Raw genomic sequence first — 115598 nt, 5'->3', positions numbered from 1 at the left:
GTTATAATAAAAACGAATGCAGCTGGCTCAATTGTGTAAAGGCTCACTCAGTCTCAGTCTTGCTGCTCCTCTGGTCCTCCTCGACGCACACTTTTTACGCGCTGCCCCGGTTCAAACGCCAGCGGAGAGCGGGCTGAGACGTCCCTGCTGCCCGGTGGCGTCCTGAGAGGAGATATACAAACTTAGCGCTGGTCAGCAAAGTTACTCAAAGTTTTGTCTTTGGCGCGACTCAGTATCCTGAGCACTGTGCACAAAACAGTTTGTTTGCATCACTGATTTCTTTTAAAGGGATATGGACCCAGTTCTTGGTCGACCGCAGCGTCACGACAGGCGAACATGAGAACATCAAAAATACTTAACTCACATCCCTGCGCGTTTGAAACCGGGCCGGAAACACTCTTTGGCTGTCATATCTTCAGTTTTGATGCATTTTGTTCCCTATTAAAAGGCGACTGAACACATGGTACATTAGGGCATCCTGCAAAAAATCTAAAGTCCATAGTTAAAGTCCATAATATAAACACAAACGTGTATATATGAAGAGGAGATACATATTTTGGGATGAAATTAAATTTTCAAGAAAATATCGTTATTTCAGTTGAAAATGTGAGCTTATAGATATGCAGTAATTCTGTTTTCTGCATTTAACCTTGGCCAGGACAAGCTGACTTTAAGTTGCTCAGAGTCAAACTGACCTCACAGGTATTATAATGACCTTTAATGCAGATATACTCTAAAATATCTCCAAAAAATTAGGTTTCAGTATCTTAAACGCATGTTAGTCCAGTATTTTCATATGATACTCCAAAACAGGTGGCCTCACAGATTTCAGTGTTACGGATTCCCGAATATATCCACGTTAGGCCACATTGTGCCCCCTTGATAGAACATTTTGTCTTATTTGCTTCCATGCGTAGATTTGTACTGTTACAAATGTAATAATGAACTGTAGTAATATTGTGGAGTTTTAAAAGCGTCCAGGGTTAAACTTATCTATTTCTCAAGTATCTTATAGTGCATTCAAATACGGTGGAAATGTTCGAGACCTCCTTTTATTGGGAATCCCTCCCTGTCTTGCCAGCAAGGAACCCCGGGGGTCCCCGCACTTTGACAGCCGATGCTTTAATCTCCTTTTGTTTTAATTAACTCAAGCAAGGTGGTGTGCATCATGTGTTCCTTTGCAAATGTAAACTCAAAAAAAGTTACAGGTTTATAAACACAGATGATTTTTTTTTTGGGGGGGGGGGGGGGCGTCTTAGAACATGCACAGGATTTAGGCTTCTTCTCCGTTAGTCCAGGACTCTTCCCCTTTACTAAGGCGAGGATGGGCGTTTGTGGACTGCTCTGGAGTCGGCGTCACATGGCCTGGTTCCTCACATCCTATTGGTCTAAGGCACGTGTCTGGGAGGACGGTGGGAAAACGTCACTCGAGGGGCTTGTATTGAAAATAAGAACAAAACTCCAGAGTGAGAGTATTAGAGCATCAGTTTAGCAGCCTCTTTATTTACCCTTAGTTTAGTTTAGGTGTAGGCATTACTGAGCACACTGAAATCGGATAACACTAAATTGGATGGTGAGCAAATGGCACATGTTTTAGCTCCACGATATCAGTTGTAACCCGAGATTGAAGGGATATATGTCAAAAAAGTATGCTTTTCTCAGAGGACACTACCGCAAGGCTTTGCATGGTGTCCAAGGCACTCACTAGTATTTGAGTTTTTATTTTTTTATTTATTTTATCCGTGCAAGGTTTTTTTTTTTGCAATTTAATTTTCCCCGAAGTTCCTTGCGAATTTTATTGCAGCGGAGAGAGCGATAAAGGGGTTAAAGAGAGTAAAGCGGGGAAAGTGAATCAGTATGGAAGAAAATGATCACGGCAACAGAGACGTGGTGGAGCGGCAGGAATCGGCGGACGGATCAAACAGAGCTATCCTTCCCCTCTTACAAGCGCCGGGGAACCTGCAGATCCCTCACCGGGTCACCAATTTCTTCATCGACAACATCCTGCGACCGGATTTCGGGCGGAGAAAGGACGCGGGCGCAAACCGTGAAGAGAATAGCCTGGCATCATCGCGGGAGAGCCACAACAGCCCCGCCGCCCCTCAGACCGAGCCAGTGGGGAGCACGGTGCCGGCGGAGGGGACTTCCACTCCACACACGGTTACCGGGTCCAAGAAGCCAGCTATAGCCGCCGAGGAGCCCCTGAAACCCCGCGGGGAGAACGGAGACCAGTGCCTAAGCTCAGACTCAGACAGTTCCCAAGCCAGCTCAACCCCAGCCACGTCTCAGCCCATGCTGTGGCCAGCCTGGGTTTACTGCACCAGATACTCGGACAGGCCTTCTTCAGGTTAGTGCCGTGCGTTTTACTATGCCGTGTTCTCGGTAACCTGAAATACCCCGTAACACTGACCCCGGATGCCTTGACCGACTTCTCCCGAGTAGAGCAGAGCGAACCGTGCTGAGCAGCGCACACTGACAATTTACCAAATACAGGCCTGAATCTTTACATTTTTTTTGGGAGAATTCATGCAAAACAATCATCCCATTGTAGACTACATGAAACACAATGTTAAAAAAAAAAAACATATTAAAAAAAAAAAAAGATGTATTTATTTTTGTGTGAGAGTACGCCTATTTTAAATCTAGACAGAACAAACATATTTAAAACATTAAAACTTTCTTTAAATCTTAATATTAATCTATTTTACTTGCTCATCATAACGTAAAAAAAACCCAGCTCATTTCTAAACGTACTTTTTCCTTACAAAAATATTCCTATTCGAGGAGCAGCTTTCTTGCAAATTTCCTCTGGTTATGAATATGATATTATGCTACTATAGAGTAAACATAAACGTGCTGATGGCTGCATGTCTTCCAGAGATTCTGCTAAATAATATTTACAGCAGTTGCGCGCAAACGAGTTGGTGTTTGAGATGAATTAAATATGCATCTGTTTTCACAATGGACGCTCGTGTAGTCTATTTATATGCGGTCAAATCGTATCTTTATTTATGAGAAAACACGAGCTGAAACTTTTCAATCAGAAGCAACATATATCTAGTGTATTTTTATTAGTGTCTATCAAAAGTGGAGTACAGCTTGTTCTCATGCATTATGTAACGCTGTATGGAGTGGCGTAGGCGACTACTACGAGTTGTAGAGCTGCACAGTTTTTATATGGGCTGGTTGGAAAAACACACACACACACACACACACACACACACACACACACACACACATACACTCACACACACACATTTACACACAAGCTGATTCATCAGTAGAAAGGTTCGGCCTGTATTATGTTGTTTCATTAGTGTTTTGCACTGTTTGGAGGAGGGAACCAAACACTTAGCCCCAAAGTTCCACCAAATAGGCCTCCATCCAAATGGAAAATGAATGTGTATCCAGTGTGTGCTGCCCAAATTCTGTTCACGTTTGCCCACTGAGGAGCTTTTCAAGTGGCCCACAAAAACAAAAATGCAAAGTAGCAGCATTGAAATTTATCCTGCATTTCAGCTCACCTGCACAACACTGGCTGAGATGTCTCGGTGATGTTTTCCCACTGCTGTCCTATTGGTTAATAATTCCTTACTATACTATAGGCAGTGTCAGTGCGTTCGTGCGTCTGTGTGTGTGTTCACGTATGTGTGTGTAAACGAAGAGTAGAGACAGGGAGGGAGGGGAGGTTTTTTGTTTCTTGCTTGTTTTCTTCAGTGGACATGTCAACATTTTACAATCAGACTTCCACGTTCGCTTTTTTATCATGTTGTCCAAAATGCTTTAGAGAACCAATACAACTTTTTTTTTGTTGGGGTTTTTTGTACTAAAGATGAATGAACCTAATAACAACATATGTCTAAACACACATTTGACTGCATTTCACAGACTTATGGCTTGATTGTGTATTTTAAAACAAGTTAGGAAATCGTACTTTTTCCTAAATTTGCTTTTTACGCACATGGTTTAAATTCATTTGAATGACCTAAATGCAAAGTTGGAAAAATATAATCGAGCAATGCATGTGTTGGCTCTAAAGTTGTTATGAACCCGTTTGACTAAGCGTTGATAAACGTTTATGGGCTGTTTTTCATTTCGGACCGATATTTGGATACTCATAAAGCATATTTGTATGTATGTGACCCCCACCCCCACACCCCCTACACTGCAGGGCCGAGATCTCGCAAACCAAAGAAGAAAACGACCAGCAAAGAGGACAAGCGACCACGGACGGCCTTCACAGCAGAGCAGCTGCAAAGACTAAAATCGGAGTTTCAGACAAACCGGTATCTGACCGAGCAGAGGCGGCAGAACTTGGCGCAGGAACTGGGCCTGAACGAGTCCCAGATCAAGATCTGGTTTCAGAACAAGAGGGCCAAAATCAAGAAGACCAGCGGCACTAAAAACAGTCTGGCCGTACACCTGATGGCACAGGGACTGTACAATCACGCCACCGTCACGTCGAAAGATGAAAAATCAGACAGCGATTGATTTCCAGAGAAGTAACAGCAGCCTCCTGACGAAAAAGAACCTATAGTAATCCTATGATAGATTTTTTTTTTCACAGATGTATCACAACATAAGTCAGGAATATTTAATGATACAACAGCAGATACAAATACCATAAAGTCACTGTTACTCAATGCTGACCTACAACGGATGGGTCACCACAACCCTAGAAAATATTTTAAAAAATACTACAAAGGAACAATAAGGTCGCTGGACTAACTGGGTCCCTTCAGGAATATTTAATCATATCATAGGTCTCTATAGGTTCCTATAGGAATATTATAGTGATTTTTCGTTATATGGGAGGTTTAATCAAGCCTACAATGCAATAATTTCATCGAATAAAGGGCCAGTGTATAGAGTATACCAGCATAAATTGTTTTAAAAAAATAAGAGAGAGAGATATTTCTGCAATATCACGTCTATAAAAGATGTTGTATAAAGGTATGTTTTCATTGTTTGTCGTTCTCGCCCCCCCAGGAGGTACAAATGCTTACACTTCATTTTATATAGGCCTATACTGCTTTTCATGATTGTCATCATTCTACATTTAACTAACTGGCACGTTTCGATCTTGTCAGTGAGGTGAACAAACTTAAGTCCAAAGAATATTTTTCTGCTGCATCCAGGCTACTGTGAATTTAAATAAATGCTAACACGACTTTATTTCCATTGCTTGTTGGTTTTCTTGGTTGTTTTATGATGTAAAATGGACAGAGGGAGGTGCTTTTTGAGTGTCAGTTGCGGATCTAATTGGGCAGACTATGAATTTTGATACGTTTATAAAAAATTAAAATTAAAAAAATCACAGGAACAGTTTATTATTATGTACAGACCTAAGTGATTGAGAGAGGGAGAGCTTTTTTTTTTCTAACACGCAAAAAAGCGAAGTTAGGCCTTGCTTCTATGTATGTGGTCGCCTCATAGCCTTTAAAACAAATATTATGCGTGTGTTCCCTTCGTTATACCAATGCATCAGTGCAGCTATTATAGTTTTAAATAGCAATATCAATCATGTTTTGTAGCTAAATGAACTGAAGGCTATAATGCTGCCTATAAAGTCACAGAAACAACTCTGTAGCATAAAGACAATGATGACAACCATTTTGCGCACTCTTGAGCATAGACTATAAATGCAGGTTATTGGATGTTCTTGTTAAATCTTTCTCTATATACATTTTTATTACATATCCATATATCATTAAAGAAGGCAAATCCGTCAGTGACTGTATTACAAATGTTGGAAATCTCTTATCGTTGTTGAAAGGACTTCATATGTGTATTTATATAGATTATATTGAGAAAAAAATCTATCCAATGACCAGTGTTGCTTTAGAGTAGATATCTGAGGTGTTTACACTGCTTGTTTATCTTGCAATAACTTCTTTTTGTTTTCTTTTATTGTGAATGAAAAATAGTTTATGGGGCCTTTGCATGAAAGCTGCAATTTGTTGTACTTGGGCAAATAACTGTGTTTATAAACTTTGGTCTTTATCGACAAAAGTATGATCGAGCTAAGTTTTAGACTGTATCCATACCAAATTGTGGACTTTTTGCCTTTCAAAGTGTTTTGTTGTGTATCTGCAAAAAGTGTGTGTGAATTAAAATCCACCAAACAGAAACACACTTTGCCTTAAAGTTCAAGTGTGAACTTTTTATGAAACAGAACTGTGCCGAATCAGAGAAGCAGTATTACTTCAAATGCAGACTATTCAAGTTTAATGCCTTTATGAAACTGCTGGTACGACATTATGAATTTACTCATCAGCGTATATCTATCTATATATGAACATGTTTAAATAAAATTACAACACAGAGTTGTAGAATACAATGCTATTTTTATTTTATGTTGGAAGTATTCTTTGGTATAAATGTACATAATTTGTATCATGTATTAATTGTGTAATTAACTGCCTCCAGAAAAGTGCAAAAGAAGAGTAAATAAACCTTGAAGATTATACAAAAACAAGTTTCTGGCATCTTTATGTGAGGCAAAGCGTTCATATGTTATATATATCTCTCATAAAAACAGAAAAAGGAAAAACTGAGGCCTGACTGAAACAGTAAATGTGACCTCCAATCAGTGCTGAGCTTCTGCAGGACTGACTACATAGATAGAAAGAGAAAAAAACACCGCAATTCTAGCAAAAATTGTTTTGAAAATAGAAATACAGACAATAGTGGTTTTAATTAAATGTTGCCAGATGCCAAATATTCAAAAATGTAGTCACATACATTAATTTCAATAGCCTGACAATCCTTGCAAACACCCACTCATTCTATGGGCGGTTCAGGATCAGATTCAAGGAGGATCAATTCATGGGTTTTGAGATTAAAACATTTGAAAAAGCAGCCAAACATTATGCAAGGGAAAGCCTTGAACAATTCCCAGGCATGTTTCCTCAACAATGCCTTATCTGCATTTCCATACTTGCACCACTAGTCTTTGAACGCCATGTCTAACGGCCAGTGACTAGCATTAGAGCAGATAGGGCTGCTCCCAGCACTGTCTCCACGACGGTCAGTCTTCCTTGCCGCTTCTGAAAAGAGCCTGTGCTTCTATCCAGAAATGGGAGTCGAAAGGAGAGAGGGAGTGAGGGAGGGAGGGAGGGGGTGAGAAACAGAGAGAGCGAGAGAGAGAGAGAGAAAGAGAGAGAGAGCAATGAAGGTCAAAGCCTGTCATGGCTGCAGGTGGCTGGTTTTCCCCCTCCCACCCCTCAGTAACCCATTCTCCACACAGAGCTTTCTCACTCACCAACTCGTACTCTCTTCCCCTTCTCTCGCTCGCTCACTCACACACACACACACACACACACACACTTTACTATCACTTGGTTTTATTTTATTCTTGCCTGGCGCACACACACACACACACACCCCAACACGTTTCATTCATTTTTTTCCACCTCGCATTGCACTCATCCGCTCGCACGCTCGAGCACGCATATCGCTGTTGTTTTGGTCCCTCACTCAGCGCATCAATAGGAACCTTCATCAAAATATTCACAGGCAGAGAAGCTCGCTGAAGTTCAGATAGGGACACCAATGTATGAACAATAGCTAAAGCTGTACGGCTGCATGGGCACATTCTCCTGGAACAAAAGGTTTTATCTGAGAACGATTTGTCCCATCTGTGGAAGTGAGATTCAGGTGGTCAAGTGGGCTGAAGTGATTCAGGTTTGAGGTTTTGAAAGTGCTTCATGCTACAGAGCAGTCATGCATTTCTGTCTAAACGTGATACCGAAATGTGTGACAGTAAAATCATCAATAATCTAAGTAAATAACAGTGAGAAATAAACAACTCTCCTGGAAAAAGATGTAAGAATCGTAAAAGAAAAAAACGCCTGGAACAAGAAGTGTTGCTGACAATTTCAGAAAGTTTTCATGTTGTAAAAATGGAAGTGAGAGGAGGACACATCAGGAAAGTATCAATGTCTACCTCTAAACACAAAAGGGCCCCATCATGCTATGACCTCTCCTACCATCCTCCCCCTCCCCTACTGTGTCATTTACCCACAGTTTCTAAATGCTTCCTACGGCCAGAGTGGAATCTGCTCAGAGGTGCCTGGGCTTTGTGGCGGAAACATAATTAAAGTGGTGAAAGATGTAAAAGGTGAAGAATGGGGATGACATCAGGCCAATTTCACACTTGGCACTCGAATGGCTAGGTCCAAGCCAGGACTCTTGCCTTGCAACACAGATCAAAGCCCACTGTCACCGCACCAGTGCAGGAAAAAAAGAGGCAAAAGGACACCTAACTATGCTAATCCCCAGGACGAATATATTTTAATCTTGTTAGAATACAAGTTAATGCCGTGGCTCAGTGACTGAACTTTTTGGCAAGAATGAGAGGTGGACAGAACTACTTTTACCTTTCTACATGAGGTGCCTCTGTCTGGCATTGGATAAACAGCCAGAGACTGAACAAACTTTCTTTTGGGCAAACTCGGCACATTATCAAGCAACATACTGTAAAGGCAATAGATCCGTAGCAGTCAAACGCTACTGAAAAGTTTTCATTAAGAACAACGATGGGGGAAAAAAAAAACCTCAACCCCAATGGCTGTGTCAGTGACCCCGTCTGAATCCCCACTAGGGCACCTAACATGCAAAGGAAATTAGTATTTTGTGGACTGGTTTGTCCTCTCTCACACTGAGCCCTTCTTTCTCAAAAGCACCTTGGTAACCCTTGATCTCTCATGTATGGAAGTCAGGGCGCTGGGGCCTGCAGAAGTTGACTAGGCAGACAATAGCAAGCGGATGCTTTCTGGAAAAGTCACACCCAGGCAACTCTCATTTCACACACCGTGTTTGAGTGACCCTTGAAAAAAAAAGATGCAAGATAAAGATTCTTTTTGTTCACTTAACGAAATTCAGGAAAAAAGAAAAACACCCATATACTTTTTTCCCATGTAGCTACCATGTCTGGTTTCAAGAGGAATGTTTTCTGCTCAGTGGCAATGAATTAAAACATTGCATTTAATTTCACAAAGTGGTTTATAAAATGCTTTGACCAACAATGTTTCTGGTGTACGTTGGCTGAATTGTGGATGTATCACAAAAAATATGACAAAGTTTTCTTTTTTTCTTTTTTTTGTTTGTTTATTTACTCTGTGGCAAAAAAAAGGAGAAACAAGGATGAGCAAACATCATAAGAAATATCTGTTCATGAAGAATTGGCTTACGTTCCACTTCAAATGATGACACAGGTTGCATCAATTATTTCAGTTACATTTTGAGTTCAATCATGATTTTTTACAGAATGCTTTTGATATAACACTGACTACGGCTTTGGTAAAATTGCTTACTGCAACACTGAGACTGAACACAGACACAAGCACAACACATCAAACAACAAATACTATAAAAAACTAACTTTCAACATCATATACTGATATTTTATCTTTTTGGTAGGTGGAAGCAGATATATTTCACTGAGCAGAACAATTAATGTTTTTTTTTAGCCTATGAAGCATCTACAGATTTTGGTTATTTATAACTTTATGTTCATGCAGAAGACAATTAGATCTCCAATTCACAATTATTTTCATTCTCAATGTATCTGTTGGTAACATCTTCCATTAATAGATTTTTTGTTCAGTCCATAAAATGGCATAAATTTGAGAAAAAATGCCCATAATGATTTCACAGGGACCAAGGCGATGTTAGAAATAGCTTATTTTGTGTGGACTATACCACAAAATCCATAGATATTCAATTCATAATGATTTTGGTAAAACTTTTCTTTACATCTCCTTATTTAGCATTTATAAACTAGATACAAATTGAATGCATCTTTATAACAAACTAATGTAGTTATAAGCAGATAAAGACATTTAGGTGTCTATTAATTATCAATTATACCTTCTCTAATGAAGACATATTTTATATTATTGTAACTGTGTTCTACTATATTATCCTTAATTATCTGTTTATACACCAGCATCCACTTATGTGAGCTGTTGTTGACAAAGGCACTGATATCTGCTTACAACTATATTAGTGTGTTATAGTGTTATAAACCATTTATTAAATGTTTGTGTACTACTTATAAACTATATTAAGGATTCATAGTGTTTCCATGATGTAAAACAAAGAAAAACTGAAAATCCTCAGTTCAGAAGCTGAAAACAGGAACCATTTGGCATTTTCACTTGCTAAATGACTTAAACCATTCACTAATTATTAGAATTGTTGTTCATGTTATGTTCATTTATGTTGACTGACTAGACAACTGATTAATCAACCACTTGTTTCATAATGATAGTACCAGTATTCAGACTATAGTTTGAGCAATATGCAGGACGTCTTTGCGTCTTAATTTCCATGTCGTATGGGCTTTAAAGCAAATCAAAATAAGCCAAGTAATGCGTAAGTCAGACTGATGTTAAGCTGCAATTCACAGTTTCTCCACACATTTCTTCATCATTTGGGTTGGATGAAAGTTTGATTTAGCACTGATCAGTTTATCAAGCAAATCTAATGACATATTACATTATCTGTGAAGTTAGATTACCTTCAGTTATTGTTACACTAAACACTGATTATTCTTCATGTACAGTAGGTGTCCTAATAAAGCTTTTCTTAAATCCAAGCTTGGAATTTTCAGTTATTAAATATTGTTGGTTCGTCTCTTTCTGCACCACTTTGACAGCTTTGCATTTTAAAATATAAGCAAAATCTGAGCTAAACTAAGCAAATGCAACAAAGCTAAAACATTTGCAATAAACAAGTCCTGACTCCACAGGCTGACACAGACGTAAAACTTTACTGCATCTTTTTTTAAAAGTTCTGACATTGAGCATTTTTGCTTGATCTGTATTTCACTGAAGTAAACATTTTTCATTGAATATAAACCAAAATCCAGTTAATGTTTTAGACAGACTCTTAACAATATCACAAAGCAAAGACTCTGTTGGAAATACAGATGCGAGCAAAGGTATCAGCTGTAATGTAATATGCTGCATTATCATTTCATTATTCATAAATTGAGGGAGTATATGCAATGAAAACCAAATCACTTAAACACAAACTGTCAAGGTGGTTGTGTTGTGATTCCTACAGTCTTCTTCTACATACTAAATGAAGATGTACAATATACAGTCATGCCATTTCTGGCCTTCTTTACAGAGTTTGTGTTGTTTGCTGACACACTGCTAGACAGGGTCAAGGATACATCTGACTCACCTCAGGCCCCCTGCTCTCCCCGGGGAGTGGCCTGTCACTCACTCTGTGGTTACGCATCATAGCTGACAGAGGCACAAAGTGAGAGCTCGATGCTGCATCAACATCATCACCAAAACCCATCCTTAGTATGACATCTTCCTCCTCGTCCAGCACCAGCTCTCTACACTGCAGAAAGGGCAAAGAACAGATTCACACCAAGAGCCAATAACAAAATGTCATTTAATGTGACTTCCTAAACCTAAAAATAGATGATTTGGACATTTACCTTAAACTTCTCCACACTGCAGTTTGGATGTGAAATGCCATACAATAGAGATGTTATAAAGTAGCAGTAATACCTGCAAAAGGTTTAAAATGGCTGGTGTAATACTTGATTTACAATGGTTTATTGAGACTGGATACCCACATCTACGCTCTGTGAGCCATTTTAAATGGTTCTCCAGCTCATTGAAACAGCATTGGGTTGCTGTAGCGTATAGGCTTTAATTGGTATTAGATAACATAATAAGCACATGTATGAGGCTGTTTGACTAAGAGCAAAGGGCTTCAATGATCACTGATCACAGCACTTTGTTCTTTCTACATTAAAAATGAATACATTCACTGAAATACTGTACTGCACCACTTCAGAATACAAATGATACTGTGGCCAACGCCGACAACCTCAACTAAGACATAATATGACCAAGAAACAGTGTGTGTGAATAATATAGCTCGTTTTTACATCAAGAAGCCACAGTGCAGAGAATTGTGTGGTAATCGCACGTTCCCATTGCGCCAAAAGATACACCCGATAATTTGGAGAATAAAATGGCAGCTCACCACAGAGACGGGTGAAGAGTTCAGAAAATGTTAGCACTTTCCATTACATTGTGGTGAGGGTCACACTGAATCCCAAAAAGCATATTTAGCATGGATCTCTGTTTGGCTGCATTTGTAACTATAAAAATAGCGCAACCCAAGGTTTCGCTAATGAGGTTCGAATGAATTTACATTTTTTTCAACTCAGTCTTATAAAACAAGAATATATAGAAAATCAGGTTCTATATTTGGACAAATTGTGGTTGAAAATAGGGAACTATTGTAAACTACTGATTTTGGTTGAAGCAGTGACAAAAGAGGTTAACCCCTCAATGATTTCACTTTCTACCTGTCCACACTTCTTTATATCATATCGTATTCAGACGACTAGACACAAATAATAATTATCTGTTTGAGTTGGCAAACAAGGCGAGCAATGGCTCAGTCAACCGAGCCTTAGCTCACAGTGGTGGGCGTCTCTCTCTTTCTCCCTCTCACTCATTTTGCTGCATGCTGCCATTTTAACTGTTCCTGAGTGGCAGGCGAGAGGGCGGGGTTTGTAGTGGCGGCCATGATGGTGGAATCACTACACCCACTCCAGAGGAACAGCCCCAACATCAAAGCCAGTTCACACATTCGGCTATGTTGTGATTCAGGCCAAAACCGAGGACTGTAGGTAAAGGACGAGATACTAAATGTGATAAATCAGAATGATGTCAACAATATGTCTCCGTTTGCTCGGTGAAACATTTCTCTGATAGTGTAATCACACTAATTACAGTATTCTGACCAAATGAAAACAACCAGAGAAAACAGCAACCAAATTATTTGCAAGAACCTTTTTAGATATTCTAGACTATCGAGAAGAAAATGTCCCAAATCAGATGTTTAAATTCAAAATACTCCTCAATACTGTACGTCATATTGGTTTCTTCACTTGTTTTTTTATTAATCAGCACTGCACTGCACTATTCTTGCAAATCCCTAATATTTTACCATCTTCTTACTTGAATTATGTAGGCACATGCTGTGCATTAGTACTGGTTAAGACTGAATATAGAGAATAGCAGAAGAATTTGGCGTATGTTACTTCATATACTGACATATAAAATAATTTTAAAAATATAAAACAAATAAATAAATCACGTGATTATGCACATCCAAGATGTAAAACTGATTTTGGATCAACATTTTAACATAAGACTAGCTCAAAAAGAGTCTACGAAGAATACAGACTCAAAATAAGAATATTTTTTGCATGTTAAATACAGTATTTAAGATAAAATGTATAGCATTATTTCAAATTTAAAGATTACTTACTGCACATGAGAAAGAAAAGGTCCAAAATTTTATCAAATTCAAAAAAACAATTGTGAATCAAAAACAGCATCACCGTAGGAGCTACATCGTGTCACAAATTAAAAAATAAAATCAGTCCTCCTTCAAAGAGTGTTACCGTAGGATCAGATAACTAAAGCAAACACAAAATTCTCACAAAGGTCGTATCAGTCAAAAGCAATCGCATTAGTCAGCAGTACTGTATCTTTCCCAACCGCCCAGCTGTGCTGTAATCTAACTGAAAATGTCACACTATTAAAATAAAAATTTAGAAAAAAAAGAAAACTTTGCCAGCAAATTCATGCTTGTGTTCCCTCAAAGCAGATTGTGTATTATGTGGGTCACATCCATACTGCCTCATTTCCCCACCCCCAACCCTGAAAATTAAAAAGAAAAAAAATGTCTTCCTTGGATGACCAAAGTGGCTCCTAACCAACTACATTTGAGGTCAAAGTTCATTATATCCCCTTGGCAACACCAGGGCAACAAGAAACGGTGTCTAGACAGGTCATGGTATCCCCCCCATGCCCAAACCAACCCACCACCCCCTGGCTCTTTCCGGAAGGAGGTGTCAGCAGTAGCCAAGTGCAGGGTAAACAGGGCAAGGGGGGGGTGGCCTTTGGCCCTCGTGAGGTCGGATCAGCACCTCCACCCTCCACTGATCAAAGATGAGGATCTTCCATGCCAGGGCCTTGGTCAGAGGGGGCAGGGTCGGAAGATGAACTCTGCGTTTCTGTAATCTAGACGTGTCCAGACCCGATTGTCTTCTTTCACAGCCCAAAATGGACCCTTCCGGTGCCACTGATTACATTAGGGAGGAAAGACTCTTTTCACAGGGGCGCCCGGACAAAAGAAGCGCTTCCGTGCCCCTCACCATCTGGTCCCAAAATAACAGAAAAGGTCCCAGAAAAAATAAAAAAAAGAGCCCAGCCAGCACGCAGCCTTAAATGAAAGGAACGCTGTTTGAATAGATGGGATGGCTGGACAGATAAGCAAACATACAGTAAAGCCTCGCACATTTACGCAGAGATTGGAGCCCAATCTACATCAGCAAATAAAGCCGTGTACATGGGCTATGATGAGCAGGCCTGCAAATCGTTGACGTATTTAAACAAAAATGGAACCACACAGAGAATACACCCTCAGCTGGGCCACACATAGTTCATTATTATTGCAAACTATTAATGCCCAGAGGCTCTCCAGCAGTTTAAACTGCACAGTGGACCACGTGGCTAGATTTTGGATGGAAATAAATAGAAAAACACTAAAATATGTGATAGTTGTGAGTTTTTAATACAAAACAGTCAATAGATAACGCCGAATAATTTAAGAGATCATACATTAGGCATAAACACAACTAACAAAGCCAATACATGGACTAACTAACTCTGATGTAAGTAAATGAGCCTTGCTGATACACAGGTGTGTCATATTTGCTTGATAAGCAGTTGATAGTATTTGCAACCCCATATATTGCACATTTTGTCATTTAGTCAGTTTTCAGCCATTGCTCAGTCTTCTTTGTCAAAGCTGTGTGTGTGACACATTACTTTTAAAGCTATCAGTCAGTGGCTGTGGTTTGTTGACATAATCATCCATTTTTGAAACCCTGACATGAGATGAATTTAAAGTAGCTGATTAAAAAGCTATATATCTATTTTAAATAAAAGCCTTAAGTGCTCATCCCAGAAAACATCAATTGAGAACTCCTCATTTCTTTCTTTTGAAGATGATGTCCAATTTAAAATCTAGTACGACTTTGTTCAGAATGGAATAATGTGGTCTGTTCACTTCAGCAGCCTTTTTGAAAGGCTTACATGTTCAGCGTGTAGGCATTTCAGGTAAGCTACATGGTGTTATAGTGTCACAAACGTATAACTTGGAGCTTTTGGAGCTGTTTTGCTAATGCTGATTATATGCTCTGCTATGCATGACTTGTTTTTCTCTCACAGTTTAAGTCCACAAGGAAATTTGGTAAATAAACAACCTCATTAGTGGCAAAGGTGATGCTGCCCTTGATGTTGAATGCTTTTGTCAGGAGAAAGGTGAATGTGCAGCACTGAGAAGTAAAGTTAGATTGAGTAGCCTGCTCATATGGGACTACCAGCCTTGTTATGAAAACTGATTTTGGAACAAAGATAGAAGATAAAAAAATCTATATTCAGCTCCTGACTGGCACAAACCAAGTATCTGTAAGGTGCAAAGAAGTTCTGTGTGAGAGAACAAAACTACCTGCACTACCTAACAAATATGTTTGCACATATTCTATAATTCAACCGCTACAAATCAGTGGGATAATAATTTTAGACCCAAATTTGATACTGAAGGAGTCTCAAAATCTGAAAGTTTATCTAACAAATACTTCCCTTCCCTCTCTTAAAATGTATATATCTATACCTGCACCCACAAGGATTACACTTCTTATAATCAACCTTGGCACCTAAAGTGCAGAATCCAGTTTTAAATTAATGTATGTATTCAAGTTTTCAGGTAGACCTGTAACACCATCCTAAAGAGTAGATATTGGGGATTTATAAAATCTAAATTAAAAGTATTGCATGGACGAAATACGTTTTTAATGAAATCACGTGATATGTGCATATTGCTGGTAGAATTAGACATAGAATATTCAAGGAAACTCATGCACATAGAGATTGTTTTTTAATTTAGATTTTCTTATTCTATAATTGTAAGTATTGAACTGCAAGGATATTTTATTATCTTCTTTAACTTTCCTTGAAATGTAAAACACAGTATTTCCTGGTTACTTGTCTGACATGATAAAGATTTTTTATATACTTAACAGGTGGACACAGCAATTCTCATATAACTACTGACCCTCTACAGGTAGTATTTTCCAACTTTTTCAATTTATTTTTTCTTGCTTCGTTCTGGATATTTTCTCTTATTTGAAAACATATTATGAATCAAATACAGGGTTAAACCCTTTTCCATTCTCTATGGTTGAAATGACTAGTCAATTTACCAATTAATCAATCAACAGGAATTTGATCGGCAAATATTTTGGTATTTTATTATTTGAGTCATTTATCAAGTAAAAATGCAGAGCATTAACTTCCAGCTTCATCAATGTCATGATTTCCTGCTTTTCTTTGTTTTATATTATTGTAAACTGAAAATCCTTGACTGTTGGTCATCAAGATGAGCGACTATTTGTCATCTCTGAGAATTCATAATGGGCATTTTCCAATTGTTTTGAGATTTTATAGACTTATCAATTGACTGAGTAATTGATGATGAAAATAATTGTTAGTTGCAGCCCTAATATTATTTTTTAATCCCTATATTAATGAATATAAATAGATGTGAAATCCATGGACAGAAGTTAAATAACTGAATAAATAAGTAAAAGTACTGCGGTTACACAATAAATGACGCACATCTAAGTAGACAAAAAATGGTCAAATAAGCCAATTCTCAAAAATTAAATGAATGAAAATGACAGTCTAGTGGTATGATTTGACAACTATATCATGAGAGGAGTAGAAATTACTGTAGACTTCAATGTCTTAAAAAGACCTAGTTCACACATGACAACAAGCTCTTCTTATCCCTGCTGTGATGCTTCAACATCCTGCAAGTACTTAACATCTGATTTTTTTTTTTCATCCGTGTCATTTCTAAGTAGTAGCAGAACATATAAAACCAATATGGATGGAATAAAGTGAAGCAGGTGAGGTGCTGTGATCAGCCTGTTGTTCTGCTATTACAGCTCAAGTAGAAAATTAGGTTGAATTTTTTTCTCAATATATGCTAAAAAGTACAAGTCACAAATTTCAAAGATGAGGCACGGACACACTTAACTGCTCCACAATGCTGAAGATCTGCTGTATTGACTTGCATTCAGATGAGGATCTGACATGCATAAACATGGCTCGGACAGTCAGTTCTTGTCCCAGCTCTTTGTGATGATGATGCTCACTTGAACCTGCTTTGGTACCTTTAGTCTAAGAGTCAAACCTCAAGCATACACACACACAAACTGATGTGGCTGCTGTTGTTTTTCTTTGTTCTTTGTTTTCTCAAGAATGTTCTTTGGCCTTGTAATTATTGATAAAAAAAACAGTCAGAATGAAGGCCAGTATACCAGAAGCGAATACAGAAAAGGGCAGCTAGAGTCAGACTTTCTGTGGAGTTTTGTTGAGGGGAACACACTGCAAGATGAAAATGTATTGGTAAATATACTGGTGAATCATGCAAAAGTAAAATATAGCTGTAAATGCGTAGGCATCAGTTGCACATTGTGGGTTGACACCTCAAGTGTGCACACACCTGAACTCATGACAATTTTAGAAAATCTCTTAATTTACTCGGACATGCTCTAACAGTGCAATACAGGCAATAATGTTAAAACTTGCTGTTCAATGCTCTTAAAACAGAAGTATGTGTACTACTTTATATTCATAAACTCTGCTGCCAGTTTCTCAAGAAGGTAGTGTGGAGAAAAAATAATGCGTAGGAAAGAGATGCACAACCATAGCCAGAGCTCAAAGCAGAGCACAATTATGCTAAATGAGCTAAATGTTATTCCCATCATGTTTTAGACCAATATTTTAGACAAGATGCAAACTCAAGAAAACATAGGTTCCACTAGGTCAAGTTACAACATCTGACAAATACTTTCCAGAGAACCAGCAGTACTATCACCGGCCTAAAGAGACAATTATTTCCAGAACTTTCTCTCCAATACTCTGACTCTCTTCCCTACTGAGGTTAGTTCCCATGTGGTTGCCAACACTGAATCCTTCTTTCACCAAACTCTCCATCCTGTACATTGTCTACGGCTAATTATTTATTTATGGGCAAAGAAAATCTAAATAACAATAGAATTATGAAGTCCAACCCACTACAGATTCATTGCATGTGTGTCTGCAGGGGTTGCACATAACTGGCAGACACCAGCTCGGTTTCACCACTGTGGGAGAAGTGAAGTGAGTGTGACATATAGAGGGCAGGTGGTGCCAGTCAAGTGGAGTACACCAGCATAGTCCCAATCTGTAGTTTCGGAGCTCCATAATTAGTTATTTCTCCATAGCAATCACGAAATTATGTCATCAGGCCTTACAGAGTACTCATTATTCACTGCAACAAACAAGCTGGAAATAACATTCAATCCTATGGAGACCTGAGTACGGTGTTCCTGGGAGGGACTTGAGTCACTGTGTGAAACCAACAAGAACCAACACGACACCTGGCATTTTCCAGCTAAAGTGGGCTGTTGCACACTGCTGAGCACAATCGCAAGAAATGCTTCTCAATTGTGCAGGTTTGAGTGTGCTGAGAAAATAAAAAAATAAAAAAATCACACACATGGTTTTCCTTAAAAAGACTGAAAACCTGCAGGTTTAAACATAACCATGAATATTTGACTAAACTGTCTTAATCAATGTTCAGACATCATTAAGAAAGCAAACAAAATTCACCAAAAGTGTCTGTGGCTTAGCATCAGTTTTGGGGAATAGCTCGATATGTTATCCTGCCATTACAGAGCAGCTATGTAGTCTTCATGTCAGTGTTCACCTACATAATTAATCATATTAAAGGAAACGCCCAGCAGCATTCAGTAGCATGAAGATGTTTCAAAACAACCGAAAAAAATCTAATCAGAAACTAGGAAACATTTTAACTTACATGCAAAGAGAAAAATCTAATGTTTTTGAAAATGTCCAAATGTCTTGTAAAGAGTGCAATCCATCCACATAATAAACAAGATATTATAAAAGGCATTTAGGATAAATACATATGTATAGTCCACACTGAAGAAAAGTTCTTATTATATTGCAAGGGTTACACCTTTTTAATTTTTTTATTTCTCATATAGCGTGTATTATAAGCACATTGTCTTTGTCTTTTAAGGTGACAACTGCTATGAAAAAGGTATTTTTACTACAACAACAATCACAAATATCTGTCCAGGAGTCTAAGGCATTCAGGTTCAAAGACATTCACTGTGATCTGTAGGTCTGTATAGATGATATTAATAGTTGAAGCTACTGTATAGTGATGGCAGGTTGGACTACACCAACACAGCTCAAGTTGAACATGATTAAGTTACTGTTTACTTGAAAGATTTCCTGTTGAACTTTTTCAAAGAATTTTAAAGTAAAAGTAATGATTGTGCACGACACACAACATTTTTAGATCAAACAAACTGATTCTGGGGTGAGGCTGAAATATTGCTCAAAACCTGATTGTGTTAACCACAATATCTGAAGAAAACACCAAAGAGATAAAAAAAATAATCTAAGGCTTTCTTAATTTCTAACTGATGTGTGACTTAATATGATACCATTACAAATCAAACTATTTCTGTACAACTGTTTTTTCAAAATACAAGAGGTTCATGAAAAGTTTTGACTTTAATATCATTTATTCTTCTCTAACATTGTTGCCACTCAGTCATTGCTTGGACTGAATTCAGTTGAGGACATGTCATGATGAAGGAATGTATTAAAATTAATCACAAACAGTGCACAGTGTTTTGTGATAACACCATGTGCTCTATTTAATAACAGCCATTACTGGCTCAAGCAAATCATCCAGAAACATGACAATTAGACAACAATTTAGATGTTGCAGATCTAACAAACTGTTTTTTTTAAAAAGCCTCTGGCAGTTACTACAACACCTGCACTTTGGAAACAATGCAATGTCCGCACTTTAATAAAAGTGACAGGGGCCCTGACTTAAAGTCAATACATTTTAAGGAGGGTAATTAGTCAACAGTTAAAGGCAGTAATCACCTAGTGATGAAGATGAAAGGACTCAAAGGAAAACAAACTGGAAATGGGCTGGTACCATTCACATCACAGTCGGATTCAAGAGGTCATGTGCTAAGTCCTGTTAAGAGCCTCAAAGGGCAAACGTTGAACACTGAGCACTTTCGAGGGAGTGTTTAGAAACACAGCCAGATATTAAGCACACAAACATGAAAAATATCAATTTCACATTTGGTTTAACGCTTTCACACTTTGTGTCACTGACACCCAGAGAGAAGGGCTGTGGAAGACAAAACACAGCTCCTGGATAAGGATCATGTTAATGCCTATCAATTAGGATCAAAAAGGGATTAACCGGCATGGTTGCAGCAGTGGGATGGGGGCCCATGCAAAGTCACTGAATACTAGGGGTCACACCCCCGACTTCATTAGGCCTGACCTTTCCACGCCATTGTGTGACAGGAAAGAGATCCTGCAGTCTGTATTTTCCCCTTTGCACAAGATGGCTTATGGAGACTCAAATATGAGACATGCAGAAAAGCTGTTAGAGATCAGTGAAATATGAAATATTCACTTTCAAAGTCCAGGGAGACTTATTAGGTTACTGCAACTTGGTGCAGGTGGGTATTTACTCATCAACCCCTTACCCTCCCTGCAAAGGAAATCATTTTTTTCACCTTAGAGAAAAGTAAGATTTACTAATTAGTCATGGTGCAGCCTCCCCTCGCTATGATGTACCGCAGGGTCGACGTGCTTTAACTCTGCCTTACCATCTTAATTCACTAAAGGTCAAATGGCAAAGTGAAAGCAGGTACTCCAGGTATGTTAAAAATAAGCTCCAATTAGGGAAAAATGCAAGCACACCCTCAAGTCTCACACATGTGACTTGGAAGGAAACTTTCAGTAAAGCCCCTGAAGTGGGGAGATTTAAATGTTGTGGTATGTTAGTGCACTTATTTACATATGTCTTCGACAAAAAGAAATGAGAACGATGGAGAAATAACTTTTACACAGAAAGACCGCGCATTGAATATAATATTTACACCAAACCATTAGTCACATTAATCCTGGGTTGTCCCCAGTTACTCAGGACCCAGCCCAAAACTGTTGATCCTTACTGTGTTAAACTGGTTGCATCATTAAAAACAGTTGCTGCAATATTGCTGCTAAAACCCAAAATTTCATTTAGGTCTGTCAGTCTGGAAGAAATATTTACAACTTTATAGTTGATCTATTCTCTCATTCAAACATTTTTGGAGCAAAGAGGAGCAAAATCATAGCTGGGCGGAAATGATATTTCTACAGATTGTTCTACTTTAGGTATTCACATACATGAACTGGCAGAGCACTATTGTAACAGTTTGGAAAGAACAAGGACTTTCTCTTGTTCAGTTGTGCCATACTGTTGATAACCGAATTTAAGGGATCCTTGATTAAAGTGTGTACAAAGTAAACAAATATTAGCTGCTTTAATATCATCACATTGTTTTTTGTTCTCCTAAATACTATAAGGCTCGGAAATCCAGTAATGTTCAAGCTCTATGCAGTAACTTCAAGTTTACAAGGACAATACACATTTTTAATTTCACCTTTTCATAATGAAGCTGAGCAGTATAAAATCCTTGCAGAGGGCAAGGTAGACCTGGGGCAGGTAACTGATTTAGACCCATTATGACCAATGGCAGTTTATTTTTTGTAAGAATCTACATAAAAGGGCAAAATAAACAATATTTTAGCTTTTAATCAAGGTCCAAACTTGCATATATTTGATGATTTTTACAGTAAACATGCAAACTCTATTATTCTAAAGAAGAATTAAATCTACATCAAGCCACACGTAGCACATTAAATGCATATATTTATTTATTTATGTTTTATTTTTTTTGAAATACAATAACTTAGACTAGAAGGGAGATTACTTCTCTTCATTTGTCAAGGCCTAAATCCAGAGTTGTGTTTACTTCTGCTGTGTTGAGAACTCAGTGAAAGTTAAAACTTGAGTAAAAGAGCAGAAATACATCTCAGGCCAAAAGTTTCCTCCCAGAAAGTAAGTACTTGTTCAGGCTGCTGTTCAGTTTAAGCAGGCATGCAGCCTCGCACTGCAGTCAAACACTGGTCACCCAGGCCTACAGCCTTCTTTGTACCATTTATGAGGGTGTAATAGATGAGCACACTCCATTTAAAAGGCAGTGGTGGATTTGCAGACAAAAGGAAAACAGGAAGTGTTGCAGAAGCTGTCAGTGCTACGCAGCTGAGTGGGAACCTGACAAGCTGCATGTGTACATCCAGCTGGATCACAAACACTGGAAACAAATGCACACAGAAAAATTCACACTCAAACACTGCGTCAGTCAACGAAAACAAGTTATTAACTTACTGTTCACAGAGCACAAAAATAATGTTTCAACTGTGTTGTAATTTCTATTACATTTACAGTACAGTCAGTGTGCACCATACTACTGAGGATCTAATATTCATGTGTTGACTGGGATGTTGTGGCTGCACCTCACATTTAAAATCTCATTCAGTAAACAGTGTGGTGACTCTGGTTGTTTTAATGATAAACAAAGCTATGCCATCTGCAGGCAAAGATCTTACTGTTGACCCAAGATCAATTTCACACCCCAGAAATTGTGTTTCAGCAGAAGACAGTTGGTAAAATCCACTCCAATAACGAGTCATGACTACAGTCTAAAGAAACATACTCAACCATAACTGATCGTATTAGAAGTAAATGCAGTTGTTTAAAGCATTTGTGGTCAACTAAAGTATTCATAAGAACAAATATTCTTTATTATTCAATTTTCGGATTTCAAGTCAAATACAGCTGAAATTATTATGTTTACCGGAAATTATTAACTTGTTTGGTTTCATCTGCAAAGGACAACAGGTTTGAGTGTGCTAAAAAAAAAAAATCTAAAAATACACAATCTGACATTCATCTGTAGGTTTGTTAATTCCGACCAGCTTCCTTCCCTCGTGGCTCCACAACACATGCATAAACCCAAAGTGCCTTTTCTCTCTCTGTTTTGGTGGCAAAAGACTAGAGGCCCAGCTTTATATGTTACTGACAGCCACTGTTGTGTTACGTGGCATCAGAACACCGTCTGGCTTTCACATGAGGTCTTAACAGTGGACGAAAACAAGTATTCAAGGGGGGTAAAGGTCACTTAAACCTTTCAGTGAGTCAAGTTAGCAGTTCTACATCACAATATACAGTACTTTTATATAACTACTGCAATGGGCTGACTTTCATTTAAAAGACATACAAACATAAATAACACTGCATTATATCGCTTTAACTGCCTTAATTCTCAGCGAGCATAATATACATAACGACTAAAATATTTAATAATATTAATTACATTTAATATAGGTCTATATAATTGTATTATATTATATTATATATAACAAAATGCACAGCGCATAATCCAACAATATTTGTTATATTAAATCATTTAAAAATATATGCATATGATCTTACAAATCAGACACAAAATAGATACCAGATGTTTATCGCTGTGAAATATATTTGAGTTAAATAATGTTTATGATGCGCGACTCGCTGAAATAAAACTATATTTTATTTAATGTGTATGTATTCTTTTGATGTGATTTTTTTTCATAAACACTGCAAAACAGTCTTATTACACTGAGAACTAATATTCACCTGATGAAATAATCTAATCACAAAACCAAATCGTCAAACATGAGACATACTACACTTCCTAAAAAATATTTTCGTCGCTTTTGGAAATATTTTTCTAGTCAGCCTGCAGAATTTCATCTCCACCGTATGACTTTGATTAATTTACAGCTTGGATCATTTTTGTAATGTAAAACAGTAAATAAATAGCACAAACTGTGCATCACATACTACATTTAAACGTGACTAATTTCACCTCATACTATAAATATTATTTCACTACTAAATATTATTAAACGGGTATAATTTGCTTCAACATTTTATTTCAGTCTTTGTACTCGTTCATTTGTGGTAAATCATATTAAATATTCCCTCAAAACTGTTCACAAGATATTGTGGAAATTGTGAAAATAAAAAAGGAACATTTTATGATAAAATCAAAATGATCATCCGAATTTTTTTTTTTCGTGCAGCATTTCACAAAAACTAAATCTAAAAATCATAAGCCACAATTCAACAGTAGACATTTTCAAATTGGCCCGTTGGTTCGATACTTATTTCAGTTCTGTTCCACTGAAAAGTTTGTTCACTCGACAAAAGTAGCCCCGGTTCCTAACTGGATTTGTGCTGTGAGTTCAGATTTCCTTTTCTGCGAGCTACACTACAGTTCACTTCTTTTGCCACTGCCTGAAACCTAAAATGGACGCTGCTGGCTTTGAGTTATCGATGGATAGGACCAGTTAAGGGTCACAGCTGTGCAGTTGTGCTCTTACGAGAGAAGAGGCAAATGGACCCATGTTTTGGCAGACTGCCAGAAGACTCCTTAAAATACAGTGAAAGCCTTGATTTAAAATATGCCACATCAATGCGTCATTACGCAGCAGAGGCTGGTGGGATGAACAACCCACCGTTTACAACAGACAATGGCAGGTGCTGCTTTTGTACAGAGCAATGCTTTGAAACATGCTCAAATTTTGCTCTGTATGTGCACAGAAATAACCCAAGAAATCTTTTCAGTATAGCTCAGGCAGCATTAGAGCCTAGATGAAAGCCTGTTTTCTCCAGACATCATCATGATGTTAGACCTCGTGACTGCACTGTGGGTGGAGACAATGAGCCAATAGAAAAACAGGATAAAGATCCAGAGTCCTTCTTGCATCAGCATTTTCCGGCTAAGCCTCAAGTGAAAGTTACGAGATCCATATCCATGATTATCTTATGAAGAGATCAAAAATCAGTGTTAATAAAAAATGATTGCTGTTGACGAGTGAATGACAGCACTGAATTTGATTTGCCATTTCTCAGCATCATATCATCCAGAATTGGCATTGCAAGCCAGAGCTCAACCACTGTAAATACTGGCCTGTGCAGCAGACTGATATTTCCCTCAGGCAATCACATTCACCAACTGCAGCACCTTAAAGCATTCCTAGAATTGCTTTTCTCGACTTTAAACGTGCCCAAATGTGCTTTAATGAACAGGTCAACACAGATCTTACTATTTGGGTGAACACACTCCAGCGTCGAAGGCATGAAGGCATGAAGGCATGACAGGCATGACAGGCTGCATGAAAACACAGATTTCCTGTGAAAACAGAAGAAAAATAAACATGAAACAACATTTTCATGTTTGCTTTGCTTTTTCATTTGTTTGTAGCCTTAGCGTAAAATACATTTAGGCTCAATTTGCGGTCATAAAATTACATACATAAATAAATAAAATGTTGCAGTGGACGCAAATAAAAGTGAAACAATTTCTAAGGTACAAACAATAATGATTGAAGTAGTTTACCTCTTTAAATAATGAGTGTTATGTAGCTCAGGCTTTATAAAATAAACTTTAAAATGTAAATTGTGATGATTTTGCATTGCTTGCGTTTACTATCTTTATACAAGCAGCGATGATCATAAACTCTCCTTTATTCTTTAATGGTAAAACAGACCGTTTTATGTTTTGTGTAGCAGAAAACACACAATGCAAGCAAGCCTTATTGTACGTTCAAAAGGCTTATTTTGATTTAATATATTGTGCAGAACTTCAAAAAAATGCCAGTTTAGAACTACTACGAGAAGCAGATATTGCAACTGCGATAAAAATATATGGCCCTGAAACTCTGCTTTACACATGTTGCTTACCTTTCTAATTGCAATTCCAATCATTTTTGTCAGACACTGGATCAGGTTTGGGACAGGCCTGCAAAGAAACTGCATGTTTAAGTGTGGCTGTACGCTCCAGTGAAAACATTATCAACAAGCACTCAAAAACCATTAAGGAGTATGACAAGACCAGACTGAAGGAGCTGCCCGACAGCAGACGAGTATGCACTAAGTCGGTGATAATGAAGAGATCTGTCCAGGCTGGTCACTGATATGGCAAACAGATAAACATCACAGGCCCAGTGAGTGAAAGTAACTTGTAATGGCAGACTGATGCTTGCAGCACTTTTAGTAGCTATTAGTAGTAGTTATTATTGCCTCTACCCAAAAAGTGGACTGTGAGAAGTACATTGCAGCTGAGTCTTTAAAACAAACAAACACACATTGCTTAGTGGAATATATTACTTTAAGACAGTAAATGCTATTAGTCTTTAAAGTATGTTTATCCTAAATCTCTCATAAAAAGAATCTTGCATACTAAGTATGCCACTAGGTATTCTTGCAGCACGGTATAGAGTCTAAAGCAACAGAGACATTAGTGATAATAATACCTACAATGAAACCTATTACAGATTAACTTTCCCTCCTAAATGTCAAGTAAGGCAATCTACTATATTTCACAGATTTATCAGAGTTACAACATTACTTTCAGTAACATCCAGTTATCGGTCTGAAGCCCACGGAACATAAGAAATTATATAAAAATATAAATTGAATTTTAAACAGTTGCCATCCACAGTATTAAAACATTATTTCAGATTGCATGAGTCACTAGGTGTCCAAACTGTTACCTTCCCAGCATGTTGAACAATGTTGAGTAGTTATGTGTATAGATTATAGATAGATGTACATTATAGTTACATTTCTTTCAAACGCCTCGTAGTTTAGCATAAAATCTTTGATACACATGCTGTAAGTGCCTGTATTTGTGTATCTAACAAATACAGTAGAAACTACTTGAGTTTCTAGAGACTCTATAAATTGAGGTAGGCTTAACATCTCAAATTATATTTAAAAAAAACAAGCAACCCCTGATATTTCTACGACATGCAGTGATATTTTGGTTGTTCACAATATGCTGTGATTCACAGGAAGCCTTTGACAGTGATGAATCAGACAAAATGGCTACCAAGTGTCCCAACAACAGACATACACATAGTGGTTGAGAGAAACAATGTTGTTCCTCATCACATTAATTCAATATACGTCATGGCTTACAACAATGCTGTAGCAGCCATCTTGCCCCAAAAGAGCAGACACTGGGAGGAGGGAGGAAGGCTCCCCAAGTCATATGACTGCACTGTCTGCAGACAACTGCAGTGACAGAGCAAAAGCGTCTAGACAAGCCTGAGGCAGCAGCAGATCAGGTACACATGCAATTTGGCATGCAACTTACTATGCCTTATTGTTCAAATCTTTGATAGTAAGTCTTTTTTCACCATATCTGCACCTTGAATTTAAATAGTTGATCAATCTGGGTAGGAAATAGTGAGATGATTAACCCCTTCAACCACGAGAACAAGCATTGTTTGAAATGGGTTCAGAACAAGAGCAAAAGGCTAAAATTAAGGGAATGTGCAGAAACAAATCAGACTTCTCCATGTGATGTAATGGTCAACTCAGAGATTTAAAATTGGATTTTCTTTTTTTTTTAATCATAACTATGGATTAGTTGACATACTTTGTGGAAAATATTTTGTATTTCTTCTTAAGAAGCTTCTTAAGGAGGAGTTTAAGGTGAATAGTGGCAAGAAAATGTTTTGCGTAAATGAATAATTCCACAGTGTGACATAACCCACACACTACACCCTAAAACTCTTAGTTAGCCTATGCAGCCTAAAAGTGAAGGAACAACTCCTGTCTCAACACACAATGTGCACACAGCAACCAACCTTTCTCAGCTGGTTCAGACTGCCTTCTGGATGGTGCACTCCTCTTGAACTCTGAAGGCTGGTCCCCTGCAGAGAATAAACAAGGACAGGACAAAACAATTCACACTGGATTTATATTACTTCACCTCACACATATGAACTCACATGAGTATTTAGGACTAGTCTGCTGCACATATGCCTGAAATATATATTGTTTTGTTATCATAATTTGAGCACGTAGGATAGCTAAAAATGCTATTTTTTTATTATTAACAAATTGAAGTGATGAGCCCACTAGCCAGGTCTACGCCCCTGCTGAGTTAACAGGTAGCTTAAGCAGCGTGGGGGTAATCAACATCACGTCAGCAAAGGTGCGTCACCTGCGCATCCTCCTGAAGTAGTGTGAATGAGGTCAAATCTCCACATCAAATAGCTGCTGTGTAAGATATATTAATATATAGTATAAAAACACCACACACGCATTATTTTAACAGCATACAATTATTAAGCTTATATAGGCTACGGTTTGTTACGATACAGCTACATAATTTAAAATATAAGCTGGGAAAACGTTTTTTAAACAAAAAAGGCATTGCTAACATTCACAAATACACGTTATTTGACAGTGTTGTAATGCTGCAGTATCTACTGTATGTTAGGCAACTTGCTGTGGTGGCGCCTGCCTTACCTACCTGTGCATAAAGAGCTGTCTGCTGATAGACTGCAGAAGAAAAAAACTTTCACAGCGTTTATCTACAAATTATTTTTGGCCGAGCGTAGCGACTCATGGGCGAAGGCGTTTCGGGTGGAGAGAGGAAATTCCCGTTTCCAACAGTCGGCTTCCTTGTAAATGAGCAAAGAGGTGTGAAAAAAAACTCCATCTCCAATTTTATCAATTTCAGACACACTCCAGACGGTCTCCAAGCGGTTACGTGCCTGTTCGTCTTGCGCGTGCACGCCGAATGGCGCGGGAAGCGGAGATAACATTTCCGGAGTGAAAGCGCAGGGAACCAGTGGCAGAGCGAAGCTGGATCTGTCAGCCAATCACGAGAGCCGGCAAGTATAACCTCCCGCCCTCCTCCTCTTCACCCGTCTGTTGACAGTGCACTGAATAAAACAACAGTCTGAGTTAAGCAGTTCATTGCACTGAGATGTGGGTCACTGACTGCAGCCTACTCTCACTGGGAAAACGGCAGAGATGCATGCTATCATGTATTATAAAGGAATCATATCAAACATTGCTATACTGCACATTAGATGCATTCTTAATAGCTTTTAAAATACACATCATACCATCATATATACCATATAATATAAATATGGATTAATAGCCTATAAATATGACATTATAGCTTAAAAAGTAACCTGATCCCTGCTGGATGCTGGATGTTTTCAGTCAAAGCCAATGGCTGCTATTGAACAGCCATTATGTCAGTACTGTGTTATATGACTATGCAGGTGACAAATGTGCAGCGACTGTATGTATAAAAAAGAATAAAAAAAGATGTCTCCATTGATGCCTGTGAAAACCAAAGATGTCTCCACATAGATGCCTGTGAATTACAGCTGAAATTATTATTTAATAAATTGACAACTTGATCAACAACTTGGATAATAGATTGATGGTTTAAGTTTCTTTTTTTTATGCCAATAATTAAGTAGTTCCATCCTCTAAAATTGGTATATTTTCTGTTCTTCGTAGTCTTTGATGATGGTAAAATGATTATATTTGGGTTTTAGCTTGTTGGTCATCCAAAATGAGCAATTTGAAGATGTCACCTTGAGCTCTGGGAACATGTGGATGTGATTTTTGAATTTTGAACGTCTCTCATCTCTCATTGTCACATACATTGAGCTGGTTTGTGACAATGTTTTTTGTTTTTTTGTTTTGTCTCACATTTTATACATTGGGCAATTAGCCAAGAAAATAATTGGCAGATTAATCAATTGTTATTGATTAGTTGTAGTGCAAATGTGAATACTACCCAAGTCTTTGTCTACTTGTGTGGGTGAGTAGTATGAACGCCAATTTCTGTGTTTATGTTACATGTATATTCTTCTTTATCAAATAGATTTTCTGTGCATGAGATACTATGAATGGAGGCTCAAATCCCTGACTAGTGTACTGTGAAAGAAATGTGATTCAAACACCAGTCTCCCATGTGGGATTGAACCAGACACCCACAAACAAAAACAAATCTTCCTATTGGAGTATGTTAAGCTAATAGTGCTTGGGTACGGCCACATGGTAACACATTTGTTTTACTTCCCATCAATGCAAAAACTGCTACAACTTGGACACTAAATCAGTCTCAGAATGTCTCAGACAGGGTAAGTCTGCAGCTAAACACAATACACAATGAATTGGAAAAATTGACTGATTACATTTCTGTCACTCACAAAACAATCTATTGCAGGCCTTACAGCTCCAGTATCACTTTCTCAAGATGAATTGACAGCAAAAACTGATTGTCTCACACAAAGCAACTTCCAAGTTGCTATTAAAATTATGTCAAAGTCTACACAAGGCGTAGTCTACACAAGGCGTACAGACAAGTTTGTTGTAAAGAACCTCTGTCCTTTGGATGGAAAATAACAAGTATTCTCTCCTTCAGCTCTGCACCCTTTAATTTGCATTGTTATGGAAAACCACTGGATTTGGATAGGGCACAGAATCATTGAGGTCACCATAATAGAGTGTGACAGCTCCCCTTTTCACATCTATTTGGAAGTAAAATCAAAATTCCTGGGAAAGTGAATCCAGGGAGCATAGAAATATCTTATACAGCTTTGGAAACAGCTGTTTAGAGTGAATATTTAATAGGGTGTGGAATAGATATTGATATGAGTTGCACCTGCATTCATTTCAAAAAGATAAACTGGACACATGTGCTTATGCATGTACGCACTGCATGAAAAATGTCTGAGTTTGGCTGAAGGGCTGAAGGCGGAAACATCAGGCTTTTATCAAGTTAAGTTCATGTCATAAAAGAAGCACATTTTTCATTTTTGTTATATGTTGTATTATAATAAATAACACAGTATAATTATTTTATTTCATGCAAAAGTTAGGATTTTATGATAAGATGAAGATATTCATTTGATATATGGATTGATGGATTGAATTTCAATGACACGTGTCATTTCTTGTAGACTATCACAAATATTGGTCTGATCACCTGGAATGTAGCTCTTACTTGTATGTTGTCCCACAGATGCAGCTCATGACACACAAGGACGTGTCAGGGAGCTAGAATCACATTTCTTTAAAAGAGAAAACATTTGCCAACTCAACATCTTGTCTATTTAATCCTCACAGTCCATTACAATTCACAGACTGTCTTTCACTAGGAAAGTCCCTTTACGCTTTCTCAAATTAAAAATCTCACGGCTGATCCCCTCCATCGCCCTGGCTTTCAGATATTGACCTTGTGGTGCTACAAAATAGCTTCTTCCTCACTGCGGGATCCCATAATGAGCCAATACAATGAGGCTTCAGTTCACTGCTCACCTCTCTTTGGTGTCTCTCGGGGTCTTTGTTGACGTTTGTCAGCCCAGGAGGAATTTGGGGGTTACGATTCTGCTGTAGTCTAGGTGTAGACTCAGACAACAACTTTGACTCCCAGACTTAAGCGCAAGAGAGGAAAAAAGGAAAAATTTGGTCAGAGATAAAAAGGCTTTGACCTTACAGGGAAGAAAAATCAAAGGGGCGACTTGAATGAAGATTAAGCACTATTTTGAATTTCAGCCAAAATGAACAAGATTTGAAAAGGGCAAGCATTTTCACATGTGCCATGTTTGAGGTAACACCAAAATTGGAAACCAACAATGGTCGTATTTTTAAACTTTGACCAATTTTCAAGGTCTGATGGATGCAATAGTACATTGTGCCAATAAACCTCCATCCAGTGGGGAAGAAAGAGTTATAACTGGTGAGAGTGAGTTAAGTTCTGGCCTTGCAGATGTGTCATGCTCATGTCACCTCCTGACAGTTCATCTGACTGCTGAGCTGATCAGGAAACCCCTTCCAAATACAATCTACAGTATATTTAATCTATGAACCGTGAAAGGTACCAGTCAATTCTGCATGACGGTGACGAAACCCCCAAGATAATACTGTGCAGCTGAATACACATGAAAATGGAACCAGCCTATATGTCACCTTAATGTTTTAATTGTGTGCACATCTTATCAAAATCAGTATTTTATCTGCATAATATAAAATATCAGTTTAAATCTATTATTCTGTAAGGTAACTGAACATTTTATCCATGCACACTAATAAACTAATAAACTCTCTGAGACATTCTTAAAGTTGGAAGGTCTCCTATGCAGTCTTTGTGTCCTCATTATGTACTGTCATTCTATTTTACAGGTCACTAAGCCAATGGATTCATTTGTAATGAATCAATGTCAATGAAGTTATCATTCTATTCTATTCACCTTCTTGTATAAGAACGCTAATATATAATATATAATATGGCCTTTTTAATTTTCTTGTATAAATGAAGGTAATAATTGACCTTGTGGTGCTTGTATAAAAGAAGGTAATAAGACATTCTTGGGCCACCATAGGTCTACTAGATTTTTAGATCTTAAAAGTACCTGGGTCAGAGGTCAGCGCCTTGATTAACTAGGGGCAACCGTTGCATCGGTCACATAGGTGCCAAATGAGGAAGAGGGCACCAAATGAGTGTGACATGTTTTTTTTTTTATTACCAACAGATCTGTTTGTGTACGGCTTTTGCTAATACACACTTATTCTACTTACTGTTATTTTTCCTCTCCTTTCCCCCATAGACTTGTTTTCATCTGCTTTGATTTTTGAAACCTTACTGGTCAGTCAGTTTTGCCTGAAAGCCACCAAACTGCTACGTCAGCCCTTTCCACCAAACACTCAGTGAATGGTGCCTTGACATACACTTGCCTATTTTTTGGAAGACTGGGAGGACTTTATCTGCCGGGCTGGAGGTACTTCTGTTGCACTTTTGGGGGGGTTCCACTCTAAAATCTTGCCTAGGGTGCCAATACCCCATTATTCATTAAGATTAAAGAGTAGTAATTAAATGCTACGTTGATGGAATGGTATATAGCCTAGTCATAGAGCATGTTACAAATAGTTTACATTAGCATACATAAGTTGTTGGTTGAATGTTGAATATCCTGCTACAATGTGCAATACTGGTAAATACTAGTCAATGCTGGGGAGTAACTAGTTACATGTAACAACGTTACGTAATTTAATTACAAAATAAATTCAACTGCACTCTGTTATAGTTATTGAGAAAAATGTGTAATTAAATTACAGTGACTTATGAAAATGTTGATGATTACAAAGGTTTTTACATCTGAAGTCAGACCTTTAAGATCTTGCTCAGGAGGGGGGTTTTCCCCCCATTTTTTAATATTTAACATGTTACTGAATACCTACTCTATAGTACTGTGCAAAAGTTTTAGGCCATCACCATCATACAAACAGAAAATACAGGAAATATGTACACAAAATTTAAGATTACATTAAATTAAATTAAATATTATTATTAATTGAGGCTCCATTCAATTTAGGTTTAAGAGAGCCAGGTCCCTGCTATTGCTCCAGTGTAAGGTGGAGTGTGAAGTCTGAATACTTACACATTTTAGCCTATAGAAGCTGTTTTCATTCGTGTTTTATTATTTTATTATAGCATTGCTAAGACAACAAATCCAATGGTGGCCTAAGACTTGTCAGAGAGGACTGTGTGTCTTCGGCCCCCATTATCTGTAAATAGCAGGAAAATCTGTCAAATTCAGTTAAAAACCGTCATTTCCACATCATCTTTTTCAGCTGACACACCTCAAAGTCCCTCATCACTTTGCTTATAGTCTGCAGATATACAGACTGTGCAAAAGTCTTAGGCCACCAATGCTATAATGACCATATATCATTATTTCGCAGTCTCATTAATAGAATACAACCAGAAAATACAGGAAATGTGTATGTAGTATTAAAAAAACTGAAAAAAGAAAAAAGAAAACAGTTTCTATTGGCTAAAGTGGCAAGTATTTAGTGTTACCTCCCTTTACACTTGAGCATTGCAATATCAGGAACCTGGCTCTCTTAAACCTAAATGGAATGGAACTTTAATTATTAATAATAATTGATAATTAATGTTAAATTTTGTGTACATAGTTTCTGTATTTTCTGTTTGTATGGTGGTGTTGGCCTAAGACTTTTGCAAAGTAGTGTATATTTTTACTGTTTTTAATTCTTTGAAATCTATAATTTTTTAATATTTTGTAAATAAATCATGATGTGGGCTTATTTGGAGCACACATTGGTTTAAATTGTGTTGCAGTACCAATTAAGCCCATGCCAGACTTTTGACTTTTTTCATAAAATATCTTTATTTTATATTCCAAAATCTACATGAACTAATGAATAGGCTATATTTTCCAAATGAGAGATAAATCTTGCTTTTAAAGAAATGATCTCCCTTATAAATCATGTCAGTATCCATGAAAAATACCTGAACTTAGATTTGGTGGGATTAATGGGTACATTTAGGCTACCGTAACAGCTGAAAACATTTGTTAGAAAAGTAATCAAAGAGTAATCAAATGAAATAAGTGACATTACTTTGTTTAGTAATTGAAATAGTTACATTACTTATTATATTTGAAATAAGGTAACAAGTAATCCATAACCTTCTACGTTTCCAAAGTAACCTTCCCAACCCTGCTTATCTTACAGTCAGGGTACATGAGTGTGGAAATAATAATGAATGTATTGAATGTATAGGTCATGCAAACATAATCTATCCTACTGTATAATACAGCATTTCCCATTAGTTATATACAGTGTGGCGGCCCACCATAGTCTAATTTGCAGTTTAGTTATTTGAAGAAACACAACATGAACTTGAAACAATGTAGAAATAGATGTTTGGTGAAAAATCTCAAAATTTAACATATTTTATATTCTCCTAAGTAATGAACTAGTTGAACTTGGATAATCACTTCTGCTTTCTTTGTTTCAGAGCTGAAATATGGGCATTTGTCTTTTGTGATGGTTTGTTTGGAACATTTATAAACTGGTAAAATTGATGTATTTATTATAGATATCACCTCTTAATTGTGTTGTTCTTCCTTAATGTTGCTCTTAGAGTGCACCAGAATGATGCATTTGGCTTAAAAATGTTCAAATTTTTCTTCCAGGGGAGCCTGACCCCCTGTCCCCTGAGTCAGACTGAATTCCAACCATCATAGTCTTTCAAAATGATGTGGGTCTGCCATTATATTGATGCTTGTAATCACCTGCATGCATGGCACATTCATAATATCCAGACGGTGTTGTCTCCTTCACACTTCACGCAGCTCGCTCTGCTGCAGCTCACCGAGGGGGGGAGCTGCTGTTCCCCACCCACAATGCACCACTGCTGCCAAACACAGCTCTGCCATGTTCGTGCTCTAAAGTGGTGGATGAAAATCGTTGCTGCATCGAAGCGTCCACCTTTTTCCCCCCTTTACAAATCTCACGTTTAGCATCGTCAAAAATGGCGAAATACTGAAGATTGAATGCAGCCTGCGGTTTAGTAGACTGTAAGCGGGACGCGCCTTGCACCATGTCAGCCAACGCTCAGGGTAAGTCATGTCAACAGCTTGTTTTTCTTCGACAATGCTAAGTGAGCTAACACAAATAGCAACACGGCTGCAGTGATGGTGAGGGTAGGCCGCAGTATGGAGTATGTAGGCTACTATATTAGCTGCATCTTGAACAAACACTTGCCACTCGTGGTTGTAAACACACGTCGGGTTACGCTAATTGCATCGTTAGCACTTAATTTCTCAGGCTAAATTTAGCGCATTGAGGTTGTTAGCAGCAGGTTAGCCACCGAGCTAACTGGTGGAAAACGTTTTTTACAATATAATTATTAATCTTAAGTGATGCATGCGTCCTGTTTGCTACATCTTAACGTGTTAAATTTGCTTTAAATGGAGCTGCAAAGTGAAGTATGGGTCTTAAACGAGTCTGGTGTTTTTTCGGGCTGAAATGTAACATTAGCCGCAACATTAGCTGATAAATGCTAACGTGGAGTCATACGAGACAAACACGCATTTCGGTAACATTAGTCGACTGCTTTAGTTTACTCACTTACACATACGCTGGTGGTTTTATATTTCCAGTATTGGACCTCAGCAGGTAATAACTGCTTGGGTAAGTGTTTAAAAAGGGGGTCACCAGTACATGACGCAGTTTACGCGGTGTTTTTATACCACATTTGTGTTGCTGTTGCATCAACACTGAGCTGCAATGGACATTACATGATGCATGCCATGTCATTTATAACCTCAGTTTAAGGCGTTAATAAGTGATAAGTCGTTCATAAGTGTCACACAGCAGGGGCATATCATTCAATCAATTAATGGTGGCTTATATTGTTAAGAATTGATAAATGCCAGTAAGAAGTGCCACATTAGTCAAATCAATATTTATTTGAAAGCACATTTAAAAATAGCCTCAGTTGACCAAAGTGCTGTACAGTTATTAAAATACAATATAACCATATACACAAATATAATAATAAATAACAACAATAAAAGGAATAGTAAGAACTCGATTTAGAATGCCAAGGACAAAAGATGGGTTTTCAGCAGTGTTTTAAAGTGCTCAACAGACTGTGCAGCTCTAACCTGGAAAGGTAGGCTGGTCTACATCTTTGGGGCCATCACTGAGAAGGCTCTGTCCCCACAAGTAGAGAGCCTGGACTGAGGTACTGCCAGGAGCAGCTGGTTTGACAACCTAAGTGCCCTAGTAGTACTGTGAGGCTGTACAAGCTCTGATAAATAAGATGGTGCCAGACCATTTAAACACTTAAAACCAAAATTACAGCTGAACATGGGTGACATACTGCTTATGAGGGCCATAAATTAGTAGAGTGGTAGCAGCATACCAAAAGCCAACAGTGGCATACCAACCAGAATCTGCAAATGCTGCCAGTACAAGAATGGCATTTCTATGAACTGCTTTTCAATCTCTGTGCTCCTGCAATATTTATGTCCAATGGTAGCTTTTCCCTTGATCTAATTCCAGTGCAGTATTAACTCTTTGACTCACCTGCATTCTGGGGACTTGTGGATGTTTAAAAAATCCATTGGCCAAGCATATTTTTTTACCAACTAAAATAATAAATTTGCTTTTTTGTGTCACATTTACATTTGTTTCAGTACATTTGATTGAGATAAAAGGGTGTTATGTTGAAAACAATGTCGCCACACAAAGTTACTTAATTAACAGCAAGTGACAGTTGAGTGGAGAGCTGTAATGTCGTAGTTGATGTCCTGTACTGTTGACAGTGCTTCAAAACTAGGAGCGCTTGTGACGGTCTGTGGCAGACACTCATTCACCTCTGCTCCTAGAGTTTTGCAGCACTGTTTAGATGCACTTATAAACATACACGGTGTGCGTGTCTACACTGAATTGGAAAAAACATGAGTGACTTCCTTCGAGCTATCATGCCAGATATTTTATTACATGATTATTTTGGTACTAACATTTACCCACCGGTGTTTTGGATAGCCTTCCCAGATTTAGTCGCCCAACGGAAAATCTACCCGCACTTGGTGCTCGGCGAGTGTTGATTTTGGACTCTTTTCCACTGCTATATTTATCTGTGACTGATTACCCCCTGGATACAAGTGACTGTTAAATGTCTTTTGATATTTCCTGAATTTACTCGTGAATACTGCCTGTATAGTCAATTAAAAACCCATTGAGGGCTACATTTGGGGGAGTTTTTGGAACAGGGAAGCTGTTCTGTTATATTGCAATGATAAGGGGCCATTCAAAAGAGCTGCATGTGAAGATTTTGAAATTGTAGACAAACCTTTTTAGATTAAATTCTAACCAGATGAGCTGATCTTAAAGCTACAACAGCCTGCTTTTGGCCAAATTGTGCCAAGGACTGAGGAGTTCCACAAACTCAAAGTTCCTTTTTTGTGCATTGCTGTTGGCTTTCCACAACATCTTAAGAATTGTGAAGATTAGTCTAATGAACTGATAGCAGATTTTTAAAGATAACAGCTAGGACATACAAAATAACAGACATGACATAACAATAATACATAAATCACCATTCCACAAACAAGGAATATGCTGTTGTTTTGTGGTGCAAAACAGACGGAAATATTCACAAAAGTAGTACTACTACTAGGGCTGGGTATTGTCAATGATTTCCTGAATCGATTCAATTCCGATTCACAGGGTCCCGATTCGATTTTCGATTCGGTCCGATCCAATCCAATTCTCGATTCAAATCAATTCAATATCGATTCAATTTTATGTTCCCAGAGTTTCTGTTTTGTAAGTCAGACAATATTTTTAACACGCAATCATGTGTGGACACCAAATTCTTCAAGAGTAAAGTTAAATCATGAGTCTGATCCAACACTGGGATCTTATTGATAACAAAATAAAACATTTATTTCAATCAAATGCTTTCATTAAATGTATTAATTACTAGGGGTGTGGTGAGATCTCGTGGCACGAGACTAAAGCGTTAAGATATTTCTCGTTGAAGTGAATACTGTCTCACGAAGCTATAATTAAGGGGCGCACAAAAAAAAAGACGATTGTTTTTTTTATCGCTCATTTGAACGTCATGTCTTCTTTTTATAATGTCGTGTGGATCGTTAACCTTGTTGCTACCTGCTGAGAAGATCTCAGTCAGAAGTAGGAGATTAGGAGAGGAGCAGGAGCAGGTTTACTTCAGGTCTACACTGAAAGCCTGAAGTAGGAGGAGCAGGGAATCTAGCGCAGCTATGGAAGCCTAATGATGTGAAAAGTAAAATGAGTCACACGACCAAATTATAACACATAATTTATAAGAATGTTGTTGTATATTTATGTGATATAGGATTTGTGCAATTTACTTGCATTTGTGTCTTTATTTATGTTATAATTTGTGATAATTGGATTCTTTATTAATTTATATTTATATATTAGAATTGTTTCTACTCTTTATAATTTACTTTTTGGTATTTGTGATTGTATCTATCTTTTGTATTTAAAATGATCCATTTATAAAATGTCTATCTATATGGGGAAACCAGTGCTGCATACTGTGTATGGTAATTATATATTTAGAAAGTAGAACTGAAGTGATTCATTTCAAAATGCACCTGCATTATTTCCATTTTGTGAATGTCATATTTCCTCATTGAAGTTTTCTTAAAAATATAGTTAAAATCTTGTGAACCCAATATCGTGTCTCGTCTCGTGAGCTGAGTGTATCGTCACACCCCTATTAATTACTAATTAAACCTATATACAAGCATGTAAGCTACAATTATTCACTAATAGTTAGAGTTCTGTTCTTCTTAACCTACATAAGGGATAGGTCTGTAGTTTGGGTTAGGCCTAAATATTGATTAGTCAGGTGTACCATTACACAGCTATGCTCTTGCTGTTTATTTTTGAGCACTCTCTTTCAGGGCCAGCTGAGGAAGAAGGTGGGGGTGGGGGGTCCTTTCAATCTTTCACTTTTGGTCTGCCAGTGCATGGCAAGGTTAAAATTGTGCCCAAAACAAGTGAGCCATGGCCATGTCAAGTTTCTTGTTGTTGCAGCTGTGATGTTGGCTGTGTTGTTGGTGGTTAATGCTGACAGTTTATTCTCATCTAAACCCCCAAACTTCAAATGCCTCGCAGAGGGCTTCATTCATGTTGTACACTGTATGCTTTTCTGGGCTGAAAAGCTAGACTGAAGGCATTTTGATTCAAGTTCCCAGTCAAATGTGATGAAGTGTGCTGTCAAATACATGTACGGGTTATGACCTCCACTGACTACATGTTGGTTGTTAAAGCATGCCTCCAACACAAGCACTTTAATTTCTTCTCAAACTTTATTGTACACGTTGGTGATGGCTTTTTGAGAGATATATTTTCTTCCAAGCAGCTCATATTAAGCTCCAATGTGACCATCTCACAGAAAGCCTTTGTACTGTGATACTGCCCAAGCCTGGCAGGGAGACTTTTTAAAATGGATTGCATGTGGCACATTGGTTGAGTTGACATTGAATTTGTCATCAGCTGATGGTCAAACAGCAGCAAGTACTGTGGCAGATGCTGTAATCATAAGGTCTCGTTGAAAACAAAGTTTAATTATCAGACACAGCGACATTAGAGGTGCACAGATACAACTTTTTTCTTGCCAACATTATTCTGATACCTGAATTCAGGTATCTGCTGATACAGAGTAAAGATCTGATACCAGTGCTTTCTTTTTCTCCAAATATAAAAGTCTGTATACTTCAGTGCGTGGAAGTCTTTCAGACCATTTTTGTGTCATATAACATTATGCCAAGGATTTCTGAGTCAGCAGTCCCCTGTATTTGAATGAGTATAACTGATTACAGAAACATTGAATTCCTGTAGAGACTGTATTTAATGAGGATCAATCACTTCATTGCTGATATTCTCTCTGCATAATGTCAGGATTAGTGCTGATGCTGACCTTGCATATCTAATCAATGGGCAACATTATTACATATTTTAAACCTATAAAACATCATCCAGCCCAAAATAAAACTTTTTAAATACAATACCTTTTCAAGTCCCATCAGCCACGGCAAACCATGTGAAAGATGTATTCACCAGTTTCTGCTGCGTACAATGGTACACATGGTATGGCTTCACTATGAAGAACATATTTAGAACATATAAGTGTTGCACTCGGGTCAGTGTTATGGGTCACTCGTTTGTGAGTCTGACAGCAGTGACACTACAGGGTAACCACGGTTACCATGATACCTTGGCTCAACTGACTAGCATACACTTGTGCTCAAGATTCATTGTTCCACATGACGGAGTCAGTGGATCATTGAACTATTTTGACTGTAATTGTTGGGGTCACAGTGAGAATGCTTCATATGACTGCGTATCAACCTATGAGGATTTTATATGTTATATGCTTTATATGCTTTTCTGTTGCAGATTATGACTTTGACGAGTATGACAAACCTGGGATTGAGCGGTCACGCAGGAGAAGGGGTGAAGATGACGACCTGGAGAGGTAAATCATATATATAATAATTTGTAAACAGACACACTGCACTGTTATCAGACTCTGTTAACCTTTTTATTTGTTGTCTTTTCTCCTTAAAAGTGATTTGGGAGAGGATTTGTTAGAGGAGGATTGGCTGTCAAGTAAAAAGGTAAGATAAAACAACATCTCTTGGAATCTTCCATCTTCATTTACTTTGATTTTATTCTGCTTGCCAAAATGCACTTGGCTTGTCAGTGTGGTTCCTCTGCCTACATGCAGGAAACGCAAAATAATATCCAAAGCATTGGGTTTTAGTGTTGATGGAACATTTAGAAAATACAAGTGGACAGTGTAGCAGGTGGCTCCTCCACAGGGGGAACTGTTGATGTGAACCAGGAGGAAGTACAGTGGACAAAAAAGAACTGTGTTGACCTGCCCAGATTGCCTTCACCACATGGGAATTAAGCATCATTCGGGGTTGGAGGTGGTCCCCTGCCCCCACGCCTCACACACACACAAACACACACACACACAGAAGAGAAAGAGCACAACATGTTAGTTAATAGAACAAAATGTTTCTTTATGTTTGTTTTTAGAATCCCTCTGAAGTGTCAGATGAAGAGCTGAATGATGACCTTCTGCAGAGTGACGATGAAGATCAAAATATGACGTAAGCAGTGTCGAATGTTTTAGTTGTAATGCTGACAAAGCTAAGCACAAATATTTGCGTATCCTCCAGTCATATGTAATTTCTGTTTACAGAGAAGTCTAATGTGTTGTTTGTTTGTTTGTTCAGTGGTCAGGATGTGAGCCTTAATGCCACATACAGCTTGGGCACATCCTATGCCCAGCAGGACTACTCGCAGGAAGCAGACTACACAGATGACGTTGTGAACCTGGGTGCAGAGGGCTGTGAAGAAGGGGATGTAGAGGAGGAGGAGGGGTACCAGCAAGAGGGCGAACAGGAGTACACCGAGGAATACAGCCAGGACAACACAGAGCAGCCTGAGGATCAAATGGATTACACTGGAGATGTAGCTGAGGGTGATGATGGCTACCAGGATGAAGTGCTAGACATCCAAATCAATGAGCCAATAGACGGTGAATTTCAAGTGAGTTTTCACATTAGTGTACTCACATGTAAAAGCCTGCAAATACACGCACAAGCACCCACACACACACACACACACACACACACTCACTCTTTTATCTGTCTAACTCTATTGTAACCAAGAGATAATGTCAGTTTTCTTGCCTCTATAAGGGGACAGTGAGGATTGAAAATCTATTGAGGTAAGGGAGATGTAGGATGGTGTTTTGGGGGCAGGAGAGGATTAGATTCATTATCGCTCCCTGCCAGTTAATTTCTCCATCTTGCTGACAAAGTTTGTGTTGACAGCTTGTTTGGCGTAAGGTAACGCTCTGCTGTCGCCTCCAAATCCCAGTGCCATTGTGACCTTGGGCCCTGTATCTTTGGGGGAGTAAGAAGCTGCTTTGTGTCGGGGAGATTTGCTGCCAATCGGCGGAGGTTAATGTGGGGGGCTTTTATCTCGCACTTTAGACTGGATCTGATAAAGTCTCATGCAGGTGAAAAGATTATTGACCTTCCTGAGGACACCCTATACAGTTTTCTAATGATTGATGTGAGTTTCTCTTTTATTTGTTTCCCTTCCCTCTTAACCCAGACTAAGAGGATCAAAGATAAGGCCTGATCCATGTGCAAATGTCCGTTATGGTCCATTTACCAAGGTGTGATGGTGGTTGGCACCTGACAGAGATATATTAGCCCACCTTTTTTTTCCAAACAAAGATAAGATGTTGACCTTCTTACTGAGGGGGCGCAGCAAAACTGGCTACCTATTTTGGATTTCGGGATGTGACTGCAGGTGTGGATGTGTATTCTCCTTATATGTAATAACAATTTACAAGGTCACTAAACTGCCTGACCTTGACATTTTGCTGGCTATGGTATTCATTCAGTACAATTTTGAACACTTTAAAGGATTAAGCTGTTGTGTTCCCCTGGGGCAGCCTGTCCATCCATCTGATTTGGTGAGAGCGTTTTTTTCTTTTTTCTTTTCTGCATTAATATGTGCTGCTGTTTGGCAGGCTAATGGAGCGCAACACCAAACACCATTGTGTGACCTACAGTCTGACCTTATTCAGCGATGAATTTTTGTCAGACAGTGTTATGCAGATAGCACGTTTGAATCGGCAGCTAGCGCCGTACCAGTTATGCGGTGCTCGTATCTTATTGGTTGCTGCTGTGACTTCGGGATGTGGATTTGGATTTGGTTCAACTGAAATTTTGTTGTGAGTTGTAAAAACTGATTTGTCATCTCGCAGATTGTTTGTGTCGGTGTGATGTTTTTTTTTTTTGGCATGAAATCATGAACTTACAGTGCGGCCAATAAAGGAGTGATTTGCAAGGAGTCAGTCAATGATATTTTCACCATCATTGAACCGGGGTGGAGTGTTTTTATCTATGCCTGCATTTCTGTGTATCATGTCAAACATTTACATCTCATTGAATTTCAAATGCTGTCAGGAATAGTAATGAAGCCTTGCTCCCACTGTTATGGTAATTTGCAATGAGGAGGGAGGGGGGGGGGGTTACATGGTGCCTCCCCAAAATCTTCTCCATAACATTTTGATGTTTGCCTTTATTCTCTGTATGATTATTATTATTATTATTGTTTTTTTTTTATTTCAGTTTTTAAAAACAAGGCCAGTGTGTCATCATTAAGCTCTCTAATTTATATTAGCCAACCAAAGAAAAATTAGTTAAAACCTACATCTCTATTTCATAAAATTGACTATTGGATGTCAGTTTTACTCTTCCATGTGTTTCTTACGCTTTTATATATTATCCATACATGCAAGCATTGATTTGGGTTCATTTTCCAGCAGTGGCCAAAATACACTCTGCTATCGCCAATTGTTTTCAGAGCGCTGTAAACACTGAACTAATCAATACACATTATCTTTGTGATCTTTAAAGGATGATGAATACCAAACCTCCTATGCTGATGAGCCACTGGATGAACATGGAGTCCAACAGAGGGAGGCCCCCGAGGAGGATGAGGGGGGAGAGGAGCAGCAGCAGGAAGAGGAGGAGGAAGACACCGCCGGGGGCTCTCGGGTCTTTGACACAGACGAGGTATGCTGAGACCGTTTGTTACTTTACATTCCTACATTTATTTCAGAATTTGCTGATAAATCAACAAATCTAACAAGGGAGCTTCAGCGGAATAATTTTTAACTCTTCATCATTGTTTAGTTTTTGAACATAAAAGTCTCAGTAGCGACATGGCAGTTTTGTTTTTCTTTGAATGTAAGGTTCAACAGACACAACAACACTATCTTTTTAGGACATTTTGTTCTGCAATGCAAACCATGAACACGAGTGAGTAAAATGTCATGGGGAAGAATGGCAGACTTTAGTTTATAATACATAAACTTGTCCTCAGGTTGAAAATGAAACTGTGCCTGAAGAAGAAACAAAGGAGGAATCAGATGAAGAGGAAGAGGAAGATGAAGAGTCTGGCCGCATACGGTTCAAATCGGAGAGAAAGGATGGCGCTGTTGTGCGGTTGGGTGACGCAGGCACTAAAAGAAGGAACATCCCTGACACACTAGGTATACTTTATTCTCGTTGGACAAATGAACCTGAGTGAATCCACAAATATTTCCTGACTTCATTTCTCAAGATTTTCCAAATATTTAATGTACGTCTGCTCTGTTTTCATGTTTCACCGGCCTTCAGAACTGTCAGAGAAGGCTAAGCAGGATCTGCTAGAGTTCGAGGAGCAGGAACGGCAGAAGAGACAAAACCGTTATGGAGGCCGAGGGAGAGGAGGAGGAGGAGGAGGAGGGGGGCGAGGAGGCAGAGGAAGAGGATACTTCCCTTGTTATGGAATGCCAGATTTTAAAGGAGGAAACAGAGGAAGAATGCATGACCAGAGGATCCCTCTCATGGGAAACATGGGCATGCAGGTAAAACACTGTACAGTGATGCACCTAAAAACACCTTTTGAGGGGATAAGTGATAAGATTATTTGAGATGGGTTGACTCTGTGACTTACTGTATTTGTCACAGGTACAATAAGGCTGGGTCTAGAAGTACTTAAGTACTTTTGTTCACTCTAAGACCTCTAAAAGCTTACCAAAGCCTAGAAAAAACCGTGCCTACAAAAGTGAAAACACTCCTGCTTCCTCTTATCAATGTTGATATATGGATTATAGCAAATGATTTGGCAGTAGTATATTCAGACAGTATTATACAAAATTCAATTTGTTCTTTGCGGAGGATTTAGTTTCTTGTGGACTTTTATTATTAGGTATCACACCAAGCATTTAATCCTTTGATTTATCACTAGCCTAAATAAAAAGAACTGGTGATGGTAACACAGTGGAAGGTTTAACCGGGCCTGCACTAGATTTAGACTTGCATCCGGTTAATCATATTGTGACAGAAAGCAACTGAATTTTTTTTGTGTTATTACTGATCCCATCACTGAGTGAAATCATGCAAGTGCACAGAACACACAAGTATTAAAGATAAATAAAACACTGATATACTACAGAGATTGTTCTTATGGCTGTATGACATTTCATTCCAGCTATCCAACTTTTTAATTGCTCTAATGATATGTCGAAGCTGTAAAATTTAAAACAAAGCATCAACATTGGAAATGGAAATGTAATGGCAGATGGACAAAATGCCAACACCAGAAACATTCTGCTGACTGTTGTTAATGAGTTTGCACTTTCTTTCGTTTTTTACAAACTTACTGTATGCTCAACCACTGGCTTGTTTGTTTGTTAATTTTTTTGTTTGTTTGTTTGTGTGGTAGTTTTAACAGATAGGGTGGCCAATTATAAAGGACTCATTTAAAAGATTATCTAACAATTATTTTTCAGTTGCTAATCAGTTTGCACATTCTTAGTTTCTTTCGCCAGACAGCATGAATGGTGTTGACTAATTTACTTGTTAATTCCTCAACAAAAATAAATGCTGATAATAGTAATAATGAATTAAGCTGGTATTAATTAGTTTTTAATGGCTGAAGGATATATTATGATCCTACTAATGTTTCTTTATTATGTAACTTCTAAGAAATCGTGTACTTTTAATATTCATGGGAGCACTAAATTACTTAAAGGTACCATCTTCAATCTTGCTCGTGAATTGACTTATTAGTTTGTCAAGTCATGTCAGAATATTCCCAGAAAGCAATGTGTTTTGACAGGTTGTTTTGGTTTTCCCTCCTCTCCGTTTCCCCATCTCTTTCCAATTAGCAGCCATCCTCCCGAATGCCTCTTCCTCATCAGCCTCATCAGCAGCAACTGCATTCCCAGCAGCACCACCCTTCACGGCCAAGAGGACCTCCTCCCTTCCAAGAGCACGGGCGCCCGCTGGCCCAGCAGCCCCTCCAACCCCTCATTCCCCCACACATGGCTCACCGCTCACCACCGATGCGGCCCCAGATGGAGCCACCGTCACGAATCATGAGCTCCCCGCCACCCAACTTCCCTCAGCATCACCAACAGCAGCCTCCACAGCCCAAAAACATCCATATAAACCCCCATTTTAGAGGCCCTGCCACATCCTCTGTACAAGGTAGGTTAATCCAATATTATTGAAGTGCTTTGTATTAGACTTTATAAGATTTCATTTCTATGTCTTCAAAAGCATTGGCCCTCATTTCCAGTGTCTATCTGGTTTCACCATTGTGGTGCATGATTAATAGTATTAAAGAGGTCATATTATGCTCCTTTCCCAGTTTCATAGTTTCATTATCATGGTCAATTTACAAACATTAACATGCTTTTATGGTCAAAAAGCTCCAAGTTACAGCTGTGCAAGCCATGGATACAGCTACTCAGTCTCACTGAAATGAGCTGTCTTGGGTCCTGCCTCCCCTTCCAAAAAGCCCACACTGTTGTGATTGGCCAGCTGCTCAGAGCATATCAGAAATGTTACGCCCCTTACCACAACTGGAGTTCAGCTCCTGAGGCAGGCTGAAATGCTAAAAACACTGCTGTTGCTCGATGCTACAGTATCAATGGTGTTGTATCAGCCGAACTATGCTGTCACTTTTTTTTTGGAAAGTCAGATGTGGGGTATTCATATTGTAAATAAGCGCATCAGACCATATCAAATAATAATAATAATAATATCTAAAACTACACTATAAGCTTGACCAGTTAAATGCCCTTTTGATCAGTATCCTAAGCTAATGTTAATGTGATGTTCTTTTGTTAAAATGGAGGACAATAGCAAGCAGAGCCGTCCTGAGCTGACAGTGACAAATGTACAACCTCGTTTGGCTGCATATTATTCAGCACACTCACCTTGGCATGAATTAATTAATTGATTTGAACGGATTGTGGGTCATTTAAAGTTTGAACTTGATATTTTCAGAAAGTGACAGCCCTAAATCCTACACATCTGCCTAGCATGTTCGACCCAGAGTCTGATCCTGAAACCCCAGTAGAACAACCTGATATACTTGGACCACCTTCACAACCAACACTTTTCTAACCACCATCAAATCTGCTGTCGTTTTTTAGTTAGCTTCAAATGAGCATTAAGTCCTGTTGATACCAACCGAGGTTGGAAAACAGTCTGACAAAAATTGGTTAGCACAAATGTAGTGATTGCTAACTTCAGCTGGGATTTTGCAAAAAAAAACCAAAACAAAAATAACTACTCAGCTCTTCTGTCCTCTGAGGCCAGGAGCCGGTGTAGCAATTTGTGCTTGTCTTTACAGTTAGCAAATACAGCATTTCATGTGTTTGGCTCTTAGCATAGACGTATTGACTTTGCTCCCCGTCCGAAAATAACCATGGCTACCCTTGTCTGAAAATAGTAGTTAGAGAAACAAAGATGCGGGGGCGGTTACAAATTCAAAGTCCCAAGTGATGTAAGAGGGGGGCATCAAATCTGAGTGGCTTGTTGAATCATAGAAGTTCAGAGCAAGCAGCCCACACCAAACTGACTGAGTGATCTTATTTCACAGTTTGTGTGTTAGTCAGCTCACCAGAGACCCAAATGCATACACACAACTACTAAGAAGGGGGAGTTTTTCATAATATGGCCCCTTTCAAACTGATTTTGCAATCTCATTTAGAAAAGTTGACAATTCTGCCACCTGTGCATTCGCAAGGGATATGTTTCATCAAACTAAGCTAATTATACCAAATTAATTATATCCACCAGTTGCCTCAACAAATGACAAGACTAAGTTACACCACATGATGAATTGCACACAGGCAGCATGTGACAAAGACAAGAGACTATAGAAATGTGCTCACACCAAGAAAAAGGTCACAACTGTTGTGTAAACTTTGAATTCAAAGATGACGTCTAAGCACGTAATTTATAAGCAGTGTTTCACTGTAGTTGCTACTAATAATTTTAACAGTTACATTATCTGTGTACATGGAACACATTTGCAGAATTACAGCTTTGCATCTCAGTAATGAAATAGTGGATAATTATAGAAGGATCTTAAAAATAATTGGTTTTTTTTAGTGATTAAAGATCCAAAGAGTGACTATGCTGTGATTTTTACTATTTAAGTCAAGCAGTTGGTTATAAAAAGCGTAAAAGACACATTAGTTACCATTTTTGTCTGTGTAAAGATAATATGAATGAAGAAAATACAATTAACAACTTAATTTCAAAATAATTTCTCGAAGATTTTGTCTTGAAGGGAATTTTTGAACATGCAGCTCGTTCCTTTGTTTACTTTCATTGTCAGACACGTATAATAACATTTTGAGCCTGCCTGTGGCAAAAACAAGCACGTTTAGAGAATGTACTTTGATGGGCACAATTCCCCCCAAGGATTACATTGCAGCCTGTTTTGTGGCTGCTGGCTGAAGTGCTCTCGCTCAATACTGGACCAATTTCCAAAAAATGTTGTCACCATAAGTCACTTTGACCAGAAATGATGGGAAAATAGGGTCCAGGTTGAAAATTGCACAAGTTTCCCTTTAATGTGTGAGAAAGTTGTGATTTTTCATTTATCCAGAATCATGCGGCACTAGTTCACCAGCAATGATGGCTCGTAGTTATCCTTACACTGTTCTGAAAGGTGTCTGGATTAGATGCCATTTTGTTGTTTGGTTGAATGACAAGTGTATAGCTCTCTCAGCCAGTAATGGGTTTATTCTACTCTTTTTTTTCTTTTTCTGGCGGCATCACCATTTCATTCCCTGAGATGGGTTTATCTGGCCTGTCTGTCCAGGCCAAGATTGAAATTTTGTTTGCAAAGCTGTGTGTGTGTGTGTAAGTGCACATTCTGGGGGTTTTTCTCCTGAGAGGAAGACGTATTCTGGAAGATCAGGGATTGCCTCTGGTTATGATGATGCGTTATGTGCATGTGTTTGTATGTATGTCTGTATTTTTTTTTTTACATATTTATTTAAGTGATAGATTCCAATTGAATGTTTTCCAGTTGCACAAGTTGACTGTAACTCCTATGTTGATGCCAGCAATATTAAAATCCATTTTAATGAATTACTTGGTGCCAAATGTTGTCAAACAGCAAATGTCTTATTCAATTTTTATTTGTTGAATTTGGCATGGTATCCTCATCTATTTAATATTTTCCTGAGCTTCTGGGTCTGTGCCAAGCTGTGTAAAGATGTGAGGAACAATTTTGAGATAAAATGTAACATGTATGCTTGTATAACAGCCTTTAGCATTGAAGTGTCTTATGGTCCCCTCCCTTTCTACTATCACCACCCTCTCTCTGCCGACTGCCCCTCATTTTAATTTTCTAACCCTCCCCCCTCTATCCCCCCTTTCTTTTGCTCTCTCCCTCTCATTGCAGTGCCCTTGATGCCTCCTGCTCAGAGCCAGCCCAGACCTGCTGTGGGTCCTCAGAGGTTCCCTGTGAGTAGCAGCTGCTCCTCTCCTTCCCTTTCACCTCACTTTCTCTCCCTCTCCACACGGTTGGCGTCCTTTTTTGTGAGAGCAATATCATTATGGCAATTAGACTGCCTGCCCCAGCCAAATACTGTTAAAGCAAATCTGTAAACACTGATATCAGCCTGACTGCACAACTGGAAATATGTGATAGGGGCTTTAGGCAGTAGACTTTTGGAGGTCGGGGCTGCAGTGGCGGGACTTAGTTTGCAACTCTTCATGGATGGGCTGGGGCTCAGACTAGCCAACTTCGCACATAATGGAATTGTGAAACCAGGATATACTGCCAGTTAAAATTCACTTTCCACAAGTTTGTGTCCCAAAGGCACGGAGACCTTTTTTTGAACGGTATTTGAGTTAATGAAACGCGGTGGTAGTTTCATGAGGTTGGGGTGAGCCTCCTGCCTTTTTGCACCACATATTTCCAAACCTGAATTTCACGTCAGAGAGAAGGGATCTTAAGTCAGTGATTTCCTGTAAGAAAAGGTCCTTTATTTCACTCACAAAGAACCCATCCAAGAGATGACAGAAATGCCTTTAAAGTAATTACTGTATGTAGGGAAATGGCTTGCCAGCAAGTCAGCCAAAGTGCCTTAACTTACTCCGTCCTTTAGTTAATGATGCCCAGGCATCAGGTGGCGTTGGTACTGACTGACATCTTCCTGGAAAGTGCATTTTATATGGATTTATGCAAATTACATTGGAAAATAGCTGCATCCAATTGCATTCATGTGGATTCACATTCCTGCTGCCAAATGAGCCAGGCTTTAATATAAGAGTCCATCTTTGTCCAAAAAAAAAAAAAACTGTATTTTTATTGAATTCTTTGTTATTTGGCAACTCCTCTTCCCTGCTTTCTGTGATTGTGCTAGATAGTGATAGAATGGCAGCATGGAGTTATTTAGCTTCTTATCAGACAGCGGAGGTGGGGATGGAAGGGTATGCAGACAACTGGGTTGATGATCAGCATAGTGTTGGATTCCCCAGCTGTCAATTGCGTTTAGGCTGCCGTTGCCAAGGACACAATTTGAAATGCAGGTGACATACCAGCCGGCAACATTCCATTTACCACTGGGCACCTGATTACTCGTGATTATCATACATTATCATCCCATCAAATTTAATTGTTAAAAGACCGGGCGAATGGGGGGTCATAGCCTCTAGTATTATTGCATTAAATTTTTGCTGGTGGAGACTGGTTTTGAAATATTAATTTCAACTGCAATTACAGTTATTAAAATATTTCATCAGTTTAGGTAATGATATTCTGTTTAACTACAAAATATATCAACTGCGGCTACAACTAATGATGATTTTTATTTATTGAGTAATCTGCTAATTATTTTCTCGATCAAGAAATTGGTTGATAAAATAATAATTAAATAGTGAAAAAATGGCAAATCACAATTTCACAGAGCATGATATATTCAAATAGTTCGTTTTGTCTGACCAACTATCTAAAAACGCCAAAATATTTATTTGGATTACAGAAGACTTTGAAAGGAGTAGGTAAAATCAGAGATTTATTTGTAGAGGGGTGGTTAAAAAATACAGAAAGTGTTACTGTTTAAATTCCTTATGATGGATTTATCATTCAAGTTTCATCATTGATGGCACAATTTGAAAATGTCGTCAGTGTGAGCTGTACTAGCACTCCATATCTTTTTGAAATCTTGTATTTCTTTTGGTACATTAACACAAAATACCTCCATGACAACATTTAAATCAATCACAGCTCATTAACTGTCATCTTTTGTCAACAGTCCTTTGTTCTGAAAACATCTCTCTAAATTCAAATTTCCATTCTTCATTAAATACTTTAACATTTCACCTCTCTTCATTATGTGTACCTTGGTTATCCCTTCACTGGTGTGAGCTCTGCATCAGTTACATATTGAACAGCCAACAGCCTGTTTATCAGGGATTAGAAGTGAGAGGATGAGTAGTTATTTGAGAGGTATTAAATGGACACCAGAGTCCTCATTGTGAAAAACCTGCCTGCCTGACCTTTTAGAACAGTATGATATTGCCCCCATTGTGATACCCTGTCTTTGTAAGCCCCTTTGATTAACTTTCTGTTTAGCACATTTTTGGGACTCTGGCCTTCTGGCTTTCTAACACCTCTCCTCTCTAAATACCGCCACACAGCAGTGGAATAAAGATGGATTAAGCCTTGATAGCATCTTAAGTAATTTACAATAGGCTTGAAGGAGGCAAGCAGCCCATTTGTGGAAGTGCCACGTGTTGAATAGCAGGTTAATTTTTCAACAGAGATGGATGTTTAAAAGAATAAAGGAGACAGTTATGAGGGGGATTCGAATTCCAAGGAGGGATTAAAGGGTTGTTATCTAGTTTTCCTTGGAAGATAGATGGGGAGTTGCGTGCATGCAATGAGTAGAAAGCTGTCTAACATACGAAGTGGTTGAAACAAAGATGAGGGCACTTATCCCCTCCTGAAATACCCTTTCCTTGTTAGAGACGGACTTTTGGAGGGTTTATCAACAAAGCCCCAAGTAGCATTAATGCAGGTTTGCTCACAAATTCATGCTGAAGGGTTTCTTTAATATTGGCATGCATGTTGATGTTTACAAGTCAAGATTCTGTGTCTATTTAATGACCCTAGCCCTTCAATTACAAGCCCTCCCTGCCTGATGCAATGCTCCACAACAAATTCCCATTTTTCATTAGTTTAATTTGTTTGTGATTATTGAGCTCCCAATATGGCCTATAATTCATGAGTTTTGTGTTTTCCCAGGGACCGGGAGACTTCCATCAGCACATGCCGGGTAATTTTGGTCAGCCCCAGCGGCCCCCTCATCACATGGAGCCCTTTCGGAACCAGCCACCTCAAGGCCCCCAGGATAGAGAGCCCCTCTTTATGGGAGGTGAGTTCCACACCCAGCCTTGACGAGGGTTACAAAGCTCTCTTAGCATATTTAACCCTATTCGACATCACCTCTGGCAGTATACCTACAGGGTATGCTTCTAGCTTCTGCTGCTGCTCTATTAGCAATACTCATGTTAAATGCATGTGTGTATATATACATCTGAATGAGTTGTGGAAAACTGCATTAAACATATATATTTCTGATTTGTAATTCCCGGTATTAATGCAAAATTTAAATAGAAATGCAGCCCATTCAGTTGTTTACCCTTTCACCTTGATAGAGTTGTCTGTTTTCGTTTCCCTTGCTGTAACACTATACATCTGGAGAGGGAGTTACTGATGTATTGAAATTGGCTCACAAGGCGAAAAATTGACATCTTTGTTGTGGTGTTGTTGTTTGGTCTTCTTTTGCGGGCACAGAGCGCACAGAGTCAACACGGTTTCCAGGGCAGCACATGTTTGATCACCAGGGCCCCAACACTCTGATGAACAGCGGCAATAACCTCCACCAACAGCAGCTGCCTGGCCCTGGCCAAATGGGCTTTGGCCCACCAGGACCGGCCTTCAACCAGCCGGGCCAGGGCCCACTAGGACTGTTTCCAAGAGAACCCCCAAGACCCAACCTCCCTCACCACCAAGGTCACCAGGGGATGGTCGGCATGAATCAACAAGGTGGCCCCCCCAACCAGCCCCGGCCCTTCATGGGCCCTCGACAGCCGTTTGGGCAGGAGGGTAATCTTTTCCACCCTCCACAAGTCCAATTTGGGATGCAGGTACGACTAAGAGTAAGTGATTTTTATAATCAATAGGTGTCTGTGTATTTGTTTGTTGTACATAAATATTGTCAGTTGTTTCTGTATTTCTTCCCGTATTGATCTTGAATTTGCTCGGTAAATATATTAATTTGATCCTCTTTTTTTTTAAACATCCTCAATCCTGCTACTTACAATTCTTTTAAAACTGTCTGGTAAACCGTTCACATGCTTTTCTCTGAGATAGTTTTACGAATTTCATTGGCTTTGTTCTAGATTATTAAAATGTTGTGGTAAGAGAAATTACTGTACTAGAGTGCTGTACACATGAATAGACTAGACTAGTTGTCATATTAACTGCAAGTGAAGCGTTCAGGAAAAAGACTTGTGTCTGTTTGGTACCTCTACATTTTGTCATGAGACATGGACAAGAGCTCCCTCTAGTGATCGAATCACTATTGTAGTACTACTCAATGTATTCATGAGGACACCAATTGGAGCTTAATTACATGCAGAGCATTTCCTGAATGTTAAGAAAAGCATTTATAAGAACAAAAATCATTGCTTTAAAATGAAATAGAAAGCAGATGGGCATGTAGCATGATATGAGACACTAAGCTCTGAATCTCCTGGTTTTCTCATGTTGTATTTTGTCTTCTTTCTCTGATATTCAGGGCTTAATGCATGGTCCTCCCGTCTCCCAGCTTCAGCATCATGACCCCATGCCATCCCATCAGCCCATGCACCAGCAGCCGCACCATCATAGGCAGGACTTATCCCATCATCAGCAGCAACAGCTAAATCTCAATGAGCCTCGCCCCATGATGCACCATGGGCAGAATCCCTTCCATCAACAGGCGCATGGTAGCCCCAGGCATATGACTCCCCGCCCTCAGAACCCCCAACAGCGCAACATGTCCAACAGGCAAAGGATGGTGAGACATTAACATATTAGCTCATCTATTTTCTTCTCAAACTGATGAAAGGCGGCTGGAAAGGGGTGCATATTTACACTAAGAACAGTATTCTGTCAGTATCGTTCCTCAGTAAACAAAACAAAGCTTGATAGAAAATGGATAGAATGAAATATATACTATGGTAAGACTGAATGTAAATGTCTATATTTTACCCTTTCTACAGAACACACCTGTTTCCAAGCAAATGCAGATCCTTCCTCAGCGCAACAGCAATCTACGGGAGCTCCCCGTAGCACCTGGCAACACAACTATGAACAGTGCCCGCCCCGCCGCCTCTCCTGCCGCCAACCTCAGGCCTGTTGCCAAGGCAACACAGGGGGTGCGTCCCGTGCAGAACACTCAGCCGGTGTTTGACGGTGGCAGAGGAAGAGGCCAAGTTGTTGCCGAGACTTCTTTACAGCCTGGGGGAGCAGGCAGGACAGTGGTTCGCAAGGAAATCCCAAGCACACCGTCCGGCGATGCACGACAGGTCAGCTTTTTAACACTTATATATAAATAAATAAACAAGAATAAAGGTTGACATACTGTACAGATTATTTCAGATAAATGTGTGTAATTCCTCCTTCGGTATTTTTTTCCTGCTATATTGAGTGACCCAGAAATTGTATGCTCAGTGGGGCTTGTTAGTGTGCTGAGAGGGACTCCCATTTATTAAAAACCCAATCATAAGATTTGTTAATGACAGCAGCCTCATTCAATTGGAAAGAACAGATCAATACTATTGCATTTGTCTCTTGGGTTTTGACTGATTACATCTGAGTGTCACACCAAGTAATATGGTTCAAATAGGACTCAGTGTCACCCCCCCCCCCCCCCCCCCACCTCTCCCCCCACCCCCCTTTCCAGTCAGTAGAGACAGACAGTGATATTGTCATTTTGTGTTTTGTACCACAGGACCCTGATGAGGATGAGGACATGCGGCAGTACCGTCTAAAGATCGAGGAGCAGAAACGTCTGAGAGAGGAGATCCTGAAGAGGAAGGAATTGAGACGGCAGATGCAGGCAGGTGTGAGGAAGAAGGAGCTGCTAGACAGGATCAACTCCCAGACGACCACTCCAAACCAAGGCCCGGCTCCTTCACAGACTCCATCCGTACAACAAAATCAACAAACCCCACACCCCGTTGTACAACAGCAACCACCACCACAACCATTACAGCAGCAAGAACAGCAGCAGCAGCAGCAGCAACAACAACAACTACAGCCACAACAGCAGAGAACACAACAGTCCGTAAATCAATCATTAAAGAATCCTAATCAAGGCCCCCCCATTTCTCCTAACGGCGCTGCTCAGACCCCTACACCACGTCCCAATGTCAAGGCACGCCTGCAGATGGTGAAGGGTAACAGCCAGCAACAACAGACTCTTGGGCCTGGGCCTGGGCCTGGGCCTGACCAGCAGTGGAAACAGCCCCAACAAAATCAGCAGCAGCAGCCACCACTGTGGAGGAACAGTGCTATGCAGAATGTAAACAGACCCGGCGCTCAAATCCAGTCTCCTCAGGTCCCCCAAAAGAACATACCTGTAACTTCCTCAGTGGGCCCTGGCCAGACCCAGGTTCAAGGACCTAAACCTGGGGCTAAAAGAACTGTGATGCAGCGGGCGAAGATTTGTGGAGGTGAAGGCCAGCAGGTGCCACAAAAAGTCAGAGTCGTCAAACTTTCAGGAGCGGTGAGCATATAGTTTCATTTCTATCTCACGCCATCTTTTGGGGTTTTGTCTGACATTTATTTCATCCCCTTTCAACTAATTTTTACTCACATGGGAAATGACATAGTTTTGTAATGGAATAGTTTTAAATGCCACTGAGTGCCCTCACACTGTCTGTTTTGTAACCTAAAAGATATCTAACCTATGGGGATGACAAGTTGATGTCTGTGTCATTTTGGCAAAATTGATCTGTTAAGAGTTTCCTCTCTTAAGCTTCAGGAACTGATATTTAAGCCACAATGCCTCTACTTATGTTTTACCTTTAGAACACAGAAAGGCCGTAGGCATTAAAGAGAAGAGTATGACATTTATCTGTAGAGTTGGGGACATCTCATCACTGCTCTTAAAGGTTGATATCCTCTTTTAAGGGCAGAAGACGATTCTTTTAAAGATGAAGGCCTCCGAGAGGGTAAAACAAGAATGACAGTAACACCAACAAAGTCTAGAATTACCACTGCTGGTTATTTAATACTAACTTGAAGTTACTGCCGTGGCCTTAATTACACATTAATCTTTATTGAAAAAAAAACACAAAGGCATGCATGTTAAACATTCATACTTGTCACTGATGAGACATGTTGGTGAGATGTGATAGTATTTGAAATAAGCCGCTTTCGACTCCATCCCAGAGGATCAAGCCGCAGAGCCAAAATCGCAGGCTGGCTGCAGATGAAGATAACTGGGTGTCAGTGCGTTAATGGAAACCTGCGCAGAGCTATCTGATACGCCGCATCTTAGAAGGAAAAAAAAGGGAGTGGGATGTGAGGTGGAGAAAGAGAGATGGAAACAGAAAGAAACAGCTAAGGCCTATAGCTGTGGTGAAAAGCAGATTCTCTAGATGCTCTCTCTTCCACATTGTTCTGCTGTCATCAACGGGAGCTTGACAATGTTATCTCCCCTCTCCTTTTTTTCTGTCTCTCTCTCTTTCCCTCTGTCATCCCTCAGTTGCTTTTTTCCATCAACCCATCTCTCAGGTGCGAGGCAACAAAAGAATGCCAATCCAAGACCCTTGTAATTAATCTTTCTTGGTTGAAGGGGGGTAACATAATACCTGTGTAAGAAAGTTGCCACTTTTGAGGATTTGGATTTGTATGGCTTAGGCACACAGATAAGAGGCAAATTATATTTTCATCAGGAATAATACAAAGCAGCGCAAGACACAAAAGCTTGGGAGAAGGGGGGCGTAAGGGGGATGGGGTACACATCGAGCTGCCGTCGTTCCAGTGTAATGCAGCTTAGCATTTGATGGGCGCAATCAGGAGCTGTGATTTCTATAGGAGGGATTAATCCATTTACTCTCAACTGGGGACAGGTCAGAGATATCGTCTCTTTTCTTCCCCTGTATTGATCTGTCACATCTCTCTGCAGAGTTGGGGAAGGGACGACCTTCAATTCCTCCCCGCATGTCAACAGAGTTGAGCTGTGACTTTATTTGATAATGAGACCATCACCTTGTTGGGTTGATCTATTCCCCACAGCCTGTCTGATAGGGATCCAGTCCCACTGCTGGCACAATTTCAGTTTGCTTTGTAGATATGGCCTTGTATTTCTCCCTGTTGTCCACAAACTTGACACTTTGCCTAAATGCTTAATGTGAGCAGCAGTTTGTGACGCCTGCAAATGGAGATAAAGGCTGAAATTTTTTTTAGGTGGAAATTAATGTTGTCCTCTATCATTCCCATCCAGGCTGGAAAGGGGCCTGAGGCCATGGGCGTCCCAGTGCAGCAACAAGACACCTGGTCGGCAACCCCACTCAACCAGGGCGTCCAAAGGAAGGTTACCATGACAGGGCAGCAGCAGCAGCAACAGGGACCAGGAGGAACACCGCAGGCTAGCCGAGGGGGCATGGGCAACCCACAGCAAAATAGGGTATGTAATAAACAAGCACTTACCTTCTTCTGGGCTGCGGACACCAGAAATAATTTCAGCTAAAATATATATATTACCAGTGCAGACTGGGGGCCAATGGCAGTTCTGAAATAAAAGAAGTTGAAATGTATCCTGTAAAGTTGTTGTGTGCCGCTGGCACTACCCTGGCATTCAGTAGACATACCAGTTGAGCAGGAGAGGTAATAAGACAGGACAGTGTGCCAGGTGCAGTAGTATTGACATGCTGAAAGCAGTGTAACACGGGGGGCTACACAAGGTCCCCTGGCCTCGCTGCACGCCTGTCACCACCAGGCTGCTGTCACACTTACTATACTCACTGACGCTGACAGGGTAAGGCAGCCACCATAACGCTTGCATGGCTCCTCTCCCTTTATGTTCCCCCGCCTCCAACACACACACACACAGACACACACACACACTCCCACTACCTCCTCTCCTCTCTTTTTGGGTCTCTCCCTCCTCCTCTTCCTCTGCTGCTGAAGAAACCTACCTCTCACTCACAAGCTCATATGAAGATATGCCATGCCACATGCATCATGTTCTGACGTTGATGTTCTATGTAGAAATATGATAAGTCAATCATGTGAAAGCCTGGCATGTCTGAGAGGTGCAAGGGAGAAACACATAGCATTTTTAATATTTCCTTTGTGCTGAGAAACACTATAGCTTCTCTGAATGCAAGATTAAAACATCAACATGACTGTGTAAGCAGGCAGTTTTATTTTCGCCGTTGCTCCCTTACTCATTCCCCTAATTTTTTCCCACACCTGGTGTTGGTATAGGTTGTCGTGTCTGGCCGGGGCCGAGGTAGAGGGAGTGGTCAGGTGGGTCGAGGACGTCCAGTGGCCACCAGACAAAGCCAAAGAGTTGCAGAAAGCAAACACTGTACTGTGTCCATAGAGGGCCTCTCATCATCCACAACTGACGTTCAGCTGAAGAACCTTCTCCGGTCCATCGGCCCAATAGAGGTAGGTACCAACTGCATTTCAGCTTGATTCTTAAGAGTGCACATTTATTGTAATTCAGACTACATTTGTGTGTAAGGCTCCTGTTTTGTATAGAGTAAAATTCTACACATCACTCACAAGTTAAAGCTGTAACCACTGCCATATGCTCTTAAATGGTATTTTGATATTTAACATATGTACCTCTTGATGAAAACTTAAAAATAGATTTTTAATTGCGTCAGCTAGAGTGGTAGTAATATTTTCTCAGTGTGATCGTAGCGCCCTCTATTGTTGTGATGTGGTAGCTAGAGAAAGTGAATGAATTGATCAGTTTCTCTTCACCACCCTCACTCCCTCTTGTGGGTGAGAGAAGCATCTAGTTATATCCAATTTGTCCTTTTCTATTTCTGCGTATCGCAGATGTTCAAAATGATGCCCCAGCAGAGGAAAGCGGTTGCCACCTTTTCCAGTCCCCAGCATGCAGCAAGTTTTCAAATGAGCTTCCATAGGTAATCAATTCATCTTCTTCCTTTCATTTTAATAGACATGCCAGTTAAATAATTACATACAGTGGTAGCCCTTTTACATTTCCCCAGTGTGATGGTCTTGGAATTTTGCTTTTTTACATTTTGTACAAAGTACAGCATAAGTGTTCATTAGTATGTCAGCCCCCTGAGACAGAGGTTGAAACTTCATTATTACAATTACCACACAGGCACATGATTGATTTGTCCCACATTGATGTGTCGCTGATTGATGGATGAGGAGCACAATAAAGTGAGGGAGCCCTGTTATAAGAAGTCACTGTCTCCCAACGTGGGAGCCTCTCATGTGCAGCTCCAACCTACCGCAGGAACATTTCTTCAACCCTTTGGGGGCAATCACAGTCATCGTTCCTGCACAGAAGCATCGTTCATCTCCTATCAGCTTGGAACAATGAACACAAAGACATTAGCTGCGAGCATGCCTGCGTTTGACTTTGTCTACCATTGTCTTTTGTTGTAAAATGGCACTGGAGAGACACTGAACAGTTAACCCTACTTTGATGTAGTTTGTGAAGAATGTTTTTGTGCATTTTACATGGACACTAAGTAGAACTTATCATGGGATAATGGTTGCTCCCCCCCTTAATAAGATTCATTATAAAAAAACAAAAAAGGACATTTGAACTATGTAATTCTGATCACTTCATGGTATTTTCTTTTAATAATTTATAAGTCGCTGTTTGGTTCGGATGCAGGGAATGGTTCTGGAAGATTGCGGCCAGTATATTCATATAGAAGTGCTGTAGATGGCAGTATTTCATCACTGTTGGTGGAGCTTCATTTATTTCTAACCCAAGACGGCTCTCAGATAGAGTTATGTCTCCAAGCTGTTTGTGGGGGAATGGCACTGCCTAGTGGAGAACATGCAGACAAGCACAGAAGTGGCCTGGGTTGTATGGAATGATTTGAATAATATTGGCATAGGACACAACAGGACGTGTTTTTCCTGAATTCCCATTGGTTTTGGGAATGGTAAATGTTGCAACTGGATTGTGCAGATTTAGTGGTGCTTATTGGTTTCCGTGCTGCCTCTTGATCAGATTGTTCAGACCACCTCTCTCATTTAGGTTTGTTCAATTGAGATGGACAATTTTCTAAATGTTGATAGGTCTTTTAACTGATACCTGGAATGCATTTTTGGAAAGATCTTTCATACCTTTTTGATGTATATTTTAGTTGTTTGTCCTATTATGGAGTAGTCATGGGTTTAGATTTCTAGTCTGTGGCAATTGTGCTTTGAGGAAGTACAAATATCCTTTTTTTGAAAGTTTTTATGAATTGTTGGGAATTTAATACTTGTCTTATTTGGTAGATCCAAGAGAATTGCTTACATTTCTCTTCAGAATACACACATTTCTGTGATTTTTTACTAAGATACACATTTTGCTTACTCCTTTCTGAATGAAACTGGTACAATTGGTCCAATTCCATGTCAGTTGATAATTTGGTGTCTTATCACTGAGCTGTATAGTGTACCTTGAATAGCACTTTGAACAACTTGCCTTCTCATACTAGAGATGTTTGGCTGAAACAGAACAGAAAAACCCCACAATGGTTATTATTAAATTCTTCTCATTACACTAAGACATCCTCTGCTAAGTTTGGACTCTGTAGGACACAAAAAGTCACAAGGTGTGTTGGAAGTGGTTACTACAGGCACTTATGCATCACTTTATTTTAATTTTCTCTTAGCACGTGCCCTTGTTTGGGAAGTGCTACCACATCATTGAAAACCTTGAATTCTCTAAATAATACATTTCAGCTTTCAGTTTGATTCCATTAGACGTCATTAAACCAAATACAGCAAGATATGCTTCACTTTTCCGTCATTGATTATACAGTATTAGTTTGTTTTTGTTTTTTTACTTTTTCCGTAATATTTTTGCCTGTTCCGGGATTAAAATTAGTCAAAAATGAACATTGTTTATCCGTGTTTTATAAAAACTCAAGCTCAGAAGTGAATTTGGCATTCATCATCAATAGGAAGGTGAGGGGGCAACCATTATGTGTCGTGATCATGTACATAAGTAGACCAGGTGTTTCACTTAATATTTATCCTGTTAACTTTTTTTTGTTTTTTTTGAGTTACTCTTTACTCATGTTGTATCAAGTTAAAACTTTTATATGTAAGGATATGCTGATGTGTCCAGACAAAAATAATTTTACTAGTGTTTTGTTTCTAATTTCAAGCCAAAATGAAAAACGACTGGACCACATTTCTGTTTATAAAACTTTTGACAAAAAGTTCAAGGGAAAGCAAGAAAACAATAAAAACATGGCCAATATACCGTGAACATGCAGGTATGTGAAGCCGGTTCAAACTTAGCCCAAATATGTGTGGTTGTGTGTGATGTCCATGTGTCTGATGCGTTTACAATGAAGTATCTTTTATTATTTGAACTACGTTTTATTAATTTATACTTTTTTATGTATTTTATAAGGTCCTGGGTACTCACTTTGCAGTACATGCTTTATACTTTATACACAACTCAAACACCTTGTGCCTAATTCAGAACTTTTTAAGAATTTATTCTAGTTTCTGACACTAGTGATTATATGGCAGGAAATACTACCTCATATAGATGAAGGGGAATACCACTAAATTTTAGTGTTGAACTTATTTGCTACATTGTCAACAAAAGTAATATTTTCTTGCCTGTTTTACCGTGATGCCATACTAATGTACAGCTCCAGACAGTATAGGACATGCAAAAGGTCAAATAATTATGAAACAGTAGCTTAAACAGTTTTACCAGGCTGTCTTTTTGGGTTAGCACAGACTATATTGCAAATATATTTATATATAGTTTCCACAAAAGATTTTATTTACAGTCAGAAAATGACCTTCTGTCCATGTGGATGACATCACAGATAAAGTTCTTGGTTCTCTGGTTTGGAGACTTGAGAAAGCGTTCATATTCTCAAGTACCAATTGGCCTCTATGATTGCCTGCATGTGTAAACTAAACTTGTAAATTTAGTGGTATTCACCTCTAAATTAGCCATTACTTGAAAAATCCACTAAGTTAAAAAAATTAGCTACACATTCAAGATCACCGCATTCTCAACATGCTTTAGTATTGGGATAAACGAGGTGTCTGAAAATGTTGAAACTCCTTAAATTCCTTAAGTCCTTGTACAACTTGAGGTTAAGTGGTTCCAAATCTTTTTGTATGTTGTACAGTTGTTCTAAACTGACTTCTTTGTGTTTTATTCCTTTTTGTTTTGAGTTGAACTGATGTAGAAGTTTTTGTTCCCTAGCATTGTGTATTTGCTGTCTTAAATGTTGTGCATTACACTTAATATTTAGTGCTGTGGTAAATCCTGTGGATTTGAAAAAGTATCGACAATGCCAGTCAAAGTAATATTGTTATAAGACACTTGGTCTTGTACTACCAGAACAGATTCATATTGAATCTATTGTACCTTAATTTTAAGACTTTCTGACATATATCTTGAACTTTAAGATATGTTTTCACTGTAATTTCAGTAGACTGTTAAAGGAGTAGTAAGATCTTGCCTCATGCTTGCAATAGGCAAAAATCTTTAATTCAAAATGGCTTATTTTCTGTGAAATAAGTTCATTTCTAAGTTGTCAATGGGGCTTTTCTTGTGCTTGTATAAGACACCATCATGGCTGTGAATGACTAGTTTCTCACTGGTTATACTGGCATTGGGTCAAAAGAATTTTATACACAGCGCTAACTTACAATATTTTTTCAACAGGTCTGTTTGGAGAATCGGAGCGTTGACATCCTGCTGAAATAACCATTTCACTCTTTCTGTTTCTTTAGGTCACATTCTCTTAAACAGAAGCGATACAAGCGGGCATCAGTGTGGTTGCTAGCTTGAAGTTTCTGTTCCTTTGAAAGTGACCATACTAAGGGTTTAGCATGTTTTAGCCAATCAACATATTGGGTTATAAATGGGTTATAATTTGCTACTAACCACAAATTATAGCACGTTTAAATACATTTCCCAAAGTAATGTCAGTTTCTTTAGTTGCAGCTTGTAGAAACTCAGCTTTATTTATTTGTTTATTTATTTATTTTTGTCTAAGTTAATTTATTATTGCATGGTAACGTAGTTGACGGTTATTCTTGTGCAAATCTCCAACACCTCAAACTTAGGTCAGGCAGTTTATGGTTAATGCAAACAAAATCTAGCAGCAGTTTGTACCTCTTTTGTAATAATTTAAAGTTCAATTTTCACAAAAATATTATTATTTATCCAACTTTTGCTGTCTTTATTTGGTTAAAGTAATTGTAAAACTATTCTGTACAGTACACCAGATAGATTTATTTTTTTTATTTTGTCTTTGTTTTTGCAAAAGTAGCAAATAAGTATTTTCAAAATTAAGTTCTTTGGTTTATTTTAAATTCAACTGGTGGCTTAAATTTGTGACTCTTAATGTGTGTTTAAAAGCTGAAAGATTGATTACACAAGAGGAACAAACTGGTGTAGAGCTAAGACATGTAAAACCAATGGTATGGTCCTTTTAAGATTGTCAGACTGTAATTAAAGATTAAAAGGGTAGGATGGTGTGTTTTTGTGGAAAGATCACTGGTAAAAATAAGCTGTTGCTCAAGTTTACTTTAAAAAAAACCCCCACTTTGATAGACTCCTGGTATAATCACTTTGTTGGAGGTTGTAGCTGTACAGATGCGTTTTGGATGGCGCTCGTGAGATGTTTCTTGTGAAAACACACCTGATGTGACCACTTCTCACCACAGATGTCACCAAAACAGAATGATTAACACAAATTGCTTAACAAAACTTTCCCTCAGCATACATGAAAATGGTGTGATGCTGCTTTGTCATTTTTCCTGTCTTTTTCAAAAAAATTTAACTCTAACACTTTCAGTCCTTTTACAGCCACGCTGCCCCGGACCTTGGAAAGAAGATTTCATTTTTCATTTCTTTATTTCCCTCACTAAATAGCTCTTGCTGCATTCAGACTATGGGACGCACCACATTTCCTATCATCACTGCTTTCCCCCTGCTATCACTGTTCTTCCAACTTGCATATATTTGACAGTTGCTCATCTTTTCTTTGAATGAACTTAAGACTTCTGTATCAAGCAGGGTGGCCTACCTGGATTACCATTGTTTATTAGCCCAGTGGATGGAGGTTTCCATCTCTGTGACGACAGCCGGGTTCATAGAGCAGACACGTAACTCTAAAGCCGCTTTATGGCTTTCACTCCACCAAAGGTCATCCCCACTTCTTGACATTCATTATTTGGTTGGATTTTGAAAAAGACACTACAATTGTTCCCTCATCTGGAGCAGTATGGTGTGCCAAATAATGACTCAAACTGTTGAAAATCCAACCTCTTGAGTTTTGACTGAGACGGTTGACAAACCATTCTGTCATGTGTGTTCACACTTTGATGTATGGCATGAAGTAATCATTTGTTTGCTTCCTTATGTTGGAAAACTCACAAATCAATGTGCAATTTGTTCAGATGTTGTAAATGATGTAATTTTTTTAATACGCTGGAATCATTTTAAAAGAAATTCAATATTTTTTTAAGAAAAAGACGACATGTATTAAATTTGATACTCTAAAAAGAATAAACTTTTTGATATAAAAGTGAACTTTTGTGTTTTTGTTGTATTTTGGAATGGCTGGCACTTAAAACTAACCCTGTTTAGACATAAACAACCACAGTCAAAAGTAGATATTGACTGGAATAGAGGGGATCTTGAAGCAAAGGTTTCCCAGCCTGTTTTTGGCTGGTGACCCCTTAATTTGAAATAGTGTGTGTTTGCGACTAGTCATCACTGTATGAATATGTTCTCTTTGGTTGGGAACAATTCAACCATTCATTTTCTCCTATGAACTTCTTGGGATTCTTTAAAATGACTATAAGAAGCCCAACAAGATCAAGCTATCCAGCATTTCACAAGGAAAAATAAAGCAAATATTAGAGAAAAGTGGAAAAAGGCGATCTAAACTTAACTAGCCTAACAGTTTATCTATTTATCTCTGGAACGCATCAAAGGATCCCCCCCTCAGGGTGAGAATCACTGATTGCCATCTAAAATCCAAAAAGACTCCCTTCAGGTTCATGGACACTACAACTTACTTCTCTTACTGTATAAAAATCTCAAACTAGCAACATGTCAAGCTGTTGCAGGCCGTATGCTGTGGATTTAATTTTGTCTCCTCTTGAACTAAAGCATTCACCAAGTGCTCTTCATAGCCATGACCAAGAGGAAAGGTAAATATATTAAAATTGAAAGTTTTTAATTGTCATACATTATGACTCTGGTTAGCAACCCTGTGTTTTGGTCACAATATTATAATCATGTAGGTTTATATCTTATATATTATTATGATTGGTCTTGTGATTTGTCCTACTTGTACTTTAGCTATCTTGCCACTTTCTTCAAACTCTACTAATATATCTTATTAGTCTGTCATGAATAGTAAAGTCCTCTCTTTCAGTTTAATAATGGTAATTGTGGTGATAAAGGTGTGATAACTTGTCAAGAATCAGAATCCTGTAGGTTTTCTTGTTCCTCCATCTTACCACTCAGATCTGGAGCACTCTACTGGTTGCTGCCACAGAGAAGTAAATGTTGGCCTGGAAAGAAGGAGCGCTGCCATTTGCAGAACTCACTTAGAAACGGTGAGTTTTGTTTTCCAGAATGCCAGACTGTTCGTGTTTGCAAATGTCAACATTTGTAAAAGCCGTTGTTGAGCTCTAGCAGACTGAGGGCCCCCAGAGGGATTAGAGGAGGCTCTGTTTACCTGCTCTGAGGAATGCTGCCCTGCGCGGACGCTTTTGTATCTGTCAGGGACCCAAGGTCACAGTGCCGGCAGAGATGGGCCACTTTGTCCCTCACCAAGTTTCCACCTCACAATATCAACAATAAAACAATGTGGGCGACCTGAGAGAAGGAAATGGAATTCCTGCTCGTGTTGCAACAGTGTTCAGAAACTCAGGTTCAATGGCCTTTTACCTTTGATAAGTCTGGGTGAGGGATGGGTTTTATCACTTTCAAGATGTTGAAACTGAAAAGCAATAACATTTACATAACATAAGTTGAATTTAATAAAGTATTCTAAACTTTCTTTGCACTAGTGCTCCTAATTAGACCTGTGTTATTTAATTATTTAATCTATCCTATAGAGTTGGATCACACTTACACAAAGTGAGCCTATAGTCCCCAAAATCTCAAATATACTGTATTTCTTAGCTGGTTCACATAAAGAAGCGGCTGTTCCTCTGTGCTTGTGAGTTTTGTTAGATTTCATATAAAAGTATCCACAGCTTCCTGCTGAAGAATCCCTTTTTACAGCATTCCCAGCTGCTGCTAACCTGCAGTACCGCTAATACTCCACATGGTGTCGCCCTTGTATAGCGTACTAATAGCTACTTGGGGAAAGTGATGCTCTAATCAATTTAAGACTACCAATACCACATCCCAACTCAAAGAGGACAAAAAAATACATCAGTGCAACGTCATTAATGTGTGCTAAACATGCTGTCAGTTCCTAAGAAAATATTGTAGGATTATGGTGATTTCTACAGTCTAATACATGTTTTAATGAGCTGTGATTAATACCATTTCTGTATTTCTTTGTTTTTGGACGTAAAGAGGATCTGACCTCAACCAGCAGACACCGGAAAGCAGATTTAGAGCCAACAAACACACTTCTGTTTAATTTGTCTGCATGTTAGAAGTTATTTGCGGAGGGCAAACCTCGTTAAATTTGACATGGGCTCTCAACATTTCGCAAGCATGCAATAGGTTTTTCAAAGCGCAATATTCTCCATTTTGTAGAAGCTGCCAACCGAGGCGAAATGGTTTGTTAGCTCTTCCAAAAGAAACTCATTCAGTGACCTTAAAAATCATCCTTATACACTCATTGCTTCATCACCCAAAAATGAATGTTCAGTTCGTTTATAAAGGATAATTGTGCCAAATGGGAAAATAAGTTTACAGGTGATAACTGAATTATACACTGATGATGTGTTCAAGGACCTCGTTTAAGATCCTAATTGGGCGTAAAATGTCTCATAATGTGATTTAAATGTTCCTCTTTGTGTTTCCTGTGAAGCTCAGTCAGACAAAGACATGTAACAACTGCAAGTTTGAAGATTTTCTTTATCTCATTTTGTAATAAACATATAAATAATAAACTCTAGACATTTTTTGACACATCGCCCTGTTATGAAAGTTAATTGGTATGGTCTGGCTATATAGACTATCCAAACTGTGCATCTGCCGCATGTCATTTCTATAAAACTATCTCCCTATTACAAAATATGAAAAGAAAAATACATTTTAGTACATTTACAGGAGTTACTTATTAATTTATTTAACGAAACTTTCAGTACTACTTTAACTGTTACTGAATTGTCAGAATCTGCATTTTTAATATTTTTCTCAGAAGAAAACAGAAAAGTAGAAACACAAACAAAAAAGGGGAAAAAAGCAGAGAATGCAGACATGAGGCAGAATATCTGTCCCTCTCCGACAACTTAAACCAACAGTTTCCAAAATAATAAAATTCTTAAACCAAGCAGTACACGATTTTTCCAATACTTTCCCAACTACTGTATTTAAATTAAAATATATTCTCATATCTTACACTATTTCAAATAACGAAATGTGATTCGGTAGCGATCTGTCAAAATCTAATTTACAATTCTGTGTATAAAAATATAATTTATGGATCCCCACGAAGTTTGTTCTCCCCAAAATATAACAGTCAGTTGCACATATATGCACATATGAACATTACAACCTGTCAAAGTTAGCTCCTTTCTACATGGTCTTTTCTCTTTGCGCGTTTTTTCTCTCTTTTTCATTTTTTCATTTTTTTTTCATTTTTTCATTCTTTTTTTGCATTTGAGATATACAAAAATAGATTATGCACAATTTGCTGCTCACACCCTCTCAGAATCCATTTGTGTGACAGACAGCAGCGAGTTCACGTGAGAATAAATTATTCAAAGAGAAACTTTTTAAGGCTCCGTTCATTCTTTGAAAGGGGACACATCATAGAAAAGTCACTGAAATAAATATCCCAACTCCACTGGGGCCTTGTCTCGTTTGTTCGTTTTAATTATTATTATTATTTTATTTCTTTTTTTTTAATCTATTGAATAGTTTGTGTGTCCTACATTTAAGTCTCACTCTGCTCCTGTAGTAGAGGTTTCAACTCGAGTATACTGACATCCCAAGTGGATGGATCGAGTGGCTGTCCAAGAGCCATGTTCCTAATTGATAAAGGATCTTGGAGTACCAGTGCACTCCGTCGTTCTGTGCACTGACTTGTGGCTGGGAACTGAAAAGCAACGAGGACACCCAGTGGGCGAGCCTGACAGGTGCCAGGGCCCAGTGCGCCAGGTCGTGGTCTTCAATCACTGCGTAACAGGACGCAAGGACCTGGTCCACCACAACGGTCCCCTGCATGGTCACCGGCGCAAACGAGCCCTCGTGCTCCTCCGTGTAAATCCGTTTTACGGTCACAGGCTCGAGTCGACTTCGCTCGTTGTCAGAGACGAACACCTTTTGCCCAGGTTGGACTTCGCTCGCGAAGATCGCCGACCTCCTCTCCCCAGTGTCCGTGGAGTTGTGGGCGACGAAGAGGAGGTGCGCCGCGGTGAGGACGATTTTCTGTCCGGCGTCGGTTTCGATCACATAGAAGAGCCTCCTGGTCGTTGAGTCTTGGTCTATGAACATGATGAAGTCAGTGTAAATCGGGGTTCCATCGTCATCTGCTGCCAGGACTTTGTCGCCGGTTTGAAGGTCTTTAACCGCCTTGGTGGATCCATCCTGCAGGGTGACTGAAGAGGAGCCTGGGAAGCAGCCACCAGTTTTTGCTGCCACTGAGTTTTCTGTTGAAATAAAACATTATGTTATTACATAACTGAAGTTTAGGCAACACGTTTTTTTTTACAACCCCAAAATGTTTATTAAGCATCCATAGTGGCACCCTAAACTTATTTGAAAACATCTAAATACTCCTAAAATTTTCTAAATCAACAATACTTCAAACTTTTAGTACTTTTGAAAAGAAAAAAAAGTATCACACCTGCTTTCATTACAGTTCGAGACCACCGTCTTATTCAAAAGACCATTCAAGAACCCCCCTTTTCTGCGCGTAGGCTATGTGTATTTTTTTCCTTCCTCCACATCTTGGTGGGCTATATGCATTTTGCATAATGATGCCTGTCGGCTCCTCCATGCCAAATGCGTATTGGCTTGGCCCAAGTTGTCTGAGACGAGAAAACTGAAAGCCTTGGCTCATCTATTCTTAATTAAAAAACCCAATAAAGAGCAGCCATTGTTATTCTAAATCAGCTTGTGGATCGAGCTACTCTCGGTAAAGAACACTTACGCCTTTCCCAGCTACTCTTCCCATATTTACTCAGGTGCAGAAACCTCTATGTGACAATTCACACAAATAGGCGACTCACAACTACTATTTACCCAGTGGAGCCACTTTTCCAAGCCTCTCGAGTTGTAGATTTGAATTTAAATGAGGGTCCGGACTCTTAAATGCTTTCTGTTGTGCAACATCAATGTCCCTCTTTCTACCACCTCTCCCTGCTTTGTTGTCAGTCTTGATGACAATAATTTTGGCCTTGGTGGAGCTCTTCACATACCAGTCTCTAGGATCACACTGTCCTGCACACAGAAAAAGGGGGTTTCCTACTCAGAATTTGGGGCTTTTAATCTTCTTTTAAGATTCCCGAGCATGAAATAAGGTGACAACTGAAAACCAGATTTACCCCCAAATCCCTTTGGTAAAGTCGCATGACCCCTAATGACACATCGGCCTGGCCCATAGTGTGATCTAAAAAAGTGTGTGTTGAATGATAAATAAGGGATTTATCAATTAAAAAAGAGCCATGGCTCATCAATCAGTGTGAAGAAATATTTTCCAAACCCAATAGGTGTCCTTAGCTTAGTGAAGACCTCAATTTTAGAAGATTTAAGCCAAAAATAACACATAAAGAAGGCTTTTAAATAGAAACGTTGAGAGCAAAGCTAAACTAAATGAGATTAAAAAACAAAAAACAAAAATTTAACGTTCTTACGTTTTCTCTTATATGGCCAAATACAAACTGTTCCCCAATTTAAAACTAACAACATAACTTAAAGAACCTTATTTTGGTTTCTGCTCATGGACATATATCCAGAGAACAATAATGATGTTAGCTGTTTTAAGTCACATCGGGAAGCCTTGTTAGATTATAGTCGTGGTTCCCACCAGGAGACAGTGTGGGGCGATGTAAGATCAAGAAATATGCTGCATGTTAAATGCTCATATCGCTACAGGCTGGGATGTGCCCATACACCATTCATAGAAAAACATATCTACTATTTCATAATGCAAACAAAATCATTACTCTCACTCTTTTTCACTCCAGTTAAGCTTATGAGAAAGATTTTAGTAGTTAGTTGTTTTGATGAATCATTAATTGATTATGTGTTGAGGCGTAATTTGGCAAAAACCTGTATTTTTTTCATCACGTTTTCTTTACGAGATTTAGACTCTTTTTATGAATGTAACTGTTTCAAGCTTAGTTCCCCAAAGCATACATGTTGCAAACAACTGATCACTGGAAGCAGGTTATTTAGACATTTGTATTTTTTTATCGTCAACTTGATTGATATCTGAGGTCCTCACTGCAAGCCTGAAAAAGAATCTAGTTCTCCCCTCCTCACAGCTGATAAAATGCTTTTTGCATGAACTTATGTTAGAGATAAAGCATCGCTGCAGCTTCCCCGAGCTGCACCTGCGCTTCTTGATGATTACAATCGCACCTGATGGGGAAAAAATGCGCACTGGTGATAGATTTTCTCCTGTGCGCACGCATCACAGAACAATTGAGTGGTTTCCATCTCTCCCTGCAGCATACCTGCTTTCACAGAGCAGTGGATGTGGGCTTTCGATTCATAGTAGACCCAGTCGAATCCGGCTTCCACCGCTAGCCTGGACAGAGTGCCGTATTTACTCTTGTCTCTGTCCGAGGTGGTGATGTCCACTGCTCTGCCCTCGTAGTGAAGCGACTCCTCGAAGTGGTGTCCGTCCTCGTCCCAGCCCTCGGTGACCCGCAGCTTCACCCCGGGCCACTGGTTCATCACAGAGATGGCCAGCGAGTTCAGCTTGTCTTTACATCTCTGAGGGAAGGAGGAATGGATCAGTTTGTTACTTGTTGTGTTATACAGCATATTGGGTGCTTTAAATCATATAAACTGTCCAGGAGAAGTGCGGGAAAGCTTCTCTTAGATTAGCACAATTTATTTTCCCAAAAAGAGCAGGTGGTCTTAACTGACTTAATATATACATCTCATATTTTGATCAGAGAACGATTGGACCACATGCGCCACACATGATCTTTTGTCTCCTTTTGAAAGATTCCTAGTATACTTGCTTAATCTCTGCTGAGTCCATTAAATCGTAATTACACGTAATTACAATTTGAGATCGATTTGGACTCGCCGAGGCCTCCTCTACACCTTTCCATCCTTTATTTGTGGAGAAGATGGACATTTTTGCAGCTCAGCCTCGAGAGTGGAACCCTTGTTCATATCAGGCCCTTTATCCTTAAGAAACACATCTGTGAATGTGTGTAAAAACGCCTCTTTTGGCAACTCTCCCCGTAGTGAGATGTGGCTTAATAGTTGAGGGAGGTGCTCATTCAAACGCTCCTTCAAATCAGACTTGAGTTCACCAGGCTTTCCTAGACTGCAGTGAATTAATTCATTGATTAGTTCAGTTATTGCACATACTCCAGGAAGCTACTGCAAGCACGTGCCTCATTTCATGTATAAATGTAACTTCTGTTGTCAAAGATAACAAGGAAAGTCTACTACATTATTGCGTAAAAACCCGTGCGTAAAATACCACAGGATTCATGCGTAAAGCCGTAGAACAGCGAAAGAATCGTTGGCACAGCGTTAATCCCCATGTGATCATGCTTATGCCACTGGCAGAGTAGTCTACAAAACAGCAACAACCACAGTCTTTTAGATGCATGTATTTCAATGTCATGTACGATGAGTACAAGCTCACCTGTTTTAGTTACTATGGCCTCCCGCTGACCAAAGGTCATAAGTTCAAATTGCGTTTCAGTCCCAGCGAGGGGTGCTTAACAGCTCTTTCATTTACATTTCACACAGTTGTTATGTTTTGTGTAAACGCTAGGATACTGAATGGAAAACGGATGAAGAAGCAGAAGCTAGAACCACTGGCTTTATTTAAAATATATCTGTAAAACAGGAGAAAAAAACTCCCAATCATTGCTAATAAAAGGCCCCAAAATTTAGCAAACCTATGCCACAAATGCCCCAGACAACCCCCTTTTGTCTGAGGAACTCTCACCTTGTTTGTATGATTTGATACAGACCTGTAAACACAGCAGTTTATACAGAAGGTGGTGCGTTTTACTGAGATTGGAAGCTTTGCATGCAGATGTTATTCTATATTCTTATAAATGAATAACATAACAGTAAAAACGAAACTATTCTTGTTTTTCCGTGAGGCTCTGGAAGACTGACTCGAGCATACGTGAAGGGTCCCTGAACCTCACTCCGTGCATCACACCACCACGCGACTGTAGTTTCATGATGTCTGTGTCTGAGAACCTATAGGTGTATCACAGAGATGTGGGGAGGGCTGAGAGGGACGCCGGGACCGCACGCACAGTGAATATTTCATCGGAGCTCGTGCTCATGCATGGTGCGAGGCACGGGTTCAGGGACTCCGGCGCGCGCCTGGCTTCATCACCAGCAGCACCACCACCATCACCACCGGCATTTTATTATTACTGAGCCAATATCACCCAAGCGCTTTTAATAATTCACCAGCATCTAAGTGCTAAAAGTCATGCTGAAGAGACGCGGCATCCTGCAGCCTGGAGAGAAATCAAGCCATCTCTGCGATGTATTGTGAGGCTCGTTTTATATGTACAGAACGAGTTATGAGCTTTGATAACTAACTACCTACATGAGCATGGAGTATTATTTTGAAAAAAAGATGTCATCTTCCATGCATTTGCATTTGTATAGCGCACCATCACTCATGTGCGCCCTGCTCTTATACATGATCGAGTCCCACCCATTAATGAAGTCCTGAACACTCTCAAAGAAATATCACTATTTCCATGCACTGATGCACACCATGCGAAAGGCTAAATTACAGCAGCCTGTGCGAGAAAATGTCTGAATGAGCCACGCCATGCCTGAATAAGCCCGGCTGTTTGAAGCGGTGCGCATCTCCAGCTCTCTGTATGCGCTGGAATAAAGAAAATGCGCTTAAAAGCAGCTATAATATAACGCGTAAATAGGCAAGAAATTCTGGATGTCTTCATAAAATGTAAGTTAATGTGAATGTGCGCCTGTAAGACAACAAATAGAGCCTCACATAGATACAAATATAGATATGAGGAGAGGGGCACATTAATATTTTAAATACACTGTCACAATCATGAAGGCCGAGTGTCCTGACTGTCCGCCTGCACATCACTTCTCCAGCTGGATTTCTACATTTGCTTCAAGCCTGCAGCTTTTTTTTTTTTTAAAGAAAAACTCCCATGCTGGTGCATAAAGCGCATCCGCTTTTACAGTGAAGTTAAAAGGTTCAGTGTGAAGAGTTCAGCAGCCGGTAAAACAGACTTCACTTAAGGTGCGCAATCAGTCTGACAGCGAGGTTGTTGCAGTGCGCAGTGATGGTGCGTTAGGAGACGGGCAGTGGGGGGAAAAAGGTTATTCTGTCTCCTTACCTGAGTCATTAGCCTGTCGGCACCAGTGTTCTCCTCATCCTTGAATATGATGTCTGTGTTATAATTGGGAGTCAGTTCTTTAAATCGCTCGGAGTTTCTTGTGATCTTGCCTTCGTATCTGCCACTTGCCCCGAGGGTCTTCTCCGCCACGTTGGGGATGAACTGCTTGTACGCAAGAGGTGTCAGCTTCTTCGGGTGTCTTCTCCTGCCGTAGCCCCTGCCCGGTCCGCATCCCATCCCAGAGGACACCAAGGACAAGCAGATGAGACCAACCAATACGATTCTGGTCCAGAGCAGCATTTTTGTCCTTTAAGATCTCAAACGAGTCGCCGCTGCTATCTCTACCGTCTGCCTCTCCCGGCTCTCGCAATGCCCTTGTCTCCTCCTCTACTTCGCCTTCGCCTGGTCTCTACCGTGGCAGGTGCGGAAATGAACGCCTCAGACAAATGGTAATAACGGGGCACATCGAAGGAGGGTTAAAAAAAAGTAGCGAGGGAATTAAAAGCCACGGGATCTCTAGTCGAGCTGCAGCCGCTTGTGTGAGGCGACCGCTTTTACTGCTTTGTATTATAGCACCGATCTATAGCAGGGGAGGGACTTGATTGGCTCGCCTAGACAAACCCTCCTGATGTTATCCCACAAAAAAATCTTAAAAGATTTCTTCCACCTGAGGGTTAGCCTGTGTCGTGGGGAGGAGGGGCTGTTCCATGGGAAAACATCAATTATAAACCGTCTTTTTTTTCACCCTCCCTTTTTCCAGATTTCACAGGGAAGGCAGGACAGACAGGGGCACTTGCACAGTGCTGGGCTAAAATCTGAAACTGTAGTTAGGTGAAGTGATTTCAGTGTGTGCGGTACAGAAGTGCGCCTGGAACAACTTTCCGCACAGATTGCATTTCCCAGAGGAATAGAACTGCTCACGCCTGTGCGGGATAATTTTGCGGTGACCCTGTACTTAGCAAACACATAAATAAGCATATTACACAGTTCACTTACTGTCTAGTTTAGCAGATTGGTGGATTTGAATGCTGAATGGCTTTTAACCCTGTTTCTCCTCTAAAAAAACAAATAACACCATGGCCACGCACGAAAGTTACTTTGGAGATGTTTCACATAATTTAAATCACAGTCTAAAGCAATCTGAGCAAATATAACATAGTTTACCTTTAGGTTTTACACTACGCAAACTCATGTAACTCTGTCATACTTAAAGAAACTTTGTCAAAGTGCACTGATATCTGTGCAGTGCCCACCCTGCGCCCTCGTTGCGCCCTCTCTATTTGTGCGTCAAAGCTTGCGTTTTATTCTTTTAATGGTTATTTCCCCCTTCAAAAGTCTAAATCTATTTAAGTACATATTATAACCATTTTGAAGATGATTCTTTAATAAAGATAATAGGGGCAGACTTAGAAAACATTCGTGTTTGAGGCTTCAGAAAGCGTTTTCCAGGCCTATAGTCTTAACGGAAGCAGTGTATTTGTGCGTAAAATGTACTGTGTGCGAGTGTTAAGGGCCAAGAATCAACCACAGGTTATCCAGATTAGGGCTTGGTATGGTATTCACTGGCCTATGTAAGTGGCCAAAGTATGTTTACTGCATATAACTGTAATTCTCTCTTGTACTCTCTCCTTTAATGGAGTAGGAGGGCTGGGGTGAGTTCCTCCCTGGCATCATGGCAGCACTTCTGTCATTAAGACTCTACTTACAGAAGTATCTGGTTTAAAATGTTTAAATTTCATCCGCCAACATCCTTGGGTTGTTTTTCAGCCTTACACATGTTTATATACTGCTGTGATTAAAGCTAATTGGACATGTTTTGGTGCTGGTGTGGGTTGGTTGCACATGAGACACTTCTAAAGCCACATTTAAGGTATATTAGTGAAGACAAAAACAGTTATATGAAAAGTTTGAGGAAGGAAAATGATTTGTGTGATAACAATCCAACTGTTAGGGTAATTACAGGAAGAGGGGCTGTTTTGGGGCAACTTAAGCTCTCATCACACTGACAGTGTGGCACAGGTGCTCTGAAGTGTGAGGACAGATATGCCAGCCTTTGGTGTGGCTTCAGTCTCATTAAACCTCACTCTGGCTGACCTCCAGTCTTGTGTTCACTGTCTGTGCCAGGCTTGTGGCACTGTGAGACTACCTGCCGCTCACTGAGACCATGAACATCAAGTCTTGGCCAAAAGATGGCTGGTGCACTTGGCAAGCCACTGTGTAACCCTGACCAGGTTACTTGACTACTACTGATAGCTTTCAGTCTAAATGTCACTGAATTCCCTCTGTTTTTGCCAAACGTCATGGAGATTCTCAAGACGTCTTCTTCAGACACATTTCAGCAGCTGTCTCTGCAGAGGTGCTGTTCAAACACTGAGCTGACAGCAGCTGTGGTGCCCTGAGGGACACCAGAGGCACTGTTTGGCCCCAGGTCAGTCTTGGTTCAGGTGTCACAGCTCTGAGATAAAACCTGGCATGCCACACAAACACCTCAAAACCACAGAGAGGGGAAAACACGAGGCAGGAAGAGTCCTCAGAGGTCTCAGTCCACACAAAGGATGCAGGGTGTACAAACAATAATAATCATAATCATAATTGACTGTAAAAAAGCTTCTTATAAATGAACTTAGAGACAAAATGTGATGGTACATGGAATTAATAATGTAGAAATTGTGATAAATAATGCATCCTAAAGAGCAAGGTGTGCTGATGTGACAGACCGAATTTGAACTTCAGTTTCTCCTACCGAGGAAACCAAGCATTTATCAGCCAGATCTGGGGCAAATAGCCTTTGCAAACATTACACTTCATTGTTTGGTTTTGGCCTCCTTCAGTGCCAGGTGGGTGGAGTTTGCAGCTATAGGCAATTGAAATCACAGCAGACAGTTTAGACAATTAATCAAAGTATCTAAGCTCAATTTAGTATATGTAAAACTTATCTTATGCTGTCTAAACAAACCCAAACACCTGAGAGCAAACACAAAACAATACTTGGAATACCTGCTTATACGTGTTCAGGACTTACACAGGGTTACTTCTGTTCATGCTGAGGTGCAAACACTCAGTCATACAGTGAACACACAGGCAAGAATAACATATTCGCACACCTATGGACAATTTAGACTTTGCACTTAAGCTTCAAAATAGCCATTTTCAGTTTGCAGACTGGTTTTGAGAGATTTTTATAAGCCCAACAAACCACAGAGGAGCACATAATCTCAGTGGCTTAAGTTTGAGCGAGGAAACTAGAAATTTTCACCTGACAACAACATTATCCAAGTTGTTTGGAATCCTTTCTGGTAAAAGAGCTATCCCAACATCTGAAAACAAAGTAATCGTTCAGATCTCAACTACAATGAACAACCCCCAAAATGTTTAGCCATGTACTGCTTGTGTGGGGCTGAAAGTGAGGCTGATTTTATGAAATAATTCTGGAGGGATTGAGGGCATTACACAATTCCATTAAGAAGCCTGTTGCATGTGATGGCTAATCCAGTGTGAGGCGTGAAAACGGCCAATGAGTCATCAGTTTTTGGCTCCCTCTGTGTCACTTTAAAACTTCTACCCGTGAAATGAACGCACATTACATCCCCGGCACATCACCCTCTACCCAGTGTGAGACATCTGCTGCATTGCAAAGTCTTTAAAGAAATGCTCCCTCTTCAGTTTGACATTTAAGGGAATTAACAGATATGCTTTAAATCAGACTAAATCCACACCCATGTTTGATTTCTTGTGCCACAGTCTCGATCAAGCATGAGCGAGATGCAACTAGAAGTGGTTGAGCGGAGTTTTACCAGAGTAAGTCCCCCCAATTACTGCTTTAAAGCCTCCTCCTGTCTGAATGTTTTGTAACATTGTTAGACGGATTAGGACTACAGAATAATCACGCACAAACATATAAGTAGTATCAGGCTTTCTGTGTTGTTTTTCCTTTCCTGCAAATAGGGTTTTCCTTTTTTCCAGCTAATAGAAAAGGCAGCCCAACCACAACTCATTGTACTGTTTGTGGTTTTCTCTTGCAGGTGGGGTCTGCATTCAAACCTTTATCCTGTTTTGAACTTTTGACAAACAGTTTATAGCACGGACATGTTGCCGTCTATCCCATGAGCATGTGTACTCTTTTGTCAGTGTAATAAAGTTTGAATAATCTTCCTCTAAATGGTTTATCTAAGCCGCACGCATCGAGCATTGTGAATAAGTAAAGAGTCAAAATTCAGCAGAGCAGATTCAGAAGCCCTGAGGCTACTCTGTCAAGCACAATGGAAATTTCACAATACAGTATCTGGAATCACAGCCCTCAGCGTGCCCCGGAGTCTGTAAAGGCATTTTATTTGCACTCTCCAGCCGCTCCCAATACTTAAACATTAAACGCCAAGGCTAGACAGGCAAAACCACTTTGAACTGCATGCAGGGTGAACTCAGTGGGAGGGGAAGGAGGTGAGTGAGTGGAGAGCGGGGGGCTGGTGTGTGTGTGTGATACTCCACCAGGTGAGTCAGCACACTGCCCGCCATGCAACACCATCACAATCTTGGGCAATGGTGACAGGGAAGGGAGGGGCTCAGCCTGGTTGAAATGTACTGTACATGTGGCTGTTCACGTTTATCCTCTGCTGTACTGAACAGTTTTAGGTATGCACTGTAAAGAATGTACATCTTAGCAAGTTGTCTTGTCTGTCGTTTTAAGCCCAGAATTTTCTTTGAGTACTTGAAACAAGTGACAGCCAATGGGGTGAGATTTTTTTTACTTAATTCTAAAACATTTCAACTTGTTAGTTTCATTTTCTTAACTGTTGTAAATGTTTATGAGGATACATTGTAAAAAAAAAAATCTTTAAAGACAATTCTGGTTAAATTCTATTTGATTTTTTAATGGAAGATTTACATGACAAGACCAAAACCAACTAACCTACTAATAAGTGTTGCTATATTACATGTAACAGAGCTTTTACAATTAAAAACACCACCATAAACAAACTGTTACATATACTGACAAGTTCTTTCATTACAATACACATGAGCACTATAGATGTTAAATTCCTACATACCATTTCCTGCTATTGTAAATACTCAATGGAGTACCAAATGTGTATTCATCTGCAGAGAAATGTAGTCCCCAACAAATTTGCAATTCACAGCTGTTTGAATAACGTTTGGAAAAAACTACAGTGCCCAGGGGCCATATGCATAAACAATACATATGCACAAAAACCATGCACACGCTATTTCACTCACGTAGACTGGTATTTATGAACACAGAATGTACGCAAGAATGTGCACACCTTCTTCAGACCAGGCGTACGCATGTTTTTATAAAGCTATCTGAGGGTGACGTGATGAGGTGGAGATGAAATATAAGGTGAAAGAAGGCATCTTTTAGTTCAACATTGTTTTGGTTGACAACCAGCTGCACTGATGGTTTTGATTTGTTTTCCTTCGCACAGAGATGTCAATCAAAAACGCATTAACAAAGTTAATGTTGGTTAATGATTTTGTGTGATTCATTTTATCATGGGAATCAATATTGTATTTTGCTGTTCTTTTCATTTAATACATGGTTGCTTCACACCTTATAAAGTCAATTTAGATATGAACGATCAAACTAGTCATTGATTACATTTCTAAAATATCGCTGTCGGCGATGATTTATAGGTCCATGTGATTAATTAATTATATGGACGCTATAAAGAGCAGCACAGCTGTGCGTAATGGTCGCGCGTAATGACAGCTGGTCTGGCGTCTTGGAGAACCTCGCCGGTGCAACACAATCTGTGAAACTGCATGTCTTCATTTGTTTTATTGACAGGTGTACAGACTGATGGAGCAGACAGCATAATGGTATGAAAACGGCTGGTTAAGGGATGGTCTTCATCCATTTATGGATCATTGTGAAACGTGGTAATGAGGCTCGTGCACGGTGCGTCCAGCTCCATCATGACTGAGATTTATAAACACAGAGCCATGAGTACGCACAGCTTTATACATCTGACGGAAATAATGTGTATTCATATTTATGGCTTTGTGTGCACTCAGTTTTATTCATGAATCTACACAGGGTTTATGCATCTGGTCCCAGGTTTTTTAGAAAATTATTGATCTCTTTTTGAGAATGAAATTTGTGACCCGTTTTTTAAAGATGTGTGTCTTCAGCAGGGACAAATAGACTTGGGTCTGAGAGCCACAGCTAGGCTGGGGAAGTTGGAAAGAGATGTATGACGGTACATAAAGAGTCGTTTTGTCTATTATTTAAATTCTAAAATGTTAATTGCTTAAAACAGGACGAAAAATGCCATTGGGGTGAGATTATTTAATTATCTACTTATTTTGTTCACATTATATTGCTGCAATCTGCACTGCAACACATTGCCTCCAGATGTTGATACTAATTTCTAGAAAACTAAATTATCTCACATTATTAATATCATTTTTTCTTGCCTCAAGAAATTAAGAACCGAAGGCTGAATATGAACACAGATGCCATTGTAATATGTTGGTATCTGTTGTAAAGTATGTTTCACTTAGAAAAAGTGTGTTGCTCTACAAGGTTAGTGTAATCCGTCACCACAAGTGACTCAAAGACATGAAGTTGTGAAACAGTTCAGGATTGACTGAACTACCAGACAATGGAGTGAGAGTATCACAAATGCAAATATACTTCTTAAAGATGAGTCATATGCTTCAACATGAACTCTCATTAAATCTGAGGACACTGATTCTATCTCTCTAATGAGCCCTGAATGCTTCGAGTGTGTGCCATTTCACCCCAGGCCACACAAATGGAGGTTATAATTCCTTTCTGACTAAAATGAGGCATAGAAACAAAACAAACGCCAGTAAAGCTTAATCACACCCTGTTAGCAGGCTACTACACTACCCATGTCAACCACACTAACCACCTGTGTGTCTGATAGTCAAGTATTATGCTAACATGTTGCTCAGGCATATCTCTCCTCAATCAGCTCTTTCTCATCTGCCTTAATGATATCTGCAAAACATTTATTTATTTGGCTGGATAAATAAGGATGAATTATCATTTTTCCTTACTAAATGTTGCTAAACATTATTTGCTGTGCTCTGGCATTACAGTTTCCCTTTTAAATGTAACCATTTTGATGTTGATTTTGTGGCAGATATCACAATTCATCAAAAAAAGAGGAAGTGTACGTTCTGTGGTATCAGAGATTCTGTTAAATCAAAGTCGATAGCGATCAGTTCCAACCCAACCTACATCCTTCCCGCTTTGTACGCTCATCTGATCAAAGTTATTGCCTGGAAGGAACAGGGAAGCTGGACAACAGTAACACTGCCTCATATCTTACTATGAGTTGTTGCTTTGGATGGACACAGATCTTTGTCAGCTGGTTATTTGATGGCGTTTCAAAGTGAAAGCAGCAATAAATTGAAATGTGTGGTATACTGTGGTCTGCATGATGATTGATGCTCCTTATGGGTCTGAGGTAATAGAAATGATAGAAAAACAATTCCATCTGAACAAGCCATACTCACAAGGTTTTAGTTTATCTACTTGAGAATCAAAAGTGATGTGTCTATTGAGCTTTAATCCAAACAGGCGGGGGGAAAAAAGTGCACACTTATCCTGCCAGCACTACAAAATCAATTCAACTGATCAGAGGGTAAAAGACAGAAAGTGAATCCTGCAGCTGTAGTGATTCACACAAGCAGCAAAACGTCAAAACATGTCAAAATGTGCAAACTGACAAACACTCGACTGCCTCCAAGTGGGAAACTTTGAGTCAGTGGATGTACGCGAGTGTGCATATGCGAGGGCACGCGCATGTATGACTATAGCAGTGGGAATAACAGCCCAACAGGAGTTAATGAGGCGAGTGACTGACGGAGCAGCCTGCCTGTGTCAACAGAGTATGGAGGACGGCATGAGTTGGGAGCTGAGCATATGAGAGAGCCCAGGTGAGAAGAGAGCGAGCCAGGAGCTGGTGTTGATGGGAAATGTCAAATGCTGCTCCAGAGGATGAGTCTGATTAGCACCCAGACTGCACTCCACCTCTCGCTTGCACCTTGGCGATGACCCCTGCTGCTCACACCCCTTCCTCAACTGACACCCTGAATAACAAAATCCACCTCGAGACATCTTGATTCCGTTTTTTTTAATAAACTCTAAAGACTGAAACTCCTTAAGAGACTTCAAATGAATCATGAAGGGACCAAATCCCTTTATGGCAGCTTCATAAAAAGCTGCCAAACAATCAGCCCCTGGGCTCTCATACCTATTTTTATGATTTGTTTAGCTGGCGTGGTTGTAGGTTAATTGTCTTATGTGGCAGAGGCTCCTGTTTGTGTCCCCCGAGAGAAAATGTGGGGCATTGACCTGCATTAAAACTCCTTTGAAGTCTGATCAGTAACAAACAGATTGAACTGACAGATGATAAAATGAGGCAGACAGATAGATAGACAGACAAGCAGATAAGCATTTATTATGAGAAATAGATAGATAGATAGATAGATAGATAATATGTAGACATCATAACAGGCTTGAGACATCACTGTTGGGTGTGTCTATTTATAAAACAGACTGACACCTCTTACCAATCTCTTTATAATACTTCCATGAAAGAGGACTTCCATCTCCTTTCCTAGGGTTGGGCAATTTGACAATATATTGTCATGATATCAATTTTTTAGTTTGGTTTTTTGATTTGTTTTTCGCCACTGATGCGACCAACCTGGGAGATCGCAGTTGACCACCAACAGGAGAGAGACAAAGAGGATATTTTGTCTCATGGGGTAAGTCAAAACTCTCCAAATTTTCTATATTTATTCATTATATTTATTCTATCGCTGATGATGAAGTTGTAATGGTGAATATGATATCAAACTGTTCGGGTTTCTTAGTATTCCTTTCGTGTTTCTGGCCATCTCACGAATGTAAGACTGATTGATTTTCCTTTTAGCTCTGATTTGATCTCCACCATCTGCAGAGGGAAACAACTAATTCTTGCTCCACTACGTCCACTAGCTTGCTGCCAATTTCGTCTCCCTGCAGTTGAGTGCATGGCGGGTAGAGGAGATTCATCAGAACTGCTGCGGCTGGAGATGACATCCATATGAGCGGTGAGAATGAACTGTAACAGTAAAGTTGTAGGCCGTAAAACCAAAACAATGCAAAATATCTTCACAGAGCTGAGGGGAACTGCAGTGTTGGGTGGTCATTCTTTGTCATTTTAAGTGACATCCTTCACATTAAACATAGTCATTTGATCTGTTATTAATATACAAATATTGATTTATGCAACTTTAAGATGTGTCTGTATACGATTCTGTAATCTGAGATAAATCCTGCACTACCCCTGCAAACAAACCTCAACGACAAAATACAGTTTAACAATACAAACAAGACATGGGGACATTGCTATAGGTGGGAATATGTGGAGGAGAAGGGGCTGTTTTGGGCACGTCAGAACAAGTCCCACTCACCATATTTCTTGGTGTTATCAGGGAAGGTCAAACCCTTTTGTTAGCAGTTTATCTGGATGTTGTTTTTCATTCCAAATTTGACAGTATGAGGTCTAAGAGGTGAAAGTACAATCAAGTCGGTGAGTGGCAATTTACCACTGAACCTATTCCCATTTCCTGTCTACAGGTGGGAAACTCCTCATCCTTTATCTTTACTGCTCTGTGAGGAGCAGAGGGAGGAGTTTACAGGTTGAAAGTTTTTTTTTCCACTGTGCGACTGCAGGGTGGAGGTTTATAAAAGGCTTAGATCACAGGTGAGGGGATCACAGAGGAGACTGTGCAGGTGTTTGAGGAGTGTACTGAAGGCTGTTTTAGTGCCGTGTACATATGAACATAATATCATATCGTACATTATCTTTCAGCTTTGTGAAGACGTGTTCTATCTACAGATCAAAAGCACAGGAAACCGACTTGCACACAGCAAAGTTGATGGTTACGTTACACCTTGCAGTGCAGCCAATCTCACAGAGATTACCTCGCTCAAGGCTCTTATTATTTAATAGTAACACAAATTGATTATTGTTTAGCGCTGCACAAATTGATGTTTATGCTTTGTTCTTGCAGAAAAGGTGTTTTCCCACCTTGGATCCTCTTTTGTTACCAGAATAACCTCAACTCACGTCATTTCTCATAAGAGAATATCACATTATAGGATATTTTTCAGTCACTGCATGGACTCGTTTTATTGTTTTTGTCTTTTAAGTCAGAATCCATACTGTGAAGTGTTTTTGCTCAGTTTAGACCCTCCTCTGTTCTTCTATAATCTCACCAAACTATCAGAGGCCGGCCTCCACCGCTGGAGTTTTGGGAAGGTCGGGGCCGGTGTGAGACTACACCACATCCTCCGCTTGCGTAGCTCCCTGAAAACTGACAGGGCAGTGTGTAAAAACTCACCCACTCGCTACATTGTCAAGTAAGCTGCCGACCAGACTGAAGCTCGGCGCTCAGAAATGTGTTGAATTTACTGCCCTAAATGGTTTTCTTCAAATACTCAAGAGAAGCAGAGGGAAAGGTTGTCATCCCCACAGGTAGTCAGACTCAGACTTGAGCTTTTATCATGTTATTATGGTCGATGTGAATCTACAGAAACCTAAGAATATCCAAAAGTTATAAAGCAATAATTACAATCATGAGACCTGCATAAAAAGAGGACAGGCTAATTTGTATTGAGCTTGTCCCTGTCAGTGTGTTTGTCTGGCTGCATGTCTGGGTCAGGGTTGAAACAACGTGCAGTGTGACGCATAGCAGGCCGATACAGACTCTGCAGATAGCTGATTAGAGGTGTCTTGAAGCTATCTGGCCTCGTAGTGTTGGTCATGACCTGTGGAGGCCTTTGTGTCCTTTGATGTTGGACAAGAAGCACCTTGACTTCCCTCTGCATTTTCAGTTGCTCAGTATGGTTGTGACGTTTGAGGATCTTAGGACGTAGGATCTGATGGTAGATTCTCGGAAGCATGGCTATTTTCTTATCTTATTGTACTCTGTACCTGAAGCTAAAAACCATAAACCATACATGTCACCCTCTTCCATCAGATAACAGGAATAATCACAGTCTAGCCACAAAAGCATACACTTAGCAGATGGAAAACTTAAAATTTGAGAAACAATCAAAATGTGAATCACTAAGGAATCATTTTAGTGAATGAATAACTGGTAAAATTAACAAAAGCGAAAAAGTAATGAAATGAATGAAAAAAAGAAGCCTGAAACAAAAATTTGTTTTAGGCTTTTATACAACAGCAGCTAATAATAATAACGTGAAGATCAGACATATAGCTCTGCTGAGATCCCTTAGCAATGTTAAGAGCCTTACTTTGCATTAAAAGTGAGTAAGAGAGTGAATAAAAGTGGAGGTAATGGGAGTGGATCGATTTCAGAGGACGTTTGCATAAAATAATCCTCTGATAGTTCTGTCATTGTTGAAAAGGTGGTTGTTAACAGCTCGGAGACAGACTTTTACTGAGGCGACTGTCGCAGTGCTTAAAGCACTTAAAGATCAGTGAGTGCATCGAAGAAAAAAAAAGAGTGAAAAAGGAGAAAGTGAACAACTTTAATGAGGGTATGATCAGTGTGCAGCCGCTGTTCTTGTCGTGTAGCTAGCGAGCAGGCTGGCAGGGCTGGAATATGGACTCTCCTGCTGCTCGCCATAATTTCCTCCCATCAGAGCACCTTACCTCACTTCTGCGCCTATATATCACTGCATGAGAAAAAAAAAAGAAAGAAAAGAAAAAACTAGCAAAGAGAAGATGCAAATGGTAAAGAGGCAGAGGACCATAAGTATATATAAAAAGCAATGCATTTTAACATCACCTGAAGGCATATATGTTATGATGAACATTAAATAATAATTTTCAGTTAATTTATACAGCTTTTCACAGTAAAGCCTGGTTTTCCTTAATGAATGTAGAGGATCAGTATGTGAGAGGATAAACAGATGATTTGGGGGCCAATAGGGGGCACTGGGGGCCTAATCCACAAGTTTGGGAGCAAGCAGTGAATCAAGTGCCACACATGCTTTTCCTTTTCCTTCTCCGCTATTACACTGCTCCTACTTTTAACCGGCAAACTGAGAGAGATGACAAATTCATGACTCTTATGTCATTTGCAGAGATTAATCTGGGTTAAATCGGCCTCTTGCAATCAATCTTCTGTGCTTGGTAAGACAGCGGACACGGCTGCTGTTTGAACCGTCATCAGCGAGTCAGTGATGTCTAATCAGGGCTTGATTGGCACCCTGGGGAGAAACTGCCTGTAAATCAATCAGATGTGAAGTGCTGTTTCAAGGGCTCAGTCAGCTCTCTGCAAGTGTAGATGCCGTTTTTGAGCTCCTGTTATACCAGGAATTACATGCATTTATTTCACTTTACTGTTAATAAGTTTACATAAATGCAGTTTTAACAATTGTTTAGAAAACCTGATTGTATTCAACCTATTTCACAACTTTCAGAAGGCTTTCCAGTCATTAGAGTCCTCTGGTTTTGTGATGTATTTGCTGTAATGGATTATGATAAGGAACATACAGTAGTTGTGACCAATTATCCTGCATAGAGACTGACCTGCTCTCCTTCTCTACCTCCTGAGCCGTGGTTACCAATGGAAACAGTGCAAGGCTAACATTTACCCTCACTCTTTTGTGTGATGTATTGCAGTAAGGGGAAAAAAAAGAGATGAACAAAGCACAGTAGCATACTGTGTGTGTGAGTGAGAGAGAGAGGGAGACAAGGCTCTGCAGAGACTGAACTTTCCTAACTAATGTACCTTGTGAATCTGGCGGTGACAAAGATAAATTAGCTAAAGAAAGAGTGGGGGACGCTTCAACAGCAACCGACCCTCCGACACCAATTAGCAGATTGATTACGCGCCTGAGAGAAGCGGACGCTTGTCAATCAGCGCCACACAAGGGGAGCGACAGGAAGGAGCTGGCGTGGATGTACCTGGAATGTTAAAGGAACAAGAGGCTGCTCCAGGGGATCCATACAGAGGCACTGATCCATAGGACTGTGTAGCGCTCAACACTGACACACTGAAACAGCAAAGGTGCAAATACCACTATGCCACATGGAAGCCCAAATACCTTCACAAGCTGCAAACTCAAATACCTGTATAACTGGAGGCACACAGGCCTGTTGTTCAAAGTGAAGCTGTGGTTGCTGGTCATGCACCCAGCTTCCTGTACTGTATGATCTGAGTGGATTACTGCAACCAGTAATTGTGCAAAAGGAGGTATTTTGTCTGTGTGCACGTGTGTGTGCATGCATGTCATTTGCACACATGTATATTCTTGTTTCACACACACACACACACACACACACACACACACAGGAGTACACATCCCCACGTTATCCATCAACTCCCGAGGGGCTGGGCAGTGCTGTCCTCTGGATGGTGACAGTCCGGTTTGCCTTCATTTAGCAAGGACACACCAGCAAGGACATAAAGTAAATAAACGGCAGCCGCTAAATTTAGTGCTGCCTGACAGATGCAAAGGCCGAAAGAAGAAGAGTTCATCGTTTTAACTCAGACGCAAGAAGAACGCAACCGTTCTGCTGAGGTTCAAACCTGCATGCTGTTAATCGCAGAAATATCAAGAAGCACTGTGGTACTGTTTGAAATATAACTTCACATATACGTGAACACACAAAGGCAAGTCAACAGTTAAAGTCGAGACAGCTCAATCCTGTTTGATGGGGCAGTTAAACTTGGAGAAGATAAGGGCACAATTAGATTTGGCTGACAGAGGAGAGATCATTAGGTCGTGATTCTCTGCCTCCCCCTCAGAATATATCCTCAATATGTCTACAGTCACTCTTAAAAGGATGAGACGATGACATCACCACCATATTTAGAATACCTACTGCATGAAAGAATGAAAAAAGGAGAGGAAACAGGAACCAATTTGTTAGATTAAACGTTTCTCATGCAGCCGCATGATTTAGAAGGTCTGCTGACCGCAGTCGCACAAGGTCTTACCTCCCTTAAGACACAGCATTCTGTCAATCTAGCCCAGCCAGAATTTCTAATTATAGGCTGCAGACGCAAGAAGGTCAAAGCTTATTAAAAGTCAAGATTAAAATTCCCAATGCATATTATAAGCTACCTCCTCCCCTGACTAGCAATTATTTGCTAACTCATGCCAGTACAGTGAGCAATATTTCTCAGGAGAAACGTGTTACGTGTGAGGTGGATGTGTGTGTGTGTGTGTGTGTCTGCGAGGGATAATAGGGTTATAACTGATAGTGCTGCAATTTATTTGACACAAGCTTGCACCTTTGTACTCCCTGTATCAATGCTGGCCAGAAAAGCAGATCACAGCCCTTAATAAGCCTAAAATTAAAGTATAGAAAAAATCTATTGAGCTTTTTTTTTTTTTTTGTATTTTTGTCATTTGTCCAAATCCACCCAACCCATTCACCCAGTTCCTTTGTTGTAATGTATGAAGTTAATGCTGCTCACTCCGTGCTAACACTATATGAGTGCCTTTCACAAAATATTCATGTTACTACTGTTGATTTGGTAATAATTCATTGCAAAGAAAACTCTACTAGCATAGCAATGACAAACACTGTAAGTTAAAATTTAACCATGGACTGAGATGGATATTTGCTACAGACAATTTGGGTTATAATTTTAGTATTTGCCTTTGTGTTTCTATGCAAATACATCTTTATAATCTGTATCTATCTACCTATAATCTTGTAGGGCTGCGACTTCATTTGTCTAGCAATATGTCAGAAAGCCAAAGCTGGAGAATACATCCTCAAATCAAAAAAAAAATCTCAGTTTACCATCATAGAAAGCAGAAAATATGAACATTTGAGAAACTGGAACCAGACATTTTTTTTCTTTAAACATGACTCCAAATGATGAATCAATTATCATTATTAAACTATTATATCGATTCATTTTAATAATTGGCAATTAATCAACTTATCGTTGCAGCTCTACTTTGGGTGTCTTGCCACATTGAACTTACGTTTTGTAATATTGTCATGTTCCCAGATCTCAGCATTTAACATAGCCAGTTGAAATTATGGATAAAACAATTCAAATAAGTAAAAAGACCTAAAATGTAATAAATCATAACTGTCTTTTGTAGTATTCATAGATGGTACCAATGACACACTTTCATTCTGATAAGGATTCTTTATATGATAAAAACGTGATACGTCTGGCTACAGCAGTGAAGGAGAAGCTCTTTTCAGGCTTTTAAGATGTGTATGTTTTAAAAATATACATTTAAGATGTATTTTGTAGTTGACAGAAACCTCTCAGTGTGTATTTTTAGATATCTTGTGTGTAATCTTGTTCTAAGTCTAGAAAAGGTTGTTAATGGAAGGTAGAAGCATTTTAATTCAAAGTAAATCTTTGTTTAATGGGCAGTGATGAGAAGAAGCCATTTGAAATCCTTTCTTTATGAGTCCAAATTAATGTGTCATGATTCTTTTTTTAAATCAGGTGAACTGCTGTCAGTGAAGTTTCAGAAATCTTTACTGGCAGACTGCCTGAAAGTCAAGCCCTGGAGTAGCATGTTTTTGTGCCATGGAAGCAGCCTCACAGTGTCAAACGGGGTCATCACAATAAACATCTTTTTCTCCTTCTTTCTCAGAGAGACTGCTTTACTCACCTCCTTTAAAGAACCTCCCAAAAGATGTGCAGACAGACGCCTCAGTGGACCAGCTAAGCTGTTGCTAGCAGACATGGTCTGTTATGAACCAAGGCCATTTCAGTCAACAGGATCGATCTAATGCAGAAAAAAAAGACTCCGCATTTTTTCTTCTTCTCTGGATAGCTTCCAGGGATGTTTAATACACCTCGTTTCTCCAGTATAGATCTGAGCTCACCTTCCATTACAGCGTTATAGAGCCCCAATCATAACTGAAAAATTGATTACAGAATAATGACGTGACACTTGTTTAATCAACTTACCCCGAGCCAAGCATGCAGACAAATAAACTTAACTCACACACGCACATGCACACACTTTCTGGTGTGTGGGTAATGAAAGCTGCAAGGTGAAAAGCACTTTATCAAATGAATGGCTGAAACACTGCAGACCATAGTTATTATCAGTCCAGGCTGGAGGCTGAGTCTCCTGTGAAGACCGGGAAGCGGCTCAGAGTAATCTCTAACTGGATTTAATTGCTAGGTGGAGAACGGGTGTGGGGAGGGGGTCGATTCGGGGCTGGGGGGGTTGCCATATTTATGAAAGTAAACATGATACTTCGCTTCCATGCTGCCTCTTCACATGTGGTTTCCCAATCTCAGGTCATCGCGCCTTGCATCTATGCCTCACGAAGGCAACTGCTGCAGAATAAAGTATTAATTATGGCTGTGTGGTTGAATGGTGTCTGGGGGTATCAGCGTGGCAGCACATTTTAAGTTTTGCCCTTCATAATTCCTGTATGTTTACGCTCAGACGCAGGACCGGGCATGTTTACGGTCTGCATTGATGCATTCAGGGTCTAAAGCAAATCCTGAAAAAAGCACAACATCTTTATTCATGTATTCACAATATAACAATGACCCTCTCTGTGACTCCAGAGGGGATAACACCAGCTATGTGACATGCACACAGTGATCAATTTACTCCACCAGACAAACATGTTATTGCTGACCCCCTCCCCTTCTCTTTTTCTCTGATCTTTTGGATGACTGGCATTGCAGAACAGACAGACATCCTCTCTAAGTCCTATATTGGTTATGTTATCTAGACTTTGATAATAGGGTCACTTGATATTTTGCGGTTGTCCACATTGCATCATTCATGGCACCTGCAGAACACTGGGAGGGAAAAAAACCCTCATGAATTTCCATTATGGTAATTTTCAAGTCTCAGTTGTGTTTTGAATTTCCGGATAGAAATTATCATCTAGACTTAACTATACATTGGATCACCTTGTTTTTAGTTTCAAATTTGAATCTCCTTTTGATGTGTTCTTCCACAAGGGAGAGGTAGCTTAATGCACAGGTATCAGTAGGAATTACAGGAGGGCTGCTGCACACTGTCAGTCACACTTTCTTGTGGCTTACTAAGTAGAGCTGGCTGCTGTCGAAGATGAAGGGCCACTGTGAAGTTTTACATAGATGATCATGGCTGATTTTTTTTATGTTCTGTGCTCCAACCTTTGAACACAGGATGTGTTTCCAAGTCGAGTAATTAACTTGGGGCATAGCCATTTTCATCCACAGTCCCAAACACTTTGACGGAAAGTTACCAAACAATGAAAATGAAAGATCAATACTTTGCAATATTACACTCCCAATTGCATTATTCTAAATGTGTGTGTGTGTGTGTGTGTGTGTGTGTGTGTGTGTGTGTGTGTGTGTCTGACTCTGTTGCAGTGATTACTTAAATTGTGTAATGAGGTCATCGAAGCAAACCTAATTCGAGCCAAGTTTCTAAAACCGTTTTTGCTCGGCTCATAATTCAGAAGTGCCTCGGTTGAACCCATTGCTCTGCATTTCCAAAGAGGAAAGTATATTAAGGATTATAAATTGTGGAAAATAATAAATGACAAAGCAGTTTTTGCGCAGAAGTAAGTATGAGTGTGAGTCTGTGTGTCCGGTTTTTTCCACTTACGGTTGTCTTTTAATGTCTTGACTGCCTCATACCAATAAAGTGAGATCTGGGCACATCCATCCATCACTTTGTTATTTCCTGGGAGATGCTGACAGTGGGTCAAAGCAGGTGAAAGGCAGGAAGTGGAGTCGGGGCATTTTGTAGAGTCACAGGCTGCTGTTGGTAGTTGAGTCACAGCCTCCTCCTGTCTACATGTCAAAGTGACCTTGAGCAACACCTCAAATTGCTTCCAATAGTTAAGAAAGTCTTGCATGGTAGCTCTACAGCCATCACCTGTAGCACAATATAAATTAAGTCCACTTACCATTTCTCCTGACTTCCTCCGATGGAAAAGTGGATCTGCAATATTTTGTCAAATTGAGTCTAAATACAGGAGTTGACATTCTGGTATTCACTACCTAATTTAACTTTGATTTCTGCAGTGCTGGAAAACTGACAGTCATCAAGCTGCCATTGTTATGTCTGGGATAGCTGCTAGGTCAGATTGTAATTGGTATATGTAGGTTAATTTGTTCTAGTCTGTGGACGTGTTTTTCTAAAACGGAGATAATGTAGGACATAAACAAAATCACTTGCATTGTATCATTATTAACTATAATAATCCCAAATCCTATATTGATAAGAAATTATTTTGACAATGATATTAAACAGGTATGGAGCATTTCTCACTGACAAACAAGAACAGTTAACCAAAATGATGTACTATGGTGACAAATCAACGCAAAACTTAAGCTAACGCTAAACTGGATTTACCGTTAGCTGCTTGCACATTTAACACACTTACAGTAATTACAGCACAAGATTATGTCTCAAATAAGTATTTTAATAAGTCATTTAAGTAAATGCTAATTAGAGTTAGTTAGTAGTTAGAGTAGAGTTAATTTAACTGGAGAAGGAAAATCCACTGCGATGCTTTTACAATACAACAAAACATTTAGAAAAATTACTTTCCTCAACCTTCCTTATCAACGAAAAGCTACATTAAATAAAAATTCCAGATTAACATGATCAGTGTAATTCATGTTACAAACCCACTGAGAATGATTACCCATTTCTTTGGTTTTCCGGCCTATAACTTTCTTCTTTTGGATCACTGTCACCGTTCTCATCAACCTTGTTTTCAGCTGTTCTTTTCGTAGCTCTAAAAGTTTGTTGTACACTACCTACCCAACACCAAACAGTAAGCAGACAAAGCTAGCTAGCCATCTGGTGAACATATAGAGCATTTAACAGCTAAAAAGCCAAATATACAGTAGTATTTCTCGAAACCAAAAACAGAGCTCAACAGTGAGGTAATGTTGCAGACACGGGACTCCAAATGAATGCCAATGTTGCAAGAGGCCAAAAAAAAAAATCAATAGATTTCCCCAAGTCACTTTTCAAAATCCTGTTACAGTATTTGGGATTAGTTGATTATATGAGTAACCGTATAACAAAGCATGCATATGTTGCTAAATTTGTCCGTCAACAAAACTAGTCCCTCTTTTACCAAGGATCTTTTTGTACAATGGAGAAAATTAGTAAAATGACAAATGTACAAAGAAACCTGCACTAAAACCAGACACTTAAACTGTTTTTTTAAATAACTGTTAGCACTGTAGGATTGATTTCACCCAGTTATTTTCTTTGACCCTCTAAAATCTTCTTGAGGACCTTTTATGGATGCAAAATCTCACTTTGGGAGACACTGGCTCACTGTGTAAGTTGTAGACTAGTAGACCAACAGATTCTCTGGCTGACTCTGCTGGTTCAGCTCCAGTGATGCCTCCAGTGTCAGCAGAGGCTGAGCATCTCTGCCTTGCTGCCAGCCAGAGGTATCAATGATGTAATGCTCATTCAGAGACAAATACAGATATGATATTACATCATCGGTACTAAACCTGGGTAGAGAGCACACAGACGTGCATGCACAACCGCACACACACCTACATACACATTTAGGATAATTAAGCTTTTGCTGCTCAGCCTCCATTGTTGACATTCAGCACCCTTTCAGAAGTTTTGAATGTGGTGCTAATTTGGCAACGCCGGTGCCTTTTATCATTTAGCAGATGCTTTTCAGTGTAACGCTGTGGGGGAAAATGAATATCTCAGGATAGTCTAGAGGAGTTAGTAAGTAACTTGGTGGATTTTGGGGGGGGGGGGGGGGGGGTTAGGAAGCTTTCAATATGTCTACACTCAGGGTGGGAATGACAAGACCAGGGTGCAGGAAGAAGCAATTATATCCCCTGAAGAGTTGTTTGACAGTTTTATAGTGCAACATCTATTTTCTCTATCCTCCATATCGACATCTGTCTGGGGAAAAGAGTGCCATTAGTTCCTCTAAAACACATCTCAATAATTAATGTTGTGCTTTCGAAAATCACAGAATATCATGGATAGAAATCTTGTAGTTGGGCCATTGTTTTCACACTGGTCCAAAGAAAGTATCAGCCTCTATTTTCATAACACGCTTTAGGGTATTAAATGTTTCTGACATGTTCTTACGTGTTTAAAATGAGGCACTGTCAAAAGTAAGAGCTACTTATGACATGTGTAGATCATTTAAAAAGCTTTCAGTGATCAAATGTCAAAGTACTTTTATAATTAGATACTTTATAGTCTGTAATTATAAAAAACCTCACAACAAACAGAACAAGATCAATAACTGGAGGACAGAATTTCCCAGATTGCTCATTTAAGAGCATCCAGAAGAAGATGTCTGTAGAAAGATTATTTATTTACAGCAGTGTAGCAATGGCAAGTGTTATATTTGTAATAGCATTTATGGAAATTGACAAATAAAGGACTGAAAACGCATTTTATTTGATTATTTTTATGTTATGCTTTATCTTTAATCAAATTACAAATGAGGTATCGAAAAATCATGTCTGTACAGGATATGTTTTTCTCCTTATATGAAGGCCTTCGTTTCCTTTCTGCTTATCTTTTCTGGTCTGGAGCTAAAGAAGGAAATTAATCACCTCAGCATGACTATATATAGTTTAGTTACACAAGTGATAAGGATGGATTTACAGATATTGAGATCCAGGACAGCAAATATTTGCCTCCTCTTACTAATGAGCCTGCCAAAGTGCAATTACACTGTATGGCTTCTCAGAAAATGCATCTAACTATATTTAATGATGAGTCTCAATGTCATCATGAGTATCATTAAACTTAAAACACACTCCCAGGAAAATGGGATTAAAATCAATACCACATTTCTCACTTCATATTTTTGGACAATAACAAATGCATGCACCCAAAATATATCCGCATAACATTTGTAACGTACAGATTTTTTAAAATACAGCCTGATTTATTTGTTTTTTTAATTTTGTCATAATTTTTCTTATAGTTACATAACAATATGACCTAATTTAATTGGATTAATATACTATTTTTTATCTAAATTAAATTCTCAAGGAGACTATGTCATACCACATCCGTATAATATAAAAAGATACATAAAAGCGTAATTTTTGGTAATTAAAGTTCTCATCTATCAAAATTGATAGCATTTTATCTGTAGACACAAGCTGTAAATTAAGTTAGGATATCATCAGTCAGATAAGTGAGCAAGCAGACAGCATTTCCTCACACAGTTCGAATCGCCTCAGGTCACACACTCTTGGCCAAGTCGCTTCCTTTCCGCTTAACTGTCTGTTGCAGTTGAAATACGTAACACCTTCATAAATCACAGTATAAAATACCTAATGTGTAATATGAGATAATTAGGAAACCAGGATTTGGAATCAATAAGACATTCCTGTAAGATTTATCAGAGTCTATTGCAGCATATTTATATCCCAACTTACTGCAAACCTGTAAGACTCTGCTCATCAGGTGTTAGAAAGAGGAGGAACTTCACAGCTCTTCTCTTTCTATCTTTTCATCGTTAGCTGTCCATTTCTACAGTATGAAAAACCTGTTCCGCCTCCAGAGTAGAAAATCAGTGGATGTAATGAGAGATGGCATGTCTTAATACAGTTGGATCAATTTGAAAGCACTATTAGACCAAAGAATCCATTAGAATTTAATTTCTAACAGTGATCATATTTTCAGTCTCGGAGGAGTTGTTCTGTGTAGGACAGATGTTGCTGCTCATGTGCGGGAATGTGGATCCTCTTGAATTTGTACGAGACTGTACATTGTAATTAACAGTAGTATAAAATCAAGAGGTTGAGATATGTAGCACAACAAGCTGCCAAAGCACTGTAAACAAGAGTTTTTCCACACGTGTAGTCACGACTGCTTTACACGGAATTACTCTGCAGACACTGAAAACGTGATCACAGTCTTTGGAGCCTTTTCTAAACAAACTATTGTAACCATAATCCTGCAGACCAAGGAAAATGTGTTCCAGTGCTGATTGAGGAATACAATAAATAAGGCTTTGAATTAACACACACAGCAGTTGTAAATAGAATTAATTATAATTAATAATTGAGATTTGATGACGATAAGAAACTTTTTTTTTTAATCACCAGCTATATCCTTTAAGCTACATTTGAATCAAAATATCAGATTTGACTGACTGTTGTCTGCACTGTCAGTCAAATCTAATCAAATCTAAGCAAAGCACACCCAACCAGTCCTGAGTTTTTGAGTGTTGAACGCTTAATAAATAACATCTTTTTAGTAGCATCTGGTGTATTAACACCTTTTTTATTCTGATCTTTAACCATGAATTTTGATAGTTGTTAAGTCATTCAAATTTAATGAAATAAGGTTTGAAATTATGTTATTTTTATTACATATTCTAAAATATATGTAATCTAATTCCATTAAACCACCAGTAGCCTGTACTGTTGCATTGGCAGCAGTGTAACCCCAGCCAGCACAGTCATCTGCTGCTGCCTCCTTTTGTTTCAGTTGTGTGTCCTGACTTGGTCTTCTGCACATTAATGTTGTACTGAGTTGCTATTGTACACACATATGAACCAAAACCGGCTCATTCTAGTCACTGTGGTACTTAAAAATCCCATGACTGCTGGAGCTGACACGCCTGGCATCAGCAATCATATCATGTTCAAAGTTGCCTAAATCATACTTTTTGCCCATTCTCACATTTATAAGAGTGGGGGAAAAAAACTTCATACTATACTATGCTGACTCACTGTCTGCAGGATCAAGCTGTGTGTGTAAACAGGAAGATGTACCTAATCGAGTGGCTACAGTGTATATATTGTATGCACACACCCTGTTTTCCCGAATGTCATAACTATGTTGTTATGACGCATAAACTTCCTTATATAGTATAACACAGGCGTCAATGTATTGTGGCTTTTGTAACCAGTGAGAGTTCTTGTTGCCTCTCACAATTACGTGCGGGTGTCATCCCTATTTAGCTGAATACCCTGTAATATTATTTCTTCTCACCGTGAATTAAGGACTACGAAAATTACAGGCTGGAGGTCTGCTTCACAGTTTTATGAACTTTAAGTGTTGATATTGATGGAAGGGTAATGGTAGTCTCGTCCCTAAGTGTAAATAGTATCTAAGGTGATTACTCTCTTATCACGTGGAGAAAAAGGTGGAGTACTCAGGGGAAAAGGCAAAATGTGAGGCCTGACGAGGAGGGCCACAGTCTGAGAGAACCAACGCTGATTTTGTGTTACGTTGATGGTAATAGAAAAATAGAAATACTTGTTTTTATGTTCAACTGATTCCTATCCAAAGGTGGAATCTACTGTATTTTGAAGTACTTTTACTTACCTTGTGAGAGAAATGTGGTACTTTTTACTTTACTATATTTATCATAAAGCTATAGTTTATAATAACTTTGCTGATTTAGATTTTACACCCAAAACATGACTTATATAAGACAATAGGATGCATTATTGTAGAGTAAACTACCCGGCAACTACAGCTGTGCACATTATTGCATTAATAATTATGATTCCATAATGTAACATACAATAATTCAACACTTGTAGGGGTCGTTTACTTTCAGTACTAATAATATATCTGTACTTAAGTAACATACACAAGACTTTTGCTTGCAATCAAGTATCCTTAGATTGTAGTATAGGGACCTTTGCTGAAGTGAAGGCTCTGAGTGTGTTGTGTTACAGATGTAATTTGACATGTTGTCACAGTCTCTAATTTTTCTTTCTATATTGCTGAGGTGGAGTCAGTGATGAATTTCAACTCTGGTGTGTCATATTGTAAATCTATTGTAATTTTGATGTCGGTTTTTTAGCTTTGCCCTAAATGAAGGCTTAGATTGTACCTCATTTGTCTATGGGTTTGGACAAAAAACAAAAAAAAAGAATAAATGCAAATGCAGGGTGATTTTTTTTTTCATTTTTATTACCTGTAATGCAAATGTAATGTGTTTAAGTATTCATTATTTTTGCAGGTAATATTTTAAGAAGAGACTGCACACTGATGAAAATGAGTCAATCCTTGTTAATTTTGGAACATTTACATTTTAATTACTGCTGACTTACTGCAATTCTTGTAGCTAGTAAATATAATAAAATACAATAATTCAATGTATGTGAGTCTAACACAACACACTAACTACAAAGCAATGCATCCTACACTGGTACCTTGTGTACTGTAACTCCTCTGAATACGGTTCAGCTGAATATGTGATTTTAAGATCTGGCAGTGGTCCATGATCTGTTCAGCATCGCTCCACAGCTGAGGACTCACCGTCACAGAAAAGCAAAATGCAATCTGAAAGTTGTTCTCCTTCACTACATCTCCAATCAATCTGCCTGGCAGCTCTTCTGTTCACGGTTAAGCAGCTGTTAAATTGTTTTGGTTAATTTATATCTGGAGGCTCTCGTTACACAGATCTTCCTAAAAAGCTCTCTTGACACCCATGTCGAAGGGTTAAGATTTTTTGATTTTCATCTCCTGAGTTTTGCCCCCTCCCTCCCTCACCCCCCTCTCTTGCATTTGGCCTCCTCTGGGAAGCTGAACATATAGCTGATATCTTTCAATCAAGAGCTCTCCTGTCCTTGCAATCACAGTGTCATTGTTCGTCTCATGTTGTGGAAAGCTCTTTTGACAGAGCGCTGTGATGAATCACCTGGCTAAGGCTTTTGGAAAAGACGGCTTCAGATCCCATCGCCCTCTTTTTCATAGAGTTGAAAAAAAAACAACATTCAATTCATTTCTCCTGCTCTTTCATGTCTCCTGTCGCTATTCGTTTCGTACACACAGTGTTTTAAAAGTTATTCACTGCAAACCCTCGCCTTTTCTTCTCGCTGGGCTTCGCAAAGCAAATATCTGGCGGGTTTAGTTCATAAAGGAAGCGCTTTTACTTGCTTAAGGTGCTGACGGCAAGGCACACTCTGTTATGTTGAAGGCTTAGAAAAACAAAACTTCGCAAGGTAAGTCAGCCGCCAAATTAAGTGGCAGGGGCTTCTTATTCTTCCCCGCTCACCCTGTGGAAAAACGAATCCCCCTCACTCTTTTGTCCAGTAAGCTGTAGCAATGTAGAGAAACTTGTGCTTTTTTTCCCAAGTTTGTCAATTTTTCTGTTTTTTTTCCTCTCATATCAACTCCAAAAAGTGAAAAGAGAGACAAATATAAACTTGCAGGAGCAGCATGTGAGCACATGATCGGGTCCAAGGTGAGTGTTTTTCAAAAGGTTGAACACATCATAGAAGAAACCGACTGTGGGAGAAGTGCAAACGACACTCCCTCAAACCAGGCAAAGAGAGTGATTTAGAGCACCTGTGATTTCACTACATGGGAGCACAATGTGCTTTCAGAGCATGTCAATGATCACTCATTCGCTGCAATAGGCTGATTATAAAAGCTGTTACCCATGTGCAGCATATATCAGTATTTAAATCATGACAAGTAGTTGGATTAGCAGGACCATTTTCCTCTGATAAGAAAGCATATATTTAGGTTTGTTACCTGTAACAGCTATATCACAGGGGTTGGGTAAAGGTGAGGGATGTCATGCATGGAAGCCAAAGGGAATTTATAGATCCAGACACATTGTACCTGCCAGCTGTGCAGTAATCACTCCGCCCCAATTCTCCAAATGCAGACATAACAAGCCTCCTGAGTGATGGGATACAAACTTTTGGACTGGCCTCTGTATTCCTGACACAAAAAGCTTAACCTTAACCAAACACTGCAAACTTAAATGACACACAGATCAAACCATATAAATACAGATATATTTATACATCAAGAAATTCCTGACCACAACAAACACTACAGTGATATGCCAAACACCTTTAGGGCATGGCTTTTTATACACCACTTAGCAATTACAACACCTTATTGCAGCAGTATACAATGAAGGGAAATTATAATGTGTTCTTGATTAATGTTCTTCTGAAAGAGTGTCAGTACAGTGCTTAAATGTGTTGCATACACAATACAAAACTGGATATTAGATAAATAAGAGTTCGTGAGAGTTCAAAAGTCGGACGTTTTCTTAAGACCACATTTAAAAACACTACTTTCAAAAGTGTTTTGAAAGAGTCTTTTTCTATTTCTTGCAGCCTGAAATGTCTTGAATACAGGGCATGTTTCAACATTTCGACAATGGGCAGCCTTATAATGTCCCACGCATGCTCTTGGTTATTTTTTAGGAGTTCTTTCATGGCGATATTGAATGCAGCGATCTGTACAATTAAGGCACGGAGGCTTCGCAATGTGAAGTTCGGAGACCTGGACAAACCCTTTGCTGTCTGCAGCGGGAGGCCTGACACCTGGGCAAACACTGCAGCCCAATGATCTGTCATCAGCTATGGAAACCAGCACCAACCTGGTCGCTTTTGTCAGCACACAAAAGAAAATGCCTGAAATTAATTTAGCACTCGGCATTCATCTTCTGTTGAGGCTTAAGACCTCATCTAAGCTTGCGAAACAGCAAGGGGCTCATGGGGCTTCATGTAAGAATTTTGGCTCATAGGTGAAGCCAAACGCTGTTAAGACGTGACATGTTGACTGTTTAGTGAAGTATGTGTATCCTGTTAATTCAGACAGTTGGTAATACCTGGGATCTACGAAGCCCTCAGATGTACTTCTGTGTGTACCTTCCTTCTCTGATCTCTTTTACTCAGCCTTCCCTTCACAATACCAGACCTCTTGAAAACATACAAGATAATTGTCCCTCAGCCTTCTCTCTCCCACAGACAACTTCAAACAGAGCATGGCCAATTCAAGATTATGTCGAGCATCGCTGGTGATGACTTCTGAGGCACTCAATGATGACATGTAGTGGTTTTGTGATGGCCGTCCTCGGTGACGCATTGCTCAGACTGGAGGTAAATATTCACACTGTCTGGAATGCAAATAATTAATATTGTATAATAATAAGATTTTCAGACATGGTCATGTTTTGTAGCTCATCATTTGCTCTTGAAAATGTCTATCAAACCAAAATAACTTGCATACATTTCCGTGAACATTTTTTTAAAGTAGTTCTTTAAAGTACTTTTTTAATTTTGCAATTTCTGTGATACTTATAAAACAATGTGCAAAAAAAGACAAAAAAAAAAAAAGACCCAACTACTGATTCAAATCAGTGTCCTTTCAACAATAAATGGTAATAAATTACATTTATTTGAAAAGTTAAGCATATTGTACCTGCATCAAAACTAACATTCAGCTAGTACAATATTGGTTTTGAATTACACCTTGATTAATATAGGGTATTTTCCTTTAGTATTTGGTATAAGGGTTGCAGGCAAACTACAGAAAAATTCTATTGGGGCAAGACTGAAAAAATAGTCCCTTTGTGTGAGTGTTTTTTGATTGTACATAGTAACTTCTACAATTTGTCAAAGCTACAAGCACAACAAATTACATTAACCCAATGTATTGGGGTTTGAAATCTTAAAATCTGGGCAAACAAAGCCAAAACTATCTGCATTCTCATTCTCAACTATGAAAATATATATATATTTAATTTAGGTGAACAGTCGCTTTACATTTATAAACTGCAATGTCACACCAATTATACACTAGCACATTCTGCCTTTTATTTTCATGCTTTACCTACACTTAAGCTGCAGACATAAATGCAAAAATGTATTGCAGGTATGACTGCAATAGATTGCCACAAAGCATTAGCACAAAAGGAGTAACCTGAGTGCCATTTCCATGGTAACACCATGTAGCTTGGCTGCAATCAGTGCAGCGTAGCTATGGCTGTCACACAAAGCCATTCAGACAGTCAAATGACGAGAGACCTTGAGCATAAGGCGGAAGGAGAGCCAGTGTGGCAGGGCCTTTTCTTCTTAGCGCTGCATTATGAGGCACACTGCTCAGACTTGATCACACACCAGAGGAACTCATCTTAAGCTCTTTAAATCCACCAATATGTGCAATGTGACATGAATCTTTTGGATGGAAAGGAGGGCATGCTACTGCATCGCATTCAGGTCACCTAATTCCTTGTCAGTGTTATCCATCCCACATCCATGTTATTATTCTTAACAATACTTGCTTTCAGATCAAGCACTTAAAAGGGAGTTAGTGTATCATCTGGATTTACTTGAATGGCAGGAGAATTTGGCAAACACATCAACATGCAATGCCAGATACAACTCTAAAAATATTTTCGCCATGACACATTTCTTTTAATTTTGCAGTTCATTGCATCATGTACCCCTGCTGCCGAACTTAAAGAATGAATGTTTAGACAGAAATGTCAGTCAGTGGATCCATAGCCACTTAATCTTTGTAGTATAAACTGGGATGTTTCAATGCAATGTACACCTAACTTAGAGTCTGATCTAGTCTAAAATGTTTTGTTGTAGCAGAGGCAAGTCCAATCCACATGCATTTGTAGTAGTTTTGATTGAACCTAAGCAACTAAATAAACTTTAATTTAGGGTTATGTTTAGGATTAGGTTTAGGCAGCTAAAATAATTTGGTTATAATTAGATTACGTTCTAAAAAAAGAAAAGAAAACATTACAAACGTGATATGTATGTGCAAAACTTGATGAGGCATCACATTGCACCTGTGTGGTCCATTTCCTTGAATTAAAACACATGGAGGAAATGCAGAAAAAACATTCACATCCATCATAAACAAACCTGTGTTCATTCTCAGTGGGATCTGCAGCATCAGAAGCCCTTTTACACTCCCAGGAGTAATTTGAATAATGCAATATTTTATAATAATTGATTTCATAATTTTATATTAATATTCAACAATGAACTATCTGAACTAAGAGGTGCTAAAGCCCACCATGTGCACAGGAAGTTTTGTTGAAGACAGACAGAAAAAATAAAACTGCAACTACTCATTCAGCATCCATAGTCAAAAAAAGGTATTTATACAGATTGTCTTCATTTGTTTAGTAGTACATAATGTAGGTATTTTATCATAGTTAGTAACAATATGACTGCCATCATGCTGGTACATTTCTTTTATAAAATCTTTGATAAAAGGCTCAAAGACTATTAAAGTAGTGGCTGAGAAGGTAATTGAGTAATTTATAATTCAGTCCCCAGTTTACAAATCCGTCCCCAGTTTCCTTCAGTGTAGCCAGAGGATGAACAATATACTTTGTCAGTCCACCAGTCTCAAGCCTGGCTTCCCTGCAGGTTTCTTTTCAGTGACAGGTTAGCCACCAGGGCAGATTAAGCCTTCTCCCCTCCCCAGTCATCCAGTAATACCAGCAGGCTGTATACAGCCCATATTGGGTTTTGCCTGTTGAATGGTGGTTTATGGCAGCTAAAGACCTCTAGAGGGGGAATCCTGAGGGGATTACTCTCACGTTCTCCATGAAGTGGGAAATCAAAACAGTCATGAGCGTCTGGGGATGATCTCAAACACCCAGCATTCCCCCACACGCACGCACACACCCTAACCCACACACACACACACACACACACACACACACACATCTACGCTCATTTGCAAACATGCACAATTACACAGTCTCATAGACACACACATAAACTTTAGGCATATTGGACACTCCCATCCTTCTTACCCATTGACACCCAGGGTTTTTTTGACACACAAGTATAGACATCTAACAAGGGCCAACTCCACTCTGAGAGGATTAGTGTAAGTCGGACTGATAATGAAATCATGGGCTGAGTAGCTCTTGGGAGGATTTTATACAAAAGAGGCCTGAATTACTTTGTCTTTTCTTTTTTCAAATCCTTTATTCTCTATGGTGAGAACATTAAGAACAGTATGAATTCTGCAACGCATGTTACCCTGTGGCCCCCCGTCCCTCTGTGCAGGGAACCCCAACATTTCCCCATCCATAAAGAAACTGCTTAGCCTGCTCTCATCAGCAGCGGAACACATCGTCATGGCATTAATCTGCTGTAAGGCCTGCATCCTCTTTCAGTGCAAGAATTTCAACTGGGATTACACAGACGATCAGCGTTCTCTCGCATAGATTATTGCACAAACTAGGTACAAAAAGTGTGCTGTGCTATGGTGAATAGTGGAGTGTCATCATGAATTTCCAAATTATCATAAAAATGCAATGAATCGTTTTTTTTTTCATTTCCTCCTCAGTTATTGTAGTAGTTGTATGAGTTGTATGAGATTGTATGTAGACTAATATCTTGTGTTGTATATTCTATTAACTGTGTGAGGTCCATGTTGTGATTTTGGCAAGGCAAGTTTTATTTGTATAGCACATTTCAACAACATGGCAATTCAAAGACAGAATATTAAAGTATCACAAGGCAGTAAATACAATTAAAGTGTTAAATTGGACATTTAAAAAAAAGGTAAAATAGAATAAAATATATAAAACAGGAGATTAAAAGTCACAGTAAGATATTAATCAAAAGCCTCAAAATGGATTAAAAAATAGTTTTCTTAGAGTTTGTTTGAGTCTGTTGAATCTCCATGTTTGGTTTTGACTCTGGGGAAAAGAAAGAAGACCAGTCCCAGATGACGTGAAAGGTCTAGATGGTTCAGAACATAGCAGAAGATCAGAAAGGTATTTTAGCCTTAACCCATTCAGCGCTTTATAAACCAGTTGTTGTATTTTAAAATCAGTTTTTTGACAGACAGGAAGCCAGTATAAAGATTTGAGAACTTGGAGAGATGGGATTCACTTTCTTGGTCTTGGATGTTTTTTTCTCTTCTTTCTTGGACATTTTAGAGAGACCTTCAAAGACACCATTACAATAGTCTAGTCCACTGGAGTTTGTATGGATATGTTTTTCCAAATCCTGCTCAGAAATAAGTCCTTTAATTCTTCAAATATTCTTTAAATGATAGTAAGCTTACTTTGTAATTGTTTTAATGTGGCTGTTTGGGTCCAGGACTACATTTCTGGCTTGGTGTGTGGTTTTTGACATTATCGATTGAAGCTGACCACTGACTTTTAATCATTATTCCTTTACTCTGCAAACAATTACTTCAGTTTTATCCTATTTTAATTAAAGAAAATTCTGGCACATCCAAATAGATGTAGATGTTGAACAGAAGAGGACCCAGAATAGAGCCTTGGGGAACTCCAATTTTGTCCAGTCTGATGTGTAAGTAGTCCCTGTCCTTTAAGTAGGATTAAAACCAGTTTAGGACTGTGGCAGAAAGTCCCATTCAGTTTTCCAGTCAGTCCAGTATTGTTGTGGTTAACTGTGTCAAATGCAACACTAAAATCCAATAATACTAATATTGAAACTTGAAGAGTACGGATTAGACCTGCTATATGTGTGAAGTGCCTTGATTTTGCGCCATACAAATAAAGATTGATTGATTGATTGATTGATTGATTGAATTTTGTCATTGTAATTTTAGAATTGAAATGATCTACAAGGTCAAGAGAGGGCAAGTGTGGACAAGAAAGCCTGAATAAATATTTCATTTTCAGTGGTATACTGTTTTGTGATTACCTGTGTTTGAGTTAGCACTCTCAAAGAAAACACAGGAACGATCAGAGAGAGCAACATCAGTCAGCACTACCTTAGAAATGTTCAGACACTCAGAGTCGGTGTGTGGGCTCCACCACATGCTGAGTCAGTCCGTAGTTATCAAGAACACAGCACCGTTCTTTAGCCATTTTGTCTTGGGGGTTGTCAACATGGATGTTAAAATCACCAACAGTAACTACACAGTCAAAGTCAATACAGATGATAGATAGCAGTTCAGCATAGGTGGCCTGTAGATATTTAGGAACATAGCTCAAGAGGAGGAATTTAACTGAAGTGCCACAAATTCAAAAGAAGCAGAATTTTAAAATCAAAATTGTGCTTGATGATGAAATAATTGATTAAACATGTTTTTCTTGACAAAGACCTGATTGGATAAATCAGGTTTAATAATGCTACATTTTAGAGTGTAAAAGCTGCCCTGCTTTTTGGGACAAGCCGTGGCTGATGAGGGATGTATGCTGAATGTGAACTGGCTGGATGTTTCCTGTTTCTTAGCAGGTTCTCTTCTTTTTTTTAAATTATCTATCGAGACAGGAATTGAGGAAGCTACTGGCACATTAGACCTCTGCTTTTCCTGGGAAGCCTGCCTTGAAATACCCTGAACCCAGTACATGGCAGTTTTAGCAGAGCTTGCTGTATTTTGAGATGACATTTCAGAAAAAATGAGGACATATTTGGCAAGAGGAACTATACTGTTGAGCAAGTATGATACACTGTGTAATGTCATGACATATCGTGTCATACAATGTTATATTATATCGTAGTACATTATATTATGTCATGCTAAGTCATGTTATGTAATGTATTTTGTATTATGTTATTTTTTATCATGTCATTATGTCATGTGATGTTACGCTGTTATTTCATTTCATGTTATGTTGTGTCACGTCATGTCACTTTATGTTACATTATGTTCTGTCATGTTATGTTATTTTGTATAATGTCATATCTTATTTTATCTCATGTTATCTTATCTTACGATTTAATTCTAAAATGTTATGCACATCAATAGAAGAAACAGATTTTCATGGACACATAGACACTTAGAAACCATGCTACATACAGTGAAGCACCATTCATGGACCTGTCCACCCACATCATCACATCATCAAAGGAGGATTTTCAATGTTAGGAAGTTATCTTTTAGCATTTTCAATAGAAATGAGTCATGCACAAACGCCCTCTCAACTCACATTGTGGCAACACAACCATAAACAGCTGTTACTTGTGAAAAGAAGGTTACATTTTTGTTTGGCAAACACTGTGAGACATTTTTCAATGAATTGGTCTTCTTTAGTTCTGGTCAGAGAATAAAGATTTCCTTGACGTGTCGAATCACAATCCCAGTGAAACTGACCTGTAGCTTATGCACGAAAAGCTTGGGGAGAAATGTAGGTCAAAAGCTAATTATGTGGTCTGGCAAGTGGGGCTTATATCAAGATATTTCACAAGGACTACCACAGATATGCCTGCACATGCTCGCTTAAGACATGTACCATGTGATCGGTTAGACTATTATTTGTTTGGGTATGGGAAACAGTCACACCTTCACCTCATGAACTTAATGGTCTTCAAAAGCCAAAGTCCAAATGTCAGTGCAAGCTGTCACGATGCTTTTGTTGACTTAAATCAAAGAGAGAATACGACAGCCATATTTGTCAAACCCATCCCTCATGGAGGGTCTCACAGAAGAGTAGTAATTTAGGGATCAGGAGGGAGAGCTACCTGTTGATAGACAGAGGGTAAAAGGTATCTGTAGGCCTTCCCAGCATGCCACTGTTCACAGCCAGGAAGTACAGTTTCTGGGCTTAGCATTGCATTCCACAAGTTGCCTCAACTGTGATCTCACAGGAATGCTGCTCTCAAAGTGTGTGAGATTAATATTTAACACAACATCGGTTGAAAATGCTGCACAGTCTGTGGTTTGTATGCCTGTGTTTTCTTAAGGACTCTGCTGCCACCGTTATCAGGTTCTTGTTCAAAACAAAGTATTTATTGGTTGTCTCAAGTGATTGATGCACAAGTGGGTGTGTTGTTATTGTCCAAGCTGCTGACTTTTAAAGGCATAGGCACACACTGTATTTGAGGTGGACACTGTAACTTTTTTATCTGCAGTGAGAAAAATAATAATTATTTAAAGAGTTGTCAGTAAATGACCAACAACAAGAAGCACAAAATAGAATGTATGAATAAAATCTTTAGAACCCCTTAAATATTGCAATGAACAAAAACAACAAAAAACTGCACTCTGAGCAGAAATAAAACTTCAATTAAAAGCTACATTTAACAAGCAATTTATTATTTTCTAAGATTAAGATTTACCAATGAAGATGATATGAAGAGACCATCTCCCCCCATTCATGTAACTCCTTTAATTGAACCAGTCTAACACCTTGATCAAGTGTCTATAGATTATAATGAAGCTGGTGAGTTACAGTAAAATCACAACAGTTACATGCAGTTGATATACTGTTGCTGAAAATACAGTGTGAACAACAGAACTGAAATAATAGTTTTCCATTTTATTCATGGTATAGTTGAATGAGCATGATGCCTTTAAGAAAACCACTGCTCTTACATACAGTATTAACACATTCAGCATCACAAACAACATATTTCTGCATAATTTAAATATTCTGAAATAAGTAATTTAAATACATACACTGATACATACACTGATATTATCTTGACTATTTTTCTAACATAATATGTTGTACAGTCTGTTTAAGACATCTACCACAAGGCACTTTTAACTTAAATAGGGAGCAACCTGGGCCCTTTTCAGATTCACATATTGCTATAGCAACAGCAGCCAGGCCATTGAGATATGAACAATGTGACGGGGCAAATGGAGCAGGCTGAGACTGGAGACGCAGGAGAGATGGGAAACTTCAGCTATAATGAAGATGTATTGGATTTCTTCTCCAGTTTTGCTGTAGATCATTCAAAAGGGGACAATCTTTTGTGCTCTTCACTGCTGGCACGTTGCTCAAACTCAGAGGGAATGATGTAGATTTGTGTGTCTTACTGACACGTCAAACTGTCATCAATAATTTTTGAATCATAATTGTTATTTAGCTTTAGTTTTATTGAGTTTTTAATGTACAGATGCAAAATATAACAGGATGAAACACTAGTCTGCCAAATGAGGTTCATTTTGTGGATTAAATATACCATTGACTACACTTTCTATCATTAATTATGTAATCAAATACAGAGGTGAATTATTGGTGAATAAATTGCCTCAATTGCTGTTATGAGTATGAATGGTGTATATGCAAAGATCACTCTAAATATTTAAGAAAAGCAAATGATGTTGCAGGACTTTTTCATGGAAAATCATAAATCATGAATGTGTGTTTTGATTTCGATGCCCTTGCATTAAAGCTTACGCTGGTCTGCACCTTGCTGTGTGTGTGATCTACACAGCAAGAAAAGGGTTACCAGATGTGACTTCTATCTTCTTCACTGGCTTTGTTGATTATGTTTTAATTCATTGTGACAAGCATCTCCTTGATTGTTGTTCAATATGAGTAAAATCATATTATAGTTTGCAATATCGTTCAAGTTTCCTAAATAGTTTGTGAAAACAAAAAGCAAGGAAACAAAAACAAAACAGTTTGTAGATAAGGAATGCAGAAAGTCACAAGAATTAGAGAAAAACTGGCCAAACATAAGTCCCTCAGAGCGATCATTGCACTGATTGGGTGACAAAGATGAAAAAGGCCTTTTCAATAACTCAGACTAATGTTGTGCCTTTGCTCAGACCGGCTGTTGCCCTGGGTGCGTGTGAAATGCTTGGCGTGGACAAAGTAAACCACGGCCGGTGCCCATGCTCCATTGTCCTCAAAGCCTCCTAAAGAGGTCTCTTCACAGGTCCAGCAAACACACTCTCCAGACTCTTGGCATATCTCTGAAGATCCTCCTTTTGTGTGTGGAAACACATTACTCTCTCAAGGAGAGGAACAGGGGAAACAAGGCAGCACTAGTGAAAAGGCTTAAGTATCTCACCCCCCACCCCTGTCGGACCGCCTCTCCTCCTTGCCAGATGATAATTGGGACTGAAACACTTTTTTCTGGTCCAAGCCTAATTCAGTGAGTAAATTGCAACATGGGAAAAACATGAATGGGGCCCAAGCTGTGTGGTGACTCAGCCACAGAAACGCTAAGAGTCGCTCTTTGTGGTCTTCTACAAAAGGGAAATGTTCTGTTAATCAGCATTGTTATATAAGTAAGTGTGCTTTCCTTCAAAACTATGTGATTGAACACTCCCCCCCAAGGGTCTGAATGAAAAATATTGATACTGAGGAATGATGAGTATGAGCACTGCAAATAATCGATGGACATAATGTTGGGAAAGTAAACTTGAGGAAACTCACAATTGTAACATCTCTTCACCTGTTTTGTCTTTCTGACTTTTAATAAAAGCCTGTCTTGTTTGTCAGTGACATTTTTTTGTGAAAGAAAGTAAACAAAAAAGTTTGTAGTGTTACTGCGTTCACTGGTCATTTCTCACAGCAGTTTAATTCCTTGCAGTTGGCATGGGAAACAACCCACAATGCTGACCTGACCAGCTTATACTGAATTGTTTCCCTCTGCTTCTAAGAAAGAAAAAAAAAAGCAGATTAAAATTCAACAAGGAATGCAAAAAATGCCACTCTGCAAGGATCAGCTACAGTCTGAATTATGCTACACAAATGTTTACTTCACAACACTGACATAAAGAGACACAACAGATGGACTTTGGAGAGAGGACTTAAGCTGCAAACCTACAAAAAGGTGGGTCATCTTTAGGAGGGTTAGGGTTAGGGTTGGGGTTAGGGTTAGGGTTAGCCAAATTACAGTAAAACGTAAACTACTCTAAACTATATTGCTTGAATCCAAAACCGAAAAACAAGAATTCAAACGAACATGTATGAGCAGAACAAAATTTGGAAAACACTAAGCAGAGCATACATAATTAACATTTTGCAGTTTATTTTCATTCTTTCTCCTGAAATGCAGTTTGAAGAAAGGATGCCATCCACCCAAAATACCTACTGACTGTAAACATGGTTGATTGAAGTTACTGATATGGAAGTTCTTTGGTCAGATGATTGTCATGCATGGCCACATACTGTGCATGAAAGTGATGTTACAAAGCTACTGTTGGTCAAACTGATAATTCCCCTGCCAACATGGAACCAAACAAAATCAAGACAGTTAGTTTCATTGGAATCACAGTGGCATTAAATACCTTTCATGGTACACAAACAAGACCTCCTTAACCACTCCCAGAAAAAGAGACTTTCTGCCTTGAACCTTCATCTTCATTACCTGAAATTTACAGCATGGCATTACACTTCACTCTATACAAAACATGTTGCTATGGGTGGGTTGTTCGCATAAAAACAGCAAAATACTACTATATCCAAATAAGCAATGCAAATCTGCAAGAGATTTAGCCCAAAGCAAACTCACAGCTCACTCAAAAGTACACATGCAAACTCTAATTATAAGCAAAAACTATAGAGTGTGTTTACAAAGTTCTTGCACAGTACCTGCCATTATAAAATGAGCCCAAATGAAAATCATGAATGAAGCTGCCCCCCCTTTCACCCTACAGTAGATACTAACTCACTTAAACCTTGGGCAGATCCTGCTTATACCAGGAAATAGATTGAAAATAAGAACAAGAATATACAAAAGTATAGCTTCGGGCAATCTCAAGTGATAATTTTCCAAATTGCTAGTCTCCTCTTTCTTCTGTCTCACCGAACAAGTTCAAATCCCTCACTCAGACAGACGACTCTCTCATTACCGACTCTCTCCATACATATGATGTGAGCAGCTAAACAGTGGCAGTGCAGTGAGCTGAATGTGTGGCAAAGCTAAGTAATAATAGTACAAAAGAGGTTTTGCAGCATTGAGTAAAGTCACACCAGTTTGTTGACAGGCTAATGTAAGATAGGGTGGGTATAGGTGTGAAACATCACTTCTAATGAGCAATTTAGACAACCCAAAATGTATATTTTCAGATTAGAATCACACCTGAAGCATTAAACCATGAATTAGATTGCATAATATTCTGTTTATGTTTGTACTTTTTAGGTCACTAAGTACATTAGCAGAACACAATGTTCTTGTTGCTCTACAGCAAGGATCCTGGGAATGTGAGCAGTGCTTCCTGGTGTATTCTGTATATTCACCACTCGCAATGGGTAGCAAACCAAGGGACATAAAGGATGATAATCTCCTTGGAATTCCTCAGCATTTTCTTATAGAGAGGAGGGGAGCGCTGGACAGTGGGGTTGAAAGGTCAACGGGACCAGTTTGCTGAGGCCCATCTGTCGGCCCCTGCTCTGTTTACGCACCATCTCAGAAGTGAAAGGCGAGCGTCTCAAGAGCTATCCTGTTCTCATAACACCACAGCGCTTCATATTGGTGGAGGAGAGACAGAGGGGAGCTTGTGGTGGTCTGTACCCGGCTAACAGCAGTGTTCCCCCTCCTATTCATCATCTGCTCATCCAACGAGTCTAATAAGGCTTGGACTCAAGAGGGCCTTTACTTTGGACGTTCTGTGCTTTCAGCTTTGATGCTGCACCTTTCAAGATATATTTTTAAGGCAGATGAAGTCTAGAAATACATGAAAGAGTGAGATTAGTTCTCTGTAAAAGGGTATTTTGAGCCAAACCATGTCAAAACAGGTGTATTTATAGACCACTAAGGAATAGACTTGACACAAAGTTATCTGTAGAAAGACATGACTGAGATAAAAATAAAGATAAAACGACAGTATGATGTATGCCCTTTTCAAAAGGCGTGCAGTATAATTACAATTATAAATGGGATTGCAAAATATAATGTGGTTGGTGCAATTAGAGAGCGGGCTTCCCATCAGCTTCATATCAGCCAGTTTATCAGTGCATTTCTGTTTTCTTTGCACCATATCAAAGTAAGCCTGTGCTCATATTCCAACTCAGAGTGGAAGCATTTTATGTTTTGAAAATGACACATTCCCACCTGGAGGCTTGCTGGGTCTAAAATGCTGTGAGTAAGTGCCTCATACCTGCCATTTTGACTCAACAGTGAGTCGTTTCATTCACAAAATCTATGATTATACGCTTTAATAACACTGTGCCACTCGATGAGAGAAAGGATGGCTGCTGTTGCAGCTTCTCTCTGAATATGAAATGGTGATATATACAAAATGAGATGTTTTTTTCCCAGCCATTTGAAACTATGATACTGTATTTAGAGTGCATTTTGCCTTAACTTGTAAAAATTACAGCCCTGCCTATGTGTTTAAGATGAGCTGAGTGCAGTCAGAAGGCAATATATGAACACCCCATGACCACATTAAACAGCACTTTAATATTTGACTTCAAAGTGGCAGAGTAAGATCACCAGGAGCAAGCACAGACAGCAAAAACAATAATTTCATATGTCATTATAAATATTAGTTAAAATCTACTTTTACGTGGGATTTTATTATGTTTACCTGGTGTAATGAGAGGTTCGGATGATGAGTGTCAGGTGAGAAATAGTGCTTAAGACTGATAAAAATGTGTCTTTTTTTAATATTTCACAAGATAACCTACATCTCAGTTCGTTTAGCATCTGCCAGGAGATACAGTGTTAGGTTACAGTACATACAAAAGTTTAAAGGAATAGTATGACATTTTGGCAAAGACACTTTTCCCCTTTCTTGCTAAGTGTTCGATGAGAAGACAAAAAACATTCTCAAATTAAAACCTTCTCATGTCAAGAAAGAATGTGTGTATTTCCCAAAACTTTTAATTATTCTTTTAAAATGATAAAACTTCAACAAATTATTTAGCTGTGTTACTTCAGAATTAGTGTGATCTGAATGGAGGCAAACATGTTTTCTGAAGGACTGTTAATATGTCACTTTATTAAGTTTTAATATCAGGTGGGGTAAGATGTAGGTGAGGTGAGATAGGTGAGAAATTAACCATTTAGACTCCCAATATGTGATCATTTTATCCAAACGACATTTGGACATTTGCTCTGACGTTTTTGGAGATGTGAGGAGCTGCTGGCAGCCCAACTGAGATGATCGGCTGGTCAACATCAGTTGTCATCCCAGGTAGAACATGACCCAATAAACTGATCTGTGCAGCTCTTTGTCTTTGTAGAATTTTGATATATGATATAATTCCTTTTGGAAGATAAATGTTGGTCTACAAATCTAACAGTTGTAGCCACCACATTATTTTGAATGTAAAGTAAAGCTTCGTGTTTTTACTGGACAGAAGAACAGTGGGCCTGGTTGCCACGTGTCGCCACTTCCTGTATCTGCTATTTCATACATCCATGTGCCATATACTTGGTTTGACCTACTGCTTGTTTTAATATGAAAGAGGATGTAATTACAAAACAGCCCTGTAAATTATGTTCATTACATTAATCACTGGAGATTAAGTTGGCTTAGTTAATAGACTCTGTGGTAACAGCAGCCAAACACTTCAGTGGCATGAACCCTCCAAAAAGGAAACAATGAGGCTAAATCTTTAGAGATAACCTCGCTTTGTGTTGGAGTTGTGTAAACTGGGGAAATTCCTATTGTTGGCAGATGTACCAGCAGGCCTAAAAAGTTCTTGAGGCACCTACCGTGCAAGTCTTGGCTACACGAGACACAGCCTGAGGAGCTCAGACAAAATATTCAAACCCCAGATACAAAAAAAGTCATCACACAGGTGAGAGAAAAAACATAAATTGCCCTGTCAACTCATGAGATTCGCATGTGAAAAGAAAGCATAATTATGTCACCTTAAATTTATGCCATTCAGTAGGTAGCTAGTATGAAATAATGATGGAGATTGTGACAAATAGGAACATCAAAGTTGTTCTGAAACATTTATACTTGCTTTGTGTAGACAGACCTGAGCATGACCGGACAAGCCCACGTGAACATTTAATAAATCTTACATTGAAGGAGGAAAACCCTTAACAGACTGATTAACTGCTGACAGTTTTATGACAAAATTACTATTGTTGCACTCGGAGCACTCATCATTAGTTAAATCAATGGTAAGGCATGATCATTTATACTATACCGCACTTCTAGTGTCTCTGTCAGCCCTTTCATTTGGGCCCAGTCTATCACCAGGCCCCAGCAGTACAACACACAGGCTCTTCTAATAGCCAGTAGTTATGACAGTAGCTGTCATGTGACACCTAATAGACTTTAGTTTGTGTTTTATATCGCATCAAAGTGTAAATTGAACTGTAAATGTATCTGTGATGTGTTTCCTTAAGCCTAATATTTATTTCTTCCTGCCTGAAGTCCAAAAATGAGAGCCAACATTTCCAGTGACAAAATAAATCTGACAGGAACACTTTGCTTATTTTCTTGGATTCAGAAAGCTCTTTATACTTAAATACAGCAGGTAGAGTATCACAACCTTTTCAGACCAAGATAGGAAGTTTATTTGGGTGATCATGTTTTAGCTTACAAGTATCAAACCTTCAAACCATGAAACAGCTTTACAACTGTAACACCTTAATTTGAGTGTAATGTAACCTCTTATGTTCACTCCTCCTCTATTAAACTCTTGAGAATAAGCTTTTCTGGCACTTTGTGGGGTGTTTCATCAAATCATACGATATGTCTGGATAGCAACAATAACAACAAAACTGACTGAAAATATCTTAACCTTTTTTTTTGCAAAGAAAATTATTAACAAACATTATTTCCCATTTACTCTCTTGAACCATTCTTTACTTGTTTGTTTTTCTCCTAATTTGTTGATTAAAGGTGCAATGTGTTGAATTTGGTGACATGTAGCAGAACCCACTTGGCAGAGATGGAATATAATATTTCTGAGTAGGTTTTGATTAGTGTATAATCACCTGAAAATAAGAATTGTTGTGTTTTCGTTGACCTATAATGAGCCCTTTATTTCCACATAGGGAGTGGGTCCACAGAGCCCACCATGTTCGCATCGCTATGTTTCTAGCGTAGCCCAGAACAGACAAACCAAGCATTGGCTCTACAGAGGACCTTTTGCATTTTACACCAC

General features: G+C 39.1%; 3 protein-coding genes and 1 long non-coding RNA gene across 7 annotated transcripts; 2 read left to right on the top strand and 2 right to left on the bottom strand.

Moving 5' to 3' along the window:
• Positions 1 to 1611: 1611 nt before the first annotated feature.
• en2a (engrailed homeobox 2a) lies at positions 1612 to 4577 on the top strand. Its single transcript, XM_053342599.1, has 2 exons — positions 1612 to 2347; positions 4172 to 4577. The coding sequence occupies exons 1-2, from the start codon at positions 1858 to 1860 to the stop codon at positions 4489 to 4491; spliced, it is 810 nt and encodes a 269-aa protein (XP_053198574.1). The 5' UTR covers positions 1612 to 1857; the 3' UTR covers positions 4492 to 4577.
• Positions 4578 to 10079: 5502 nt separating this feature from the next.
• Positions 10080 to 28693, bottom strand: LOC128382598 (uncharacterized). Its single transcript, XR_008323771.1, has 6 exons — positions 28442 to 28693; positions 27771 to 27836; positions 25858 to 25915; positions 25221 to 25306; positions 10740 to 11361; positions 10080 to 10700 (listed from the first exon to the last, which is right to left on the bottom strand). It is a non-coding gene; the product is annotated as an uncharacterized LOC128382598 (long non-coding RNA).
• A 6503-nt stretch (positions 28694 to 35196) lies between these two features.
• rbm33a (RNA binding motif protein 33a) lies at positions 35197 to 64949 on the top strand. Of its 4 annotated transcripts, none has more exons than XM_053342241.1 (19): positions 35197 to 35369; positions 40717 to 40795; positions 40889 to 40937; positions 41365 to 41438; positions 41565 to 41880; positions 43770 to 43928; positions 44239 to 44407; positions 44535 to 44764; positions 46073 to 46391; positions 49615 to 49676; positions 52465 to 52594; positions 53017 to 53381; positions 54023 to 54283; positions 54489 to 54794; positions 55220 to 55996; positions 57722 to 57904; positions 58708 to 58893; positions 59293 to 59381; positions 59588 to 64949. In XM_053342241.1, the coding sequence occupies exons 1-19, from the start codon at positions 35351 to 35353 to the stop codon at positions 59634 to 59636; spliced, it is 3822 nt and encodes a 1273-aa protein (XP_053198216.1). In that variant the 5' UTR covers positions 35197 to 35350; the 3' UTR covers positions 59637 to 64949. The 4 variants fall into 4 exon arrangements, with proteins under 4 accessions (XP_053198216.1, XP_053198218.1, XP_053198215.1 ...); XM_053342243.1 differs by having other exon boundaries at positions 46070 to 46391; positions 53017 to 53369; XM_053342240.1 differs by having other exon boundaries at positions 46070 to 46391.
• Positions 64950 to 68593: 3644 nt separating this feature from the next.
• shha (sonic hedgehog signaling molecule a) lies at positions 68594 to 74472 on the bottom strand. The gene is made up of 3 exons (XM_053342460.1): positions 74173 to 74472; positions 71308 to 71569; positions 68594 to 69276 (listed from the first exon to the last, which is right to left on the bottom strand). Exons 1-3 carry the CDS (start codon positions 74470 to 74472, stop codon positions 68594 to 68596), a joined length of 1245 nt encoding a protein of 414 aa, XP_053198435.1.
• Positions 74473 to 115598: the final 41126 nt, after the last annotated feature.

This window comes from Scomber japonicus, chromosome 21, assembly GCF_027409825.1.
Source record: "Scomber japonicus isolate fScoJap1 chromosome 21, fScoJap1.pri, whole genome shotgun sequence".
Lineage (NCBI taxonomy): Eukaryota > Metazoa > Chordata > Actinopteri > Scombriformes > Scombridae > Scomber > Scomber japonicus.
This window is presented reverse-complemented; position numbering and strand designations above follow the sequence as displayed.

Coding starts and splice junctions, on each gene's coding strand:
- en2a (XM_053342599.1), top strand. CDS start 1,858: ATGGAAGAAAATGATCACGGCAACAGAGACGTGGTGGAGCGGCAGGAA. Junction 2,348..4,171: donor CTCGGACAGGCCTTCTTCAG/GTTAGTGCCGTG, acceptor CCTACACTGCAG/GGCCGAGATCTCGCAAACCA.
- rbm33a (XM_053342240.1), top strand. Junction 41,881..43,769: donor CAATAGACGGTGAATTTCAA/GTGAGTTTTCAC, acceptor TGATCTTTAAAG/GATGATGAATACCAAACCTC. Junction 44,408..44,534: donor GAACATCCCTGACACACTAG/GTATACTTTATT, acceptor ACCGGCCTTCAG/AACTGTCAGAGAAGGCTAAG.
- shha (XM_053342460.1), bottom strand. CDS start 74,472: ATGCTGCTCTGGACCAGAATCGTATTGGTTGGTCTCATCTGCTTGTCC. Junction 71,570..74,172: donor CCGACAGGCTAATGACTCAG/GTAAGGAGACAG, acceptor TCCTTCCCTCAG/AGATGTAAAGACAAGCTGAA. Junction 69,277..71,307: donor CCACTGCTCTGTGAAAGCAG/GTATGCTGCAGG, acceptor TTATTTCAACAG/AAAACTCAGTGGCAGCAAAA.